We start from the raw sequence: 139,288 nt of genomic DNA, 5'->3' as shown, positions 1-139,288 counted from the left end.
ACCCCTAGACAGCAGTAGTCAGAGGTGTCGCAGGTGCCTTTGCCCACTGAGCCCTCTCCGCTAGAACTGCCAGAGACCACATATACCTGCAACACTGGCAGCATCATTTGATTTGGTATGTTCTGTGTACGCACAACCTCGTATATGCGTTTCTGCACACTCGCCTGTTTCCTTCCGTGGCACGGGTGGGTGGAAGGGACATTGATTGTTACGGCTCTGGAAACCTGCCCCCGTTCATCCATGCCCTTCAGCAGCACATAGGAAACGGTTCCTGCTTCTAATTCAGGCAGAACCCTCCAGAGTGATGACTTGCAGGCTTGGAGGAAGTCTTTCAAGTGTGACCCTCTGACTTCTGTCAGGAAGCCAGAAAAGAGGGTGAATTAGCTACAGGACTCATTCCGGGCAGCCTTGTAAAGTCCTTCAGTGGGGCTTGGGGGAGGAGACTTGGGCTGAAGGGAGGAGCAGGGTCAGACCTGGAGGTGAGTTCTGTGGCTCTGTGACCTCGGCTCAGCCATTTGACCTTCCTAACTGTGGGTTTTCCCAGACGTGGAGGAGAGCTGGTAGCACCAGCCCCAGAGTGTGGGAACGCCCATTCCAAACTCAAACACTTCGCAAACGTCGCAACTTCCATTTAGTCTCCAGAAACCCGGACTTTGCCCCAAGAACAGAGCGGAGAGCTGAGGAAAGACACAAGAGAGCGACCTCGGCCTCCACACACTCCAACAACACACGCATTAGTGAGCAGAAAAATAGCAGCACCTGCTTATTGATTGGTGGGGTCTCACGTACTCCAGGCTGGTCTCCAACTCGGTGTGTAGCCAAGGATGACCTTGAACTCCTGACCCTCTGCCTCTACCTCCTGAGTTCTGGGACTAGTGCTGGGCACCATCGTTCCTTTTTTGCACAGTGCTGAAATTCAAACCCTTTAAGGCTTCATGTGTTCTAAACAAGCACTCTACCAGCTGAACTATAACCCAAACCCACACCATTTGTCGAGCATAAGAATGTTACATGATATGGGCTGAGAGCGTAGCTCAGTGGTTAGAGTGTTTGTTTAGTGTGTGCAGGGGTCTTGACGTCACAAAAAGCCTGTGCGACACGTCTCATTTAATCTCTTTTGTGCTCTTGTTTTAAAGTTCACCATCTGGGCTGGAGAGATGGCTCAGTGGTTGGGAGCATTGCCTGCTCTTCCAGAGGTCATGAGTTCAGTTCCCAGCAACCACGTGGTGGCTCACAACCATCTGTAATGAGGTTTGGTACCCTCTTCTGGTCTGCAGACACACACACAGACAGAATATTATATACATAATAAATAAATATTTTAAAAAAATAAAAATAAAGTTCACCATCTCCATGACTGTGGGCTGAATCCTGCATAGTGCGGCCCTTCCGGCATCTCTCTGCTCTTTCACCCTCTACATCCAGCCTCAGAAATAAGTACGGCTCACCCTTCTCCTCAGAGGCTTTTGCGCAAGCCATTGTACCTACCAGGAATGCAGCAGCCACCCGGTTCTCCACTCGCATGCCCCCCCCATCTTCTGTCGGATCCAAGGTCACTTGGCTTCCCCAGCTTCTAGATAACGCAGCACAGTATTCCATTCTGTCATAGGTATCCCTGCCCTTACCTAATTGGATCTGCTTTTCCCAACACACCCTTAGGGCTGAGATGTTAGGGAGGTAAACATTTGCTGAAGGAATAAGTGTGTTTATTGAAGGAGTCACCCCCAGAATCTCTGAGCTGGGTAGTGTTCTCCTTCACCGTTTCCCTGTGTCTCTCTTTTGGGGTCATGTAGCTTAGGCTGGCCCTAAATTTTCTATATAGCCAAGGATGACCTTGAACATCTGATCCATTACCTCTACCTCCTGAGTGGTCAGATTACAAGTGTGCACACCATGTTCTGTGGTACTGGGGTGAACCTCAGGGCTTCATGCATGCAGTGTGAGTGCTCCTTTAACTATGCTACTCTTCTTCCCCATGCCTTCCTGCACAGTTTTCAGAAGCAGAAATGAGCTCAGATCTGATGAGACTTTTATCCAAAGATAAAAGGTGACTTGGAAGCCTCCATCTGCTGGGAGGCAAAGGCTCAGGATTGGAGCAGACGTTCACTGTGAGGAGAGGGTCAAGGCCAGAGGCACTTGGGGCTATCTAAGAGACAGGTCTCCTGGGGAAGTGCCTGCAAGAGACTGTGCCAAACACAGCAACCCAGAAGAGGCAGGACCCTATGACTGGGGTGGAGGGCATATGGACCCTGTGCCCTGTGGCCCTGCAGACGTTCCCAGGTCTGGCCTCCGCTTATCCTATCCCCAGCCATCTTGTGATTCGCGTGCTCACTGTGACCGATGCCGCTACATCAATGGCCTTCCAGTTGGGCAAGCTTGGGAGTAGACAAAACTCCCTGGTCCTGAGGACCAAACCTGCTTGCCCACTGTGGGCAGGAGTGGAAACCAACTAGCACTGTTTGGGAAGGTAACTTATAGATATGTGTCAGAACTTCCAAAGCATGGCACTATGACCCAGGGATGTGGGGATGTACTAGCGATTCCCCCTAAAGAAACTCTCACATTCGCAGAGAGAATGAATGCTCTCCAGGGCAGTACACCAGGACCCACCTACTGTCCATCAGCAGGAAACAGTAGAACAATGGTTCAGTGATGATGTCATCGGAGTCTGAGCTATTTGGGTAAAGCACTTCCTAGCGTGTGTGGCCTGGGTTGCATCCCCAGTGAACAGAACAGTAAAGAGATTAACAACAAGCTGAGTGAATCTGTAGGAACCGACAGAGGAGGGAGTTGGCGACAGTCCTATGTGTCTGTAAGTTGTATGTGTGTGTACATTACGCATACCATACGTGGACATGTGGAAGCCAGAGGCTAGCTAATGGCATCACTCTCTTCATAATTTTTGAGATAGGTTCTCTGACTGGACCGGACGCTCATGGAGTTTGCTTGGCTGCTAGTCAATAAGCTTTAAGATGCACCTATTGCCTCCTCTTCCTAAGGCTCCAGTCACCATGCCCAACTTTTTAATAGGCTCTAGGGATTCGAACTCATGTCCTCATACTTATGCAGCGGGTACTTTACTGACTGAGCCATCTCCCCAGCCCCTAGTATGTATTTTAAAAAAATATACAAATACAAAGCTGGGGGGGGGGTGGTACATGTTTTTAATCCCAGCACTCGGGAGGCAGAGGCAGGCAGATCTCTGTGAGTTCGAGGCTAGCCTGGTCTACAGAGAAAACTCCAAGACAGGCAGGCTCCAAAGCTTCAGAGAAACCCTGTCTCTAAAAAGGAGATATATTTATATGTATATAGGTAGATATTTTAAATATGTATTTTTGTGTATGTGCAGAGTGTATGTGTGCGTGTGTGTGAGGAGTGTATATAAATCAGGCTATGCAAAGACAATCTCTGGTTGTGGGCTCTCCCCTTCCACCATGGGGTATGCCTTTAATCCCAGCCCTAGGGAGACAGAGACAGGTGGCTCTCTGAGTTCTAGGCCAGCCTGGTCTACAAAACAAGTTCCAAGACAGCTAGGGCTGTTACTCAGAGAAACCCTGTCTTGAAAAACCAAACCAAAACAAACTAAAACAGAAATATTTTTAAAAGAAAGAAACTGTGTATAAGGCTGGCAGCTCTCAGAGAATCACTAGAAGCTTCCAGGACAGCTAAGCTATGTATACAGTGGAGAATGACGAGAGACCCTAACTCACACAGGGAGGAAGGCAAGGGCCGTCACCTGTCATTGTCCCCTGACCGCCTCATAAATCACGACATGTGTGTGCTGGCGCTTGCACACACACATTAAAAGAATTAAAAAACAAACAAAAAGGGAAGACCCTTGACCAAGGAATCAGAAGCCAACCCAAAGGAGTTCTCAACTCCAAAGGCAAAGCAATTTCAACGACAGTAAATATTATAGCTATGGATTATGGTTTGGCAGATAAAATGAGGAGCTGGGAAAATTCAGAGGCACAGAGTTTGCCCAACAAGAGCGGCCCTGGTTTCCAGACCCCAGCGCTGGGAAACAACAACGTCTAAAGAAACACGCACGTGTGCCGCGTCCACACTGCAGAAATCGATGACTGAGAAAACAAATGGATGGGAAGAAAGAACCTTCTGTCTCCATAAGAGAATTCAAATAACTCATGGTTCTCTCCCCAGGAAGCATTTCAAGCCTTGCCCCTCAAGTGAGCTTTCAACTTAGTGACTCACTGCTAAAGCATAAAGAAATTACTGGGCTGAAGTTCAGAGGTGGGGAGCGTGAGGGAAGTCTGAGTTTGTAGAAAAATCAATCTGAGCTGGGTTTGGTGGTTCAAAGAATCCAGCACTAGGGAGACTGAGGCAGGAGGAAGGGCTAGCCTGAGCTGCATAGTGACAACTTGCCCCCTCTCCCCAAACCCCACACCATAAAACAAAAAGAGACAGAGACACAAGGAGAGAGTGAAGGAGAGAAGGAGGGAGGGGAAGGGGAGATGAGCAGAAAGGGGGGGAGAGAAGAGGGCGAGGGAGAAAATACAGGCAGAATAGTCAAAAGCCGGTACCACGCCCTAATCAGGGGACGGCTAATTCCCTGTGCCACGTGGTGAGTGTGTGTGCTTGAGCAAATGGAATGAGCAAGCATCCACAGTAATCAGGAGGAATACATATAACATAAATAAACAGACAGACAGATATGGGGGAACAGTCTACACAACAGCAGACTGGAAGTCTCAAAGCTCAAGACTAAAAGTCTGTCACTGGAAAGGGTCAAGGAGACATGGCCACACAGTCGCACATTTGGATCCTGGGACAGGACCTACCTATGTGTACCAGTGAGCGAAATCTGAGTTCAGGCTGGGTTTGGCTAGCAGTCATGACCCAAACCAGTGTTTCTGGACAAACAGTCTACGGCTGATAAGGTGACGGCGTGCAGGAAAGGACGAGAGGCTTGTGAACTCTGTAACCATCGACCAAGGTTTCTGGAAGCCTAACATCATCCCAAACTAAGAAGTTGGTTAAGAGCTGTGGGCAAGGAGTGGTCCAGTGGAAGAGCCTATGCTTGACATGTGTGAGGCTTGGGGTTCCATGGCCAGTGCACCCCCCAAAGATACCTTAGTAAGAAAAAGAGCAGCCAGGTGCGGTGACACAGACATTAAATCCCAGCACTGAAAAAGCAGGCAAGTGGATTTCTGTGAGTTTAAGGCCAGCCAGGGCTATATAGTGAGATCCTGACCCAGAAAGAGAGGGATGAAGGAAGAGAGAGATGAGTTGGGACCATTTGGAGTCCTGGCCTCCAGCTGCTCTTCCCTGCTAGAGATCTTTACTTATGATTTGAGTTACTGAAAGCTGTGTCAAAGTTGTTTACCAGCTCTGCTTCACGAGTTAGTTGCCTTGACCTCGAGGATCAGAAGATAAGGTTTTCACTGTTGGCCCACTTGACTGTTGGGTATATAAGCCTCTTTGGGGGCTATTCAATAAAGGGCTTCTTACCAGTGACTAGAGATTCGTGTCTCTGTCTCTCTGTCTGTGTGTTTATGTGTTTCAATCTCCAGCCCCTTGCCCGAAGCTCGCCAACTGTATGGTAGCACATAGAGCCCAGACAGGTGCTTAGAGTGCAGACAGGCTTTGTGCGCTGCAGAGAGGAAGGCAAGAAGATTGCTTTGAGTTGGAAATTAGCCTGGCTACTGTAGCAAGTTTGAGGCCAACCTAGACTACAGAGGAAGACCTAAGCAAAGCAAAATATAACAAAATCAAAGGATGGGGTAGCGTCTGAGATCAGATTTCAGAGACGGACTGAGGGTGTAGGTCATAAACTGGGAGCAAATCGATGGACTGGCTAGTACCTTGTGTCCCAGCACTTGGGAAGTGGAAGCAGAAGATCAGGAACTTGGTCATCCTCCGATAGGAGGTGAGTTTGAGCCCAGCCTGGACCACATCACACAACAAAACGGACTGGCTGCCATCTTGCTTGCTGTTCCTGATGAGGCCGCCTGCCTCAAGTTGTCAGTAGATAAACAAAGGGATAGACAAGAGAAAAAATGATGGGGGGAGCGGGTGGGGGGGAGCGTTGGCTTTGATCCAGGTCATGTGACCACAGGTAAACCCCACAGTCTCCCTCTTCCTGAGCCTTGCAGGCCCTCAGCACAGCCCCTAGTGTGTCTGCAGGAGACGACATCCCTCACAGCTCTATGCCATGGTCACGTGGTTCCTGCTTGGTGTTAGAGGCAGGTGCCTGGGGTGGTTCCTAAAGCCAACGGGAGGTTTCACAACCCTCCTTAAGCAGCCACACCCTAGGCTGTGGGCCTGACCCTGGGTTGGGGAAGGGGGGGAGGGGATGCAGGAGGGGTCAAAGGCAGTGTTCCTAGCTGCACTGAACAGGCTAGACCTCCCTCTGAGGATAGTTAATTGGCTTCTAGAAAGTTCGGCTCAGCACTTCTGGGTGACTCTGGGCATCAGCAGGGCCTGTGCCCTAAGATGGCTGTGGCCAGTGTCTGAGAGCAGCAACGAAAGTGATACGTGTGGATGAGGGCAGCTGAGCTACCGGTAGGAGGGCCTGGGTCGTGGAACAGGAGCCACGCTGGAATGTGACTGGCTGGACAATGGGCTGAAGTGGCCCAGATATCACTTCCAGCTCCCTCACCCTCTCACTCGCCACATCAACTGGCTGGACATCTGTGGCCACGTCACATGCCACACGTACATCAGATGGGGTGGCTTTGTGGACTAAGCTCTTCCCTGGCCTCTTCCTGCCATCCCCAGATTCCACAGGAATGGGTTCTAAGCCCACAGATGCTGACAACCACAGGGTCTTGGATGTTGAAGTCAACTTGGTATGCTCCTTTATGAAATCTCTTGGACAAGTCTTTTTTTTTTTTCAAGACAGGGTTTCTCTGTGTAGCCCTGGCTGTTCTGGAACTTGCTTTTGTAGACCAGGCTGGCCTCAAAATCACAGAGATCCACCTGCCTCTGCCTCCCTAGTGCTGGGACTAAAGGTATGAGCCACCACCACCCAGCTAGACAAACCTTTTTAAATTACCATATTCTAGGACTGCTACGTCTAACAACATGAACTCAATCCCCAGGACCCACACTGTGGAGGAAGAGAAACCAACTCGCCAAATTGTCTCTGACCTCTTCTCATCGGCTACGGCATGTGGTGTGCATCCCCTAGAATAAATAAATCAACAATATTTAAGAGCAAATGATCATACACCCCAGTGTTTTATCACAAAGACTCATGTGTTATTAGAGATGTGAGTATCAGTCAGATCTGGGGTGCACACTTATAATCCTAACTTAGGAGACAGAACGAAAAGGGTCTGTGAGTTCCGGGCCAGCCTGATCTACATAGTGAGTTCTAGGACAGTCATAGCTACATAGTGAGAACTTATACCAAAAAAAGATAAAAGATTTGAATTGAAATCAACCTAGGTCACATAGGCATTGTCTCAAAAGACAAAGCAAAACAAAATGAAACAAAAAACCAGAAAAAAAATGCAAATATAACAAAAACGAATGAAGGTCCCTGCAATCCTTCCTGACTTCTGGGATGAGAGCTAACAGCTGGGAAACGCTCTTCCTGGCTTTTTACTGTATAAACTCGGCTCTTTCTACAAAGGGCGTCGTAGCTCAGCAGGTGGCTCAGACCTGTGATCCAGCACTTGTGAGGCAGAGGCAGGCAGATTGTCTGGTGAGCTACACTGTGAGTGCCCGGCTAGCCTGTGCTATACTATGGAACAGTGTTCCAAATAAAGTAAAACGAACGAAACAAAAAACCAAAGCCCTTAAGTCCACAGCCACTTGAGGAGCTCTTATTTCATAATCCACTGATGTTCCTATAAATTCTAAGTGCTGGAATGCAGGGGTCACCGCTGACAAATTAGAAAAGAATTAACTGCATGTTGCTAACTCAAGCTGCCCCACCACACCCTAATATGTGGGCACATTTAACATTTTATGCAAGGTCTCTTTACATCCTACAGTCAACATATTCACAGGCTGCATTCCTTTTTAATAACTTATTTACTTTTATTTCACGTGCATTTGTGTTTTGACTGTATGAATGTTCCTGTGAAGGTGTTGAATTCCCTGAAACTGGAGTTACAGACAGTTGTGAGCTACCATGTAGGTGCTGGGAACTGAACCTGGGTCCTCTGGAAGAGTAGCCAGTGCTCTTATCTGCTGAGCCGGCTCTCCAGTCGACAGACCACATTCTGTAGAATTAGGATTCCTCACTTTGGTACATTATACTTGAGGCAGAGTTTCTTTAAAAAGTTTCAAAAATTTATATTTTATTTGTATGAGTGTTTGCCTGTGTGTATGTATTTATATCAGTGCATGCCTGGTACCCAGGAATCAGACCCCTGGAACTTGAGTTACGGATGGTTGTGTGTCACCATGTGTGTGCTGGAAATCAAACCCAAGTCCTTTGTAAGAGTTGAACAGGTACTCTTAACTGTTGAGTCATCTCTCCAGCTCCAAAACACACTCAGCATTCTGTCTGGGGTGTGTATGTAGTGTGTACAGTGTGTGTGTGGTGTGTATGGTGTTGGTGGTTCATGTGGTGTGTGTGTATGCATGAGATTTATGTGCAGAAAGCATGTGTGTGTGTTGTTTTTATGAGACAGAATCTTACTCTGTAGCCCAGACTGGCCTCAAACTTGCGGCAAGCCTCTGGTCTGAGACTCCTCAGTGCTGAGATTATAGCTATGAGCCACCATGCCCACATCTTGGTATTATAATTGAAGTATGCATTGTATTGATAGTATATGGTTTGGTAGTAAACATAAACCTCCAGCCGTGTCTAGAACATTCCTTCCACCTAGAAGACCGCCCCCCTTCCCAGATCTAGCCTTTCCTTTGCCCTGATTTCCCATCCAGAGAGCCAGCAGCCTGCACTCTTCACTCTGCAGATGGTGGGAGCATCTCTGCATCTCCAGTGTTGCCTGCATCAGTGTGTGGCTCCTGTCTCTCTTTTTTTTAAATATTTATTTATTATGTATACAATATTCTGTCTGCGTGTATCCCTGCAGGCCAGAAGAGGGCACCAGAGCCCATTACAGATGGTTGTGAGCCACCATGTGGTTGCTGGGAATTGAACTCAGGACCCCTGGAAGAGCAGGCAATGCTCTTAACCTCTGAGCCATCTCTCCAGCCCTGGCTCCTGTCTCTTGCCGAGCGAGCGGTACTCCGTGACTGCAGTACAGTCTGCTTGTCCATTTCCTGTTGATGACTGTCTGGGTCATTTCCAGTTTGGGAGTATTATAAAGCAGCTATGGATATTCCTGTCTAAGTATTTCCGTGGATACTCACGTGGGGCTTAGGTAAGGTGACAAGAGAAGAATTGCTGACTTGTAGGTTCTGTCTCCTCCACATCCTCACCCTTTTCAGAGGCGTCAGCCTGTCTACTTTGTTTTTTTTTTTTAATATTTATTTATTTATTATGTATACAATGTTCTGTCTGTATGCCTGCAGGCCAGAAGAGGGCGCCAGACCTCATTACAGATGGTTGTGAACCACCATGTGGTTGCTGGGAATTGAACTCAGGACCTTTGGAAGAGCAGGCAATGCTCTTAACCACTGAGCCATCTCTCCAGCCCCCAGCCTGTCTACTTTGAACACATTGGGCGGTTGTGTTGAATTTCTCATCAGAGTTTCCAGCTGATGACTCAGTGGATACAAGCAAAGGACCCCGAGTTCAGATTCCAACATCCGCATAAAAAGTCGGATGTGGCTGGGTGATGGTGGCACAAGCCTTTAATCCCAGCACTCAGGAGGCAGAGGCAGGCGGATCTCAATGAGTTTGAAGCCAGCCTGGTCTACAGAGCTAGATCCAAGACAGGCACCAAAGCTACACAGAAAAACACTGTCTCGAAAAAGAAAAAAAAAAGCCGGATATGGCTGTACAAGTTCACAACCACGGGGGGGGGGGGGGGGGGAGCAGAGAAAGGAGGACGGGTGGGGCTTGCTGGCTGCCAGTGTGACTCCAGGTTCAGTGAGAGATCCTGACTCAGGGAATTAGGTGGAGAGTGGTGGAGAAGGACATTTGGTCTCTGAGAGTGTAGACATACACCAACACACACTTAAATATGTATACGCTGTTTTACACACACACACACACACTTCTTGCAAAAGATTTTAATGTGTTTTTCCTTTTTAAAATATTTTTAATGATTTATTTATTCTCATTATATGTGTATTGGTGTTTTGCCTGCATGCATGTCTGTGTGAAGGTGTGAGATTCCTTGGAACTGGAGTTACAGACAGTTGTGAGCTGTCATGTGGGGGCTGGGATTGAACCTGGGTCCTCTGGAAGAGCAGCCAGTGTTCTTAACCACTGAGCCATCTCTCCAGCCCTTGATGTGCATTTCTGTGATCATTAAAGAAGCATCTTTTCTGTGTACAGAGCAATAACTTCTTACAAGCGTCTAGCCTACCTGTTGCCCACTTTATTGGGTTTTCTTATTGAATTTTTTAAAGCTTTATTTATTTATTGTGTTCTGCCTGCATGTATGCCTGTGCACAAGAGGGTGCCAGATCTCGTTACAGATGGTTGTGATCCACCGTGGAGGTGCTGGGAATTGACTGCAGGACCTCTGGAAGGGCAGCCAGTGCTTTTAACCTGAGTCACCTCTCCTGCCCTTCTTATTGAATTTAAAGAGTTGTTTACATTGAATACACCTTGCTTAACAATACTTCATCTGGTTCATCTTTTTCAAATATTTTCTCCCAGTCTGTGTCTTTATTGTACATACATTATTTTGTTTTGTCTTGCCTCGACTCTGTAGCCATGGCTGAGCGTGAGCTTCAGCTCTCAATGTTCTTACCTCCCATGTACTGTGATTAGAGACCTCTGCCACCGTGCCAGGCTGGCCTCAAACTCATGTTTGCCTCCTCCTGTGTGCTAAGGTCACCAGTGTGTGCTGCCAAGTACAGCAAGACTCTTTTATTTATCTGCATATCTGGGGAATTTTGCCAGCTTTGGACAGCAGGATCTGTGCGTCCTTTTGAACTTTAATGTGTTATTTCACAGTACGTGTGCATGAAATTATACTTAAGCAGTCTTACATTAGATTTTACATCCACCTGCCTCTGCTTCCCGAGGGCTGGGACTAAAGGTGTGTGTGCTACACTTGCTTCTTCCTAAGACTGGCTGCACTGTACAATTTTTTTTAAAGATGAGTTCTTGCTACATGGCCTAAGTTGACCCTAACTCCAGGACTGCAGCCATCTTCCTGCCTTGCCCTCAGAGAGGGTGACACTGCTTTCCGGCTGCACAACACATCTCCTCAAAGCTTAGCAGCCGAGGGGCTGAGGAGACGGCTTATTGTCTGAAATGCTTCCATGTAAGCCTGAGGACCAGAGTTTGAATCCCCAGAACCCATGGAAATGCTGGGGGAGCCTAGCAGCACGTCAGAGTCCAGCCCCAGCAGGCAGAGACAGGGGATCTCCAGAGTAAACTTGTTAATGAGGCTGCCGATCAGCCAGCTCTGAGTGTCATGGGGAGACCCTATCTCAGTGAAGAATGTGGATGAGCTGGCATCAACCTCAAGCCTCCACCTGCACAGGCACATCTGTGCATACGTGACCCCCTATACACGTGTGCCTACATGAATGCAGTGTGCATATTAACACATGTACACCACCATACACCCAGAAAGGAAAAAAGAAAACAAGCCGGCGGTGGTGGCGCACGCCTTTAATCGCAGCACTCGGGAGGCAGAGGCAGGTGGATCTCTGTGAGTTTGAGGCCAGCATAGTCTACAAGAGCTAGTTCCAGGACAGGCTCCAAAGCCACAGAGAAACCCTGTCTCGAAAAAAAGAAAGAAAGAAAGAAAGGAAAGAAAGAAAGAAAGGAAAGAAAGAAAGAAAGAAAGAAAGAAAGAAAAGAAAAGAAAAAGAAAACAGCAGCTTAGAGCTTCAAATATTTGTTTTTTCCGTTTCTGGGAGACAGAAATGTGGGGAGAGCTTTGCGAGGGGTCTGGCTGGGGGTGTTTCATGAGGCGGTGGCTGTGCTGAGTCCTCCAAAGGGGCTGGGGTCCTATTAGCAGGCTCTGTTTCCTGTTGTTCTGAACCTCAGGTCCTCACTCTCTTGCTGTCTCTGTCCCCGACAAGACAGCTGCTCCCCAGAGTGGGTCCTGAGAGTTCTAGGAACTGACTCTGAGAAGTGATCAACCCCTTCGCCAGGGGCCCTGCCCAGCTTGGCTAGGGCACAGGTTTGCTAAGCCTGTGCTGGAAGTCTTGGGTCAGCTGAGACACCAGGAGGCCGGCTCCCTCAGGTGAATGCTGACACAGCTGGAAAGCATCCCTAGGCCGATCACGTGACCGTCCCTAATGCCCTCCTTACACACCTACAGAAAGCAGGTGTTCTGTGGGATCAGCACCCCAAAGCAGAGAAGTCTCATTCCCGGCTTTCTCAGCCCTTCTGTAAAGCCCACAGGGCCATCCCGCTCATCTGGTGGGTGATGGGTAGAGGGAAGACTTAGTGTGGCAGCCACAGGAGCCAGCCACTCCAGAATTCGGAGCATCTCTGTGGGTGGTTTGGTTGGTTATTTTGTTATTGTTTGAAACAAGGTCTCTCCTGTAGCTCTAGCTAGACTGGAAATCACATCTACCTACCTACCTCTACCTCCTGAATGCTAGGATTAAAGTTTGCACCACCATGCCTGTTAGGATATATAAAATGTATGAATTATGAGCCGGGCGATGGTGGCGCAGGCCTTTAATCCCAGCACTTGGGAGGCAGAGGCAGGCAGATGTCTGAGTTTGAGGCCAGCCTGGTCTACAGAGCTAGTTCCAGGACAGGCTCCAAAGCCACAGAGAAACCCTGTCTCGAAAAACAACAACAACAAAAAGTATGAATTATCGAGGCAGAGGCAGGCAGATCTCTGTGAGTTCAAGGCCAGCCTGATTTACAGAGAGAATTCCAGGACAGGCTCCTAAGCTACAGAGAAACCCTGTCTCGGAAAAAATAAATAAATAAATGAATGAATAAAGATGAATTCCCTAACCCGGCTTTCTCAGTGGGAGAAGAGCCCCATAATGCTGAGGATGGAGAGTTTCTTCACAAGTGATCTGCTTTAGATACACGAAGTGGGATTCCCGCCCCCACCCTGACCTCATAGATGAGGTAATGGAGGCTGGGAGCAGAACAGACACTTGCCTCCGGCTGACAGACCCAGCATGACAGACCCAGGAGTCACAGCCGTGCCCCCTGACTCTGCTACCACCAGGACTAAACGTCAGACAAGGAGGAACATGTGTCAGTTTCCCGGTCCCACGAGAATCCCGAGGAAAACTTCATTTCCCCACTGGCTTCACAGTGGAAGAAACCAAGGCAGCAAGGCAAGAGGTGTGCAGTGCACAGACATCACAGGCCATTGGGTGCTGGGGCCATCAGCAGTCTGGGACTGCTGGGGTTCTGTGACAAGGACAGAGGAGAGAGGAAGGAAAGAGGGGGTGGGGCTTCACATAGAAGATCAGTTCCTGGTGCCCCGTTATCACAAACTCAAATCTCTGAGGCAGCAGTGCAAACAGGATGTGGGTTTCCTTTGAGAAGTTGGTGCCCCGAATTGATAAATGCCTTTCCACACGTGAGCATCAAGGGAGAGGCAGTGACGATAGCTGGTTAGTATAGTTGGGCTCCAGGCTGTGTGAGGGAGATGTGTGGCTTGACCTCTCTGGACTCTGAATAGAACCTACCTTGAAGGCTGTTGGGGCTGGTGAGAAGGAGCTGCCCTGAGGGTGACGAGAACCTTTGCTGCACTGGAGGAGCACACGGTACCTCGGCCAGCTTCATCCTGTCCATTTCGTATCAGCTAACATCTCTCAACCCAGCACACACTATAGGAACAAAGAGAGTTCTGCTACGTAAAATAGCTTCTAGCCAGGCCCTCATCTTCCCAGCACTTCCCTCCACGCCGGTGACACAGGTTGGCTGGGCCCCTGCCAGGTGTCAGCTGCTTTGCACGGGTGGAGAGGCAACAGCCCTGCCCTGTCCCCACCCCAGAGTCACCTCCCAGGGATCTGTCTGGCCCTGTGGGTGTCACCTGCACATGGGAGCCACAACCCAAGCTCTCAGGATGACATACACAGAAGGTTATTGGGCAGCCTAAGAAAGGGTCTGAGTCTCATACCCAAAGGGTAGGACAAGGGCTACCCCTTGAAAAAACCAGTCAAAACAGAAGAAACTGCTCCGGAGTCAGACAGCCTGGCGTTTGACTACTGTCTAACACTCACTGGCTGGGTGACATTCAGGAAGTTACTTAACATCTCTGAGCCGTTTCCTCAAATAGAAAGCTCAACTAATAATAAGGATGGCTTAGAAAACTAAATGGGAGCCGGATGGTAATAGCGCACGCCTTTAATCCCAGCATTCGGGAGGCAGAGCATCTCTGAGTTCAAAGCCAGCCTGGTCTACAGAGCGAGTTCCAGGACTGCCAGGGCTGCACAGAAACACCTTGTCTCGAAAAACGAAAAGGAAAAAGAAGAAAGGAAAGGAAACTACTGTGAGTTCAAGGCCAGCCTGGTCTACAGAGCTAGTTCCAGGACAAGCTCCAAAGCTACAGAGAAATCCTGTCTCGAAAAACAAAAGTAAAAACATAAATTATTAGGGCAGTGGTGGAAAGGAAACTGGAGAGCAATCGGGGAAGAGCTCCGTTCACAGCACCGGCTCCTCTGAGGTCTCTTTTTATTTTTTGACATGGTCTCACACAGCCCAGGTTGACATGGAACTAGGTATGTAGTGAGCAGGTCTTGGATTGCAGATATGGTTCACCATGTTTGGCTTTCAGATTTCTGTCTTATCAGAAGAATGCCACATTTCACTGAACCTCAGACTTCACCAGCTATGGGAACACTTTTCTGTATACACCAAGAGAGAACGCCAGCAGGCCAGGCAGACTGGGGAGCTGGCTCAGTCTGTAAAGTGCTTGTCACACAAACAGAAGCACTTGGGTTTGATCTCAGAATCCACATAAAAAGCCAGGCGTGGTGGGGTTTGAGCCCCCAGCACTGGGGAAGCTGAGAGAAGGGTCCTTGAGGCCCTCTGACCTATTAATTAATTAGTCCAAAGAGCCTAATTAATATGCCAAGCCAGGTCTGAGTGAGAGACCCTGAGGAGCTGCCCCCGAGGCTGTCTCTTATGTCAGGTACAGCACCAGCTGTTGAAGGGGACACCAGCCGCTAACTCAGAAGATGCTAATGTTGAGGAAGTGAGCCCCTCAGATTCCGGAATTCGTGAGCTGTGGTCTGTGCAGGAAGAGAACAATCGACCTGTTACCCACCGGGGAGTTTCCTGTCCACCTCCAGCTCCCATCTGCCCACAGAAGCCTCATCTCAGCACAGAGCAGATTTTATCTAATTTCTAAGACACAAGCCCACACCACCATCTCCTGCTACATTTGTCTCCAGGACAATCTGCCTCCAGCCCTACCCTGTACCCACCTTGCTGTCCACCATGGCTGCCACTGCCTAACACACTAAAGGAGGACTCCCTGCTCCCCATTCCCAGCCCGTCTCTCCTTCCTTCCCTCACCCACCAAGAAATGTTGCAGCTTGGGGTTAACTCGCTGGCCATTTCTCAGATATGTATGTTGGGGTTAACTCGCTGGCCATTTCTCAGATATGTATGTTCATTTGCTCGTTCGCTTAGGATGGGGTCTCACCATGTAGCCCTGGCTAGTTGTCCTGGAACTCACTCTGATGTCTTTCCTAAACTCTCTCTGTACCCAAAACAGCCTCTGGGCTACAGGGTTTGTAGACCCGGCCAGATCCTCTCCCCAGGGGGAGGGAAGAGTGGGTTCCTGGCCTGGGCAGTACACTCTGTGGCTCTCCCTCCAGGCTCTTCAGCGTCCTCACACTCCTCAGAACCTCCAGTGCCTGCGGTTCAGTGCAGTTATCCACTGCTTCCTACAGGATGAAGATCGATCGACACATGGACAGCTTCTGCCAGCTCTAACTAATCAACACATGGATAGCTTCTGCCAGCTCTCACTAACCCATTAATAGTGCTTCCTGAACGCCCAGGATAGAGCCCTGTGCTCTACATGGGTCCCTTGAAAAATGTGTCATTCATTTTATTGCCTAAAAAAAAAAATACTGCCTGTTAAAATATAACAGCAGTACCCAGTCAGGTGGTGGTGGTGTGTCCCTTTAATCCCAGCACTCAGAAGGCAGAGGCAGGTGGATCTCTGTGAATTCAAGGCCAGCCTGGTCTACAAGAGCCAGTTTCTAGGACAGGCTCCAAAGCTACATAGAAACCCTGTCTCAAAAAACCAAAAATAGATAGATAGATAGATAGATAGATAGATAGATAGATAGATAGATAGATAATATATCAGCACCCTTATCAGTTGGACATTTTATTTTGAGTTTGGCGCAGAGGTACAAACCTGTAATCCAGCACTTGGGAGACAGGAGTTAAAGGCCAGCTACCCCTATGTAGCAACTTTGAAGATAGATTGGACTACATGAGACTCTGTCTGGGGGGGAGGGACTAGGAGATGACCCTTGCTGCTTACAGAGGACCTGGGTTCAGTTCCCAGCTGGCTCAGTGGTAAAGCCACTTACCACACAAGCCTGGAAAACTGAGTTTGATCCCAGGAGATCACATGAAGGTGGAAAGAGAGAAGTTCACAAAGTTTGACACCCCCCCCACATGCCCTGTCCCATCATGCACACAATACACAATAGCACATCTAAAAGATTTTTGTTGTTGTTGTTGTTGTTTTGGATTTTCGAGACAGGGTTTCTCTGTAGCTTTGGTCCTGTCCTGGAACTAGCTCCGTAGACCAGGCTGGCCTCGAACTCACAGAGATCCGCCTGCCTCTGCCCCCCAAGTGCTGGAATTAAAGGTGTGCTCCGCCACCACCTAGCTGATTTTTACTTTTTTAGTTTTTGTTTGTTTTTACAAGACCGGGTCCCACTATGTAGCTATCGCTGTCCTGAAAATCACTCTGTAGACCAGGCTAGCCTCCAACTAACAGAGGTCGGCCTGCTTCTGCCTCCCAAGGGCAGGGATTAAAGGTGTGGGCCACTACATCAAGCATTGTTTATGTGTTTTTGAGTTTTGCCTGGAAGTATGAAAGTGCCCCAGGTTCATGCAGTACTTACAAAGGCCAGAAGAGGGCTCTAGATCCTTTGGGAACTGGCCTTACCAACAGTCATAAACAGTCTTGTGAGTGTGGGGTTCACAATTGTACATATATGATATGGAAATTATGATAAAAATGATATATTCCTATTAAGTACATCTATATGCGCAGTGTTGGACCTCCTGAGATGACTTTCAGGGAAGAGTACTGGGTCTTCAACTCAGGGCCTCTTATGTGCTGTGTACCCTACCATTGGGCTGTGCTCCTAGACCCTGACCGCCAAGCAATGCAGAGTACAGATGATGGGCTGTTCATTAAAGACTGTCTTCAATGTTCTCCCTGTATGTGTGTGAGGAGGCCTTGCCCAAGGGTGGCACAGTCCTTACCTGAGCGCTATGACCTTAAGAAGTATTAGCTTGTGTGCATGGGGGTCACCACTTAGAACAGAGACCCAAGCCAGGCAGTGGTGGCACACGCCTTTAATTCCAGCTCTTGGGAGGCAGAGGAAGGCGGATCTCTGTGAGTTCTAGGCCAGCCTGGTCTATAAGAGCTGGTTCCAGGACAACTAGGGCTGTTACACAGAGAAACCCTGGTGTGGGACAATTGTATTCTGTCAATTGTATTTTAAATAAACATTGATTGGTCAGTAGCCAGGCAGGAAGTATAGGTAGGACAACCAGACAGGAAGTCAAGGTGGGTCAATGAGAACAGGAGTATTCTGGGAAGAAGGAAGCTCTTTCTGCAGTTGTTAGCCAGCCATAGAAGAAGCAAGATGTGACTGCCTTGCTGAAAAAGGTACCGAGCCATGTGGCTAGCATAGACAAGAATAATGGGCTAATATAAGTTATAAGAGTTAATAAGAAGCCTGAGCTAATGGGCCAATCAGTTTATAACTTATGTGGACCTCTGTGTGATTTTCTTTGGGATTTACTGGCTGTGGGAACTGGGCAGGACAGAAACCCCGACAACAAAACCCTGTCTTGGGAAAGAGAAAAAAAAAAAAAGAACAGATTCCAAAGCGTGGTATCAGTCATATCATGTGTTATCAACAGTACCGGGAGCTTGGTTCATGCTTGTCCCATGCACAGACTAGGAGGCACCCCAAATAAACTGACTCCCCCAGACATCACACCAACTCAACTGCTTAATGACCTCAGTTGTACCATTGTAACAGTGGGAAGTCCTGGCTCTGCTGTCACCTGGTGGACAGTGTGACAGGAGAGAGAGAGTACTGACACCCTGAGGGAGGTGAAGACAGACAGCCCTCATTCAAATTTCACCTCTGTTGGAGGAAGGCCCCTTGCTAGTTCCTGGATGCTTAGAACTGAAATAATCAGACAAAAACTGTATTAATTAAATCACTGCTTGGCCCATTAGCTCTAGCTTCTTAATGGCTAGCTCTTACATTTTAATTTAACCCATTTCTGGTAACCTGTGTATCACCATGTGGCTATGGCTTACTGGGTAAAGTTTGTCTGGCTCTGGTGGGGCTACACGGCTTCTCTCTGACTCCGCCTCCTTTCTCCCAGCATTCAGCTTAGTTTTCCCCCGCCTATCTAAGTTCTGCCCTACTATAGGTCCAAAGCAGTCCTTTATTAACCAATGGTATTCACAGCACACAGAGGGAATTCCACATCACACCTCATTAAGGGTTGTAGATACGAAGCTTATCTAGACCAAATAGAGCCTCCGATTTGGCTGTAGTTCTGTGGGCACAGGACTGTTCATTCATTCTCACCAGAATCAACTCTCCTCATGTTGTTTTAATGCTGTCCTTAGAGCACCAAAGCTCCAGGAGTTCCCAGTTCCTCAACACAAAATCACCTATGATGGTACAAAACTACAATCCCAGCAGCTGAGAGGTGGAAGTGAAAGTATCAGATCCAGTCCATCCTCAGCTACAAGTGAACTCAAGGCCAGCCTGGGCGACGGGAGACTGTGGTGGTTTCTTATTTGTTTGTTCCCTGTTTAACTTTTTGTTTGTTTGTTTTTCGAAACAGGGTTTCTCTGTGCAGCTTTGGAGCCAGTCCTGGAACTCACACTGTAGACCATGCTGGCCTCAAACTCATAGAGATCCACCTGCCTCTGCCTCCTGAGTGCTGGGGTTAAAAACGTGCTCCACCAGCACCCAGCTTGTTCCTGTTTTTTCAAAAAGTAACTAAAACCTCCCGAATAGGAGGTCTGTCAGGTGGTAGTCTCTGATTCTTCTCTTACCCTGCTGGGCTGTCTATAGATTAACTAGCGTGGGAGGCACAACACAAACATTAAAAAAACAGATTTGCAGGGACGATGACAGGCATCAGTGGTAGGAGGGACCGGTCACCGAGGGCTACATCTTAAGATGTTTTCTGTTAAACAGGGTGGTGAGTCCCTGGGAGTGGAGTTATGGATGGTTGCAAGTTGCCACATGGTGCTGGAAACTGAACCAGCGTCCTCTGCAAGAGCAGCCAGCCAGCTCTCCAGACTTGCATACTTTTTCTAAAAAGATTTATTATTGTTTAATCTCCAGTGTATGAGTGTTTTGCCTGCATGTATGTCTGTGTATCACCTACATGCAGTGCCCTCACTTGAGGACACAGGATGATCAGAAACTGAAGTCACAGGTGGTTGTGAGCCACTGCACAGGTGCTGGGAACTGAACTCCAGTCCTCTGCAAGAACAGTAAGTGCACTTCAGCACTGAGCGGTCTCTCCAGGCTGAATGCGCATTCCTCTGTACGACAGATGAGCCCATATATGTGTACGTGAACATGTATCTGTGTACAGAAACATGCATATGTGTACAGGTGCATGTATATGTGTAGTTGGTTTTTTGGGGGGACTGCCAGCTGATAAAAATGATATGGAGACTTATTATTAATTATGAAAACTTGGACGATAATTTAGGCTTGCTTCTAACTAGCTCTTATAACTTAAATTATCCCATTTCTATCAATTTACTTCCTTCCTCATGGCTTTATACCTCATGTCTATACTGCCATCCTGCTCACTCTGCGTTCCTTGGTGTCTTGCTCTTCTTCCCAGTGTCCTTTGGGCCTGAGATCCTGCCTAGTTATTGGCCGTTCAGCTTTTTGATAAACCAATCAGAGTGGCACATCTTCACAGTGTACAAAAAGTTTATTCCACAACATACATGTACACGACCACGTTTATGTGTACAGGTGCACGTGGAGGCCAGAGGTTAACGTCAGGTGTCTTCCTCAACCATTGCCCACCTTAGTTTTTGAGAGAGGGTTTTCCTTTGAACCTGGAGCTTGTCAGTTCAGCTAGACTGGCAGACCAGGAAGCATGGGAACCCTATCGGATGATAGAATTACAGGCACATGAACCACCACGCCCAGCTCTTACACCAGTGCCGGGGCTAGAACTCAGGTCCTCATGCTTGCAGAGTAAGCTGCAGCTCCAGCCCACCCTCCTGTCCTCATAAAGCCAGCAATGCTGCAGTGGGCACTGAGCACTTACCTCATGTAACCCTCGTCAACCCACTTCAACCCTACCAACACGTGGTTCAGGGGGTAAGTGCTGTCATTACCGGGGTGTCCCCAGACAAGACTGCAATGCCCGTGCGTGGGCTGGTAAAGGGCCCTGAGATGAACCACTCCTGAGATGGTTTCAGGGAACAGTGTCTGATTTACTGCGTATGAGCAACCACTTGTATAATGGGCACCTGCAACCGTGATTGGTTAGCACATTACCTCAGACTGGACAGTGAGCGCTCACACGCCAGATCTCTATGGTGGAGAAGCTCGGAGAAGGAGACACGGAGAGTGCAGACTCATGAGCAGGCTTGACTTCCAGGAATATTCAGGAGCATGGTGTGCCATGTTCTAGGAGTGCAGTCTGCCCGGTCACGCTGGCATTTTCTCCTGCAGGTAAGTCTCCAGTGTAGGGACTCGGGAAACATTCTGACCGCAGCAAGTTCTCTGATAGTAACACGTGAGCTGTGAGGAGCCAGCTTGGGAGAAAACACGGGAGGCAGAAAGCAAGAAAATAAGGGGCCTGTGGCTGGAGGAGGAAATTTAGGGGCTTACTCGCACTGACAAGTAGCCAGAGTGGTTGGGATGTGATGCCATGTGAAGGCGTGGACCGGATGAGGGGACAGGAGCTAGAGAGGTGGGAAGGGCTTGATTTGACAGCATTGTTTCCAAAATACAGGGAGGGAAGGGCATTGCCGAGCTTCAAATTGAGAAAAATATTAAGATATAAAAATTAACTCACTAGCCGGGTGATGGTGGCACACGCCTTTAATCCGAGCACTCGGGAGGCAGAGGCAAGCGGATCTCTGTGAGTTCGAGACCAGCCTGGTCTACAAGAGCTAGTTCCAGGACAGGCTCCAAAGCTACAGAGAAACCCTGTCTTGAAAAACAAAACAACAAAATAATAATAATAAAAATAAATAAATAAAAATAAAAAATACATCAAGTCACAGACAGTGTTGGAACTGGAAATGAGACTCAGGCCTGACCAACATCTGAGCTCTCAATACCATTGTGGGTTTTGGCTTGGATTTTGGTGTCAAGACAGGGTTTCTCTGTGTAGCCCTGGCTGTCCTGGACCTAACTGTGTAGACTAGCCTGGCCTCTGAGCTAACAGAGATCCGCCTGCCTCTGCCTCCTGAGTATTGGGATTAAAGGCGTGCGCCACCACCACCACTGCCCAGCTCTCAGTCCACTCTGAGTGAAAGGCAGAGCAGGCTGATCTCTTTTCAGTTCTGACCACCTCAAGAAACGGGGCCCAAGGATGGGGGTGGCTTGCCCTAAGTGGCACAGCAGGTTGGGCTCTAATCTAGATGTGAGATTCCCAGGCTCCCTACCTATGTTCAGCTCCAGCAGGCCAGACCAGCCACAGCCCCAGCGTTCTGAGCCCCAGAGAAACCACCAGAGCTTGGAGTGCAAAGGGCTGCGTGTGTTCCAGGAAGCTGTGTCAGCTGGGGCCAGGTTGCAGTCTGTGCTGGTGGTGGCTGGTTTCAGCCACCTGGAGCTCTCCTGGGCCACACAGGCTCTAAGTGGACCTGGACTCGTGAGACAGCAGGTAATACCCACCCTAGTCTGTTCTCTGCCCACCCTGCTTGGCACAGGTTAAAATCCAGCCCCTGTGACCCTTCGGTCCTGTTGAGCCCTCCACCAGTGCTGGTGCTTGGAGACCAAAGGGCTCTGGGCCACAGGGTCCAGGGATGATTCTGGGATCCATGGCCGGCCAGCCCAGCAGGCCTACGGCCCCCTCCCCTTGGCACAACCTCAGGACCAAAGATCTAGGGACAGATAGTTCACTACTCTGATTTGGGTTTTTTGCCAGGAAAAAGCTCTCTAGAATGAAGCTGCGGAGTCACAAGAACCTGCAACCATTCATGCAATTTATTCATTGGTTAATTTCTAGATGAGTTTTCACTGTGTAGCCTAGGCTGGCTTTGAGCTCACAGAACTCTCCCTGTGTCTGCCTCTGGGCTTCTGAGAGTGAAGGTGTGTACCACCACGGAGGGAGAGCTTCCTTATTTATTTTTAGAGGTCTCCCTGTGTACATCTGGCTGCAGTAGATCTCAGAGCTCACTAAGTAGACCAGGCAAGCCTTGAGCTTTCTGTGATCTGCCTATCCCTGCCTTAGTGCTGGGACCACAAGCACACACTGCCACACTAGCTAATTCTGTAAACAAACAAACCCTTTGTGTTCATGTACATATTCGGAAGCGTGAACAACTCGTGCCATGGAGGTCAGCACATGGCCTCAGGTGTCACTCCTCACTTTCCACTGCTGTGTGTGACAGGCTAGGTGGCCCCAAGAGCTTCCGGTTTTCCCTTCTCACCTTTGGAATGCTGGGATTACGTGTGCCGTGAACAGCTCTGTGTGGTTTTACACATGTTCCATGGATCCGAGCTCAGGCTCTCACGATCTGCAGCTACTCGGGGATAAGGGTGGGGACAGTGGGGCTGGGGAGGGCTACACAGAGCGCTGAGAACCTGGGGGTTGGGGAGTTTGCCTGACAACGCATTCCCTCCATCATAGCCATGGTTTCCCAGACATAACTTCAGATTCATGAAAGTCTGCATGAATGGATTTTATCGTATGGCAGTTACACTTCAGTAAAACTGTAAAAAAAAAAATACAGACAACCGGGGCCCATCAGACCTGTCTAGTGACCCCAGCTTCTACATAAGGTCCTAGGCAATCCAGAAATTCCAAGGCATCACTCTGCACGCAGCCTGTTAGCTATGACTGGGTGTTTAAAAAATATAGTAACTAAGGGGTTGAGAGATGGCTCAGTGGTTAAAGCTATTTGCTGCTCTTCCAGGACCCAGGCTTGGTTCCCAGCACCCTTAACAGGCCATTCCCTGCATCCTCTAACTCCAAAGCCAGGGGATCTTACGACCTCTCCTGGCTTCCACAGCACACAAGTGGCAAACACACGTACACATAAGTAACTTTTCTTTTTTTAAAAAAAATATTTATTTATTATGTATACAATATTCTGTCTGTGTGTATGTCTGCAGGCCAGAAGAGGGCACCAGACCTCATTACAGATGGTTGTGAGCCACCATGTGGTTGCTGGGAATTGAACTCAGAACCTTTGGAAGAGCAGGCAGTGCTCTTAACCACTGAGCCATCTCTCCAGCCCCATAAGTAACTTTTCTAAAATTAAATGACAACAACAACAATAAATAAGGCTCTGAGGCATTTCGGCATACCCCCAAGTTAGAGAAGCAAAACCCAACAGCTGCTACATCTGTGTCATTAAGACCTCTTCATGGGGTGGCATGTGTTGGCGCACCCCGGGAGGCAGAGGCAGGCGGATCTCTGTGAGTCTGAGTTCAGCCTGGTCTACAGAGTGAGTTAGTTACAGGACAGTCAGGGCTACACAGAGAAACCCTGTCTTAAAACCCAAGAAAATCTCACTGGCTTCTGAGGGCTCTGCACCATGTGCACAGACACACACGCACACACACACACAATTTTAAGAAATGCTTTTGTTATACAAGGAGAGGCTTATGCAGGGACCGGCCTTGTTACCTATAGGGAGAGGGTGCTGCCGTTTCACAGGGAGGAAATAGGTCTTGAGGTAAACTACAGCTTAGGGGCGGAACTTGTGATCCTTAGTGTTTATTGTGAATACGACTGGCTCTGGAATTGCCCTGAAGTGCATCCGTCAGAATATTTCCAGAGAGCTTAAACTGAGAAGGCTGGAGGAAGTGGCGGCGACCTATGAGGCTGGGGGCCTGGACTAAATAAAAAGGGGGAAAACAGCCAAACCCCAGCATTCCTCACTGCTTCCTGCTCTGTAGAGCTGTGAAGTAGCGGGAAGCCAGCTGGGAGCGCCCTCTCACCTCAGGCCTTGCCCTCCAGCATGGACTGCACTCTCAAAGTGTGAGCCAGAACAAGCTCTGAGTGCCACAAGCGGCTCCTTGTCAGGTGTTGCTCACAGTGACAAGATAAGTCACTCTCTTCCAAGCGACAGGACTGACCCTCGTTACCACATCTCAAAAAGGGAGCAGTCAAGAAAACAAGAAAAATCCCCCAGAGGCGTATTGAGGGCCCAAGATCAGGCCTGAGATGTTCGGGCACCCTGGCTTCTCCCCAACTGTCCCTGTTCACTCTGCTGTTCACATCTTCTGCACTGTTGTTGGTGTGTGACGTTCCAGAAGGTTCAGAGGCTGCAAACACTGAGCGGTAGGCCTCTGGATCCAGTTCTTTATTTCCAGCCAGTTTAGACCTTGAATCCTCGTCCACTCAGCTGTGGCCACAAGGGGCAGCATCGGGAAGTTCACCCGTGTTGAGGAGAGGGGAAGGAGGGGAAGGAGCAACGGTGTGTAGCTTGGTTAATCATCTACACCCCGTGTCCCTCACGCATACCTGGTTCTGAGGTGGGAGCCAGACACGTGCGTAAGCAGCCAGGATGGTCCTAACACGAGAGCTCTGAACTGCAAATCAGGGCCAGGGAATACCCAGTGGGATTTTGTTTGGAATCCTGAATTCCTGGCCCTGGGAGTGGGGCAGGGGGAGGCATTAGGACTCGTCCAGCTGCTGCTGACTGAGGAACACACCAACTATTAAGGAAACTCTGACTTTCTGTTACCCAGGCTGGCCTCAAACTCCTTGGTTCTAGTAATTCTCCCCTCAGCCGCCCACAGTGTGACTCCACAGGCGCCTGTGAGCTTGCCTGCCCTCCCTCTGTCCCTCTTCCCCTGCCTTCTGCCCTCCTTTCCTCCTCCCTCCCTCCTTCCTCTCTCTTTGATTCACAGAGGTCCCCTTTATCAGCCAAGTCACCTCATTAGCCACAAACCTACTTAACTGTTTTTAATTTTTTCTTTCCCCGAAGACAGGGTTTCTCTGTGCAGCTTTGGCTGTCCTGGCACTCACTCTGTAGACCAGGCTGTCCTCGAACCCAGAGATCTACCTGCCTCTGCCTCCCAAGTGCTGGGATTAAAGCGTGTGCCACCATACCTGGCTTAAATTGGCATGTATGTCTGTTCACTACATGCATGCAATGCCCACAGAGGCCAGAAGAGGGCATAAAATCTCTGGACCTGGAGTCCGAGTTGGTTGTGAGGCATTATGTGGGTGCTGGGATTGGACCTGGATCATCTGGGAGAGCAGCCAATACCCTAGACCACTAAGCCATCTCTCCAGCTATTCCACCAACCCTTTATTCAAAACACACTTGGCCTTGTGTATCCAAGACTGGCCACAAATACCATGATCCTCTTGCCTTCACCTCCTGAACTCTGGGATAGAGGTATGCACACCACACATAGCTTATGTGGTACGGGGGATCGAATCAAGGGCTTAATGTGTGCTGAGCAAACATTCTACCCACCGAGCTACACCCTCAGCTGAAATCAGGCTCATTTTACCCTTTCTCCAATGTGTCGATCCCTGGGACAAGACTTTTGCTAGATGAACGGCGTTATCCACCAGTTGTCTGAATGAGAAGAAAGGGAGTCTCCTGTATGCAAATTTTCCTCCCTATGTATAGGTGCAGAGAGGGGTTTCGTATTTTGTTTTATTTTTTGAGGCAGGGTCTCTCTGTAGCTTTGGAGCCTGTCCTGGAACTAGCTCTTGTAGACCAGGCTGTCCTCGAACTCACAGAGATCCAACTGCCTCTGCCTCCTGAGTGCTGGGATTAAAGGTGTGCGCCACCATTGCCCGACTGGGTTTCGTTTTCTGTTTGTTTTTTTCTCATGGACAGGGTTGAGTAGTCTCTATGTAGTCTAAGGCATGGGGAAAGGTGTTTGGAGGTGATGAAAAAAGTGTCTGTGTTCTCCACGATATGGTCAAAGTTCACAGCTCCTAAAATACATATTCCTAAAATGGTAGCATTGTATGATCTGAGGGTCAAGTTCTGGTCCTCTGAAGTTCAAAGGTCACCTATCTCAGACAACTGTGCCGCCCTAAGAGCTAATTTGAGGTGGACAAACAAGCTTCTAAGTTCCTGGAGAACCATGTCCACAACTGTTACCATGGCGACCAGGCCTAGGATGCTACAGAGAGCAGAGCTCACGAGAGTGCTGGCTAGCTATGGTGCCTGGGAAATGGATGATGAAAGCAAGCAGTGGAATGAGAAGGTCTGTGCAGGTTTGCTCTCCACGGGACAGTCTGAGTCACATCCTTTCCACGGAAGGGCAGCTGGACAACCTCTCCCAGCTGCACGGACTAAGAATGTGGAGGAATTGGTTCTCTGCGGCGAAACCCCAGAGAGTCCTCTTGCGGCTGCGCGGGCCCCAGCAATAGCCAGGAGGAGGGGGGAAAGGGGGACGACTTTGAGTTTGAAGACAGGAAGATGAGAACTCACTCCCCAAGGTGTCTTCTGATCTCTGCAAGTGCCCCCCAAAGGATAAATAAAACACAACTGCCTGCCTGCTGCCTCTGCCTCCCGATTGCTGGGATTAAAGCCGGGCGCCAGCTGAATGTAATGAAAACTTTCAAAAATAGAAACAAAAAGAAACCCTTAAAAAGAAAGAAACAGGGGCCTGGGGAGATGGCTCAGTGGTTAAGAGCACCACCTGCTCTTCCAAAGGTCCTGAGTTCAATTCCCAGCAACCATATGGTGGCTCACAACTGTCTGTAATGAGATCTGGTGCCCTCTTCTGGCCTGCAGGCAAAGCACTGAGGATACTGTATACGTAACTAATAAATAAATCTTTAAAAAGAAAGAAAGAAAAAACACACACACAAATAAATAAATGAAAATTTAGGAAAGAGGTGAGAGTGAGCCCGTTCCACGGCAGAAGGCACCAAGCTGGATAACCTGAGTTTAATCCGTGTATCCACATGGTAAAAGGAGAAAACAGCCAGGCTGGGGTGGCGCAAGCCTTTAATCCCAGCACGGGGGGGGCAGGGAGGCGGGGGCAGAGGCAGGCGGATCTCTGTGAGTTGGAGGCCAGCTTGGTCAACAGAGCCAGGGCGAGGACAGGCTACTGTCTCAAAAAACAAAAACAAAAAACAAATACACACAACAATAACAAGTAAAATTAAATTGAAAGTAAAAATCTGGGCATGGCTGCACACACCTGTAAACCCAGTGCTAGATAAGGGGTCAGGACAGAGGGAGGAGATAGGTGGGAAGTCACAGAAGAGGGTACAAAGCCCTCCTCTGGCCTTCACACACCTACACAGGCATGCATACACACATACATGTAACACACACACACACACACACACACAGATCCAGATGATGTTAATGATACATTTCAAGCCAGAACCTTGTTACCTTGCTGGAGATCCTCGGTGACCTCTGCCTAGGTGGGGTCTCCTGTGACGTCCAGTCTCACTTTGTACTTGATTGCTGACAAGTGGGTGGGGTGTGAGCATCACAGCTGCTTGTCACCCTGACTCAAGGAGGACAAAGCAGAATCAGGTGAGTCAGGCTGGCCTAGGCAAAGGAGGGGGTGTCCTTACCAGAGGCCACCTAGCCCTGCATTGAAGAGGGGAGGTAAGATCTCTAGAGGAAAAGGGGCCTGGCACTCCGGCCTCCGGCAGGTCAGCTTCCACCTCCAAATGCAAGAGTGTTAGTCACTAGCTCCAGAAGTCTCGAGTTTGGAGCTTGGAGACTGGCCCCAGTGGCTTGGCTCCAGACCGGCGGTGCTTGTTTGGCTTGTAGGAGTTTGGAAATGTTTAGCAATCAATAAGTTTAAAATGGAAGAGCTCATATTCGAGCCTTGGATTCTGGTTCCCGTTGAAAAGGACGACCAGGCAAGGACTTGTTTCTGATCTTGTGAAGCATTGTCCACAGCGTCCACCTGCTAGTGTGGCAAGGAAGTCCTTATCAGTGCCTCTGCTGCTGTTAAGCTGTTAACTGAGTAGCCTTGAACTGCAGGCTACAGAAGCTAAGCTATGGCTTCCCAGGTGGGCCTCTTTGATCTTTTCTCATCTCTTCACATCTATTGCCCTCGTGGCCAGGCTCTGGGTCACTGATCTCAGTGAAACCATCTTGGTCAGGAGTTAGCCTGAGAGCACCTGTGACCCAACAGGTAGATTGCCCAAGGTCCCCACACTCAGGTGTGCCTGGGACTCACAGGGTGAGGCTTCTGTCACAGGTCCAGGGTTCAGGCTGCTGGAACGGAAGGGTGATTCATGGCCAGGCTGTGTACTCTCACGGGAGGTTGACTCACCGCGGGAGGCCGCGACAGGCACACCTGGGGAGGAATCCTGCCTCTCTATTTACAATGATGTGCCCTTGATGAGTGAGTCTTGGCTTTGGTGCCTGCCTCTCGAGTAGTGAGCTGTCCACATCATCTTGTGACGATATTGTTGGCCTTCGATGTAGGTAACACTACAGTAAAAGGTATACCAAAATGGTCCAGGTCTGGGACATACACTTCAACAGCAACTATGACTAAGACTTGTGTTGTCACAGAAGGTTTTGGTGCCCTCCTCCCAACACTTAATAAGGTCTGGAAACACTTCTGACAGTCCCAAAGTAGGAGGGTGCTCCAGTCATGTGCTGGGTAGATAGATACCAGGGATGCAACGCAATAGTCAGCAATATCCTAAACATACAGGCCATGGACCAGCACCAACTGAATGCCTTGACTCCCAAGCTGGATGACCTAAGTTTGGTCCCCAGAACTCACATACTGGAAAGAGAGAACCAACTCCCATAAGTTATCTGTCCTCTGTCTCCACAGCACGCCAGGGCACATGTGCAGCCATATACATATGCACACAAAAGGGCACACGTGCAGCCATATACACACAACAGGGCACACGTGCAGCCATATACATATATACACAAAAGGGCACACGTGCAACCATATACATATGACAGGGCACACGTGCAGCCATATACATATGCACACAAAAGGGCACACGTGCAGCCATATACATATGCACACAAAAGGGCACACGTGCAGCCATATACACACAACAGGGCACACGTGCAGCCATATACACACGACAGGGCACACGTGCAGCCATATACACACGACAGGGCACACGTGCAGCCATATACATATATACACAAAAGGGCACACGTGCAACCATATACATATGACAGGGCACACGTGCAGCCATATACATATGCACACAAAAGGGCACACGTGCAGCCATATACACACAACAGGGCACACGTGCAGCCATATACATATGACAGGGCACACGTGCAACCATATACATATGACAGGGCACACGTGCAGCCATATACATATGCACACAAAAGGGCACACGTGCAGCCATATACACACGACAGGGCACACGTGCAGCCATATACACACGACAGGGCACACGTGCAGCCATATACACACGACAGGGCACACGTGCAGCCATATACACACAACAGGGCACACGTGCAGCCATATACATATACACACGACAGGGCACACGTGCAGCCATATACACACAACAGGGCACACGTGCAGCCATATACATATGACAGGGCACACGTGCAGCCATATACATATGACAGGGCACACGTGCAGCCATATACATACACACGAAAGGGCACACGTGCAGCCATATACATACACACGAAAGGGCACACGTGCAGCAATATACATATACACACGAAAGGGCACACGTGCAGCCATATACATACACACGAAAGGGCACACGTGCAGCAATATACATATACACACGAAAGGGCACACATGCAGCCATATACACACGACAGGGCACACGTGCAACCATATACATACACACGAAAGGGCACACGTGCAGCCATATACACATGACAGGGCACAAGTGCAACCATATACATACACACGAAAGGGCACACGTGCAGCTATATACATACACACACAAAATAAATAAGTGCGCTGGGCTCTGGTGGCACACGCCTTTAATCCCAGCACTTGGGAGGCAGAGGTAAGTGAATCTCTGAGTTTGAGGCCAGCCTGGTCTACAGAACGAGTTCCAGGACAGGCTAGGCTCCAAAGCTACACAGAGAAACCCTGTCTCAAAATAAATAAATAAATAAATCCAAAAATACAAAACCAAAACCATACAGGCCATCCCTCAACCCAGAATTATCTAGCCCCCAAAGGTAACCATGCTGAGTTCCTACAGTGGAAAACAGACATTTAAAGTGAATACATGTGACAAACATATGACAGAGGAAACACAGATGTGACCCAGAAAGGCTCCTTGGAGAAAGTACGCCCACGCTGCAAGAAGGATGGCTAGGAGTTAGGAAAGCAAGGGAAAGAAAAGGTCTGTGCAAGAAAAACTGCAACAGCTGAGAGCTGCAGGCTAGACTTAACCTGTGGTCTCCGTGCTGCCTGCATCTAGGAGCACAAAGGTAGATCTTCCAAAGTCACACGGAGAGCCTGGATTTCATCCAGAGTCCAGGACAAGAGTGACTGAAGGGAAGGGCCCCTCCCAGAGTTAGGCTATGAAGAAGGTGGCCCGGAGCCATAGACCTCTGGAAAAGGGAACCAAATAGAAACAGGAAACCCCTCAAAAAGTTGACAGAAATACTTGGGGCCATGGAAAGGGCAGCAGGGGACAGTGGCCTCTGCTGCTTGGGGCTTAGAAAGTTATCTTAATAAACCAAAGGTCAGCTGGGCATAGTGTCTCACGCCTTTAATCCCAGCACTTGGGAAACAGAGGCAGGAGGGTCTCTGAGTCTCCGTCCCAGGACAGGCCAATTTCAGAGCTACATCCCCCTTGGCAAACACTCATGCCAGGTTGATTTCAACATCTTCAACGAAATAGTTGGCTTTGACCCAGTCTGCTTTTCAGAGGGTGGACCCTGATCACCTTCTGAAAGCCCGCAGAGATGTCTAAAAGTCCCCAGGATCAAGAAATCTTTCCAGGGAGATTTCCAAGCAAGACAAGTTAGTCATCTTAAAAGTGTGTTTTCAGCACTAGTAGGACCATTCAAATTGCAAAATCCCTAGCAAGGGCCAGGTATGCTGGTATGCGCCTTCAATCTCAGCATTCAGGAGGCAGAGACAGGTATCTCTGTGAGTTCAAGGGCAGTGTGAACTGCAGAGTGAGTTCCAGTAGACCAGAGCCGAGACTCTGACTTCAAAAAAGAAAGAAATCTAGGTGTGGTGATCTGTGTCTTCAATTCCAGCACTCAGGAAAAGGCAGGTACATTTCTGCAAGTGTGAGACCAGCCAGGGCTGTATAGTGAGGCCCTGGCTAAAAAAATAAATAAATAAATATGTAATAAAATATCTTTATGGGGCTGGAGAGATGGCTCAGTGGGTAAGAGCACCTATTGTTCTTGCAGAGGACTAAGGTTGGTTCCCTGCACCCACATGTGGCTTACAACTCCAGTCCAGGGGACCCAATGCTCTCTTTTCCAAGGATACTAGGTACACGCATTGCACAACACACACATGCAGCCGAAACACTCGTACATATAAAACAAGTAAATCTACAAAAAATTAAATTTGGAGTGAATAAATGGTGCTAGTTTTAAAGCCGTGTCAAAGTCCACTGAAACAAGAACCGCCTTTAAGTGTGCACCAGCTGCCAGGAACCCTGTAAAGTGGTCTACCACAACTAGCTAACTTCCCCATCAGCCTTGTTCAGAGAAGGTGTTTCCATGAGGAAGTGGAGGCGCCAACTCTCCCAGGGCACAGCCCTATAAAGGACAGGCTAGATCATGTGATCATGCAGGAGGACTGCAGGCAACTACAGAGGTTCAGATAGGCAAGCCTTCTGGGGTGGGGAAAGCTGCCCTTGCCCTTCCCAGACTTGGTATAGCCAACCAGGCAACCAGCCTTCCTTACCCTCCATACGCTTATGCAAAATATGCAAACCTGTGTTCTTGGTTGGGATGCCTTCACCACAGACTTCTTTAATAGGCATGCTCAATCGTCAATCTTTTTTTTTTTTTGAAAGGGTTTCTCTGTGTAGCTCTGGCTGTCCTGGAACTCACTTGCACTGTAGACCAGGCTGGCCTTGAACTCAGAGATCCACCTGCCTCTGCCTCCCAAGCGCTGGGACTAAAGGCCTGTGCCACCACCCCTCAGCCAAAGTTTGTCCATTCTTTCTTTCTTCTTCTTTTTCTATTTTTTTAAAGAATAAGGTTTCATGTATCTCAAGATGATCTTGAACTCAATATGTATTCAATGATAATGCTGAGCTTTCGGTCCGCTAGGCTTCACCCTGCCAAGTGCCTCAGTTACAAGGATGTGTCAATCACCATGTCCGGTGAACTTGCGGCTGGGAATCAAGCTCAGGGCTTTGGGCATTCTAAGCAAGCACTCTACCACTGAATTACATTCTTACTCCAGCCAAAGCCAGAGCCTTCCCACATGTCTCTTCCAGGTTCTCACCGGCAGAACTGAGGGTGGGGTGGGGCAGTCTTGAAGACTCTGGATCCAGGAGGGGCCAAAAATTTGTTTTGTCTGTTAGAGTCAGGGCCTTGCTATCTAACTCAGGTTGGCCTAGAACTTGTAAACTTCCTGTCTCCTCCTGCCGAGTACCAAGAGAACAGGCTCCAGAGATGATTGAAGAAGCTTTTGGCAGGGGATTGGCATTTTCTACCTCCCTTTATACTTTCTGTTTGACTTGTGGGCCCAAGGGACTACTTGGATGCTTGGTTGCTCAGCAGGCTCCAGGGCAGAGAGTACCAGGCACCTGGCACACTCCCTTTTCAAGGCCCCAGGGACCAGAGCTGCTTCCTATGATGGGATCCGTCCCTCTGCCCTGGCCTGCTTTAAGTCCTTCTGTTGTAATCTGCTGGCCTGGTCTGTCACCTGGGTACCCTGTTCCTTTACGAGACAAGCTCTACCCACTCCCAACTTCCCCCTTCTGCCAAGGCAAGCAGATCTCCCCCCCCTCTGTCTCCCCCTCTCCCTCTCTCTGTCTGCCCTTCTTCTGGAGAGGGCTTTCTCTCTCCCCCCTCCTTCTCCTCTTCCCCTTTTTCCCCTCCATCACCCACTAAATAAATTCTATACCCAAACTCCCTCTGCATTGCATATCTATCTGTCTGTCTCTCGCCACCGAGGCCTCACGCCACTGGCCAGGGGACCCACTGAGGCCTCAGGTGACCTGCCACCGTCCCTCATAGGACCAGTCTCCCCCCTTTATAAATGATAGCACCTTCCTTCACTCTTTGAGGGAGCCTGGCTATGTGGACCCTTCCTTCACACTTCACCCCACTGTTCTTTAGTCCCAGGCCATATCTCCTGTCACCTGCTCAAATCACATAAACTGTCATTGTGATATCAAGACATACCCGCCACTTCCCACTTTGGTTGTGCCACCAAAGGGTGGTATAGAGGGTTGTCACGGTGAAGTTAGAAGGCTGTATTTATTGAGCATGTGCTGTGTCTGAGGCTCATGCTAAATGTTTTACCTACATGATCTTGAGAAATGAGTTCAGAGGGCAGTCTTCACATAGTAGTGGTCCTTTCCAGTCCATCCTCTCACTGTCTCTAGAAGTAGATACTATTATCTGTCATGTCCCAGTTTTAGCACCAGCTAAACTAACAGGTGTGAGACACAGAAAGCCATACCTAAAGCCCACACCTAAAGCCATACCTAAAGCCACACACACTTCCTACATCACCTAGGCCAGTGCCATGTGAGAAAATTTACAACGCATTTTTTAATTTTTTGTTTGTTTGTTTGTTTTTAGATTATATCTATGGGGTGGGTAGTGCACATGAGTGCAATTGCCTACAGAGGCCAGAAGAGGGTTTTCCATCTCCTGGTGCTGGAGTTATAGGCAGTTGTGAGCTGCCCAGTATGGGTGCTTGAAACCCATAGGATCCTCTGCTAGAGCAGTAGGCATTTATTGGTTTGTTTCTGTTTTTGTTTTGAGACAGGGTTTCTCTGTGTAGCTTTGGAGCCTGTCCTGGAACTCACTCTGTAGACCAGGCTGTCCTAGAACTCAGAGATCCGCCTGCCTCTGCCTCCTGAGTGCTGGGATTAAGGCATGCACCACCACCGCCCAGCCCAGCATGCATTAACCACTGAGCTATTTCTCTCACCACTGCACTTGAGTGTTTTTTTATTTTATTTTATTTTATTTTATTTTATTTTAGGCAGAGTCTTGCTATGTAACCTGTTATGGCCTTAAACTCAAGAGCATCCCACCTTGGTCTCTCATGTTCTGTGAGGACCCCCACACCAGACTCAGAGGGCATGTGTAGGGATCTTTGTTTTTTTTGTTTGTTTTTTTGTTTTGTTTTGTTTTGTTTTTCGAGACAGGGTTTCTCTGTAGCTTTGGTGCCCGTCCCGGAACTAGCTCTTGTAGACCAGGCTGGCCTCGAACTCCCAGAGATCCACCTGCCTCTGCCTCCCGAGTGCTGGGATTAAAGGCGTGTGCCACCACCGCCCGGCTGTGTAGGGATCTTTAAGGGAGCCTGGCTATGTGGACCCAATGCCTTGAACCGGCCCTCCTCCTATCTCAGCTTCCCAAGGCCTAAGATCCCAAGGGTTACTACCATGCCCGTCAGTGACTGGGAAAGTTCTGTGATGTAAAATTCCAGCCAGGTGAGGTGATACATGCTTGTAATCCAGAGGCAGGAAGACCACCATAAATTTGAGAGCAGCCTGATCTATATGACAGGTTCTAGGCCAGTCAGGGCTGCAGACTGAGACCTTGTCTCAAAAACAGACAAGGCATGCCTTTGATCCCAACACCCTGGAAAGAGAGGCAGGCGGGTCTCTGGGAGTCATACGACAGGCTGGTCTGCACAGCAAGTTCCAAGCCAGCCAGAACCACATAATGAGATTCTGTCTCAAGAAAAGCATACAAGCAAACAAACATTTCATGTTTTCAGGAGATGTCTCCCCAAATAATGTCTCTAAATCACCCCAGTGTTTGTATGCGTTTGGTGCTGGGGATAGAACCCGGGCTTTGCCTGTGCTAACGAATGCTCTATCATTGCACGGTCCCCATTATAAATCACCCCAGAGCAGTTCTGCCTCCATCGCAGCCATCATGGTACTTCGGGTCTAATCCAGATTCCAGATAAACCATTATCTCTCTTCTTTCTTCCTTCCTTCCTTCCTTCCTTCCTTCCTTCCTTCCTTCCTTCCTTTCTCCCTCCCTCCCTCCTTCCTTTTCTCTCTTTCTTTTTTTACTATTTCTTTTTTTTTTCTGTGTAGCCCTGGCTGTCCTGGAACTCATTCTGTAGACCAGGCTAGCCTCGGATTCAGAGATCTGCCTGCCTTTGCAAGTACTGGAATTAAAGGTGTGTGCTACCACCCCCAACTTTCCTCTTTTTTTCTTAGTAGAAGCACAGTGCAGTCCTGAGCAGGGGAGCCTCTTTGCCCTAGATGTTCCCCAAGGGCAGGTTTAACTCATTTCCAATGGCTTTAAGTCTCACAGGCCAGAAGGTCAAAGTAAATTAGGACTAAAAATAGTAACTAGATCTGGCTTGGCAGTGCAGGCCAGTTAAACCCAGCTACTTGGAAGGTTAAAACAGTAAGATGTTGCTGGGTGGTGGTGGCACACGACTATAGCCAGCCCCAGAACTTGGCAGGCAGAGGTAGGTGGATCTCTGTGAGTTCAAGGCCAGCCTGGTCTACAGAGCTAGTTCCAGGACAGGCTCCAAAAGCTACAGACAGACCCTGTCTTGAAAAACAAAAACAACCCCCCCCCCAAAAAAAAACAAAGCAAACAACAACAACAAAAAAAAAAACCAACAGTAAAAGCACTTGCTTAGAAAAAAAAAAACTATAGCTAAAGGTACAGGCTGCCCTGTGGAGCAAGGTTGCTCGGTGGCCTTACACAGGCTGTTAGACTTCTGACCTTTAGTGTCCTTACCTGCACAGTGAGAAGCTTCTCAGCACCCACTTCCTGCCAGTACTGTGAGGACTTGGGTGACGACAGCTTCTAAGGTGGGGCCTGACAACTGTCAGCTGTATTTACCTTTAAACAGTGGCAAGGGAGAACTGGAGCCTGCCCTGGGGGCCCTGGATCCTTCTGAGGGACCAGTCTTCTCTGCGGGCCAATCACCTCACTGGTGTGAGAGGCAGCCCACTCTGAAGCAGGATCTGGAATCCAGCCAATTTCCAGAATGCAGGGCTGGGAGCCAAAGTTCTCAGGCTTTGAGAAATCACAATGTTCACTCTAATGGCAGGATGTGTTTAAATCATACCATAAAGACCAGGTGTTTAGGTGTTTATATCACACCTTACAGACCATGTGTCTATGCCATACACACCGTGTGTCTATACCACACAGACTGTGTGTCTATACCATACTATACAGACCATGTGTCTATGCCGTATCATACAGACAGAGTCCTTTTTCTCCTTGAATCTATCCTAGGTTCCGGGAAAGACCTGGAGAATTCTCCCCACATCAGAAGACACACTAATCCAGGTATGTACTTCAGACTTTGTGGTTCAGCTGTTTCTGGTTACAGCTACTCTGCTATGGACTATAAAGCAGCTAGTTTTTTAAATGAATGCATGCCTGTGTTCCAGTAAAACTTACTTTATAAATAGGTGGCGGGTCAGGCATGGTGGTGCACACTTTTAATCCCAGCACTCAAGAGTCAGTGGTAGGTAGATCTCTGTGTGTTCAAAGGCAGCCTAGTCTACACAGTGAATTCCAGACTGTTAGTCCCACTGGGCGAGAATAAGACCACTATTACAACTTTTTGTTTGTTTGTTTGTTTTTCGTTTTTGGAGACAGGGTTTCTCTGTGTAGCTTTGGAGCCTGTCCTGGCACTCACTCTGTAAACCAGGCTGGCCTCGAACTCACAGAGATCTCTGCCTGCCTCTGACTCCCAAGAGTACTGGGTTTAAAGGCGTGCACCACCACATCAGATTCCACTATCACAATTTTTAAGCCAAATTTGAAGTGAGCTTTATTGAATACTGGCAGGACAATGGACATTGACCAGGTCTATACCTGGGGTTTCCAGAGTATGGCATCAAATTGCATTAGATAGGAGCTTATAAAGGCACAACTCACAAGACTATGTATTTCCTACCTTAGTCCAATCATGGGCTAGCATACATCCTGATGTATTTCCTTCCTTTGTACCTCCCACAAATATGTGATCAAACACATTCTGGGCAGTTAGGGGAACCAAGCTTGTTTACTTTACAGAAGCAAAATGTGTGGCTTGTTATCTTATGGGAACAACAGCCCCAGTATTTCAGAAAGTTATGTGCTTTGGGCAAATGGTATGCTGTTTTATTGATGTCCCTCCCTCCCTCCCCACTCCTTTGAGACAGGATTTCTTTGTGTATCTTGGCTGTCCTAGAGCTAGCTCTACAGACCAGGCTGGCCTTTAACTCACAGAGATCTGCCTGCTTCTGCCTCCCAAGTTCTGGGATTAAAGGGGTGCACTCAGGAGGCAGAGGCAAGCGAATCTCTGTGAGTTCAAGGCCATCCTGGAGTATGAGCGAGTTCCAGTACAGCTAGGGCTGTTATTCAGAGAAACCCTGTCCTGAAAAAAGAAGAAGGAGGAGGAGGAGGAGGAGGAGGAGGAGGAGGAGGAGGAGGAGGAGGAGGAGGAGGAGGAAGAGGAGGAGGAGGAGGAAGAAGAAGAAGAAGAAGAAGAAGAAGAAGAAGAAGAAGAAGAAGAAGAAGAAGAAGAAGAAGAAGAAGAAGAAGAAATAATGAACCTTGGGGAAGGAGCTGGTTGCTAGCCATCAGCACGCATCAGAGATCTGAGAAGGATAAATTATAGCAGGAAGTATAAACCCAATGGTCTCAGTATTGACTAAAATGACAGATACTTACCAACTCCCTGAACAATAACCCTAGCAGGCTCGGTGGTCTTGATGGCTTTGTTGGGGGCAGAGGCGATCTTCACTATCACATAGGACAGCGTTACATCTTCAGGTGCTGCACAGGACAGTACAGGCCTTCAGCGGCCAGACACAGAAGATCTGGTTTTCCTGTGGATGAGGAACTTGGGAAAGCTGGCCTACCTTGACTGAGGCGGAGTAGGACAGTCAGCCCAACAGTGTTCACAATTTATAGAGAGTCCTGGCAGCAGGCAAGGCATAGGGTACGATTTCCCAATGCTTACCATTCCAGGTCTCTGCCACCTGCCTTCTCTGGAGACTTTAGGGCTGCCTCCAGGAGCTGGCATATTTGTCTATCACAGGACGCTTCTTCCATTAAGCATTTAAAATGCCATATTAGGCAGCTCTTGGAAAAGTTTTGAGAGCCATCTATGACGTATTCCCAATCTTTAAGTTGCTGTTAGTTATTTGCTTCAGGCTGGCTTAACCTTGAAAATATGTACTGGAAGCTAAATGAAACTTATTTTTATAATTATCTACATTGGTCCTTAGCGTGACTGCAAGTACAGTTCTGAACACATTAAAGAATTTAATCGCTTATAAGGTGACTGGCAATTTGCATATCTTCCCCCTCCCCCCCTTTTTTGGGGGGGGGACAGGGTTTCTCTGTAGCTTTGAAGCCTGTCCTGGAACTAACATTTTGTAGACCAGGCTGGCCTCAAACTCACAGAGATCCGCCTGCCTCTGCTTCCCGAGTGCTGGGATTAAAAGCCTGCGCCACCAGTATTTTATGATGTTTCCAGTGTTTAGTGTTTGGTACTCATAGCTATGGCAACAAAGCTTTATCTTTTTATTTATTTGTTTGTTTACTTTGTTATTTTTTGTTTGTTTGTTTTTAGTGACAAGGTTTCTCTGTGTAGCCCCAGCTGTCCTGGAACTCGCTCTGCAGACCAGGCTGGCCTCAAACTCAGACATCTGCCTGCCTCTGCCTCCCAAGTGCTGGGATTAAAGGCTTGAGTCACCACCTTCCAGTCAATTTAATTAAAAAAAAAACCTCCAAGATTTCCTTCTAAAGAAATTAAAAAGTCTCTAAACTGTGGGTTCCTGTAGTATCAAAAATAAATGCTATTTTTAAAGTACCCTTTCTTACTTCTGGAGGGAGAATCAGGGCACAGCCTCAGTCTGGACAAGGCGAAACCAAAGTCCAACCAGGCAAACAGCTCAGTGCTCAACATCTGGCCTTCCTCAGGGTCCTCTGGTCCCCAGGAGGCTCAGCTCACCTCTCTGGCCCCACCCTCAGGCAGCACACACAGCCTGACTTCTAGGCTCCAGCTGGCTCCATTTCCTGTGGCTGCTTTTCCTGGTAGCCATCACTTGGCACCAGTATCTCCAAAACTGCTGCGGTCCCTCTCCTGGGGTCTCTTTAGGAACTCCAGCCCTGCCACACAGTGCCAAGCCTCAGCTTCTCTCCATGACCCCTTCATGCTCTTAAAACCAATACCACCTCTGTTACTCTGTAGACCAGCCTGGACTTGAACTCAGATCCATCTGCCTCTGCCTCCTAATTGCTGGAATTAATAGTATACACCATCACTGTCTGACATCTTTCTTTCTTTCTTTCTTTCTTTCTTTCTTTCTTTCTTTCTTTTTTTTTTTTCTTTCTTTCAAAGACAGGGTTTCTCTGTGAAGCCAATAGTCTAATTTTGTTATTAATTAATTTATGTATTTATTTTAGCTGTTCTGTTTTTCGTCTTTTATCCCTGTCAGAGTAAGGTGGATCACCTGACATAGGACAGAGAAGAAACTTTCAAATAAGCATGCTTGGGCCTAGAGAAGGGGGAGCCATAACCCAGCCCCAGATCCAGCTTTTCAATAAAGTAGAACAGCATAAAGCAACTTTAATATTACCTACACCCTGAGGGCATTTGAATTCTTCCTAAATTGAATCCAGTGACCAGGAAGCTCAGAAATAAAATCCGAGCCCTGGCCATCAAAATAGTCATGGCAAGTGATATTAACTGTGGTGGCTAGCAGCTGTCAGCAGCAGAGACAGTAAAAACAAAACCAATAAATGCAGAACACAGAAAGCTCACACTGAAAGGAGACCAGCCAGAAACAAACATGTGGTGTCCACCATCGTTCGTACATTCATCTAAGCCTGATCCATTTCCATCTTGGCTCCCATGTTTGCAACAAAACTTTTACAAATGCAAGACAAACGAGACACAACAGCAGACCAGCAACCTCAGCAGGGACTTGCAACGTCTCCCTTTTTTGCTTTGGATGGGATAGAGTTGGGTTCCATCAATCCCAAGATCAGGATCCCAACAGAACCAAATGTCACGGGAAATGACTCTGACTTACCAGGGTAGGCCTCTGTAGGTACTGGCTGCTTCTCTCAGCATGGCTGTTCATTCTGACAGTCCACAAAATCGAAAGCTCATGGCAGAGCCACAGAATGTCTCAAGGTGTGCACCTCCTGAGGTCTAGAGTCCCAGAGTGAAGGTCCCGCTTTAGATTTTGGTGGGTAGTCTGATCTCACTGGGGTCTCCAGAAAATATTAATCCCATCAGGTGAGAAGAAGACCACTACAAGTTTTGAGTGAAATCTGAAGTAAGCTTTATTGAATACTGGCCAGGACGATGGACAGTGGCCAGGTCCATACCTGGGATTCCCAGAGTATGACACTGAATGACATTAGACAGGGGCTTAGAAAGGCACAACCTGCAAGGCTGTGTACTTCCCACCTTTGTCCAATCAGGGGCAAGCATACATCCTGACTACATACATACTTTCTGCTTACATACCTCCCATCTATGTGTGATCAAACACATCCTGGGCAGTAGGGCCAACCAAGCTTGTTTACAGAAGCAAAGACACAGGGCTTGTTGTCTTCCATGAACAACAGCCCCCGGTGTTCCAGGAAGTTACGTCCTTTGGCAAGTGGGGCTTACAGGTTAGAGGCATTTTTGTTTTATAGGCCTCTTAAGCACAGTAATTTAAACTTAAAACGTAATTTTAGCTATCAGAGGCCAGCCAGGGAGACACAGTGAGACCCTGTCTCAAAAACACAAAAACAAAACAAAATGAACAAAAAGTAGGTGTGGGCCAGATTTAGGCTGGAGGTCATAGTTTATTTCCATGTGTGATTAATAAAGACACAGAGAAGTGTATAAAAAGGTGATATTTCTTTAATTTAATGTTGTGACCTGGAAAGACCAAGTTAGCTTATGTAATCTAGGCTTCCTCTTTACACACAAATGGAACAGATAACAAGATTGGCTCAGATTTCCAACCCCAAGGAAGAGCCAAACTGGGTCTCAAATCTTTAGGAAGTCCCTGCAGCAACCCAGCTGGGCCCAACAGGCTCCACAGGGTGAGGGGTCCCCCCTCGTTCCCCTCTCTGTGGATGCATTACACACGCCTCCTTGGAGAAGGGGCCAGCGTGTAGCCCCACCTCCTGTCTCCAGGGGATCTCTTCCTGGGACCACAAGCATGGCGCCAAGTATCTCTGTGTGCACGCCTGGAAGGGTGGCTTGGCTAAAACCTGGAACTCTGCTGTAGCCACTGGTCATGAGTGACTCAGTTATGGCAGCAAAATGGCCACTGGGAAGGAGATGTGGGGAGAATGAGTGCTCAGCACTCAACAGCAAATCTCAAAGCTATACAGACAATGCCTGCCTGGCTGAGGTTTTTGTAAATGCCTCAGAGAGAAGGTGGAAAGACAGACAAGTCCTTCAGCCCTCTGAGACTATGTCCTGCTTGAGCACAGAATTAAGAGCGCCCACTTTCTGTCTCACCCCTCCCCTCCCACCTCTTACATTCAAGGACAGTCCCTGCTTTGGATTCAGTCAGCCAGTGGGGGGGGGCATCGACAATGCACCAGGCACCGAGTAACAGAGCAGGGGCGGGAACACTGCTGAGCAGGGCTCTAATGCACACTGTCTTTCAGATGTGTGGTTCAGCACAGAGGAAACAGGGTGGCCACAGAGCCTGGAGCCCTCCCAGAAGGGGTTCGGCTATAGAATAAATACGACTGGCTAGACGTGAGCTCTCTAAAAAACTAATACTAAAATAAAGTCAAAATTAGCGGTTCGCCTCAAGTGCACTGCAGCAGGAAACAGGAGTCCACAGGGTTCGCCTTCTAACTGACAGCACCTGAAGCCCACCTGGGTCAAAGTCCAGGGTGGGGCAAACTATATAACAGCTACCCAGAGGCGTCATGGAAGACAAGAGAGTGGCCAACCCATCCCCACCACACACAGCATTCCTGAGCCAGGCTGGCTGCATGTGTCTTGGAGCATTTCCAAGAGCTGGGCTGTGCCAGGATGGTGGTGGCACACAGCAGTAAGGAGCGTCCCCTGAGAATGGAGGCACGGTGGGAGGAAGAAAGGGCTGGGGTTTCCCAGTGGCGCTGGGAGACATTCTTCTGTGGGTGTTATTGCATTTCTGCCAGCGCCACTGGCAGGATGGCACTAGAAAAGGTGGCGTACCTGAGGTGGGGCAGCCCATTGAAGATCTTGTGCCGTGCGTGACACGGCCCCAGTGAGAACCAGTCTGTCTTTATAGTTGTCCCGGACGGAGTCTGGGCAATGTCTCAAGCCTTAGACCTTGACAACATACAGCCCATCGCCAGCACACACAATCCCAGCTAAATCTCCCAGATTTAAACAAGGCAGCTCCACTGGGTCCCGGAGCCCAGCAATTTCCTTTTCCCAGTCCCCTTCATTTCTCAGACTAATAAGCCCCAAATATCTATCCAAGAGGGAGCTAGCCACATGGTCCACTTGAAGCCACTCACAGAAACCACTTACAATCATGGCAGAGCGCTGGCTTGACCTCTGCCCTCACTGGAGGATGCTGTCTGGCTGCCCATTCTGGGCCACCTGTCCAGGGTCAGGGGCCGGGGCCGGGGTGGGTGTGTTACTCTGCAGGTAGCGTCGGAAATCTTTAATCATGGGCCGGAGAACCTGGATGAGGACACTCAGGGCCGCCTGGGTGCCCTCCATGGCCTGGGCCTGCCGCTCCTGGGCGCAGGCCTGCACCTCCTGGGAACGCCGGATCATCTGCAGCAGGTCATTCTGCTGCTCCAGGTGCTGGGCGATCTCCTTTATGTGGAGGTTGGTGACCCGCTGTTCCTGGATGAGCTTGGCCGAATTGAGGGCGATGCGGCTCTTAAGTGCCTGTGGTTTGACAGATGCGTCTGCATGCTGAGTTATCATCTCCACCGGGGCCTCGGTTGGCAGGGGCTGAGGAGGCTCGGCTGTGCAGTACTCCACCACTCCCTCCTCCAGGGTGTGAAAGGTGGCCTCAGTGGGGACTGCCGAGAGGAAAGAACAACAGCAGAAGCAGGTCATTGTTTGGAAGAAATAGTGCTGGCTCTGCAACACGGGTAGGACACTGAACCCTGTGTGGCAGGGAGGCAAAGGGGAATTCAGGCCTCCCCTGGGTCTATTGACATAAAAACACAGTATCTGAGAGGTGCAGCCCTCTTTGTTCCTCCAGGACCTTGTATATGGAAGCATGTGCTTTACCCTCGAAATACTCCTCCAATCAGATTTCAGGATTGTACTCTATTGGTAGCCAAGGGAAGCCCCCAGATCTGACAATAATGCCAGCAAAATCTTAGGATACTCATCTACTGCTCTGCACTCATTAGCTCAAGGAACCCTCCAAGTGACAAGAGGTGGACACTGTCGTCTTCAGTTTCAGAGATGATGAAACAGAACCAGTTTTCTGGGCCACTTTGAATTAAGTTCATCCCTTCTGTGTGACCAGTCAAAGAAGGAAGGGCCATAGCAGCTCACGTGTTCAGAAAATGCCTCCCTGTCTCTTTAATCATCTTGGTTCCGAAGATACCTAAACATCCAGCCTGGTGGGGGTGGCGCACACCTTTAATCTCAGTACTCAGAAGGCAGAGGCAGGTGAATCTCTTAGTCTGAGATCAGCCTGGTCTACAGAGCAAGTTACAGGATAGCCAAGGCTACAAAGAGAAGCCCTGACTCAAAAAATAAAACAACACCAACCATAAAAACCAAAACACCAAAAAATCCTAAACATCCTTGAAGATGCTGTTCCAGAATGGTACCTGAGTTGGACCAGCGCTTTTCCTCCTCTTCCCACTTCTTATGGACTGGAGAACTATGCAGAGGAGAGCACACACCCACACACCATTGAGAGTCTGGTGGCTACAGTTCAAAGCCTATCATGGCCGAGCAGAGTTCACAGCTGTGGGCACACATCCTTATCTCAAACACAAAACCTAACCAAAGTTAGCTCTGTTATCAATGACGAGAACCTCCAAAGGGACATTAGGTGCTTGGGTCTTCGTGCATGTGGGAAATGTCAATCTTGCTTATATATTCTATATGTTCATATATATGTAGGTACACATGTGTGTGCGCACGTGTGTGTTTGTGTTCATATGGATCAGAAGACAACCTCAAGTGACATCCCTGCAGTGCTGCCCACATCTTTTCTTTATTGATAAAGGGTCCTTCACTGGCCTGGGCCTCTCCAAATAGGCTGACTGGCTGCTAGGGTTACAAGTGTGTACCTCCTTCTATTTTCCCTACCTTTGAATGCCATCAACCATATGTTCCCTTCACATCAGGAACTCTTGGGTTTCTCCTCTCATAGTTAAGCTATTCATACATACCTCATCTGCCGTAATAGAATACAATTGGCCTATATATTTAATTTTTGCAGTGCTAAGCAAGTATTCTACCACTGAGCTATCTCCCTAGTCTCCAGGGAATGGTAAATACTTGGTTTTTTTTTTTTGTGCCTAACATACATGTCTTGATGAATGGATGAACAGATAGAAATCATGACGGTCCTGAGACGTGCCTGGTGAATGTGTGTGTATTGAAAACATAGACTCATAGACTACCTTTGTGCAGAATGGACATCTCACTTGGGCGTAGAATTCCTAGCTAATCATTCAACAATATATATCCTGGCTGCCTAGGAATACAGCAGATCCTAAATCCCATGGGGCTACAGATACAGTCTCTTGTCTTCAAGGCTATATAGGTCAGCAAGTGGGAGTCATGGACATCCAGCTATCCACATGCTGAGGAAGTCCCCAAAAGAACAAGATCATTTCTGTCTGGGGAGTTCTTGGAAGGCCTTATGGTCTTTCAAGATCACCATCTGCCTTTAGACCCTAGGCAGCCAATTTGCCCCAGGCTGCCCCAGCACTTGCTGACCCTTCCCATTTATGCGGCAGAACTGAGCAGGAGAGGTCACTCACTCTGTGTCAGCGTGACCGTGGCTGCAGCTGCCGTGGCCGTAGGTCCAAGGGCCACGGGATGGATCTCTGTGGTACTGGGCAGGCTGATGATGGTGGCCTCACCCAGCAAGTTGCAGATGCGCTGTTGCATAGGGGTCAGCAGTACTGGAGCTATGGCTGCGCCACTGCCACCACTGCCACCGCCTGTCCCAGGTCCACCAGCTCCATCCTCTTCTGTGGGCCCTGGGGCCTCGCCACCTTCTACAGCAGCTCGGACTTGGGCCACTTTGCGGCGGACTTCGGTCTTGAGGTCGGACCACTTCTTCTTGACTTCGGGCAGCTCCCTACGGCAGGTGGCCACAGCGTTGACTCTTCTCAGGATGCCATGCCAGGCTGCACTCTTGGCAGCCAGAGGGACCCCAGCATTGAAGTGGTTCACCAGCAGGTGCTTCTTCAGCTCTAGTTCTTCCACGATGATCTCCACCTCCCGCTCTGAAAAGTTCATCTTCCTCTTTTTGGCTGGAACAGCCATGGCCCCTCCTAGCCTCACTTCTTAAAGAAATTATAATGCCCTCAACAACCCCAATTTCCCTTCTCTTCTTTTCCAGCCTCGCCTCTCGCCCACTCCCCACCCCCAAAAAGGGGGACAAGTAGGGCTTCCTTGAAGCCAAGCACCAGGCCTTAAGTAATCCCCCTCGCTACGCAAAGTGCGTAGGGCCCAGCCCTGACCGGCCCGACCGCTGCCAGCCAGCTGCGTAATGGCTTCCTGAATCTGCCTCTTCCGCTGGGGTGTGCGGAGATCCGCCCACTTCCCTTCTTCCCGCCCCTCAACACATCCCTGGGAAGCCCCGCCCTCCAGGCTGGCGTGCCTCAAATCACTGGCTCTCCAGGCCTCTCATTCCTCTCAAGGACACACCTATTTGCCAGAACTGGCTTGCTCATTGGTCTACAGGCTTGTCTGTCTCATCAATGCGTCCGCCCACATGGCCTTTATTCACACCCATTGGGAAATCAGTCTGTCGTTCAGTTTTTGGTATTGCGACTATTACATTGTTAAATTCAAGCTATTTTATTGGTAGTTTACGAGACTACTAGAAACGAATCTTCCGATTTTGGTTCGTGTTTTCGGTCTTGAGCAGTCGGTGCATTACATTTTCACTTTATTCATTGTTCCTAAGGGTGTCTGCTAACTTCAGTCCACAATTGCCCTCCTACAAATCTCATTTCCACGCATAGCTACGATCTCTCCGCACACAGCCGCTCCCCCAGCCTCCGCAGTCTAAGTAGCTCTTCTGAATGGGAACTGGACACAGGGCCTCCTGCTAGCCTAGCGTCAGCCAATCCCCGCCTCTCCCAGTTTGAATCGACTCCGAGCCAGCGTGGTGGCCCCGCCTCCTCATTGATCCGGGAGCCGCCATCACGGCCTGTGATTGGGCGGCAGTGTACCAGGGTCCGCGCCTCCGCGGGCCGCGGGGCGGGGCTCCCGGAAGCGGCCCCTCCCTCCAGCCTGCCGGCTTCTCGGAGCCCGCGCTCTCCGTCTGGGTAAAGTCGGCGTGCTTCTCCGCTCTCCGGTAGCCTGCCTGTCGCCCTCAGCCCCGCGTCCGGCGCCCCCGCCTCGCGCCCGATGGTGAGCAGTGTGTTGTGCCGCTGCGTGGCCTCCCCGCCGCCGGACGCCGCCGCCGCCGCCTCGTCGTCCGCCTCGTCGCCGGCTTCCGTAGGGGACCCGTGCGGCGGCGCCGTCTGTGGCGGCCCGGACCACCGGCTGCGTCTGTGGAGTCTCTTCCAAACACTCGACGTCAACCGCGACGGCGGCCTCTGTGTCAACGACCTGGCTGTGGGGCTGCGGCGCCTGGGACTGCACCGCACGGAGGGCGAGCTCCGGGTAAGCTTGCGTGAGCCGTCCACGCGGGCAGGGAGGATTCCGGGAGGTCCTGGGAGCAATCCTCGCCGCGGGGACGGGCTACGGGGCCTTTGGCAACCCTCTGGAGCTTGGCAGGCTTGAGTGGACGCTGCAGGAACCAAGCAGGACCCCTGGAGTTGGGGGTTAGTGTCCCTTGACTGACAGATGGAAAGGACACTCACACTGTGTTGAGCGTGGGACTCCTCAAGTGGGTGCCCGGGACGTAAGAAAAGCTCGTCGTAGGTACAGGTGGCACCCTTGGGTCTCTTTGATGGGCAGAAAGCCCCTTGCTCCTACTTTCCTTAGGGCAGAAGGACAAATCTCAAGAATGCCTTCCGGACCTCAGGGTCAAGTTGGTGCCAACCCTGCCCCACACCCAGGTTCCTCTGCATCCATTCTCATCTTCACCCCACCCTCTTTTAATCCCTCTCGTTTCCATGCCACCGGGGCTCCTGGTTTGGTTGCTCGCAGAAACATGTGGGTGTTGTGGGGAAGAAAAAAAAAATGGGAACTGGGTTCTAGGCAGATGTATGTGGATGTGGGTGGTGCCGACTGAACAGTTCTGGCTTAGGCCCAGCCCCCATGGCTGTTCCAGAACACTGGGGTCACGAACCCTTTATGGAGTTGGAGTGTGGATACATTAAAGAATCGGAAGAAGGAAGATTCTTTTTTTGTTTTTGTTTTTTGTTTGAGACAGGGTTTCTTTGTGCAGCCCTGGCTGTCCTGGAACTTGATCTGTAAACCCGGCTGGCCTCCAACTGACAGAGATCTGCCTGTCTCTGCCTCCGGAACGCTGGGATAAAAGGCCTGCGCCATCATTGCTGGGCTGGAACATTTTTTTCAAAAAGTGAAAGTGGGGTTACATCTAAGGATATAGTTGGCTGGAGTGGGGTGGGCCAAATCCAGGAGACAGAGGCCTCCGGAGAAATGGCCACCTCTGGGGCTATAAGAAATAGAAGTGAGAAGCCCTGAGCAGTGGCTTTTTCTTCCCTTTCGGTTTCATGGTTGGGTTCCCAGTTTGACTTTAGCTGTGGCTGTCCTTTACGTTGTTTTGGCCTAGTGTGGCATACAGTATGCTTGGTTCTGCTGAGCAGTTTGCCTAGTAACTTGTTTCTTTCCAGAGTTTGTGTTTGGTTTGTTTGTATGTACAGTAATTAAGAATCTCATAGCCAAGTGTGAAGAAAACCTGGTAAGATGGTAGTGAATTATGACAGTTTGTTGCTTGGGTGGGCACACATCAGGTGTCATGTCCAAGATAATCTTAGATCAATATCCAAGATATTTGGCCTACTTAGGATCAGCGTAGGAAGCCCAAGCACAGCACTGTGTAATGTAGAATCCTTGGGTTAAGCCCAAGAGATTTACAGATAAGGTTTCTCTGTGTAACCATAAGAGCTTAGTTTTAGGGGCTGGAGAAATGGCTTGGTAGTTAAAAGCATTTGCTGCTCTTCCAGAGGTCCTGAATTCAATTCTCAGTACCCACACGGTGGCTCACAACCATCTGTAACTGGATCTGATGCCCTCTTCTGCCATGCAGGCATACATGCAAACAGAGCATGCATGTGCATAAATAAATCTTGTAAAAAAGAAAACCAACTATTAAAAAAGTTAGCTTTATACAGAATAGTGTTATGAGCTGGATATTTCCATCTAATTCATCTAATGAGTAAATCATTTTCCTTTGTTTTGTTTGTTTGTTTTGACGCTGGGTGTTACTATGTAGTAGTTCCTACTGTCTTGGAACTCACTACATCAACCAGGCTGGCCTTGAACTCGCAGGGATCTGACTGCCTCTGCCTCCCAAGTGCTGGGATTAAAGGTTATTTTTGAAGATAGAATAGCTAAACTCAGAGGATCTGTGCCCCGGGTGTGGGGGAGCAGTGCAGCTTGGGGGTCCAACTGAACCTTGCTCTTAGGAGCCTATACAGTTGTGTATGGTACCAGGCACACAGGAAACAGCTGGCTGTGGGAGCGTGTTCCATGTTTATACCAAGCTTTGTGACCCTGCAGGAGTCACCATGTGCTGGCATTCATAGCAAATCTGATATTGATCCTAATCCATTTTTTTGGCAGTGATTTTTGACTAAAGACAAATAAGGAGAAAGTAGCCATTCTCCAGTACTAAGAGGAAGCCTGTTTGTTTGAGACATTTTCTGGCTCTGGTAGCTCAGGCTCAGAACTCATTCTATGTAGCCCGGACTAGTCTCAAATGCACAGCCATCTTCCTACCTCAGTGTCGCTGTGTGTCTGCCCTGCCCCACCCTTCCATGCTGGATTATAGTTATGAGCCACCACCCAGGTAAAAGAAAACCTTTGGTTAACCGAAAAGAGCTTAGCTCCTTGTGGTTACTCTGACTCCACAACATTTGACTCTTTGACCTTGGTTCTGTGACATGAATCTTTTTTTTTTTAGAGGATTGAACATCGATTTATTAAAAAGTCAAAACTCCCAAGAGTGGGAAATACCCTAAAAGTTTTATTGTTACTGTTAACCCGGAGCTCTTCTAGCTTTAAAAAAAAAATTTAAGTTAACATACCAAATAATGTGTGTCATTGGGTATCTTCATATGTGCTTCATTAATACTTTGTCTTTACTCGTCTCCCTCCCTCTCTTCCAGCTTTGAACAACTTAAATTGTTATGCTGCTTTGAGAAATATTAGAAATGATTCACTTTATTAGTTTATTGCTTTAGGGGAAACATTTAAGCATTAGAAAGAAAAATGTTCCTTTCTGTAAATAACTAGGCCATAGCGAGACCCCGCACCTCTTGCACACCCCCACCACTTCCTGTTGAATTCATTACTATTTGCTGCCTAAAGGAAAAGGCAGCGCGGTTGTTTTTACAGAACTGGTACGAGCCAAAGAACTTGGGGACCCCTTGCGTAGAAATTTGCCTGCTGTGGGATAAGCTTTGACAAACATGGTGCAGCAGGAAGCTGCTTCCTGTGGCCCATGGGAAACTGGTCTGAGGTGGAGGTTTTCATAGGAATCAGCTGTGAGCTCTTATCAGCAGATGCCGCGAACAGGGGTCATGTGACTCCACAAAGCCTCTTGCTAGCTTAAAACAGCTTGACGTGAAGTTTTCTTTTAAAAATAAACCAGTAAGTTTTGCCTTCTGCCTTTGTTCCAGAAGCGACTGAGACAGAAAAATTACTTAAAATGGAAATGGGCAGAGAAATTCATGGCAGCCAGGCAGGGAAATTTTCTTCATAAGGGGCATGTGAGGAAGAAGCCTGTCTTGGGACAAAAGGAAGGGAAGGGTTTATTAAAGAAAGAACTAAAAGATGACATCACCGGCAGTGACTTTAGGGAGATGACACTCAGACTGGGCTACTTATAGCACTGACTATTTTGGGCATTTTCATGTGACCAAACAAAATTTATGTCTTAAAACAAATTTAAAACATAGGTTAGTACTTGGCAGCCAAGTAAAGGAAGAAAGCAGTTTGTTTTACCTGTAAACAGCTGTGCTTTTCTCTAGATAAGACTTGTGGGCACTCACAGGGGCAAGAGTTTCATCCAGAGCATTCAAGATGCCGTGTTGTTTGCTATTCTAGAGCCCTACAAAAACAAACATGACAGTAACATGATTTTACATCATTTTACAAGGGAAGAAAGAACCAATCCAGAATGATGATGCTTTTAGTGGTAGCATGGCTTCAGGTTAGGAGAGTGGCTGGGCAGGAAGATTGCTTGAGTCCAAAAGTTTAACGCCAGCTTGCCAAATATTACAAGATGCACTCCTCTCATCTTTAGTGAAGTGAGATCCAGACCTGGCCTTTGGGGAGAACTTGAGAAAGATGAAGCCTCCCCAGTGTTGGGAGGGCCAACACAGGGTCCTACGCAACTGAAACAAGTCATGTGCCCCCGAGCCACATCCCTAGCCCAGACACCCACTCAGAAACAACCACGGTGCTTCCACAATACAGCCTTCAAGGTTATCCCAGACATCCCATCAAAGAGCAAGAGTTCATCTTGCCCTGTCTCTTTCCCTGACCTGAGTCATGTACACAGGGCGTAATCTCTGTTGACTTGAAATTATCAAATCAAACATTGTTACTGGTGAGCTAGTATCGTTTAACTAGACAGCATCTCTAAACTTCCGACCTTCTTCATATTGGCCAAAACTAGATAGATTTAGAGAAGATAGTCTTGCCTAAAGAAGAAAGGACTTATTTTTTGATACAGGATCTCACTTAGCCCAGGCTAGGCTTGAACTTGCTGTGTTACTGAGACTAACTTTAGAACTTCTGATCCCTGAGTGCTGGGATCACAGGTATGTGACACCGTGCCTGGTCCAGGACTCTGTGCATGTTAGGCTGTAGGAGGAGCCGCTTAGCCCCAAAATAATCACACAAAAACTGTATTAATTAAATCACTCTTTGGCCCAATAGCTCTAGCTTCTTATTGGCTAACTCTCACATACTAATTTAACCCATTTCTATTAATCTGTGTATGGCCACGTGGCTGTGACTTTCCGGCTAAAGTTCTGGGCATCTGTCTCCAGCAGGGCTATATGGTGTCTCCATCCTTCTTTCTCCCAGCATTCAGTTTAGGTTTCCCCACCTACCTCTACCCTATCAGGCCAAGCCAGTTTTCTTTATTAATTAATGGTAATCACAGCACACAGAGGGGAATCCCACATCACTAGGCAAGCACTCTACTAATCCAGATACATTCTCAGTCTCCTCCTACCCCCTTTGGGTGAAGACAGGGTCTCTTGTAGCCCTCACTAGCTTGGAACTTGCATCTATTCATTCCTGACTCAGCCTTAGAGGGTTAGGGTTACAGGTGTGAACTTTATGCCCAGCTATGGAAGAGCCTTTCCCTTGGGAAGGGGACAGACATCATTGGCAATAATGTAGTGGCCCATTAGGAAAACCTTAGACTGAGTGTGTTTATTAAATTCATTGTGCTATATTGTTGCCAACTTAGTTATTGACTCAAACTCATGATCATGGGACCAATTTGAAAAGTGTGTACATATTTGAAACTGGGCATAGTGGCCCTGAGGAGGCTAATGGGAGGGGGTTGGGAGTTCAAGGCTAGCCTGAGGTGCATAGTGAGTTCTTGCCTCCAAAATAATACCCCAAAGCTGATACTGGGAAAGATGGACCAAAATGATGAGTAGGAATACTTACTTCCTAGTCTGTCTGGAGTGAAGCTTCACAGATGCATCCCTTTGTTCAGAGAGACACTAATTACTAAGCTCTCAGAAACCACATGGGAGTGGAGCAAACATCCTCTGCTGGAATTCGTTTGTAATCCAGCTAAATACAACTGTGGGTAAAATCAGTGGACAAAATTATTGGTCTACCAAATGCATAGAATTTTCCCATTTCCTATTAGAATTGGGTTTTCTTGAGAACTGGGTTTTCTTGTCTTTTCCTTTTTTTTTTCTTCACACATATAACTTTATGTGCACTGGTGTGAAGGTATCAGATCCCCTGGAACTGGAGTTACAGATAGTTATGAGCTGCCATGTGGGTGCTGGGAATTGAACCCTGGTCCTCTGGAGGAACAGCCAGCGCTCTTAACCATTGAGCCATCTCCCTAGCCCTTCTTTTTCTTTTTCGGTTTTTTTGAGACAGGGTTTCTCTGTAGCTTTGGAGCCTATCCTGGAACTAGCTCTTGTAGACCAGGCTGGCCTCGAACTCACAGAGATCCACCTGCCTCTGCCTCCTGAGTGCTGGGATTTAAGGCACGTGCCACCACCTCCCTGCTAATCTTTTTCTTTCTTTCTTTTCTTTTCTTTTCTTTTTGTTTAAAGATGTGGTTACTCTCTGTAGCCCTGGCTATGCTGGAAATCACTGTGTAAACCAGATTGACCTTGAACTCTCAGGGGTTTACCTATTCTGCTTCCCAGAATGCTGGAATTAAAGGTGTCCCTACACCTGGCCTAGAATTTTGGGATTTGAAAGTCACTGACCACCAAAGTCATGCAGTTCCTGCTCAACTTTCCACTTGATGTAGGATCCTCTTGTGGCATCATTCAAGGAAGGTCATCTACCCTGTAACCTGGATCATGTTAGTTCTTTGTTATCTGAGACCTATAGTCTTATGTCAGCTATTCATGTGCTGAAAAAGTGCCTTCAAGAACAGAAGAGCAGTCACGCAGGAGCCCTTTAGGAAGCCAAAAACTAATATACCTATATGAAAATGTCAAAATGAAACCCATTATTTTATTTTTTTGTTTTTGTTTTTTTTTAAATTTATTTATTAAGGATTTCTGCCTCCTCCCCGCCACCGCCTCCCATTTCCCTCCCCCTCCCCCGATCAAGTCCCCCTCCCTCATCTGCTCGAAGAGCAATCAGGAAACCCATTATTTTATACACTAAAAAAATTTAGTAAAGGGCTGGAGAGATGGCTCAGTGGTTAAGAGCATTGCCTGCTCTTCCAAAGGTCCTGAGTTCAATTCCCAGCAACCACATGGTGGCTCACAGCCATCTGTAAAGAGGTCTGGCGCCCTCTTCTGGCCTTCAGTCATACAGACAGAATATTGTATACGTAATAAATAAATATAAAAAAAATTTAAAAAAAAATTAGTAAAAATTTGAAAACCACGAGTCATGGTGGTGTACACCTGTAACCCCAGAGTGTAGGAGGCTGAGACAGGAAGTTTTCAAGCTTGAAACCAGCCTGGGGTGCATAGTGTGAGACCTTGTTGACCTCTGCCCCCAGTACACATAACGAAAATTGGGAAACTTGCTGTGTTATCTTCCCGTGATGTCTGCTGATCCTGCTAAAAGCTGTAGGTGTTCACATGCACATCTCATGTAATGCACCTTGCATGGATTTTATGGCTTCCTGGGTTTGCTAAGACTCAGCCAATGCAAAGAAGCCAGTGGGGAGAAGAGCATGCATTTTATGTTCTGTCTATATAATCCCAAATAGGGTTACCCATAGATACAGAAAGTAGATTACTGGTGTTCTAATCCGGGAGGAGAAATAGAAATGTGGTAGGGAGGAGTGGTAGGGTTTCTTCTTGAATGCTAAAATGTTTTCAGGTGAAAAATGACTCTGAACACACCTACAGAGATACTGAAAGCTACTTTTTTCAAAAGGTTCTCCTGTATCCCAGGCTGGCCTTGAATTTAGTCTGTTGGCAGTGATGACCTTAACCTCCTGAACTTTCTGCCTGCCCTGCGCTAGGGGCAGAAGTAGGCCACCACACCCAGCTTATTCAGTGATGGTATTAAAGTCAGGGCTGTGCTTCATTGATAAATACAGCCAAGCCAAATCTCTGGCTCCCAATTGTGCCCTTTAAATAGTGGATCTGTGCGGTCTATGATCTGGACTCAGATGTTCCTATAGCTTGTTTGCTAACTGTAGGACCATGACCAGGAGGTCCACCTTTCCCAAGAATCTTTATCAGTATGGCAGTTTGAATCTCTCATTTCAGATGCTGGTTATGTGTATATATATATATATATATGTATGTATATATACATATATATATATATATATAGTGTGTGTGTGTGTTTGTGATTGTGTGTGTGTATTTTTCCAGATTTTGTCCACTTTTAATAATCTAAAAAGTTTTTTCTTTTAGATTTCTCTTTTCTAGTTGCTTTCTGTTGCTGTGAAAACACCGACTAAAGCAAACTTGGGGGAAGAAAGGATTTATTTGGTTTATGCTTCTATGGTACAATTCATCATTAAGGGAAGTCAAGTCAGGAATCTAGAGACAAGAACTAAAGCAGAGACCACAGAGGCTTACTGACCTTCTTCCTCTGGCTTGCTCAGCTGCCTTTTTATATAGGCCAGGCCCACCTGCCTAGGCATGGCACTGCCCATGGTAGGCTGTCCTTGCCCATATAAATTAGCAATTAAGAAAAACCCCATGGGCCAATCAGTTGGAGACAATTCCTCGACTGAGGGTACCTCTTTCCAGGTGACTCTATTTTGTGTCATTAGTTCCAGTTTTCCAAACAACAATCAGGTTTTTCCCTTCACCCAGACTTGCGTGCTCCCGGTTCACTCTGGCCACCAGGAAGCTTGCATAGAGTCCTGCTCTGACACCTGCTGCCTTCCTTGGTCAGAAGGTCAGGAGATCAAAGGAACTGCCCGCCTTAGCCTAGCAAGACTCCCAGTTCTTAAACAGCATCTTTGTTCTTGCCCTACCCCAAGTGCTCTGCTTCTTGGAACATTTTTGTGCTGCCTGACATGGTGGCAGGGCTGTCATCTGCAGCATGGCAACAGGCCTCCGATATTTTTTGAGACAGGGTTTCTCTGTGTAGTTCTGGCCACTGGAACTCGCTCTGTAGACCAGGCTGGCCTCAAACTCAGAGATCCGCCTGCCTCTGAAGTATTAGTATTAAAGGTGTGTGCCACCACTCCCTGACTAGCCTCCAGTTTTTTTATGCTAAGAATTAGAATGTTTTGCCGGGTGGTGGTGACACATGCCTTTAATCCCAGCACTTGGGAGGCAGAGGCAGGCGGATCTAATCTTTTTCATATTTATTTTTATTTTATGTATATATGTTTGCTAGCTTGCATGTATGTATGTGTGTATGTATGTATGTATTACATATGTGCGTGCACCATGTGCCTGTCTGGTGCCAATGGAGGCCAGAAGAGGGTATCAGATTAGGTTCTCCTAATTTGCCCAGACTGACCTTGAGAGTTTACCTAGGCAATTATCCTCTGCCTTCCAAGTAGCAGCGATTGTAGGTGTGATCCACCGTACTGGGTCTGATACATACCAGGTGACTTTCCTTCTGTTGATTGTTTAAAAACATAATGCCTCAAATTGGTTAAATATGCTTCTGCCCCCAGTCTGTGCATGCGAAGAGTGAAAGGGTATGGGGAGTAAAGGGGGTGTGACCGTGGAGAGCAGACTCATCCGCAAGCTAAAGCAGTTTGGAAGCAGGTGTGGGTTCTGAGAAGCCTGGCCTTGTGAACCTTGGGAAGATTAAAATGAAGACATTCTAAAGGACGAGATTACTGTTTATAGATGTGGGTGTTCAGTCCAGATGTTTCCTGGGACACAGATGCTCACAGCACTGACCTTCAAGCATTTTGTGCTCATTAGTCTTGGGTAATGTTGCCTCGATTTCAGAGATGACTTTGAGGTTGAGAAGGCAAACTTCAATAGAGTTTAGTTAAAACCTTTGAAGGTTTTATGCTCTTGAGTCTGAGGCCTAGAGGTTGGGCCAAGTCAGTACCAGAACCCACTGTTTGGAGTCTACCCAGTTTAGTTCAGCACACAGTCTCCTTCCTCCTAAGGGATTGGAATTTACCCTTAGCTTTTACAATATTGCACTGGGTGTACATTCCAGCGACCCCAGCACTCAAGAAGAGGCAGAACTGCAAGTTCAAGGCCACTATGTATGAAACCAGATGAAACACTTTACAGTGTGCTCTTTGAGCTTATGACATTGGCACATCAGTGCATAATCCAAAGCCCCTCAAAAGGTAAGTGTTGCTCCAATGTGTGGAGCAGAAAAGACCTGAACGGTAAAGACAAGACACAAACAACAAACCCCAAAGGCATTGTTCTAAAGATGCATTTCCCTTTAAAGCAAATCAATTGGAATGAGTCAGCAGGAGCTGGATTTCCAGGAAGCAGGGGGTGAGTGGCCCCTTCTCCACTGGAGCCGAGGAGGGAGGCAGCTGCTGTCCCTGCTGTTCCTGCTGCTCCCTGAGCTCTCCTCATTATTCCAGCCACCCTGGGCCCACCTTCCTCCACCCTCCCCCCTTAAGAAAATTCTCAAGCCACTGAAATGTCAGTGGTGAAAACAGTAGAGGAGGTTAGTTTGGGGTTTTGTGTCTTGCTGGGGATCAAACCCTGGGTCCTGTATATCCAGGCAAATGCTTTTACACTGAGCCACACTCCTAGCCAGAGAGAGTAGTTTAGGTCACCAAGAACTGAGGAAACTGTGCTAAACCTTCCCCTTCAGTTGCTTGGCACAGTGAATCATCCTGTTAGATTAAAGCAGTGACAGTGGCCACCTTAGCCAGTTCCATTGGCTTTTGTACATCTCCACATGCTGAATCTCTGTTTTTGCTTTTAGTTAGTGTCGTGTATATTTATTTGTAGATAGTTATTTAGATTTTTATTTTATTTTATTTTGAGATGGTCTTACTGTGTGGCCCAGGCTGGCCGCAACTCAGGAGCCTCTGTCTCCACCCCCACCGAGCATTGGGTTATAGTTGTTCACGGCCATCTGTACTGGCTGGAAATGTTATCTTCAGGTGGACTTTGACCCCATAGGATGTTAGATCTGGAGCACATTCAGGTTTGCAGTTCAGCCTCCACACTCTGCTTACCAAGGAAGTGGCTCGTCCAGGGCTCTGCAGAGGCACTGGAGGGAGCTATTCCAGTAGCACCCTATAGAACACACTGGAACGCAGCTCACTTTTTTCCATTTTTCTTTCATGTTGTAGGTGTATTTTGTTTACTAGAGTTTCTTCATCTCCAACCTATAGGAAAAGGAAACTAGGACCAGAGAAGTAGATAGTTTCATAATAAATATATTTCGGAATGGTTTTCAAGAGCTAGTCTGGTTCAAGCAAGTCATTCTTTGTTAGAATTCTCCCAACTACCCTTGACAGTTCTGCTGCCTGTAGAAGGCAGTCTGAGTGGTTTCCTCTTCCTGCTCTTTGGTTATTTATTCCTGAGACAGACTCTCACACTTTACCCTGTCTGGCCATGAGTACATCCCTGTCTGCCTTTGTCTCCCAACATCCTTGTGGTCTTGGGAAGTTAAGGTGGTACCGCATCACTGATCTGTTTTGTTGGACTCTGCTGGGTTGTCCCGGCTGGCTGGGAATTCCTGGGCTCATATAATCTTCCTCCTTCTGGTTTCTATGTGCTGGAGCTACCTGATCTAACCTGATCCCAAGCTTTGATCCTTAAGTCAGTTTTTGAGAAACCAAAAACACTGTTTTTGGCAGCTCTGGGGATCAAATTCCAGGGCCTTGTGCAAACTGGTCATACACTGTCCCACTGAGGCTGCAGGTTTGTCTCTGGACTCCCAGAAAGTGGAAGGGTGTGAATGGGAAGGTTTTGTTTTAGGCACGTGGGATTTTACATGTTGGCCTCAGTTCGTATCTCTCAGGAACTTGATAGATAATCTAATCAGAATGAGAACCGTGGTCTTGGGAGAACGTAGATCACGGCGTGTTTCAGTGAAGACTGGTTTCATTCTTGTCCTAATTTTGTACACTTATTCTTTTAGAGACTAGAAAAAGGCATCTTTGTTGAAAAGGCATTTACCTTGAACGATGGGGACGGGCTTTCACCAGCAGGAACAAGCCACTCAGGAGACTGATGTGTAGACCTCTTGTTCTCTGCTCCAGTCAGGGGTTTTCTGTGTTTCCCTCCTCGATGCAGATTAGGGGATTCCATGCTTTTCATCACTACCAGCTTTACCGCCTGAGCAGTGCCAGGGGACAAGGGCTGGCTGTTCCTTGTTCCTTAATTGAGGGCTGAGTCACTGGCAGGAGGGTCTGGTCTGTTCACCCTGCCTTACATCCCAAAACTCTGGCTCCCATAGGGTAGCTTAGTGAGGAACTCAATTGAATTAGCTGGTTGATTCGTTCCAGCCTAGACACCCTTACCTGCTACAGTTGTGTCTCTGAAATAGTAAATCGTGACCATGTGGCTTTGAACTCCTGTGTCTCTTTGTACATTTGTATCTTTTGTTTGTTGGTTTCAGTTCTGGTTTTGGTGAAAAGCCTCAGAACAGTGATTCTCTATCTGTGGGTCTTGACCCCTTGGTGGGGTGTTGGGTGACCCCTTCACATGAGTCACGTATCCAATATCCTGCATATGAGATATTTACATTACAATTCATAACAGTAGTAGAATTACAGTTATGAAGTAGCAATGAAAATAATTTTGTGCTTGGGGGTCATCATAAGGAACTGTATTAAAGGGTCACAGCATTAGAAGGTTGAGAACCACTGCCTTAGAGCCTCAGGATTGACCCATTTTAGCTGGTGGACAGGGGCCTCCCTGTGACCTCATTGACATAATCAGTCCTCATTATGAAATCAGTCAGCCAAATCAACCTGGCTTTCTGTCAAATGAAGTTTGGCTTCATTTTTTTTTTCATTAAAAGGCAGGTGTTCCCTCTGACAGCACCTGTTCTGAATGTTATGCAAAGTAACGCAGAGATGAGTAGCAGGTAGTTAAATAGGTAGGCAGGCGTGGAGGTTGAGGTGGGCATCGTGGGCACGGGAGCAGGCACTCCCGTGGCTCTGTTATGAGGCTCCCGCGGCCCTCTGTGGTGGTCCTGTGTGCTCTGTGAGGACGTTCTACCCTGAACGCTTATTTCCTGGGTCATTTGGAACAAGCCATTTATTCAGCTGCTTGCCACCAGGTCCATTCCTTAGAATCTTTTTCTCAGCAGGTTCGGGTTCTTGAAGTGTAGTATACTACTGCAGATGGCACCCTCATCTTACTGAGCCGCTGACATATACAGGCTGCAGGTTTTGCAAGCTGTCTGTGCCAGCCCTGCGTTAGAGTTGGGTGGGCCTCAAACCCAGGAAGCCGAGTGAAGTAGAGTTAGAGATGTGGTAATTGACAGGTGACCCAAAAGAAACCAGTGAGCTCCCCAATTCTCTGAGTTAGGTGCCGCAGCATGAGAGATGGGCTATATTAACCACTGGGAAAGGAGGCGGCAAAGATGGAAGAGTTTAACCGAATATTGGTGAAGGACACATAAAGCACAGCTGGCCCTGGTCTGTGCAGGTGATGGGAACAGGTGGAAAATACCCTTCAGCCTGAATCTGGGTGTGGTTGTTAGAAACAGACTGGACCGCAGAGGGCCTTCTTTGATAGGTGCCCTCTTGTTTGGAGCCAGACCCTCTTGAGTGTTCTTCCTTAAACCTGGATTGTGAGGGTTCTCTCTGCAGCTGTCTCCTCTTTTGTACCCTGCCTCTGAATACTCAAACTGCTCTGATAGCAGCCTCATCCATTCAATGTTGGGAGATTAGATTACCCAGCTCCATTCGAGCTCCGCCTCTGCGTGAGAGCCTGGAAACTCCAGGCAGGAAGCTGTGGCAGTGCAGCAATTGCCTCCTCTACACGTTTCTCAGGAAGCACTGGCCTTTGTGTGTGTTCAATGGCTTGAAAGCATTGCTTCATATAGCCATAGTTTTTTCTTGTTATAGGCAGGAAGGTGTGAATCAGTTCCTGATAATCCTGACTGGAAGCCCTGGTGTTTGTAATTCAGCTCTGTGATATGGAGAAGTTTGATTAAAAGCCAGTACCTACTACATGAGGGAATTTTGTAGGCAGGAACCCCAAGCATCACTATCTCCTTCATTTTTCTGCCTTTCTGTGCCTAAACAGGGTTTAAGTGTATGAGTGTATTAACTTGTTAGATATGGCTGTGCCTTGGTAGGTAGAGCACTTGTCTTGCTTGGATAAGGCCCTAAATTCAATCCCCGGTATTACACACACACACACACATAGAATTGATGTGTTTATTTAGGGTCTTGGCTCTAGACTGGCCCAAAGTAGCAAAAACAGTTCTATTAACTGTCCCCATTTTGCACATAAGAATATTGAATTAGAAATGGGTCTGGTGGGGGGCTGGAGAAATGGCTCAGCGATTAAGAGCACTGACTATTCTTCCAAAGGTCCTGAGTTCAATTCCCAGCAACCACATGGTGGCTCACAACCATCTGTAATGAGGTCTGGTGCCCTCTTCTGGCCTGCAGGCATACATGCAAAACAGAATATTGTATACAAAATAAATAAATAAATATTAAAAAAAAAAGAAGAAATGGGTCTGGTGGCAAAGGCCTATAAATCCAGCTTCTTGCGGGGTATAGCAGGAGGATCAAGTTCAAGGCTGTCTGGATATAGAATGGGTCCAAAAGCAGTCTGAACAACTTAGAGACCCCATCTGGAAATGAAGTGTTTTGTTTGTTTTGTTTGTTTTATTTTGTCAAGACAATTTCTCTGCGTATCTCTGGCTGTCCTGGAACTCACTCTATAGACCAGGCTGGCCTCAAACTCAGAGATCCGCCTGCCTCTGCCTCCCTGAGTGCTGGGACTAAAGGCATGTGCCACCACTGCCTGGCTTATGAAAAGTTTTATTTATTAAGTGCTTGTGTAGAGACTCTAGATTCTGTCCTTAGTAGGGAACAATATGTGTGTGGTGGGGACAGAAGAACAAAAGAAAGAATATTGAATCGGTAATAAAGATTATTGACTTTTATTTCTTTGGGGTTTTTTTGAAATGGGGTTTTTCTGTGTAGCCCTGGCTGTCCTAGAACTGGCCTTGAATTCACAGAGATCCTCTTCCAAGTGCTGGGATTAAAGGCAAAGGCGTGCGCTACCGCTACCGCAGCCTGACCACTGCTGGGCCGGTGGTCCTGGGTGCTTTGAGAAAGCTGAGCAAACAGTGAGGAGCCAGCCAGCCAGCAGCACTCCTTCCTCCAAGGCCTTTGCACCAGTTCCGCCTCCTGTTCCTGTCCTGACTTCCTTAGATGGACTGTGATTAGGACGTGTAAGGTGAAATAAACTTTTCCTCCCCAGGTTGCTTAGGTCATGGTGTTTTATCACACCAATAGAAACCCTAACTTAGACAATCTTAGAGTTAGAAGGAATTGGGGATGTTTGGTAGGGATTTGCCTAGTGTTTATAAAGCCTTGGATTCAGTCTCCAGTATGCTTTAAAAACAAAAACAGTCCTTGACCCAGGGAGGAGTAGTGGTGCATCTCTGAGTTCAAGGCCAGCCTGGACGACGGAGTGAGTTCCAGGACAGCCAGGGCTAAACAAAAACCCTTCACTGAAAAAAAGAAAAGTCCTTCACCCAGTTTGGAACACCAGCAGACCCGGGCTGCTCTGGTCTTTGGCGTTTTATAGTGGGCAGCAGTCAGCAGAGAGATTTGGACCCTCCGTGCTGAGAAAGGGACTGCGTCCTCAGCCCTAAACAGGACAGCTGTAGTAACCTCCACCACCAAAGCCAATGGTCAGGGGACATTTTTTTTTAATTGCTAATTTATTTATTGATTTATGGTGTTCTGTCTGCATGTGTGCCAGCACGCCAGAAGAGGGCACTACATCTCATTATAGATGGCTGTGAGCTGGGAATTGAACTCAGGACCTCTAGAAAAGCAGCCAGGGCTCTTAACCTCTGAGCCTTCTCCCCAGCCTCAGCTCAGGGAGCATCTTAGAAGATGAGGTAGAAGGAATGCAAGGGCTGGAGGATGGGGTGGAGTGTTGTGAGCGGAGCTTCTGCACACACCTGACTGTGAGGGTCACGAGGTTACCTGCTCCAGATCAAACAAGATCCTGGTATAGAAAGTCTCAAGGCCCCACCCCGGCTGAGACACTACTGGCTGATCACTTTATAGGTTTCTCACGCTCCAGTTGGATGACCCCAGACTTGTGCACCTGTGGGCAGCACTAACTGGAGTTAGTGGGTTATTTACCAAAAAAAGAAAAAGTATAGGGTGTATAGGGGCATGAGGGAAACTAGGGAAATGAGTAGATTATTTCTTTGGATACATTTAAAGAATTCTCAAAAATAAAGGAAAATTTATAAGCAAAGTTATATAACAAAGATAACACGTGTACGTTTGTGGGTTTGCGTGTATGAGTACTTCTCACATCTACAGAATAAGCTGAAACTGAAACTGATGCGGAGGGCTGGAGCTTTTGAAAGTTGGTATCCAACTAAGTTCTTCCTTTTTTTTTTTTTTTTTTTGAGGCACGGTTTCTCTGTAGCTTTGGAGCCTCTCCCTGGAACTAGCTCTTGTAGACCAGGTTGGCCTCAAACTCACAAAGATCCACCTGCCTCTGCCTCCCGAGTGCTGAGATTAAAGGTGTGGATCACCACCACCGCCCGGCCCACCTAGGTTTCTTTTCTGGGGGTTGTAGCAGTGGGAGAAGCTGGAGGTTCCCCATCCTTTCCCAAGAATCTAATGGACTTTTGGGGGGCTTACATCTGTTAATGTGATTTTTATGTGTGTAAATATGTTTAGGTATATATTTGTGGGCACACGCGTGGATATCAGAGGACAGTTTGAGAGAGTAGGTCCTGGGCTCCCCCTGTGGATTCGAGATCACACTCAGATCAGCCGGGTTTGGCAAGTGCCGTTACCAACAGAGCCGTTTCCCCAGCCTTGAGCTTGTATCTTTAAAATAGAATGATTATGAACATTTTGAATCACCTTTGTGGGGATGATAGTTGGTAAATTGTATTTGTCTGCTGTGAAACTAAAAACAACTAAAGATTAATTATGGTCATTTGCCCAGCTAAGTGCACAGACCTGAGTCCAGGGCCTAGTTCGAGGGCGGGGTGGGGGTGGGGCAGAGGAGTTCGCATTCTGCTGTGAGCTCAGGAAACAACTACCCAGTAGTCTTGCCTTCTGCTAGGCTTGGGTTGGAGAAAATTGAATAATGGGGGGGGGGAGTGATGCTAAGTGACTTAAGAGCTGTTGCCAAGGACCCTCGATCACGTTGAATGTGGTGAGTGGCATTCGGGAAGGTACCCTGGGGAGAGCGGGAAGTTGTCCCCAAAGACGAGCCTGCTCAGATTCTGCAAAATGAACCTAGTCTGTACCTCCCAGCGGACTAGCTGGGCTGCAGGCAGGAAATACTCCGCCTGTGATTGGAGGGTTGGTGGTCGGGATAATGAACCCGGTAGTGTCGGCAGAGGTGATTGGCCAGGCCCTGCTGCAGTGAGAATGCAGACTAGATGCTCTGTCCTGAGCTTGCGGAATGAGCGAGGGCGGCTGAATGACTGGGAGCCCCAAGTTGTTTCCGTCTCAAGAGAGGTCTGTCTGGATATCATTTTTTGCATTATCAAAAGAAAAAAAGAGCCAAGCCTTTGATCGTCCGTCACCTGACGAAGTGAGTTTTGATTGAAGTAGCCCAGCTGCTCTCCTTATTGCTAGCAGCCGGGGAGGAGGCTCCCTAAGTGAGCTACTTCTCAAGCTAGGCACGAGCGAATTTGAAAAAGCAGGAAACAGCCCCTGCTTATAGAGCTTCAGCCTGGCAACTCCCAGCTAGTATTCCATACAGCTGAGTAGCTAGAGACCCTTGGTATTGTGGTCACATCCCTAAGAAGTGAACAGTCATCAGCAGTGGCATTTGGAGGAAGCCGGCATGCTACAGATGCTGTGGCATTTTCTGTCTAGCTTTTTCCCTAGAGCTGGGTGCCAAGATTCCAGAGAGGGCAACGATCATGGAGTCAAAGGCACTCAGACCCCTGCTCGGGGAGACCAGATGCCCACCTTTTTGGGGAAACAAAACGGAAGGTCTGAGACCACGGAAAAGAGACCTACCATCTTGCTGGTGGTCGGACCTGCAGAACAGTTTCCTAAGGTAACAGCACCTTCAAGAGGACCTTCTAGTTTAGGGGCTGGGCTGGTATCATTTTCCTGGAAGGGGGAAAAATGAGTGTGTGTGGGAGAACTAAAAAAAAGAAAAAGAAAAAAAAAGTTCGGCGTTGGAGAATGTTGGGTGATGAAGAAGGCCACAAGATTTGGTCTAAAATGTCTGTCATCACTGCAAACTGGTTGTTGAGAGGAAAGGTTTACTTCAGTAGGTTAGCCTCTGGGTTTGTCTGTTTGACTGAAGAAGCCATTTGAAAGTAAGGGATGAACTAAAGTATAGTGTCTTCATTTATCTAGAGTATGAGAGGACAGTTGAAAGAGACGGTCCCTTGAAAGGGGACAGTTTTTTTTATTTGTTGTTTTTTGTTTTGTTTTGTTTTACAAGACAGGGTTTCACTATGTAGCCATGGCTGCCCTGGAACTCATTATGTAGACCAGGCTGGCTCCAGCTCAGAGGTCTGCCTGTCTCTGCCTCCTAAATGCTGGTGCCAGGTTAAACGGGGCAGGTCTTGTCAGCTTTATGAAGGTCACATTCCCCTTGCCAGGTGGGTCATGATTTATTTACCTGAGGTCCCAGAGGAAGGTCAAGGTTGGGGATGGATCCTAGGAGAGCCTGGAAGAGTAGAGGCTGGTGACTCTTGAGTTGACCACAGCCACCAGGGTCAGCCAGGTGTCAGGGCCTTTCACACTTGTGTGCTGTCCTCACAGGAGCCAAGGTAAGTGACAGCACTCCAGCTGGAGGCTGGGGAAGTGAAGTACAGAAAAGTTCAGTAAATCGCCTAGAACTTAAGGGGAAGAGGACTGAGACTTGACCCCAGTCTTTTTGAAACCTTGTTGACTTACCTTCAGAGAACTGTTCAACGGGACTGACCGAGCGCTCACTTAGAACAGACGGGGCTGTCTGCAGCAGGTGCAGCCTTACTCAAGCTCTGAGTTGTTCCAGAATCTTTCTTTTCAGTCAGGGCAAGGAGAAGTCTCCCCCGTGTTTGACATACGATAGATGCACCCAAAATGTCACATTGAATCTCCCTGTAAATGCTTGCCTAGCTTGCACCAGTAGATGGGGACTTTGCTGTGACAAGTTTTGCAGTAGTTGAGCGTTGACATCAAGGGGAGTCCCTGCATAAGGGATTGTGATGAGCTCCCGCTTGTCCTGCCTGAGGCATTTGAGCTTACTGTACCACAAGAGGATGCCACTTTCTCCCGCAGACCAGGAGCAGTGGTCTGCTCATTTGTGAGATACTCGTGCTGAGCCCTGCTCATCGTCTGCCCTGAATTAGCTGGCTACCTTTTAAAAAGATCACTTTTAGGGGAGGGTCTTGGAGACAGGGCTTCTCTGTTGTGAAACCTGTCCTGGAACTCGCTCTGTAGACCATGCTGGGGAAAGATCCCTTTTTAAACTATAACAATAACTGCTCTACTTCCTAGCTTCCTATGGGTACTCTTTGTCAGGGTTGCCTTGGGTGGGACTTTCTAGCCTGGCCTGCAGAGACCCACACCATTTACTGTCTCTGTTCCTGGGAGGGGAAATAGGTTGGTGGGCTTCATGGGGAGGCAGGAGGGAGGCAGAGCACCTCTGATCAGCGCAGACTCTGAAAGCCGGTACTGAGGACTGGCAGCACTCAGCGTTCACACTGCACAGAGTGCCCGTGAGATGGATCAGCCCCTGCCTTTCTCAGCAGGAAGCCCCCAGCAAGCTTGGGAAACGGGCTGGAGAGGCTTCAGTTCTCAGGCTTCTCGTTGTCCACTGCAGTGTTTCATTCTCACCCCACCCCCACCCCCGCGTAAATGTGCCTGTGAGTCGGGTTCCTGCAGGCTCTTATAGGAACTACTCCAGTTTCCCCTTTATCTTTGTCTCACAGTTAATCCGAAAGTTGGGAAAGAAAGCCATTTGTCTGGAGTGGGAGGTGCGCTTGCACAGGGGAGCTTAGATCCTGAGGGGCCACCAGGATTGTGCTCATTGTGTGTGTAATTACCAAGTGTAGGCAGGTTTCATTGGAAACCTGCTACACTGGGCTGTCATGGCAACCCAATCATAAAATGACAGAGCAGCCAATGAGATCTGAGAGCCTCGAGGGTGGGGCTTGCCAGGCTCCTTCACATAATGCTCTGGCTTGGTCTGAGTCATTGCAGAGATGCAGGAGTTACTTTCCGACTCAGTGCTACCAGAAGCATCGTTCCTGCCCTTAGTGTGTTCCAGCCCTAACCAGAAGTGGGCACGGGATAGAGCGGCAGGGTGGCAAGGCTGGCCGTGGTCCTGGTAGATGTACATGAAAGGAATTGCTCCTTTACCTATCGAGTGAAACCCAGTGCCACAGATTCCAGGGGTTCTAGTGCTGCTGCCATTGATCTTGCACATCAGTCACAGGAATGGGCGTCCGAGGATGGGAAACCGATTTGGGTCACTGAACTAGATAGAGTAAGGAAGGAGAGCAGAGCGTCGCGCGGTGTGCTGTGATCAGGTCCCTAGGGCCATGAGCTGCCTTGGAATGACAGGAGCGGGACCCAAGTCTGCTGTCGCTGAGCCTCGTGTGTGGCTCACGTTTGATTTGTTGCTCACGGGGGTCTAAGTGTGGGGTTCCAGGTCTTTCCTGGAAACTGGACTTTAAAATCTCCCCCCTTTGGAATTGACTGTGAGCCTGCGTCCTGTCACCAGTAGACTTGGGACTTGGGCAAGCCAGGTCGTTCGTTCTGTAGGGTGTGTGCTCCAGGAGAGAGGACTGAGATGGCTGCAGAGACTCCTGTGGCCTGCGGTCTGAAGTCACAGCACATAGCAGTTGCCTCAGGCATCAGACACCTGGAGATTGACTCTTTCTGGGAGAGGCCGTTTCTGTGTTGAAGATGGAGTCTGGATTAAAAGATGGGTGTTTAGTTAAGCAAACACCATGCGAAGACTCCTGCTTTGCTCTACTTTCTTTCAGGGAATGAGGTATGGACACAAGGACAAAGTCTGCTTGTGTAGCCCAGGCTGGTCTCCAAGTCAGTCTCCTGGGCCTAGAGATTCAGATAAGCGCCACCATGCAAGGCCTCTACTGAGCACATCGGTGCTCAAAAGAAAAATGTTCCAAAGTTTCTTAAACTAATAGTGGTGGTTCATGTCTGTAATTCTAGTACTTGGAAGACCAAGGCAGAAGATTCTAAGCTCAAAGCCAGGCCTGGGTTACATAGAGAAACTGTCTCAAAACCCCAAAACAACTTATGTTAGGCCTGTGGCTGTGTTTCAGTTGTAGAGCACTTGCCTGGTATTCAAGGCCCTGGGTTCAATTCCCATCACCACAGAAAATGAAACAACTAATGTTGGAATAGAATTGATGTTCACTGTAAAATAGCATGCTGACAAGCACTTGAAGAGCATTTCAGAGAACATTCCTTGCCTCTCTAAAACTATTGGTCTATGTAGGATAATGACCTTTGTTATAGTCAAGGAAATTCTTTTTATTAATTTTTACTATATATATATGTAGGTAGGTAGGTATGGACGTTTCTACTGCTTATGTCCATGCACCATGTGCACGCCTGGTGCCCTTGGAGGCCACAAAAGGGTGTTAGATCCCCTGGAACTACAGTTGCAGATGGCTGTGAGCCACCATGTGGGTGCTGGGAATTGAACCCAGGTCCTCTGGAAGAGCAGCCAGTGCTCTAACTAGTGAGCCATCTCTCTAGTCCCTTCCCCCCACACACCCCGTCTTTTTTGTTTTTTGTTTTGTTTGAGACAGTTTCTCTGTGTGTAGCCCTGGCTGTCATGGAGCTTGCAGAGCTCCACCTGCCTCTGCCTCTCCCAAGTGCTGGGATTAACAGTATGCACCATCACTGCCTTTTTTTTTTTTTAAATTACATTTGTGCATGTGTGTGAGTGAAGGTTGGAGGACAACTGGCAGGCATCTGCTCTGTCCACCGTGCGTCCCAGGAATCAAACTGAGTGGTAGGTTTGGTGGCAAGTAGCTTTCCTGCTGAGCCGTCTCATCAGCCTTCACCTAAAAACTTCTTCTGCCAAAGCCCTTTTTGTGGGTCAAGGAAGAGGTGAAGACCAGGCATGCAGGGTCTGAAGCTGTAGCCTCTCTTGTTAGGACCCCAGCAGTAGACTTAAGGTGTGTGTTAAAATAGCTCCAAGGCAGAACATTCTGGATTGGACAGTTTCAGAGGTGGCTGAATCTGAGCAGGAACCTGCCTGGATTTGCCTTCTCCTCAGATCCAGCACACACCAAGGCCTGTATTTGCAGCCTTAAGTCTCAGGAAACCTGGAATGCCCTCTCTATTGTTAGAGTCTGTTTTCACTGTTACACTTTTATACACAATGATACAACAGTGTCTTAATCTAGAATCTTCTTAGCAGTTTTATTCTGTGTAGACCAGGCTGGCTTTGAACTCACAGAGACCCTCCTGAGTGCTGGGATTAAAGGCATGTATGTATCTTCACAGATTCTTAACAAAACACTTTGGAGTTAATCCTTCACTTTTGCTGATTCTCAAATGGTAATTTCCCCATTATAATCCATCCCAGGAGTGACAAGGCTCTGTCTATATTAGGAAGGGATGAAGGAATAAGGGATGTGCCATAGAAGGAATGGGGTGGGGCCGATCCTGTCCTGTCATAGTGACGTGATCCCGCCCTCGGCAGCTCTCAGGTGTAGGGAAGGAAGGAATGGAAAGAGAACACAGGTTGGCATGTAAAGAATGATGTATGTGCGGGCTGGAGAGCCGGCTCAGCAGTTAAGGGCATGTGCTTCTTTTGCAGAGGACCTGAGCTCCCAGCACCCACGCCAGGCTTCTCGATACCACATGTAAACCTAGCTCCAGGGAATCTGGTTCCTCTGGCCTCTGAGGGCGCCTGCATGCACATGACTTGTGCACAGCACACACACACACACACACACACACACACGTTAAAAATAATACAATTTAAAAATAAAAAAATCAGATCCTTCAAGGACCAGAGATCTTCTGTCTTAAAGTGTGAATCTAGTGCTGGGCTGCCAGTGGACATGGTGATAATGGGCGTGCCCACAGCCACATGACAAATATTTTCAGTGAGAACACATAGGTGAGAGGGTCTAGTTTAATTCCAGTCTTCCCTCTATTCTTGCTGGTGAGTAAGCCTTGTGCTAGCCATTTTATTAGCTTTTGAGATTAGGTTGGCTTTAAACTCTGAACGGTGCTCCTGCTTCAGCCTCCTGAATTACCATGCCCAGCAACTCGTCAGATTTGTGCTACTGTGAAAACAGTTTAGGGAGGAGGGACTTGTTTTGGCTTCTGTTTTAAGTCCATCATGATGGCCAGGAGGCAGAGAGAAGAGAGAGCGAGCCTACAGCAGCCTGCTTTCTGCTTTCCCCCTTTACTCCTTCTGGAGCCCCATCCTGCTCCTGGGGAGGACCTCTCTGCTCAGCTGGTCTTCTCTGAAATTACCTGGACATACCCAGAGGTGTCATTACTAACCTCAAACCCAGAGCCTTCAGTGTGGCCCACAAGCATTCTACCCCTGAGCCTCTATCCCACCCCGTTTTTGAGAAAAGGTCTTAATATGAAGCTTAGGGCCTCAAACTGGAGGTTCTCCTTTAGCTCCCCAAGTGCTGGAACTGTAGCTTGAGCCTCTGTGCCTAACTCATTTAATCGTAGTTAATTTAAAAAGGCTTCAGGACGGCACAGCAGAGTTCTTAAAGCTCTGATCAGCAAGGTTCTGAGTGCTCTGAGTGGACTTGGGCTTGAGGACCATGAGTCTCACCCTTGGCTAACCAGTGATTGATGGACGCGGAGCGGTTCCCAGGTTCTGCATGCTTGTGGATTGTGGGGTCTGTGTTCCAGGACCGCTGGGGATGTGGCTCTCAGGTTCCTCTCTCACAGTGAGTAGCCTGGGTCAGTTTTAAATGGGCACTGGTTCAGCCTCTATTTCCACTGAATTTTCAGTTGGGAATTATTTACTCAGGAGAAAGCTGCATAGTATGACGCATTTGGGGACCTTGTATGGAAACAGATTGTTGGCTGTTTGTTTACTTTCAGGAATTGACAGGCAGGGGTGAAGGTTTGTTTGGGCATGGGACTGCACCCTACCTAGGAGCTTAGGCAGTGCCAGCTGCCTGGGTTCCAAGAGTTAACCGCTGCAAGCAGTGACGTTAGTCCTGATCTTTGCTCCTCTGCTCTTGAGCAACCTGATACTGTCTGCTGCCGGGGCTGTGCTCATTGGCTGCTGGCCGCACTACAGTGGGCGGATTTTTTTTTCAATTAAGTAAAAGGGCAGGACTTAAGCAGCCAGTGACAGCTGAGGCAAGACATCTCTTGTGCCACTTCCCTGGGAACTCCAGCGTTTCCCACTTGACTCCCAGTGGAGGCTGAGCACCCCGTCTCGCCAGCATGCTCTGCCTGTGCCTGTATGTGCCGGTCATTGGGGAGGCCCAGACTGAATTCCAGTACTTTGAGTCCAAGGGGCTTCCCGCAGAGCTGAAGTCCATCTTCAAACTCAGCGTCTTTATCCCCTCGCAAGAGTTCTCCACCTACCGCCAGTGGAAGCAGGTCTGTAAGCTGAGCCAGGGTGGTCAGGGCCGCAGCAGGGACTGGCATGACTTTCCTGCCTAGAGGAAAGAATGTCTGGAATTTAGGTGTTTCCCCAGCCCTCTGGCTGCAGCCGGTAGTTAAGTCACTGTCATGGGAATGCCTGGTTTTCATGTTATTTCCAAGAAAGGCTGGGCTGGAAGAGAAGGCACTTGTAGGAGATGGAATCTCTGGGTAGGAGTCATTTTCATTGGCTGCAGTGGAGCCTCCTAAAATGTACTGGGTGTCAGTGAGGATGGGGCTGTCTCACTGCTTGGGCAGCTTCTACAACTCTGGGGCCAAGGCTAGAAACACACTGGAGGAGGAGAGAGGCTAGGATTAGAGGGCAACATTCCTTCCTGGGCTTGTAAATGCTTAGGTGCACCAAGAAACAGGATGGCCACAGTGATCCTGGCCCTTGTATGATGGGAAACTGAAGCATGGGTTGGGGGTTTACTGTGACTCACTAAATTCCATGCTGTCCCCCATGTCGATGTGTTGATTTGTGGACTGGAGACGCAAAGCAGGCGTGAGTGGGTTTAAAGGGGGAGGGAGGAAGTCTGTCTGTATATCCCCCGCCCCTCTTTTTTTTTTTTTTTTTGTTGTTGTTGTTGTTGTAAGACAAGGTCTCTATGTAGCCCTAGCTGACCTGGTACTCATAGAGATCTGTCTTTTGCCCTCACAGCTGACATTTCTTTCTTCAGCGGGGTCTTAGTGTGCAGCTCAGAATTGCCTCAGCCTCTCTAGTGCTAGGGTTATAGGTGTGCACCACCTTGCCCACAGGTATAGAGCAAGCTCTTTGAGGATGTTTTTAAGGGTACAGCTAGCACCGTCATGGGTGGTGGCAGGGAACCAGAGAGTTCTGTATGCCTCCTCCCTATATGGCTTATTCTTTTCCTTCTTACTTGAAATCTGGGGTGGTGGCCCTGACCTAGAAGTTAACATAATCCCAGCTAGCAGATAAGACCCATGCTCTATCTGTTCCACATACCAACCTACCCGTCACACTGTTGGGTCCTAGGGATCTATGCCTGCCCCCCAGAATCAGTGGCTAGCGTGCTGAGTAAGAGGGAAGCTGTGATGGCCACTGTTGGGAGTGTGAGCCAGCCAGTGAGTGATCCATCAGTTTTAAACTCTAGCTGGCTCAGAACACTTGGACTTAGCGTGTTGATTTTTGACAAGTGAATGGATTTGTCCACAAGAGAACCAAGGAATATTTTCCTTAGGAGGGTCTCTTGTTTTGGATTCAAAGTACCTCCTTCAAATAAGAAAATAATGTAGTTTAAAAGGCCCCTCCCCGCGACGGGGTCTCACTCTGTAGTTCGGGGTGGGCTGGAACGCCCTGTGTAGACCATCCTGGTTTTGAATTCACGGAGGTCCACCTGCCTCTGCCTCTGGAGTGCTGGGATTAGAGGTGCACACCACCACTCCTGGCTAACTGTAACTAAAAAACAAAAAACAAAGTGCTGCTGAGTTGGACTGACCCATATTTTTCCCACAAATTCTCAAGCTGTTGAGATTAACTTTTAAGGTGGCAATAAGATCTGAAGGTGGTTCAGAATGCATGGGACAGCCATGGCCACCTCTGAACACCATCTAAGTGCTGATTCCTGCTTTGTAACGTGGAGGAAAGGATAGGCTGTGCCTCCTCGAGCAAGCTGCTGGAAAGGCCTCAGTAAAGCCTTTCCGTACCCCATGTCCCGTCCTAGGGGAAGAAGCGCCCAGCTGCTTTGCATCCAGGTGCTGCCCAGGGTCAGGGTCACTGAACTAGTAAAGCTGCCCTGGCCCTCAGCACCTGGTGGGAATCTGGGGTTAGTTATATCTGATGTCCCTGAGACAGGGACTGGACTTGAAGTGCCTTCAGGTGCCCAAGAATAGTTGCCCTTGGCTCTTCCTGTCTCTGCAGCCTCCAGAGTGTTCCCTGGCAACGTTTCTGCCAAGTAGGCATTGTCTGCTCCTTCACTCTCGTCACCAGATTGTTACAGGGCTAGTGCCACCACAGGGGATGGAGCAAGTAGCAGAGTTCCTAAGGGAATCTGGATTCCAATGCTATCCCCACATCTCAACAAGGATGGGGCTGAAGTCTAGTCCCAGGGACAGCCCTGCAGGGGAGCCAAGCCGCTGGCCCTGGCTGTGGAACAAACTGGCCTTGGGAATGCTAGGGAAGAGCAACCACGCCGCCCTGCCTGCCTCTCTGGGGGGCCCTGGCTTCTAAGCAGCCTCTGGGAACCTAAGCCGTGGCTCTGCTATGTGAGTAAAATCGACATGGTAGGGTTCCCGCAGGCTAGCATATCCTTAGAGATAGGACATTGTGGGGCCCTGTGGAGAGCAGTTATTTCCCCATTGTGACAAGAGACTAGTGAGCCACATCTCAAGCTCTTTCTTTGGTTTTCTAGAAAATTGTGCAAGCAGGTGACAAGGACCTTGATGGGCAGTTGGACTTTGAAGAGTTCGTACATTACCTCCAAGATCATGAGAAAAAACTGAGGCTGGTGTTCAAGAGTCTGGACAAAAAGAACGATGGTGAGTTCAGCTTGTAGCTCCTCTGCTGGGAATGCCTCCGGCTTACCAAGTGCCTGACCCTGCTCATGGCCCTTTTGTCACAGGACGAATCGATGCTCAAGAGATCATGCAGTCCCTACGGGACCTGGGTGTCAAGATCTCTGAACAGCAGGCGGAGAAGATTCTTAAGAGGTGAGTGGGGGTGAGCTCTGTTCTCTGTGGGTGAACTCTGTTCTCTGTGGGTAAGCTGTGTTCCCTGGAATATGTTAGTGGCTTTTGGACTAATCCACGTGCTGTTCATGTTGACCTGCTGCCCTGAAACTAGTGCTGTGGTTTGGAAGGCTGAGTAAGAAGCCCTTTCCCAAAGCAGTCTCCGTAATCTGGAATTAGCCCATTTGCCAGTGACCCTTAAAATGACAAGATGAGTTGTGGGCATTTTGGGTTGGCGAGAAGTATCCCTGGGACACTTTCTCTGCCTGATGAAGAGGGGCTGGCACCATGTGTGGGCCTTGACTTGGGTTTTGCTAGGGCCTTGTTCTTTACTCTGTAGCCACATATGGCCAGAAAGATGGCTCCCTCGTGGGCAGAGGGCTTCCGGAAAGCTCAGCAAACAGAACAGTTGTACCTGGCTGTGCTGCGAGGCAGCTGGCCACAGGGACAGCAGCCCTGGAGCCCACTTCTGCTCCTCACTGAAAGTTGTGTTCGCATGCTGTGTGGCCCCCAGTGTCCTTGGGTGTACGCTTGCTTTACTAACCTGCTCAAAGCATTTATTTGTGTTGTTTCTCCTCTCTCCTCTGCATCCTCCTTTGTCTGTCTGTCAGAATACGAACGGGCCACTTCTGGGGCCCTGTCACCTAGTAAGTATCTGTCACCCCGTGACTGCCTCCCTCCCTAATCAGAATGGGGTTTCGTGGAAAGTGGGGTGTTGAGCCACCTTAGCCTTTCTCAGGGCACACAGGCGCCTTCGGTTTCCTTGGTGGCCACGGCACCTGCCTTCATCCCTTCTAGTGGGCACACAGGTGCAGATGGCGTGTGGGACATGGAGTGACCATGATTCTGCCTTGCAGCATGGACAAGAACGGCACGATGACCATCGACTGGAATGAGTGGAGGGACTACCACCTGCTACACCCCGTGGAGAACATCCCTGAGATCATCCTGTACTGGAAGCATTCGACGGTGAGGCCACACCCCCTGTCCACTCGGGCAGTCACCTTCATGTGCGTCAGTCATCCCTTCCCCACGCAGGCCTGAGCCAGTGAGATGTAGTTCCCCCTTAGTCAGCCATATGTTCCTCCTCTTTCTGACCAGCCTGAACAGTGTGACTGTCCCCTTGCCCTTCACTGGGCATACCTTCCTATCCCCGCATGCCTCTGTCCTTCAGGTTCCTTCCAAATATCTCTCTTCCCAGTGCCGCCACTTTTCCCAGAAGCATACAGTCTGTCCTCCTTGGGATGGTGGCAGAAACCTTGCTACAGATGCCTCCGCCTTCCCTTGGTTTCTTTTTTAGTATCATTTTCTCTCTATGACAAAAATAGCATGTCCTAGCTGAGACAGAGAAGCATCATGAGTTTAAAAGGCCAGCCTGGGCTACAGAGTTAGACTCTGGCTTCTTGGTTTTTGTTTTTAATAAGCATGCTCTATAGGGGCCTACATAGCTGTTTCTCACTCTCTCGACGTGGTTCCACAATTAGAAACGTCATTCTGAGCTAACCCCCTGCCCAAGACTTCTGCTGTCCTTGGCTGGGCTGCCCCTGCTTATCCACCCTGCTCCTACGGTGCCAGATCAGGGCTTCTTGGGTAAAGGAAGTGGCGATTCTAGGGCTCAGAACAGCTGGCCTGTCTCTGACCTGAGCCCAGAGGTCAGCAGAGCTGACTGGGATCAGTTCCAGAGAGAGGGTATTAACACAGCCAGACAGAATTCTGCTTGCTGAGGCCTTGCATAACATTCTGTCCTGCCAGCAATCCAGTTCCACATCAGGTTGCAAGGTTTCTGTTCATCTTCCCCGATCTTTGTGGTCCACCCCTGCAGTCCTTGCCGGAAGATGTAAGAGCCACCTGTAAAAGGGCAACCCAGCAGCTTTGTGATGCTCTCTCCTCGTCTAGATGATTTACAAGGTCAAGAGCTGCAGCCACAGTCAGAGCCAAGGGAAAGAGTTCCAGTGAGTTTTCAGTGCCTTCCATCCTCACCATTAGTGTGGCCACTTGAAAGGGTGGAAGGCAGTGACTGTCTCCAGATGACTGGCAGCTTGGCCACGGTGTCCTGGGTAAAACTGACGTCTCTGCTTGTCTTCCCCACAGATCTTCGATGTTGGCGAGAATCTGACAGTCCCGGATGAGTTCACGGTGGAAGAGAGGCAGACGGGGATGTGGTGGAGGCACCTGGTGGCCGGAGGTGGGGCAGGGGCCGTTTCCAGAACCTGCACTGCTCCCCTGGACAGACTGAAGGTGCTCATGCAGGTAAGCAGATTTCTCCCTGTGTTTCACTGGTGGCTCAACTTCCTCTCCCTCCCTCATCTGGGGCGCTGCTTTAAAAACCCAGACTTCCCACCCCGGCAATGGAGTTAAAATGCTTTGCAGGCTCCAGGAGATCCAGGCCTAGGTAACCTCTGCATTTAGCTGCTCTAACTTTATCTGAGAGACATAGCTGTGCATCACCCTACATGGGCTTGTTAGTTGAAGTGTGGCGGGACCTGGGTTCTTTCAGCGCGTCTCAGAATGCATAGGGCACCTCATGGGAGGCAGGATGAGCTGATCCTTTCATGACCCAGAGGCCATCAGGAAGCAGTGCTTCTACCTGGCCTAGGCCTGCAATTCCATGTCCACAGGGCAGAGATAAGCCTGTCTGATGTCAGGGAAGCATTGTGAAATGACCCACGTGTGGACACTCATGGACTTTGGTGTCTGTCTGAACAGTGACCAGTTACCCCATTTTGTGCCAGGAGCCCTGGCCTGCCCAGAAGCCCCCTGAGCAGACTGAACGTGCTCATGTAGATGAATAGGAAATTGGTTTTTACCCGTGGTTATTGGTGGCTCGGCTTCCCTCGCTTCCTCAGCTTAGGCCCTGCTTTTAAAGCCCAAACACCCAAGCTAATGGAGTTGGAGTTAGTGCTTCGTGGGCATCGCCCTACCCCCTTGGCATAAGTAGGTGGGATCTCACCCTGTCTTCCAGAAATAGACAGACTTAGGGCTTTAGGCTTAATCTAGCCTGGACTGGCCCCTGCTCCAGCTCTATGGCCCGAAGAAGCCATTTCTCCTTCCAGAGCCTCTGAGAAAACAGAAATTTGAACAGTTCCTTCTCACTTTTGTTTTGACAGAATTCCAGGGATGTAAATGTAGAGATTAAGAGCTGTTCTGTCTGGGTTGATGGGCATACTTCCAATGCCAGTACTTGGGAAGATTGAAAATTTAAGGCAGGCTGTCAGTATAAGAGCCTGTCAATAATAATAATAATAATAAAGCAAAAGCATCCAGCCATGGCTGCTGATCATCAGGTTGCTAAGTTATTCCTCAGATTACTCAGAGGGAAGCGCCTTCCTGGTGTTCTGAAAGCACCAAGCTCCTCCCAGAGCGAACAGTGGCAGTCCTCAATCCTGCTGCGCTCCTCTGACCTCGACTCTCCCCTCAGGTCCACGCCTCCCGCAGCAACAATATGTGCATCATAGGCGGATTCACACAGATGATTCGAGAAGGGGGGGCCAAGTCTCTCTGGCGGGGCAATGGCATCAACGTCCTCAAAATTGCCCCTGAGTCAGCCATCAAATTCATGGCGTATGAGCAGGTGAGGACCTGGGAGAGGGTTGCCAGATAGTAGCTAGAGGCCTGGGGTAGGAGTGAGTGGACACCATCTCTGGAGGCCTGGGGTAGCGGTGTGGGGACACCATCTCTGGAGGCCTGGGGTAGCAGTGGGGGGACACCATCTCTGGAGGCCTGCGGTAGCAGTGGGGGGACACCATCTCTGGAGGCCCGGGGTAGCGGTGTGGGGACACCATCTCTGGAGGCCTGGGGGGGCACCATCTCTGGAGGCCTGGGGTAGGAGTGTAGGGACACCATCTCTGGAGGCCCGGGGTAGCGGTGTGGGGGCACCATCTCTGGAGGCCTGGGGTAGGAGTATGGGGACACCATCTCTGGAGGCCCGGGGTAGCGGTGGGGGGGCACCATCTCTGGAGGCCTGGGGTAGCAGTGGGGGGACACCATCTCTGGAGGCCCGGGGTAGCGGTGTGGGGACACCATCTCTGGAGGCCTGGGGGGGGACACCATCTCTGGAGGCCCAGGGTAGCGGTGTGGGGACACCATCTCTGGAGGCCTGAGGGGGGGGGCACCATCTCTGGAGGCCTGGGGTAGGAGTGTGGGGACACCATCTCTGGAGGCCCGGGGTAGCGGTGGGGGGACACCATCTCTGGAGGCCCGGGGTAGTGGTGGGGGGGCACCATCTCTGGAGGCCTGGGGTAGGGGTGGGGGAGCACCATCTCTGGAGGCCTGGGGTAGGGGTGTGGGGACACCATCTCTGGAGGCCTGGGGTAGGAGTGTAGGGACACCATCTCTGGAGGCCCGGGGTAGCGGTGTGGGGGCACCATCTCTGGAGGCCTGGGGTAGGAGTATGGGGGCACCATCTCTGGAGACCCGGGGTAGCGGTGGGGGGGCACCATCTCTGGAGGCCCGGGGTAGCGGTGGGGGGGCACCATCTCTGGAGGCTTGGGGGGGGCACCATCTCTGGAGGCCTGGGGTAGGAGTGTGGGGACACCATCTCTGGAGGCCCGGGGTAGCGGTGGGGGGACACCATCTCTGGAGGCCCGGGGTAGTGGTGGGGGGGCACCATCTCTGGAGGCCTGGGGTAGGGGTGGGGGAGCACCATCTCTGGAGGCCTGGGGTAGGGGTGTGGGGACACCATCTCTGGAGGCCTGGGGGGGCACCATCTCTGGAGGCCTGGGGTAGGAGTGTAGGGACACCATCTCTGGAGGCCCGGGGTAGCGGTGTGGGGGCACCATCTCTGGAGGCCTGGGGTAGGAGTATGGGGACACCATCTCTGGAGGCCCGGGGTAGCGGTGGGGGGGCACCATCTCTGGAGGCCTGGGGTAGGGGTGGGGGGACACCATCTCTGGAGGCCTGCGGTAGCAGTGGGGGGACACCATCTCTGGAGGCCCGGGGTAGCAGTGGGGGGACACCATCTCTGGAGGCCTGGGGTAGGAGTGTGGGGACACCATCTCTGGAGGCCTGGGGTAGGAGTGTGGGGACACCATCTCTGGAGGCCTGGGGGGGCACCATCTCTGGAGGCCTGGGGTAGGGGTGGGGGGACACCATCTCTGGAGGCCTGGGGTAGGAGTGTGGGGACACCAGCTCTGGAGGCCTGGGGTAGGGGTGAGGGGACACCATCTCTGGAGGCCTGGGGTAGGGGTGAGGGGACACCAGCTCTCCTACCACTTCCTTCCATCTGGGGACAGCATAAAGTAGCCTCAGAGTCGCGGGTTTCATCCAAAGCTGACTGGCTGTGAGGGGAAGGGTGGGGCCAGGAGAGGCGCCAAGGCCCCAGGTGCATCCCTTTGTTTTTCCTGTTTTAGATGAAGCGCCTCGTTGGCAGTGATCAGGAGACGCTGAGGATCCATGAAAGGCTTGTGGCAGGCTCCTTGGCTGGGGCCATTGCCCAGAGTAGTATCTACCCAATGGAGGTAAGGGCCACCTGGGTCCTGGAGTGGGCAGTACCCAAGGGGCACAGAGAGGAACGGGCTGTGCTCATGGTTGCTGTCACTCTCCTTGCAGGTGCTGAAGACCCGAATGGCCCTGCGGAAGACAGGCCAGTACTCGGGCATGCTGGACTGCGCCAGGAGGATCTTGGCTAAAGAGGGTATTGCTGCCTTCTACAAAGGCTATATTCCCAACATGCTGGGGATCATCCCCTATGCTGGCATCGACCTCGCTGTCTACGAGGTGAGGCCCTATGGGGCATAGACCCTGGGACCAGAGAGTGGAGCTCAGCACCTGCCTGGTACCCCACCCTCCCTGGTAGAGATGCTTAGATCAGAGACAGCAGTCCACTGCAGTGGTCTCGCATTGCCCTGCACCTCTTGCACAGCGGGTTCAGACTCTGTCCCAGGTCTATCCTTTTAGGGTCCAGAGGTTCAGCAGGCAGATCCCAGAACACAGTGACCATTGGGCGCTCACAGATCTCAGACTCCAGACCGCAAAGGCCAGGTGCTCTGCATGGGAACATAGTGCTCCCTCTACCCTCATCCTTCTCCCTGCCCTAGCCAAGAAGCCCAAGTAACAGCGGATGCAAAAGGCCAGCTAGTCAGGAGTTCAGTAAGGCCCAGGCCAAGCGAATCGGTTTACACTGGCCTCTCAGATCTCATGTGATAGGAAACAGCTTTCCTGTGGGCTCAATGGCTGCCCCACCCCAGCATGTCTCTCCCACGCTGGCTCTTTAAGGCTCACCTCTGGTCCTGCTTGCCCCTAGACACTGAAAAATACCTGGCTACAGCGCTACGCAGTGAACAGCGCAGATCCTGGTGTGTTTGTTCTCCTGGCCTGTGGCACTATCTCTAGTACCTGTGGCCAGCTGGCCAGCTACCCACTGGCCTTGGTCAGGACTCGGATGCAGGCACAAGGTAAGGTCCTGTGCTGACTTCCATGTCCCTAGTAGTTGGGGTAGCTGGCAGGCGGCATCTAACCCGTGACTTCTCTCCCACAGCCTCCATTGAGGGTGCGCCTGAGGTAACCATGAGCAGCCTCTTCAGACAGATTCTCCGTACTGAAGGGGCCTTTGGGCTATACCGGGGGCTGGCCCCCAACTTCATGAAGGTGATTCCAGCTGTGAGCATCAGCTACGTGGTGTACGAGAACCTGAAGATCACCCTGGGTGTGCAGTCTCGGTGACGGGAGGGTGGCGGACTTGGTGATCCTGGGCTGCAGCCCAGGGTGTGCAGCCATCTCATTCTGTGAATGTGCCAACACTAAGCTGACCTACCCAAGCTGTGAAACCCAGGATGCCACAGGAGAAGGGCAGGGGCTGGCAAGCTCTGGGCTGGTCCTGCTGACCTGGCAGGCCCTTGTGTCCCTTCCAAGGAAGACCTGTGGACATTCCTTGGGGTCCAGAGGTCAGTAGGATGTAGGCTCCTGCACCTAGAGACAGGACGTTTCCTGCAATGCCTGCCAAATAGTGAGCTTGGAGACCAGCTTAGTCCTTCCATCTCGTTCTCGCAGCCAGACCTCGGCCACACCCTCCCTCTGGTCCAAAGAGCATTCCTGTGTCCCCTCAAGTCTTTCCCGTGGATGTGCTGTGGTAGGAAGTGGACCTCTCCCCACTTCTTCTTGTCCCTCTCCCCTCACTGCTGCTCCTCCAAACCTGTTTCCCAAGCTGTAGCATTTCCGTGGACCTGTGGTACAGGAAGCTGAAGGAGTACCCCTTAATGTCCTTGCCTCCTCTGAGCTCAGCAGCAAAGCTGTGTGGATGGGCCTGGGGACTCGGGCACTGGCTGCCTGACATGGTGGTGCATGGCTTTGCTGAAATCTAGGACCTGGATCCCAGAGGATCTGTGCTACCTGCATGGGCCTAATGTCCTCTGAGCTGTCCCTAAACCCCGTCAGGACTGGCACCAGATCGTGACCACACTTACTGTTCCAGTCTGTGGTGTGAGGGTGGGGCAGGGTGTCTGTCCCAGTGTGCTGTCCTGATGAGAAGGAAAGGATGCTGAAGGCCTTAATTATGTCTGAACTGGATAAAGGCTGTGGTTCGGAAGGACAAGCTGGACAAAGCGCGTGTACAGCACTTACAGAGAGAGCCGGAGGGAAGTGGTTTGGCTGCTTTAAAGTCTGTTCTGAGGTCCTGTGGGCCAAGTGGGACCAGCCTCACATTCCACACGGCATATCACACTGCTTGGAGCCTATTTATTTTGTATTTATTTGAACAGAGTTATGTCCTAACTATTTTTATAGACTTGTTTAATTAATAGCCTGTCATTGTCAAGTACATTTTTTATTCATATTTATGTTCGTGGTTGATTGTACCTTCCCATCACCGCCTGGTGGGGGGTGGGGAGATGAGGTGGAAAAGTGGCCACAGAGTGACTTTACCTGCTGCCTACACTGATGGTGTGTCTGTCCAAAGAAATTCCTCTCCCAGCTGGAAACAGAAGGAAAGACACAAGGGAGGACCCTTACTGTGGGGAGCATCCCCTGGCAGGCGTAGGGTAGTGGGAAAGGTTGGGAAGATTTCTTTATTTTACCCTTCTGGAATGGCAAGGCAGTGGGGCGCTTCACTGGTGTGGGTGTGAGGGTGAGGACCAAAGGACTGGACGGCCTGCCCTCCCCAGCCTGTGACCTGGGCTCCCTTCTGGCCCACGGCTGCCCTTGCTCAATGAGTGGCCAGCTCCACTTGGCAATTGAACCTCCATTGTCCCAGAACAGTCCAATGAGGAGAATCCAAACACGGTGCAGAGATCAATGCAAAAGGACCGCCTGCATAGTCTACCGCTGTAACTGGAGTTGTCAAAAGCGAGCAGCCTTCTAATAAAGTTGCTTCAAATGTGATAATGGAGCCAGGGTTTTCTGTTCTGGGCTTGGGTGTTGAGGACATTGACATTTTCCTTATTCAGTGCCTACACGGCTTACACCTTGGCTGCGGGAAGCACCTCGTCTTTAGTGGGTTTGGGGTTCTTCCATGTGTGGTGTGGCCTCCCCTTCCTGCTGGGAGCTTATTTTTCACGTGGTCTCCAGGCCTCCCGGGTGCAGAGCCTTCAGCTCCTGTCTCATGTGTCAGAGCCTTGTTCGAGGATGACTGTGAGTCCCTGCAGCCACAAGCTCATCCTCCGCTGGAACAGCTGTCGGGCATTGAAGTGTCGCATGTCAAAGGCCAGGTCCTGGCTTTCCTCATCTTTGACCCCATCCATCTGACTTAAGTCAAACCCCTCCGGGTTGTCAGCAGCACCCTACTTCCTTCCTCTTCTTGCTCTACTCCAGTCCATCGGAGAATCCCATCTTCCGTCAGGTGCGCCTAGGACTCCAGTGCTCACCTCAGCCACCTGCTGCCGATCGCTTCTCACCTGGGCTCTCGCCAAAGCTCTCAAGTCTGTCTCCCTCTTCCTCTGTTTTTGCCTGAGTGATTCACAGACCTAAAACCTTAAACTCTGGTCCCTGTCACCCAAAACTTTCCATCAAAGTGACAAGCCACAGGCTTGGAGGAACCAGTGTATTAAATCCTGTAACTCAAGATGTGGATCGAACTTAAAAAACGACACTTAGGGGCTGAAGAGATGGCTCAGGCGATAGGCTCAGCAGGCAGACTTGCCAGTCTGATGACCTGATTTCAGTTCCTAGCACCCACTTGGTGGAGGGAACCAACTCCCACAAGTTGTCCTCTGGCCTCCACATTCACACCCAGACACAAACCCAAGGAACAAATTAATACAAATGATTACAGCCTAGAGCACAAACCAGCAACTGTGTCAGGCAGCATTGCTCCCAAAGGGCCAGACTCATAAGTGGTATATACCCACAAACTCATGTTACCTGAATTAAGAAAAAATTTTAATTAAAAGAAAATCACTTAGCTGGGTATGGTGGGTTCATGCCTTTAGTTCCCGCACTTAGGAGGCAGAGGCAGGCAGATCTCTGAGCTCAAGGCCAGTGAGAAAAACCCGTCTCAGAAGGGGATAAAAGACACCCCACAGGCTGATGGCTCATTAGGAAAGACACTTGCTGCCAAGCCCAAGGACATGAGCTCCATGTGGTAGGAGAGAACCGATTTCCTTAGGTTGTCCTGTGACCCTCACAGTAGACTGGTGCACACATGCACCCACACAAATACAACTTTGTTACAAATGATGTGTCACAAAGAAGGGGGCACAATAAAGGGCCCTGTTCTGTGAGTCGTCAGGAAAGACAGAGGTGCCAGCGTGCACACAAACAAGCGTTAGAATGACTTTGAAGGAACCACAGGCAGGCTTACTGAGAATGTGGAGCAGCCTACCGGGATGCCTCCAGCAGCAGAAAGGTCAAGTGTAAGCGTTCCAATGGAGCCACCCTTTGTTGACAACGGGAGTGAAGTTAATCAGTGTCCCTTGTGGACCAGCAGATCTGTCCCCAGGTATATACCTGTCTCCCGCTGAGGGAAAACAAACCTGGGTAGCACACCTTTAACCCCAGCACTCAGGAAGCAGAGGCAGGTGGATCTTTGAGTTAGAGGCCAGCCTGGTCTACAGAGTAAGTTTCAGGACAGCCAGGGCTGTGTATTAAGACCTTGTCTCAAAAACAAAATTAGGGTATGGTGGTTTAGTCCTGCTGTCCCAGCACCGGGAAGCGTGTGTGTGTGTGTGTGTGTGTGTGTGTATGTGTGTTGAAGACCAGTTTGTAGTAAGACCATCAAAATTCAAAAATATAGGTCTGGAGAGATGGTTCAGCGATTACAACACTGGCTGCTCTTCCACAAAACCAGTTCAATTTCCAGCACCCTCATGGCAGCTCACTATCATGTGGGTTCAGGACATCCAACATCCTGTTTTGGCCTCCAGAGGTACCAGACATGCAAGATGAACAGGCGGGCCAAACACTCATACACATATAAAATTTAATAGATAGTAAAACAAGACAATTTGGGGTGGGCACAGTAGCAAATGCCTTTAATCCCAGCACTGAGGTAGGCAGATCTCTGTGAGTTCAAGGCCAGCCTGGTCTACAAAGTGAGTTCCAGGATAGCTAGGGCTATGCAGAGAAAGCCTGTCTGGAAAAATCAAAAACAAGGGATTTGAGAGACAGCTCCTTGGTTAAAAGCACTGACTGCACAGGAAAGTTGCCAGGAAGCCAGGAAGCTTGTCTTCAGCATTCCCTTGCTCCGCCAGTACTGAGCCTGTGTGCTGAGGAGGCCCGGAAAGTGTCTTGACTCCAAGGCTCCACACGTCAGAGTAGGGCCTAGTTGTTGGTTTGTTTGTTTTTTCTTTTGTGTGCTTGCTGTGTAACACAGAGCTGGCCTTGAACTCTTCCCAACTGCTGGGATTATAGGCTTATAGCACCAGTTTTCTTTTTCCATAACAAAAGCCTCTGAAATACTTTTTTTTTAAAGACAGGGTTTCTCTGTAGCTTTGGAATCTGTCCTGGAACTCACTCTAGTTCAGGCTGGCCTTGAACTCACAATGATCTGCTTGTCTCTGCCTCCTGAGTGCTGGGGTTAAAGGCTTGTGCCACCACTACCTGGATTCCTCTGAAACACTTTCAAGTTTCAGCCATAAAAACCTAACTGGGCCTCTTTCTAGTCCCCCTGCAGCCAGCCCCACTGGCTGTGCAGGGCCCCGGTGTGCGCGCACGCGCGCACACACGCACACACACACACACACACACACACACCCTGGAGCACCTGAATTTCCCGATGGGTGTGGTTCAGCCTCCTGGGCGGAGGGAACCTTGCAGTTGTCTCTCTGACGGCCCCAGTCTTCCTCCAATGCCCTTGATGGCCCTGAGCACCAAGTGGCCAGGCCACGTTGCTATGGGGATGGCAGGAAACAGCTCAGGGAGTCCAGCACACTCATGTGGGGTGTGCCCAGATGTGGAACTGGGATGCGCCACCAGTACATAGTGTCCTTTAACTTTGGGTCCTCCTAGAACCTCAGGACGTCACCTTGTTTAGGAGTAGGATCGACGAAACTGTCATTGCAGTTTGGGGACCTTTCTCCACAGAAACCATAGCAACCAGTCGGTCAAGTGGGGGGAGTTCAGGCAAGCGTTTCATGGGACCTGGCTCCTGAGGAGGAAGGGAGGAGCAGACCTTATGGCTGCCGTAGGTGGGTTAACAGCCCGGTGCTTAGCTCCTCACCTGGTCAGAAGGACTCCAGGTGCTCAGGCTACCTCCGCTTCAGCAAGGGCTCTGGAGTTCACTTGCCCTCTGTCCTCTGTGGTGGTTCCCAGTGTGTCAAGTCTATTCGAGATCAGGAGGGGGCCCCAAACCCAGCGATTAGCGATTATCCTTACAAGAATAAAAAGTGGCCCCGTGTAATCCTAGCATTTGAGAGGCCGAGTTAAGCTAAGCCAAGATATATATAGACCCTGCTTTAAATTTCATTGCAACATCTCTTTTGTGTGGTGTGTGGGTGTGTGGCTGTGTTTGTGTGCATGCGGGAGGTCAAAGGACAATGAGCCTGTTCTGTCTTTTCATACCAGGGTTCTGGGGATTACACGCAGGTCCTCAGGATTAAGAGCTCTTTTCCTACTAAGTCACCTCGATGACCTTGATACTCTAAAGAGGGAGGAGTTGGGACAGAGGTGCTCAACTCTCCGTGAAGAAGGTAAGTTAGGGGCAATGGGTACTAGCTAAGAAACACCGAGGATCCTGCTGGCAGCCACCATTGGAGACCAGTGTGAGAATTAGTGTCTGTGGCTTTTGCCATCCAAGGTTCTGGGAATTGGCTAGGACACCAATACACCACTTACTTCAGGAATTTGTTACCAGGGTAACAGGTGAATCATCCCCTTACCTTTGGGTCCTGACTGATTGGCTCTCCCACCTGCTCAAGCCTCGTCCTCCAAGCCTTCCAGCTACAGAATCGCTTTCAGGCACAGCCTTCTCAGTTTGACCTTGAGACCTCTGCTACCTGCCTAAGCTGGCCTTGTCTCCCTGCCCTGTTGCCTGCTGGCACAGGTCACTTCACTATTATTCCACCCACTCCGCACTGGGGGCTTTGTTTCCTGCCCCTGTCCATGCCTAGAGCCCAGAACTATTGACACTCATGTGTGGTTTGGATTATACTGCCCCTGGATGGCCTTTAAATTGGCTTAGACAGTAAAGTAGGGCACTGTGGTATGGTCTTGAGCAAGGTCTGCATTGCCAAGTGTCTTTCTCCACTAGATGGACATGGGACCTTTCTTACATGCCTCAGTTCATACAAAGGAGAAACTGACCTCATTCGCCATCGTGGCCTGTGCTCTGCTGTCCCCAATCCAGATTTCACCAGTCTGAGCGGACTGGAATGTAGGGGAAAGGTGGAAGGGAGGCGCCTTCATGCTGGCACAGCTGCCCAGGTGGACCTTGGTCCTCGCACCTAAGGACCAGCCAGCCCAGTGTGGCCCCAGTTGGTCCGGGCTAGCTGAGAAGAACTGCAGGAGGTGGAACAGGACTGAACCTGAAGCCAGAGACAGCTGGTGATCGTCCAACTGGGCCTGCTGGACAGAGTCCACGAGCACAGGGTCAGACAGGAGAGCAGCCCAGCGAATGAACTCTTCCGTCCTTTTCTGTCGCTGTGAGCCCACCCTAGGGTCCTGGAGGGGTCTCTCTCTTACACAACTCTTGCTGAGGCTGATGGGAGAGGAAGCGGATCTCATCAGCCTGCGGGGTGCCTGGCTCTCCCTAACTTCACAAATGGGGGACACAGGAGACCAAGCCCCTCCTGACTACCCTATGCGTGGCCTCTGTGTTAGCATCAGGACCATTGTACCAGCAACCACACTCTACTCTCAGTGATTCAGAGCATGCCAATCTCTGGAGGCCTGAAGTCCAAAGTCAGTTCCGCTGACTGGAGTTAGGGTGTCAGCAGGTCTGGCTCCGCCTGCAGGCTTTGGAACAATCTTCTAGCTTCTGGAGGCTTCTGTAAGCCCTTGACTAGTGACCCTTTCTGACTCCTCCAGCTGCCTGCTTCCACACAGAGGCGCATTCTGACTCTGACAGCGTCTCCCTCTGTTTGCTGTAGCCAGGGTTGGCTTCACACTCACCTTGTAGAGGAGGAAGAAGCTGACCTTGAACTCCTAATCTTCGTGCCTCTACTTCGTGGTGTGCTGCGATTGCAGGCTTGTGACACCCACCTGGCTTTCTGTTTGCCTCTCTTGATTGCTTTTAGTGCCTGCCTAGACAATCTCTCCATCTCAAAATGGGCAGTTTGATCACACCTGTAAATTCCCTTTACCACAGCAAGCGCAACAGGTTCTGGAAAAGGAGAGTCAGCTGGTCACACTGCTCCCCACCCGGCCACAGTTCCCTGCTGGTTGTGACCTTACATCAATAGCCCTAGCCCTCAGGAGGCTGTAACAGCAGGGGTTACAGGGGTCCCAGGCCAGTTGAACTATATACATTGAGTTCTAGAGCTGCCTGGAGTCCAGACAGACCCCATCTCTAAAAGCAAAAAGGTACTCATTTTCTGGTGCCATCAAACACCCCACCTGTCAAGATCCTCTCTATTGTTTAAATACCGCAGAGGTAATGCCCAAGGAATGTGGCACACCGGAGTATCAGGCACTTGTTGGAACTGGCGAGAAAGAACAGCTTTATCCCAGAACAGTTTCTGTGGAGAATAAGCATCCATTGTTCACCTAATCCCAAAGAAAATGTAATGGGTGGGGGAGACGGCTCAGTGATTAGGAACACAGAACTGCTCTTGCAGAAGGACCAGATTTAGTTCTTAGCTCCCAGGTCGGGCAGCTCAGAAAGCCTCTAATTCCAGTCCAGGAGCAACGGATGCTTCTAGCCTCCTTGTGTGCACGCATACACGTGCGCCTGGACACATGCGCAGTACTTTAAAATAATTTTTCAAAATATTTTTAAATGGAAATTTAACAAACAAAAGCAGGAAGCTAGAATGCTCCCTGTTGGTTCCCTCCCTAGCTAGCATGGAGGAGATATCTTGGTCTCAGGGTTCTCCAGTCCTACTTCCTATGTCCTTGACTCAATACTGGGAGCCATAGGGACGTCGCTCTGGGTTAGACAGCTGACCTCACAGATTACACCCGTCACTCCTTCAATACCAAGCCTGTACCACCTTCCAAACACCTCTGGACCCCAGCCTCACCAACCTTACAGATGGTCACTGATGCCAGTTCACAGGAGGGATGAGGTTTGTTCAAGGTCACAGCCAAGAGGGGGGGGGGCAAATTCCAGCCTCTGCCAAGACCATAGGTGAAGCTGGGCAACATGGTGCACCTCTGTAATGCCAACACTTAGGAAGTTGGAGGAGGTTACAAGTTCAAGGTCAGGTTCCAGTCCAGCCTGAGCTACAGACCTTGGGAGATTTAGTGTGACCTGACATGACAAAGATCAGGCAGTGGTTCCTGGGTTAGCTCAGAGACCCCATGAACTATGATTTTCTTACTCATCTCCAGACTCTTAAATGCTAAATCTCAGATGGGCTATTTGGATAATGAAGGTCACCTAACTAAAGCCGGAATTGGCCACAATGTGGCTGCCACATGCTGTTTCCATCTCCTGCAGACTTCGGAGGTTCTCTAGGTGTTATTGGGAAGCATTGCCGCTGGCTTTAGATGCTCTCTAGTGCCTCCTGGTGGCATTGAGAGCATTGCAGGCTTTGGAGGCTTTCTAGTGCCTCCTGGTGGCATTGAGGGCATTGCAGGCTTTGGAGGCTCTCTAGTGCCTCCTGGTGATACTGGGAGCTTTACAGGCTATGGAGGCTCTCCAGTTTGTCCTGGTGGCATTGAGAGCATTGCAGGCTTTGGAGGCTCTCTAGTGCCTCCTGGTGGTACTGGGAGCTTTACAGGCTATGGAGGCCCTGTAGTGCTTCCTGGTGGCTGTGGGGAAGCACATTGAAAGTATTGTAGGAAGAAAGCTGGGCCTAGGTGTTGTTTGTGGCAGCTTCAGTCATTCTCCAGGGTAGTCACAGGAAGCCGGTTTGGCTAGCACCATCCTTGGAGTTCCCATCCACCTGCTCAGTCAGTGTAGACTTCTCCCTACCTACAACATCCCCTGGGAAAAAATCCTCAGGATCACTCCAGAGTCCCCAGTGCCTCTGCCAGCCCTGCCGTGCTTTCTGTGGAATGCAGAGATAGAAGAAAGCAAAAACAACATGTCTATGTCTGACAGCTGAGACACAACTTGCCTGTCCCACCTCCTAAGTCAGATGACCTTCAGGGGGCGCTAAGGCTAGACACAACCAATGGGCAGTGCAGGACCAGTGAGAGCACAGGCAGCGGATTCTCCTGGCTATGGTATCCTAGTGAGAAGGTGGACATCTCACAGTATGGGTAGATCAGTGGCTTCCTTTGGGGAGACAGACAAGTGAGTCCGTTTCCTTGGGAGATACCAAGGAACAACAGTGAACAGAGTCCTGAGAAGGGAACATGGGAGGTTGGAAGCAGGGACACAAGGATGGAGAGATGAAGGCACAGAGAAATAGATGCAGGGATGGAGAGATAAAGGCATGAAGAGGTAAGAGGGATGCAGGGATAAGGGGATGGAGGGATGAAGGCATAGATTGCTGGGGACCCCCTTGCCTGCCTGAGTAAACAACTTGTTTTCCTGTGTTTGCAGCTGCTCTGAGCATGAGACAGAGGAATGGCGTCTGGTGGCTTGCAGTGGCCATTGGTCAAGGAGAGCCTATATAAGCTGCCCTGTAACACAATAAAGTGGGCATTCTTGGCGTTCTCATTTCAAGGATGACCCATGTCTTTCCTCTGTGTATGTGTGTGTTTCAATCTCTAGGACCCTTGCACGAATCTCCCTGGCCCCTTGTCCCACTCGAAAACCATCCAGGTAAGCTACAGGCATAGTACCATAGCACATGTAGTACAGGCGCTACAGGACCATAGTACACGTAGTAGCACGTTACAATAGATGACGGGTTAGAGGATGGAGAGCTGCAGCAATGGGAAGACAGAGGACAGAGGGATGAAAGACCTTCACATTCCTGTCACTCGCTGCAGTATTTGCTGTTTCTGTTTGTTGTAGGTACTCAGGGGTTCACAAGGTATAATCTGGACCAAGGTTCCTCAGACTTCAGGTGTGTCCAGTAACTAGAAACAGCTGTGGCTCTGGGGTCTACATCACGTTTAGAGATGACCTCCATGTCACCTTGTACCAGGAACACTGCCTCAAGCCCAAGTCCTCACTTCCTCCTGCAGCCCCAAATGCTGAGACCTAATACCCCAAAGGGCAAATGCTAGTAAGTGGGCCGTGGCATATCTGAACGGTGCCCTGCACAGAGGAACCAGTGTGGTATATACTAGCTGCCAAGGTTGGAGGGCACAGAGGCAGAATAGCCTGGAAGCTCTTCCACACAGCTGTACAGGCCATCTCAGGTACTTACCTACATGGTGCTGTTATGAGCATGGACTGGAGGAGACTACAGATGAGAGGCCCCAGGTTCCCAGCACCCACACTGGGTGCTCACAACCATCTGCAGCTTCACTCCCAGCGGGTCCATTGCCCTCTTCTGGCCTCTGCAAGCACTAGGCATGCACACGGTGCAGACAGCGCGCAAGCAGCACATTCACACACATTAAAGAATACATTAAGCTGGGTGGTAGTGGCACAAGCCTTTAATCCCTGCACTTAGGAGGCAGAGGCAGGCAGATTTCTGTTGAGTTTGAGGCCAGCCTGGTCTACAGAGTGAATTTCAGGACAGCCAGAGCTACATGGAGAAGCCTTGCCTCAAGAAAAAAAAAAAAAGCAAACAAATGATGTGGGATTCCCCTCTGTATGCTGTGATTACCATCCATGAATAAAGAAAACTGGCTTGGCCTGATAGGGTAGAACAGAGCTGGGAGTGGGGGGAACTAAACTGAATGCTGGGAGGAAGAAGATGGAGTACGTAGAAGCCAAGGAGCCAACATGGAGCCACTGTCAGAGAGAGACATGCAGAAACTTTGCCGGTAAGCCACTGCCACATGGCGATACAGATTAATGGAGATGGGTTAAATTAATATATAGGAGTTAGCTAATAAGAAACTAGAGCTAATGGGCCAAGCAGTGATTTAATTAATACAGTTTCTGTGTGATTTTTTCGGGGCTGAGCAGCTGGGAACCAACAAGTGGCTTTCACACAACAAACAAATAAAATAAAATGAATTAAAACAAGCAAAAGCCAGGCTGGGGAGATGGCTCAGCAGTTAAGAGCATTGGCTGTTCTTCCAGAGGTCCTGAGTTCAATTCCCAGCAACCACATGGTGGCTCACAACCATCTGTAATGAGATCTGGTGCCCTCTTCTGGCCTGCAAACATATGTGCAGACAGAACATTGTATACATAATGAATAAATCTTTAAAAAAAAAAAAAACAAGCAAAAGCCTACAGACTCTGTCCCAGCCTCATCAAGCTTGGCATCCTGATGTGCACCTGACCTGCTCCAGTCCCCTACCTCCTCATCCCATGGCAACTTTGTTGGGTTTGGTTTTATTTTGAGGCTGTCTCATATAACCTGGGCTTGTCTCAAGCTTGCTGTACATAAGGAGACTTTGAATTGACCTTCCTGTCGCCCGCTAGGTGTATTGCCTCACCCTGCCTTATGTGATAACACAGATGGAACCCAGGAATCTGTAACTCCACCAACAGAGCAGTCCAGGCTAAACTCTCGGTGTTCCAGCCTCAGCCTTTTGTTTGCTGGGGTTACAGGAGTGCGTGACCAAACCCAATTTGCCCACAACTTTCTCAGAAGTAGGACTACCAGTCTGCCCATCTGATAGCTGGAGGCTTGGAGAGGAGTGTCCCTGCCCTAAGCTCTGTCTAGTGACATTCAAGGGGAACCACTAGCACAGTAGAGGCACCAGGGTTAATGCAACCTGCCCTGGCTTTCCTTGACTGACAGCCCCTGCAGCCCCTCCCACACAGACCAGACCTCAGAACAGTGGCTGCCTGAGCAAGGAGCAGCAGACATCTCCTTTATTGGAAATACAATAGTCCCAGGGGCACCTGGGAAGAACTGGAACAAGGAAACGGGGCTTTCCCTAATGCAAACTGCCCTCCCCTGGTCCAGGGTGGGAGCCAGTCTGATCCTTGCTAACAGGGAGTCAAGGAGCCCTGGGGGAGCTAGAAAGGAATCCCTGCTGAGAGCAGGCCCCTGGAACTGGGGCTGGAAGGCAGTCAGTCCTCTGCAACCCCTGACCTGCAACCCTCAGAACAGCTGTGAGCCTGGGCCTTGTCTCCAGTGGCAAGGACCCTAGTAATGTCCAGTAGAGGGCCAGGGGGCTGGGTGGACCAGAGACAAAATGACTCTGCCCCCTATGGCATGGCCAGGGGCTAGTCAGGAGGTCTTGACCCCCGGCGCTAGTCTCTGCAGCTGGGGGGACTCAGTGCATTGATGGGGCTTCCTCAATGGCCCGCTCCATCCGTAGGTACCAAGGTTGGATGCGTGAGTGTCGCATCAGGTCATCGAAGGCCTCCAGACCCTCCATCACTCGCAGCACACCATACACTGCCTAGGGAAGGAGCAAGAACAGCCATCGCACTGGGCCCACAGAGGCATCCAAATGGCCCGTCTGCTACCTGGTGCGCTATCTCAGCACCTGGTCAGGCCCAGGCTATCTGGTTACAGGACTGCGCAAGGACAGGGCTGAAAGCCAGGGAGGGCAGCGAGACTGCCGGGTGGAAGCCTGTAGCCGTGCGGGCCACAACCAAGCCAGGAAACTAGACGGAGAGCTGAGGCCCTGCTCCTGCCACTCAGACCCCTAGATCCTGCCTAGCCTGCAACGAGCCCCTTCCTGAGCCTTTCAGGTAAGAGAACCACAGAGGGGAAAAACAGACATAATTACTCCGGGGAGAAGGAAGCTGCAAAACGTAGGCCTTGCCTGGACTTTCCCTCCCCAATCCCACTCCAAGGGGAGGCCACTCTATCTACTACCATCATACCCACCAGGTCAGCAAGATTAGGCTTCTGGCCCCCCATGAACGGCCGGTCTTTGCCCACTGCGGTCACCCACTTGTTGGCTGCCTCATAGAGGTCTGCGCGTACATCATCCTGCAGGTGGTGCCTGGGGAGAGACAGGGAGGCTGGTCAGGGAACTGGGGTGGTCCTAGGTGAGGGATGGTACCCACATCGCGGAGCACCTGCCCCCAGTGAGTGATGCTGTGTGGTTCAAGACGAGGACGGGACCCTGACAAGGAGGCAGAAGTAAAGGGCCCAGGACAGGACCGTGACTTCTGACCCCAAAGCCTGAGACAGGGACTCATCACACAGCTGGGTCCCAGGCCAGGCTTGCCGTCTATAGGCCTCAGTTTCCCTCTCCCCTCCCGAAGGGTTTGATGGATGCTACACAGACCGCCATGCCTGGACTGGGGGACAGCAGAACCCTGTTCCCTCGTGTGCATATACTTGCACAAGCCATCACCTGCTTTTGAGGCGCTTGCTGATGAGGTACATGGCCGCTGCACCCACATACTTGGCCATGGTGGCCTCCACAGCCCCAAACTTTCCCTCACGGACAATGTAGTCAAAGGAAGCCAGGGCTTCGGTGGGTGTCCGGTAGACGTTGGGAGAGATGAGGTGCACCAGCCAGTCGTCTGCCCACTGCCGCCACTTCATCTCCTCCCTGCAGACACGGGACACAGAGCATGTTGCAACGGCGTGGCCCCTGGCACTCATCTCCCACAAGACTCCCCAGAGCGGTGGTTCTCAACACCCCGGATGCTGTGGCGACCCCAACCCTAAAATTACTTCATTGCTACTTTCTAGCTGTAGTTTTGCTACTGTTACGAATCTTAATACAAATATCTGTATTTGTATTATGTAGGATGTTTGAGCCCCAAAGGGGTCACGACCCACAGGTTGAGAACCCACTGGTCCTTACCACCCCACCCCTCCTGCACCACAGTGCCACTCACGTCCTGGCTTCCTTCCCGCCATACATCCGCTGGGCCTCCTTCTCATCCAGCATGAGCCAGTACTTGTTGCAGAACTCAGTCACCTCCTTGCCCTGGTCGTTCATGGCCTTCATGGGTGGGTAATAGGTGATGACCTCTTCCAGGGACTGCCTACAGGGAAAGGCCAGAGCTTCAGCCTGACTCAGTCCTCATGGCCCCTTGGCCTACCAACCCAGACCATCCCAGCCTGACTCAGCCACTCAGTGACCCAGCCCTGGGCTAGAGCCGTGACCCAACCTAGGAAGGGTCACTTACTTGCAGCAAAAGGGATTAGGTTAGACATGAGGAACACTGGTGTAGGAGTTCCTTCTGTCTATGCGTTGCTTTCATTGGATGAATAAAGAAACTGCATTGGCCTAGTTGATAGGACAGAACTGAATGCTGGGAAGAAGGGCAGAGTGGCAGATGCCCTGGGTCTCCTGTCTGAGATGGACACTGGTTAGAATCTTGCCAGTAAGCCACAATCATGTGGCGATACACAGATTAACAGAAATGGGTTAAATTAAGATGTAAGAATTAGCCAATAAGAAGTTAGAGCTAATGGGCCAGGCAGTGTTTAAATGAATGCAGTTTCTGCGTGATTATTTCGGGTGTAAGCTAACAGGGCAGCCGGGACAGAACAAAGGGCCCGGTCTCCTTGTAACAGAACACTTTCCTGATAGAAGGATGAAGGCAGGCCTTGGTCTACTCTAGAAGTACCTACAGCAGCCCCACTCTTAGATGCTGGGTGTCCCAGGAGCGCCTTACCCTGACACCAGGTGTGTCTTGAGAGCACTGATGATGACGGAGGAGTCGTTCAGCTGTTGCTGGAAGAGAAGAAACAATTGTCTTGTGTTGTTGTGAACCCAGGGCCTGAGGCGTGAGGGGCAAGAGCTGTGTTACTGAGCCACGCCCCTTGCCCCAGAGACAGGTTTTGATCAAAGGCTCTGGCTGGCAGTTGGCAGGATCAGGCCCCTTAAACAGCAGCATTGTCAAAAACAAACAAACAACAAAATAACAGGAGCGCCCAAGGTATCTGGTCCTTGAAACTAGGCCCTGCTGAGAGCCATCACAGCTCACCCCAAAACCCTGGCCACTCACCCTCGGACCCTCTTTCTGGGTAAGGGTGACCAGATATCACTATTGGGAACCTGACTGGGAGAGCCACAGCTTCTTGGCACCAGAGGCAGGACAGGGCTCAGAGGCTGCAGACAGGGTACCAAGCCTAGCGGCAGGATTTTATCCTTACCGGCCCTATAGCCCAGGGTCTGGGCTCCTGGAGGCTAATCAAGAAGTCAGCCCAACGCCTCGCATGGTCTCTAGCTCACATCTGTAATTCCGGCACATGGAAAGACGGCTAGTTCTAGGCCAGTCAGCACTACAGAATAAGACCTTGTCTCAAAACCAAAAAACCACCACCAAAACCAAAAACCCTCTACAACACCTGCACACACACTAAATAAGTAAATAAAATATGTAATTTAAAGAAAAAAATCTGGGGGTTAAGGTCTCACTACATAGCCCAGGGTGGCCGGGACTCACAGAAATCTGCCACTTCTGCCTCCTGAGAAGCAGAGAGTCAGGTGTGCACCACCAAGCCTGGCGGGGGGTTTGCTTGCTTGCTTCCTGCTGTGTGTGTGTGTGTGTGTGTGTGTGTGTGTGTGTGTGTGTGTGTGTGTGTGTGACTGTAGTTTGCAGGAATTGTTCTCCCCCTTGAGTTCTGGGGACCGACTCAGGTTGTCAGGTTGGGCAGCCAGCACCTTTACCCAGCCATCTAAACCACCCTTAAGTAAAAAATTTTAACAGGAGCTAGAGAGATGGCTCAGTGGTTCAGAGCACTGACTGCTCTTCCAGAGGTCCTGAGTTCAACTCCCACGACCACATGGTGGCTCACAACCATCTGTAATGAGATCTGGTGTCCTCTTCTGGCCTGCAGGCATACATGCCGAGAGAACACTATACATTACAAATTTAACAAAATAAACTTATTTATTTTGTTAAATAAAAAAATTTAACGCCGGGCAGTGGTGGTGCATGCCTTTAATCCCAGCACTCAGGAGGCAGAGACAGGTGGATCTTTTTGAGTTTGAGACCAGCCTCGTCTATAAGAGCTAGTTCCAGGACAGGCTCCAAAGCTACAGAGAAACCCTGTCTCAAAAAACCAAATAAATAAATAAATTAAATTAAATTAAAAAAATAAACAAGCCGGACACAATGACACAGCACTAGGGAGGCACAGGCAGGTGGAGCTCTGTGAGTTCAAGACCACTCTGGTCTACACAGATAGTTCCAGGACAGCTAGGGCTATACAGTGAGACCCTGCCCCCCCCAACCAAAACAAATGTACAAATAAACCAACCCTACATCTGGGGATGGTGGCATGTCTATAATCCTAGCACTCAAAAGAAAGATGGATACTGAGTTTTGGGTCAACTCAGACTATATAACAAGATTCTATCCAAAACAAAAAAGGCCACCCCATAGGTTAAAGTCACGAAGTCGCAGGCAACTGAGCTGGCTATCTTCTGTCAACTTGACACAAGCTGGAGTTATATGAAAGGAGGGAACCTCAGTTGAGAAAAGGCCTCCATAAGACCCAGCTGTAATGCCGGGCAGGCGGTGGGGGCATGTGCCTTTAATCCCAGCACATGGGAGGCAGAGGCAGGTGGATCTCTGTGAGTTCATAGGCCAACCAGTTCTACAGCATGAGATACAGGACAGGCTCCAAAAAGCTACAGAGACACCCTATCTCAAAAAACAAAACAAAACAAAACAAAAAAGATCCAGCTATAAGGCCTTTTCTTAATTAGTGACTGAAGGTGGAGGGCCCAGTCCATTGTGGGCGGGGCCATCCCTAGGCTGGTGGTCCTGGGTTCTACAAGAAAACAGGGTGAGCAAGCCATGAGGAACAAGCTAGAAAGCAGCACCCGTCCATGGCCTCTGCACCCGCTCCTGCCTCCAGGTTCCTGTCCTGTTTGAGTTCCTGCCCTCATTGCTTCTGATGATATGGAACAGTGAGTGGCATAACCCTTTCCTCTCCAACTTGCTTTTTGGTCATGGTGTTTCATCACAGCAATGGAAATTGGGTGGAAGAGCCGCACCTCAGACCCAGACCACCCCAACTGCAAACCAGTTTATGCAACTGTAAATGCAGCCCCACCCGGTCCCCCAAGGCCTGGCTAACAGGGAAAGAAAAGGCTTTACACTGCCTTGAGTTTTGTTGTTGAGACTACATCCTGCTACTTTACCTGCCTCAAGGGCTCAGGCCACTACAGGCACGCACCACCCAGGCCACACTTACGGACCCTTTCTCTACCCCAGCTCTTTTCCCTATGCTCAGCGGAGACCAGGGAGTTCTTTTAGATTTAGGGAGACTCCTAGACAGCCTGGGACAGAAAAGAGGCATGGGATCCCCAGGGCTCACCGAGCTGTCTCCTTCCTGGGCCACCAAGATGGGCACCTTCCTGTAGGAGGAGAACTTGATCTCAGTCCTTCTGACAGGGTTCACCTCCACTACCTGATAGGGCAGGGAGTGGAAGTCGAGGAAGGCACGGACTTTGCTGCAGAAGGGACATGTCTTGTACTGGTACAGGGTCAGCTGCAGGTGGCTGGACGGGGACAGCTGGAGGAGAGAAAAAAGACAGGTGTCACCTGGAGTCCCAGAGCACCGCGCCCCCCAAGCAAACCTTTCTCCATGGAGTCCCCTTCTAAGCTGACCCTGACAATACACGAATGGGGAAAAGCAGGGAGAATGGACGGCATGGGCAAGGAGCTCAGGGGGTGATGGTACAACTCAGTGCCCAGCTGGTATATCACAGGGCTAGGACTAAGGCTCACCCCCCACTCCTCCAGTCCTCTTTAGGGAAGGAGCAGAGCTGACCAGGCAGCTACATTGGCCTAAAGCGAGGTCTACCTCGGACGTACAGAAATGCAGGGAGACTATATGCAGCTTCTCCACAGTGAAGCCTTCAGGCGTACTTGCTACAGTTGCAGCCCACCCGCCTCAATTTCAAATGGAGATCGGATGGACAGAGAGGAGAGCTGCGAGCCAACAGCTCTCTTTCCAGTTCCAGCGTCTAGGAATAGGCCATGGGAGGTAGGGTGGAGGCTCTGCAACTCGAAAAGTCCACAGGGGCGGCTGAGCCACCGCAGCCGGGGACACACCTCCAGTTCTGGGTCTGGAGTCCGGCTCACTCGGTCCACAAAGACTACTCGCGGCACCGCGCACTCAAAACACAGTAGAGACCACATGAGAGACATACAGCTCTAGGTAAATGGGCATCAGTATGAACCTCCTCGAACTCCCACGGCCAAGACATTCGCCCAAGGTCACGAGCGGCGAAAGAGGCCACTCCTGATCCTGAGGCTTCTCAAGAGTCCCGAGTTCGGGGCTGACCCCGGCTCCCCGTCCGTAGACCGTGCCAGCCAAGCCTTACCTGTGCGGCCGAGTGCTCGGCGCGGAGGTCCTGGGAGCGCAGGTGCCACCGCACGGTGTGGTACAGCCCCAGCGCGCCTCCCAGGGCCAGCGCCGCCGCCCCCAGCAACCGCGGGCTCCCCTTGCGGACCGCGGGGCCCGGGCTCCCTGCCGCCGCCCTGGTGAAGCCGGCCCACCTCTGCGCCGAGATTGGCGGCCAGGGTCGTGTGCGCGACCCCTCCGTCAGGGCGCACCGGCTCAAGCCAAGAACCCACGCAAAGCGCGCCGCCCGGGCCATGGTCGCTCTGCCGGAGCTGCGGGCGGGCGCGCGAAACCAAGACGACTAAGGCTCTAGGGTGCCTTAAAGGGACAGGACTCCCGGCCGGGAGTGTTGCCGAGGGCGACGGTGACGCCGAGCAGGGATTAGAGGCTGTGCGGGGACTGGGAGCGCACACCCGTCTGAGAGGCAGAAGCACACCCCAGGAGCTTTAGAAGTGGCTCGACGTTTCTGTCTTTTGGGAGTGCAGCGGTGACATGTGATTTGCGGTCGGTTGTTTCCACACCGTGCATCTATTCGAAAGAGTCTCGCGGGAAACGCCTGTCTTCCGACGAATGCTCGCTCTAGAGGAGGCCAGATGTTGTGGGTGGCTGCAGCATCTCGGATTCTTTCTGCCCTCCCGCAATGCTATACCATTCTGCTATGATCAGAACCATAAACTTTTTTCAGTCCCGGCGGGGGCCTTGGAAACCACGTGCCTCGGAAATGGCCCACACTGCGGGGCCGGCGCTTCCACCCGAAGGTCTCCAAGCGTTGACTGGGACCGAGTGAAGGTTTCAGGACGCCCCAAGCCTTTGCTGAGCTCTCTGGTTCTAACCGAGCGCCAGATCCCCACCGCCAGGGCTTCTCCGCGGGCAGCCCCGAGGTGGCCCCGCCCCGAGGTTGAAAGAAGGCGGGGCTCCAAAGTGGGTGCGGCATCTGGAGGCGGGGTTCGTTGGTAGGCGGGGTAATGGAGATGCGAGGGCTCCTGGGGCGTCCTGGGTTCGATCCTTCTGGACCTGGAAGCGAAGGAGCCCACTATATCCAGCCGGGCCAGGCGAACGAAAAAAGCCCAGTGGCTCCAACATGCTTAGCTTTTCCGTGACTACCTAGCTGGGAAGAGAATAATGGCCTTAACAGACACCGAGGTCCCCGGCTCAAACCCTGCCTCTGACTGGGGCTGGAGTTGTCCTGGAGCAGTCCAGGGACCAGACAGAAGGGCATCAGGGAACAAATCCCTGGAAACTGCTCTAGATAACTGTGGCTACCCCTTTTGTTTTACAGTTGGGGAAAATGAGGCAGCTTCAAGGAGAGTTGCCCATGTTGCTTTAGACCCTGAAGGGCAATTTGGGGAAGCTGGAAGGGAGTTTAGTGGTTTAATTGAACAGTAGGGACCAACACCATCTGCCTCTGCTGCTGCTATTGTCTTGATGTGACCTGTTTACAAAGTAAATCGCTGGATCAGGGTCAGGGGCTGGAGAACCAACATCCATAGGCTCTCCCGTTGCTTTGATGAACACCAGTTTGCCCACCTGTGATACAAGAGTTAATGATTGGCATCTCCTGCAGACCCTACCACCCCCACACTCTGACTTTTGTTGAAATGAGAGCCTTTAATCCCAGTCCTCCGGAGGCTGAGCTAGGTATGAGTTCGAGGCCAGCCTAGTCGACATAGCAAGCTCCAGATCAGCCAAGGCTACATAGTGAGACCTTTTCTCCTTTTCATCATCATAATACATCATAATAAATAAATTGAGATATGAATGGGGAGAGGCTGAGAAGTCAATGCGGCTGATTCCTGGGGGGGGGGGGCTATTTTTACCTAACAGGCAACTGTGCCATCGTAGCGTAAGATGAGCCAGCCTTTGCCGAGGAAACCCGTACTTGGCGCTCTCAGTGGAGACACTTGGCAGAGTTCTTTTCTTCTTATGGCGTATTGTCCAGTTCTCATCTTGCCATCCTACCCTTGAAGGTACCTCTGTGCTGCCTCTTCATTCTAGCTACAGACTTCAAGCTGTAGCCAGCACAAGGCACAGTCCTGCTCGGTGCCAGGGGACCTGGGCTGAGGAATCAGCTTTGGACTCACTTGGTGTGGGAAGTCCTTCTGTATATGTGTTGCTTTTATTGGTTAAAGAATAAAGAAACTAGCCGGGCCGTGGTGGTGGCCTTTAATCCCAGCACTCGGGAGACAGAGGCAGGCAGATCTCTGTGAGTTCGAGGCCATCCTGGTACAAGAGCTAGTTCCAGGACAGGAACCAAAAGCTATGGAGAAACCCTGTCTCGAAAATCCAAAAAAAAAAAAAAAGAATAAAGAAACTGGGGGCTGGAGAGATGGCTCAGAGGTTAAGAGCATTGCTTGCTCTTCCAAAGGTCCAGAGTTCAATTCCCAGCAACCATGTGGTGGCTCACAACCATCTGTAATGGGGTCCGGTGCCCTCTTCTGGCCTGCAGGCATACACACAGACAGAATATTGTATACATAATAAATAAATAAGTGTAAAAAAAGGAATAAAGAGCCGGGTGGTGGTGGCGTACGCCTTTAATCCCAGCACTTGGGAGGCAGAGGCAGGTGGATCCCTGTGAGTTCGAGACCAGCCTGGTCTACAAGAGCTAGTTCCAGGACAGGCTCCAAAACCACAGAGAAACCCTGTCTCAAAAAAACAAAAAAAAAAAAAAAAAAAGAAAGAAAGAAAAAGGAATAAAGAAACTGCTTGGGCCTGTGGAAGGGCAGAATAGAGCTAGGCAGGAAAACTAAACTGAATGCTGGGAGAAAGTAGGCAGATACAGAGAGGGGCCATGTAGCCACGGAAGGAGACAGATGCCCAGAAACCTTACTGGTAAACCACGAGCCTCATGGTAAAATATAAAATAATGGAAATGGGCCGGGCGGTGGTGGCGCACGCCTTTAATCCCAGCACTCGGGAGGCAGAGGCAGGCGGATCTCTGTGAGTTCGAGACCAGCCTGGTCTACAAGAGCTAGTTCCAGGACAGGCTCCAAAGCCACAGAGAAACACTGTCTCGAAAAACCAAAAAAAAAAAAAAAAAAAAAAATAATGGAAATGGGTTGATTTAAGATATAAGAGCAGGCTGGAGAGATGGCTCAGTGGTTAAGAGCATTGGCTGCTCTTCCAGAGGTCCTGAGTTCAATTCCTATTATGGCTCCCAACCATCTATAATGAGATCTGGCGCCCTCTTCTGGCATACAGGCATACATGGAGGCAGAATGTTGCATACATAATAAATAAATAAAATCTTTAAAAAATATATATAAGAGATAGCTAGTAATACACCTAAGCAATTGGCCAAGCAGTGTTGTGATCAGTATAGTTTCTATGTCATTATTTTGGGTCCAGGCAGCTGAGAACATACAAGCTTTCTCCGCCTACAATCACTCATTCAACCAGATGCAGCCTTAGAAGCCCCAACTGATGAAATTTTCAGGGCATATTATAGAAAGGGGGTCCTCAGCATAGGCTGAGAGATACTCTTTCTGACCATCTCTAGGCCCCAAATGATCTCTGATAAGAGCCCGGCCCTCTGCTCTCCTCTTTCTCTCTGGTTCTCGCCCTGACTCTGGCCCTAGCATGATCTCATCTCAGGACTCAGCAAGTAAGCATGGCTTCTTCCCTTATGTTCACATGAAATCCATCCCAGATATGGTTTGGATGTCTGTGTCCCTCCCAAGTCTGTAAACTGCTGCTGAAGACAGGTGCGGTCGGAATCACATCAACCATTTAGAGAGTGATTAATCAGTTTTCAGGAGTGGATCAGTGCTTTAACTACAGGGCCCCAGAGAGCAAGCTAAACCACTTGCTCTTCTCTTCTTCCCACACAAGGACACCGGGAGGAGGCCAACCCAACATGCAAGGACACAGGGAGGATGCCAACTGGAAGGGACTGGCTGGACACCAAATCTGTTGGCTAGCTTGCCCTTGAACTTTCCAGCCTTCAGAGCTGTAAGAAACAAATCTCTGTCCTATCTAGCTCCCTATCCCTGCCGTTTTGTTAGGGTAGCAGGCATGGATGAAGCTGTGACTTCAGGCCAGCTCCACCCTGATTCCAGGCCTGGGTTTAAATCTGCCATTTCCACAATTGAAACATTGCCCAGAGCCTACCACCCACTTCAGTGTAGATGCCCCACGGTGCCACCCTCCTTCCCGGTCACTTTCTCATCTTCTCCCTCTGCCTCGGTAGCCAAGGAGGAGCCCGGGAGCCTTGCTGTTCACTCCAGGCTCTCCACCCCCACTCTGTATCTCCCGAAACTGTCACCCTCAGACTCCATAGGGCCGAGCTGACTCTCCCACACAGCACCTACCCGACAGCTGGTCTGCTACAGAGTGAGGCTGAGAGGAGCCAAGCTATCTCGTCACTCAGGAGGCAGAGGCCAGTGGATCTGTGAATTTGGGTCTAGCCTGGTCTACATAGTGAGTTCTAGGGTAGCCGGGGCTACAAGGACCAGCCTCAACAAAAATACCTCCTGCCAGGGTACAGGCGTGGGTGTAATGGATTAAGTAAGATGCTGCAGGATCCCGAGTGGCTGCAACGGGACGGGCAGCGGCCATGAGAGCCCCAGAGCAGCCAGTCCCAGATGCACGAGACCACACCACAGGTCTCCGCAGATCTTCAAAGGAAGCTGGTCCTGGGCAGAGAGCCACACAATGGACGAGAGACAGACAGACAGATAGACATGCCATGCAGAGTGAGGTTGGATATTTATTTTGTGGATTATGGAGGGGAAAAGGAGAAGGGGAGAAGAGCAGAGAGGCAGAGGTGTGTGGGGAGAGAAGGAGAGATGAAAGCTGCCTCTTTGAGAGGGAGGCTGAAAAGGAAGAGACTCAAGCTGGAAGCTGAAGACCTGCTGGCCTCGGCAAACTGGTGGGGGGAGGGGGGGCGTGGCTCGTCTCTTAAAGGGACAGGACATATAATTACAGTGGGGATTTAGGAATATAGTAAAGAATATGAAGATGCAAATGAAAATAATGAACCGGAGAAACATATAGGATAGTATCAGGAGGGAATTCCAGTGATACTGCCCATGTTTAATTTCCAATTGCTTTAAATACCACTGACCCCAAAAGGTAGGAGTAAGACAAAAGACTGCATTAACACAATACAAGGAAATGAACAGACCAGTTGAAGGTGCGGGCTACATCCATTGTTAAACATTCTGTTGCTAGAATAAGACAAGTCAGCAAGTCACGCTCATGCCCTAGACCACAACACTCTGTAGGCAAACCACTCCCTGGGTGGAATCCTATGTTCTCTCCATAAAGGAATTGGACCCTTAGTAGGATTCTTAGACTTTTGTTTGAAGTAGGAATACATCTACTTCTTTATTCCTGAAATACCCAGGTCTGGATTTAGCCGCACCTGTTGACAATAACCTTGAGAGAGCAGAACTCTCTGAGCTGAATCTAGGTTGTATCTTTGAGATAGAAACATAATAACATTGAAGGAACTAGAGTTCCAACTCTCTGACCTTTGGTCAAAGTGGAAGTAGGCTCACATCTTCCAGCCTCCTCATCCCTGCCTAAAAAAAAAAATAAAGAAAGAAAAGAAAGAATCCAAGCTATAAAGACTATTTACTGCATACTTCTTCCGTTTCACTAAAGGTCTGTATATTTTTATTTTGTGTATATGTGTAGTTTTGCCAGCACGAAGGCTGTGTACCGTGTTCATGCAGTACCCGCAGAGGCCAGAAGAAGCAATCTGATCCCCTGAAACCCAGTCACTGACAGTGGCTAGCCATCGTGCTGGTGCTAGGAATCCAGTCGGGCAACAAGTGTTCTCAACTGTCGAGCCATCTCTCCAGCTCCTATTGTTATTTTTAATCCTATGTATGTGTGTGCCTGAGTGTGTTTACGTGTACCACACGTCTGCAGGTGCCCGAGGAGGCCAGAAGAGCCCATCAGATTGGAACGAACTTACAGTTGTGAGCTGCTGTGTGGGTGCTGGAAACAAAATCCAGCCCTTTGCAAGGGTAGCCAGTGATCTTACCCACTGAGCCATCTCTCCGGCCTTTGCTTATTTTGTTTTTGGACAGGGTTTCACTTTGTAGCCCAGGGCGTCCTGGATCTGTCCACTTGGTTCAGCTTCCTAAGGCCTGACTTGCAGGCCTTCTGAAGCTTTTCTTATATACACAGTTAAGATCAAAACTGTCACTATAGGGCTGGAGAGATGGCTCAGAGGTTAAGAGCATTGCATGTTCTTCCAAAGGTCCTGAGTTCAATTCCCAGCAACCACATGGTGGCTCACAACCATCTGTAATGGGGTCTGGTGACCTCTTCTGGCCAGCAGGCATACACACAGACAGAATATTGTATAATAAATAAATATTTAAATAAATAAATAAACTGTCACTCTGGATTGTGAGTCCCACGGATTCTTCGGAGTCTGCTGCTCCTTGGGTTGGTGTGCCCAGGGGACGAAGGGACCATTAAAGTGCAGTCTGCTGTTCAGTATGAACTGTTTTTCAAATGGATCCTCCTCAAGGTCCACCAGCTGCAGGAGATGGACACTCAGTCTAACCAAGGGCCACTGTCTGATTCTGGCCTACACTGCTTAGGCATAAGAGAACTGTAGAGGCAGGTAGGGAGACCCTCCTCTAGACCCTCCCTGGCAGCGAGTAATTTACAGCTAGCAACTCGTGTGGGGAAAGGAAGGGCCCTTGGAGCTCCAAATAGCAGGCCAAGCCCTCTGGGTGGCTCCAGTGCTTGAGAAGAGGCTAGCCTGTGACCTTGGAGTTGTGGGCTAGAGTCAGGCAGATGCTCAGAAAAAGTCCAAGGCAACCCTGTGGAGTTTGCACCTAGTCCCTGGTTCCCCTGGTGCTCTCCAGTCCTCATCCTGGTTGCTCTGAGCTCTGCAGTCACGCCTTCCCTGCCACGGGGAACACAATGAGCCTGCCCTTCCTCAGATGGTCAGATATTTTGGTAATAGAAACAGAATGTTAACTGGTCTAGGGAGATTGGAAAAGGCTACACCTAGAGAACATGATGATGGGGACCCAGGCAATGAAGCTGTAAGATGCTAGAGGCTTGGAGGAACAGAAGGGGAAAGCCCTGGCCACACCCTGAGTCTGCACAGAGTAAACTTAATCATTTTAAAAGTATTTACATATGGGACTGGAGAGATGGCTCAGTGTTTAAGAGCACTGGCTGCTCTTCCAGAGGTTTGTTTCTGAGTTCACTTCCAAGCAACCAGGTGGTGGTTCACAACCATCTATAATGAGATCTGGTGCCCTCTTCTGGCCTGCAGGCATACTTAAATTTACTCATTTATTTGGTGTGTGTGTGTGTGTAACTTTTGGGACTTAGTTCTCTGCTCTACCACGAAGGTAACTTGGGATATCAGGCTGGGTGGGAAGCAGTGAACCACCTTACCAGTCTTTTCTTCTTTTAAAGACAGGGTCTTACACTATAACCCACACAGTGTTGGAATTTACCCAGGTTGACCTCCAATTCATGGCCATCTTCTTGCCTCAGCCTGCCAAATGCTAAGATTAAAAGTGGTTACAGAGTGGTCTATTATTTTATTTTACTTTTGTTTGTGTACGAATGTGTATGTGTTTGGGGGGGTATGTGTGAAAATGTCAACAGGGACAACCTGGGGGCAGTCATCACTTACCATCTTGTTTGAGATGTTCTCTTCTTTGTTGTATATGCCAGGCTAGCTGGCCCATGAGCGGCTGAGGTTTCTCCTCCCATCTCACCACAGCAGCAGTGAGACACCTGACTCTTCTGTGGCTTCTAGGGATTCAGGTTTGGATCCTCATAATTACACAGACAGCGCTTTACGCCCTGAACCATCTCCTTTACGCCCTGAACCATCTCCCTAGCCCCTGTGCACAATGCTTCTCTGATTTCGGACTTCTGGATTTTGGAAGTCGTGATTCTAAGGCCCCAAACGTGGTAACTTGTCGCAATTTGATGATTTGGGAAACTCACCCTTTCCCAATCACAGAAGCCGTTGGTAGGAAATACACTGTTTTGAAAAGTTTGCTCTTGAGAGAAGGCTGAGTGTGGCTAGCGTTGGATCCATGGATGGAGAAAAAGGTGGGCCAACACGGGAGGCCATAAGAAGTGAGGAGGAAGTGGACTTAATCTACAGGACCCAGAGTAGCATGGAACGGGGAGACGCAGCGGTGTCTGGAGGGTGACCTAGGGGTGAAGTAGAAACCAGGGAGCAGCCGGGCAGTGGTGGAGCACGCCTTTAATCCCAGCACTCGGGAGGCAGAGGCAGGCAGATCTCTGTGAGTTCAAGACCAGCCTGGTCTACAAGAGCTAGTTCCAGGACAGGCACCAAAAACTACAGAGAAACCCTGTCTCGAAAATAAAAAAAAAAAAAACAGGGAGCCATGTGCTGCCTCTGTGTGACTAAGGCTGAGCCCCTCTAGAACAGCACCGGGGACTGTAGTCTCCCATCCCAAGGCCCTAGGGACACTGGGTCCTATGCCCTCTGCCTGTCCATCACACCAACACAGAAAGTTACACTGAAACCCGGAGGGGATGGTAGTCACTCTGGCCCGAGCCCTGTCCCCAGGAACTCACTTGGTACCACTCCCCTGGGACAGAAGGACTCCAAGAAGGGCAGTAGCAGGGCCAAGGCCGAGATCTCAGTGGCCATTGTCAGCATAGCTCTTACCTGTTCCTGGTGCCACCTTCCCTGGTCATTGCCCCTCTGTACTGACTCAGGTCAGCCCCATCTCCTTGTAAAGCAGTCAACACTGACCCTGTGGAGCCTGCCCCATCCTTGCTGCCTGTCACAGCCTCACCCATCCCTCTTACTTGGGGGCAAGGCTCAGCCCCCGAGACCACGGGACAAACAGGGTGGTACAGAATGGTGTTGCTTGTCTCAGAGAACCCAAGGGTCTCCCAGCAAGGGTGCCCTGGTTCTGGAGTTGGAGACACCCTTGTAGACACCTAGTCTAACCATCCCAGCACCCAGGTGGTGCACTTTCCTGACCTGACCTCGGGGCAAAAGAAAAAGGCAGCCTTTTAGGATGAGCAGCCTGTCCTTTTGCACAAGCATCCTCTGAGTGTGTCCATCAGAGGCCCAGGTCAGCTAAGGCCTGGGAAGCAGGGAACCGGAGCAAGGGGACAAGAAATGGCTGCCATGGGCATGTCCCTTCCTTGTGCAACTTGGAGTACCAGGGGCAGGTGTCTTGTCTAGTACCAGCATCATGCCAGTCAGAATCACCCTGCTCAGTGAGCCCAGTAGCCACCCACTGCCTCCTGGATAGCTGGTGCCTGCCGCAGACCCTACCCAGAGCTGTGGCCTCCAGTCCCCTGCACCTATGGTCATGTTGGCCCTCTCACCTACAGAGGCATCCATGCTCTGGAACAAAACACAGGGTTACAGAGGAATGAGCTCATGAGGTCCCACCTCTCCCTAAGGTTCTACGGGCAGTCGATGGTTGTCTTTTTTGACAGGGTCTTGCTATACAGGCTAGGCTAGACTCGAACTCACTGAGTTTAGCTTGCTTCTGTCTCCCAAGTACTGGGTTTAAAGGTGTGCATGATTACACCCAGTTTAAGAGTATTTATAGGCCGGATGGTGGTCGCATACGTCTTTAATCCCAGCCAGCACTCAGGCAGCAGAAGCAGGCAGATCTCTGTGAGTTCAAGGCACAGAGTGCATTCTAAGCTAAAGATGGAGCCCTGGGCACACTAGGCAAGTGTTCTGCCACTGAGCGGGATCCCTAAGCCCTCTCCAGGCTTTCTTGCCTCAGGTCTCTTCCCAGGCAGCCCTGGCTTCTGAGAAGCTGACTTGGTAGTCAGTCCTGCATCCTTCAAGATGGTCTGCAGTAAGGGCTGGAGGGCAGGGCTGTGTTAGCCCCAGCCCCTCATGGACACCATGGTATTCAGTTTCTGGACACCAGATCACAACGTCCCTGAGATACAACAATCTAGGAACACATCAAGTGGATTAGACCCACTAATGGTGGGGTTTCGGAGCAGCTAGAGTTCTTTGGGCCCATGACCACAGAAAACCCAAGTGCGAGCCACACATGTGGTAATCTCAGCACTTGGTGGGCTGGGCAGGGTCACAAGCTTGAAGCTAGTCTGGGCTACCTACTAAAGATACTGTCAGCCTAAATTGCACTTTGAGACCTGGTATCAAACTATATAATTAAAAGAGTCAGATGGTGTGGTTGGTGATGCGTGCCAACACTCCAGATAGAGGCAGAGGTGGGAGGAAACGAATGAGAAAGACAGACTGGGTGGGAGATGGAGGCTGGGGATGAGAAGCTCAGAGTCGCCTTTGGCTACATAGGGAATTCGAGGCCAGCCTGGGCTATATGAGATCCTGTTTCAGAGAAAGGAGGGTCTGGGAGACCTAGCAGAGTCCTGGGGGAATTGCACACAGCAGGAACCAACAGACAGGCAGGAGGTGGTTGTGTGTCTTGTACCTGGAGTGGCCAGCCTTTGAAACCGGCCCAGGCTCCTGAGCTAGGCCATCTCCCCTTCACTCTTAATTCTGACCCAGAACTCTGCCCCGGTTCATACTCTAGAGTTCCACTGGTCAGGCAGCCCCCTGGTTTTCAGAGTCTAGAATATTCTACCTAACTCCTCTGAGATTCTGGGATCAGTCTTTCCTGACTGAAAATTCTTAGGGGCTCTGTCCACACCCGTTTTCCTGACACCCAGTTGTCACCAAAGACTCTAGGGTACCTTTTTTATTAACATATATATATATATATATGTTTGTTTGTTTTAAGACAGAGGTCTTGAAATGTAGCCTTGGCTTGCCTCAAACTCCTTTGTAGACTAGGCTGGTTCAGCCTTGGACCCCCAATGTTGGGCTTAAAGGGATGAGTCACCACACCTGGCTTTCAAGGATACCTTGTAAGCTAAAATGTTTAGTAAATTGGAAAGTTTTTTTTTTGTGTGTGTGCTGTTGTGGATAGAACCTGGGGCCTCCCCCGTAATAATCCTCCACCTCTGAGCTGCCTCCCCAGCTCGTAGATACCTTTTAAGGTCACAGAAGCTAGAAGGGGTGGATACCCTTGGGCTGAGATTGAAGGGTGGGGAGGCCACGGCACCTCAAGAGCAACAGGATCTGATGGCCACATAGTCCCCGCAGCTTGGCTCAGCTTCGCTTCCTCCCTTTCACCATCCAGGGACTTGAGGGGACAGATCTAGTGGTGGAGTCTCTCTGACATGGGGTCAGGGGTCAGGCTGCACCCTACTTTAGGATCCCTTCCTAGGGCTCTCCCTTCCCCTGGGGCTAAAGGTTGGGGGTGGAGGCCAGCAGGTGATCAGTAAGCCCTTTCAGTCCTGTGCAGGGCCAGGGGACTTCAGCCTCAGGTCAGATGGCTCTTAAGTGAGCCATCTTGGGGTGGGGGTCGGGAACAGTACAGCCCCTGAAGTTCATCACTTCCATGGAAGCCGGTCAGGCCTCCAATGAGGACATGGTTTCCCTCAGGACTAGGCCTCAATCAGCTCCGGAGGGGCTAAGACCCCTGACGCCGGGCCACTGGGTTCCATTACTCAGAGGGATCTTCCCAATGGCCTCTCAAGGACAATCGTGCCTTCTCCTCCAAAGAAACCGGATACATAGGGCTGTGTGGAGCCGTTCCTCCCTCCCACACCCACTTTCCCAAATTCGCCTCCTGCAATCTCCTTATCCTCTGAGGTTAGCTGGCACTGTGGTTGCAGCCCTCGGCCTGGAATGCAGCCACATCTAAGGACTGTGTGACACAGGAGGGGGCATCCCCTGAGAGTTCAGCTGCTGCTCTGTCTGATCCCGTAAATGGTGGCGGGGTCATGGGAAAGTGAAGGGTTTCAAGGTATTGGACACTCCCAGACCAGTCTTTTGGACACCTTACACCGTGTGCCAAGACCAAGTGTGAGCTTGGCAAGCTCAGAACAGGTTGTCCCATTCTTCTCTGTCTAGAACGTTCACTCTCGGCTGCCCCCTTCTTCCCAAAACAAGGAAACTGCACAGGATCTGGCAGCGTGGGGCATTTCTGGTTTTAGCAGGTGTGGGCGCAGGGAGAGGCCTTCACCACCCACACCGTCTGGAGTTTCTGATGTGCTAGGACTCCTAGGGGCCGTGGGGCTGGGAGACTGCCCAGATCTGAGCTGTTGACCCAGTCAGGGCCAGCTAGACAAAGGGGTACAGACAGTGCCCTCATGCCTGCCAGACTCCAGAGCTCTGCCAGTGTCCCTCCTGTCCCCCTCCCCTGCTGTCTCCCTGTCACTCAGCCTTGCACAACCCTGACCTGGGTGAGAAAGGGACAGAAATCTTGCCAAGTATTTCAACAGGACATGCCGGCAATTGCCTCACGCTTCCTGGACTTGGTAAAGGATGGATTTCCCCAGTGACCCCCCCATAACAGGGGGCTGGCAGACTGGTGGCCCATAAAGAGTGTCCCTGGGGAGTCCTCCTCAATCTCTTCCTCCTCCTACCTACGGGACCCAGTAACTGCTGAAACCATGGCCCTGGGTGTCCTGTGTCTGGGCCTTACCCTGCTTGGGGTTCTGCAGAGCTGGGCCCAGGACTCAACTCAGAACTTGATCCCCGCCCCATCTCTGCTCAAGGTTCCCCTGCAGCCAGGCTTCCAGAAGGATAAGGTAGGGACCTGTAAGGGCAGCTGCAGGAGGGAGCAGGGGAAACAGGGAGCAGATGGGAAGAGAAGCCAAAGGCTTCACGGACAACACTGGGTAGAATGGATAAAACTCTGGGAGACCAGGGTCGGGGTTCGCTCGCTCACGATCACCCTGCGTCCCAGTGAAAGCCACACCTTGTTCTGCTCTGACAGTCAGTCTGGGGGAACTTCACCGGTCTATACCTCCTTTTCTGTAACCCCCATTGTCTGTGTAAGGTGGGCAATCTCTTTAGTCAGCTCTGCCTGAGGAGGAAGCAGAAGGCCAACAGCCCCTTGCCCAGGACCACCCCATCCTCCAACTCAGGGCAACTCCACCTAGGGTCTTGCCTGGCCTTGGAGAAGTCCAACTCATGCCTGTGTCTGTAGACAGACCCTGCCACTCTCCAGCCTGCCTGAAGGCACCAGCAGGACCAGTGCAGGAGGAGCAGCCATGTGCAGCCATCCCTGGCTCCATCTGTCATTAACCCCTTGCAGTTTCAGGGGAGGTGGTATGTTGTGGGCCTGGCAGGCAATGCGGTCCAGAAAGAAGACGAAGGCCGCTTTACCATGTACAGCACCATCTACGAGCTGCAAGAGGACAACAAGAGCTACAATGTCACCTCCATCCTGCTCAGGTGAGGCCCTGTCACCCCCATGTCACAGCCAAGGACTTGGTCCATTTCTTGCTCGTTCCTTCCCTTCATTCCTGTCTTCTATCAGATGAGGATGGACATATAATCCACAGAAAACGAGAGGGAGGGAGCTAGGGCGACAGCGTGCCACGTAAGCATGAGATTCTGAGTTCAATCCCCCTGAGTCAATGTAAAGAAACTGGGTGTAACATCTTAGCCCAGTGTGTGTGTGTGCGTGAGCGTGTGCGTACACAACCAGGATCCCTTAATCCAGTCAGTGAACTCCAGGTTTAATAAGAGACCTTGTCTCAAAAGTAAGGTGGAGGGACTGGGAAGATGGCTCAGTGGTTAAGAGCACTGGCTGTGTTTGCAGAGGACCTGGGTTTGATTCCCAGCATCCACATAGCAGCTCACAACTGTCTGTAACTCCAGTTCTAAGGAATCCAACATCCCCTTTTTTGTTTTTTCTTTTTTTCTTTTTTGTTGTTTTTTGAGACAGGGTTTCTCTGTGTAACTTTTGGAGCCTGTCCTGGAACTTGCTTTGTAGACCAGGCCGGCCTTGAACTCACAGAGATCCACCTGCATCTGCCTCCTGAGGGCTGGGATTAAAGGCGTGTGCTACCCCTGCCCAGACCAACAGCCTCTTCTGACCTCCATGACACCTGTGTACGAACACGTACATACATAGACATACACACTGAAAAAACACTCATAATAACCATACACATAACTGGACCAAACTCGGGACTTTGCACTTGCAAGGCAAACACTGCACCTCTGACCCAAATCCCTAATATTAATTTTTTTAAAGAGATCATTTTTTTTAATTATTTATTTATTATGTATACAATATTCTGTCTGTGTGTATGCCTGCAGGCCAGAAGAGGGCACCAGACCCCATTATAGATGGTTGTGAGCCACCATGTGGTTGCTGGGAATTGAACTCAGGACCTTTGGAAGAGCAGGCAATGCTCTTAACCTCTGAGCCATCTCTCCAGCCCCTAATATTAATTTTTAATAAAAAAAATAAGGTGGAGAGTGATGGAGGAAGCCACCAGACATTGCACTCAGGTTCCATATGCACACATAGACACGCATCAAAAAGAGAATGAGAGGGAGAAGGGGCATTGAATCCAGTCTTCAACCCTACCTTGGCCTCTATCCAGGGCCTCCAGGGAGGTGACCTTGAAGGAGGCAGAAGTAAGTGTAGCAGGAGCTGGTGGGCCCTGGGTCAGACGCTGTGCCTTCGAGATGCAGTCAGCCATTGGCATGGCCACCCGAGCAAGGGTTGATGGGCAACCAGGAGTGTGATAGTCTCTGGGGCGCTTCACCCCAGGGCTTGGTCTGGGGCTCCTGCAAGGGCAGTCCTGGCTCAGCTGGAGCACAGGAGAATGGGGGAGAGTGCCACCAGAGTGGGAAGAACAGGGAGAGTGAGGTCGGGGGTCCATTGAGGAGATGACAGTGGTGGGGCCAGGGTGTTGGTTGGGGAGAGGGCAGTCGGGGGCTCACCACCTGCAGAGCTGGGTAGCTGAGGAACAAAGGTAGATGAAAGGCAGGTTTGGGGAGCTCAGCTGTGGAGGACAGGATTGGGTGGGATTGGAGGAAAAGCCGAATATGGCCTAAGGGCTCGAAATATGATGCTTAGCTTGTAGCAGGTTAGCAGCTCAGAAATAACCTTCCGAGGGAGGCGGCAGAGAGGGAGCAGGGAAAGGAGTAGGGCTACTTACATGGGGCCTGGATTTTGTGTGGGGAGGGGAGGTCACCCCACTAAGGCACCAGGAAGAGGATCTGTACATTCTGGGGGAAGGGTCTCAGCGGGGTCAGGCAGGGAAGACCCAGAGGGGGAAGGCCCAGGTGCATCTAAGATGGGTGGGTGGGGCTTCCTGCCAGGTTTGGGGACAGGCTATTACTAGTTGGACGGACAAGGGTGGAGGACACCAGAATTCTAACCCCACTACCCTAATCCAAGGGGCATTCCGGCCTGTGCCACATCCCTGCTCACTCCCGGCTTTCCCACAGGGACCAGCGCTGTGACTACTGGATCAGAACTTTTGTTCAGAGCTCCAGGGCTGGCCGGTTCACCCTGGGAAACATTCGAAGTGAGTCCTGAGAGGAGTGGGGCCCTTGTCCTTCTACCCAGACTCTGTAATGGGGAGAGGCACTCTGAAAGTCGGGTAGAAAGTACACAACACCCGCTTTCCTCTTCTCGGGGCAGAACCCATCCCCTGTCCTTCTCGCCCGCAGGTTATCCTAAGATAAGGAGCTACAACGTACAAGTGGCCACTACTGACTATGACCAGTTTGCCATGGTGTTTTTCAAGAAGAGGACTTCTGGAAACAAACAGTACTTCAAGGTCACCCTGTATGGTGAGTTCTTGGCTGACACTTAGGGACTCAACTTCCGGTTACACTCAAGGTTGGGATCCCACAGTCTCAGCCCAGGGAGTGGTCTCTCTGCAGACCTCCACGGATAACAAGTCTGAGACCTCACTTGCTAGGTCAGTGATACGTATGGAGTGTCCCGTGACAGCTCTCTGCTGATCTTGGTTGCAGGAAGAACCAAGGAACTGCCCGATGAACTAAAGGAGCGTTTTGTCCGCTTTGCCAAGTCTCTGGGCCTAACCGATGAGCACATCATCTTCTCTGTCCCCACCGGTAAAGGCCAGCTGGGGAGAGGGGAAAGGGACGTGGGGATGTGGGGACTGTCCAGGCTGATACCTGCCCACCAGAGAAAGGGAAGACACGGTCCCTTGCTCTAGCCACTGGGATCCACCTTGAGGTCTGGAAGACTCTGTGACACCCTGGGGTCTGTGGAGTCCTTAGGGATCCCAGCCCTAAGTTTTCCTTCTGCCAGTTGACCCAGAACATTCCCAGATGAGGAAACCTGGTCCATGTCCAAATACCCCCAGCAGAGCTGCCCCAAGCCACTTCCGCCTACAGCTGGAACCTTGGACAAACAAACCTACAAACCCCGAGCCTTGTTGTCTGGGGCCTCTCCCCATCCCATGACTTGGGAGACATCTTGTTTTCAAGTAGCCTGGGCAGGAGGCTCCTCCAGTCAGGTCACATAGAGCCACCAGCTGAGATGCTACCAGGGCCCAACAGATAAGCAGACAGAAAGCCTGGATACATGATCCGCTAAATACCTCCCATCCCTGCCCTTTGGCAGTCCTTTGGGTCTTTCTCTCGTGTTGTCTGTTCCACATGGGTCCTTTCGCTGTACCAACCCTGAAAGAAGTCCCAGATCTTTTGTATTTGGGCTAGTCTGGACCTGAGGAAGCACAGGTTCCTAGGAGCCAGACATCACAAACGCATGCCCCCGTACTCTCTTCTGACGAACTTTCTCTCCTACAGACCAATGCATTGACAACTGAACAGGCGGTGAGTGTGGCTGGGATGGGGAGGGGCCGGGTGGGAGGCTAGGGTGTAGGGGATGGGGGTCTCCAGCCTGTGGCTGGCTGGGATGGGCAGCGACTTGGTGGGAGGCCAGGGCATAGGGGACGGGGGTCTCCAGCTTGTCTACACTCTTCCCCTGAACGGTGGTATTCTGATTCTGCTACAGTTTCTCAGGTGCTTCCTGTCTGTCCCCAGTCCCATCTCTCCTGTTGCTGAGAGCCACCTGGTTACCCCGCCAGTCACAATACCAATGAGTAGCAGATAACTCTTCTCATCTGGGCAGCACTGCCCAGCCATCTGCCCCAAATGACACCCACTTCTCTGCTAAATAAATGCATGTCCCAAGTTCTCTTGAGTGTGTGCTGCTTAACCTCATAACAATGAGGGGAGGGGCAGAGGGTGGGTTCACATCAATGTTAGTCCAGCAAGATGGTAGGGCTGCAGAAAGAAGGCTCAGGGAAAAGAAGGCTCCAGAACTCCAGCCTTGCCCCAACTTCCACCATCGTGACCACTAACTGCCCCAAGTCCCTCCTGTACAGAACAACATTACACTTGCTGCTGTTTTAGCTTGGTGGCTCCAGCGAGGGCAACACAGCTCCTCCGTGCCTGTCTCCAATGGGCATCCTGCACTTGGCCACCTGCACAGGTCCCAAAGGGCAGCCCCTCTCAAACTGGGAAGTTGGGAGAGCCTGGAGGGGCTTTGAGGTACAGACACCCCACATTCATCCCGACCCTGCGATTGCTAGGAGTCTGCAGCCATTTCTCTTTCCGCTTCCCAGAATGCATGAGGTTCCAAATGAACCCCTTTCCCATCTCACACACAAACGCTGCCCTTTTCACCTTGACTGAAAAGAGAGGTGTGTCAAGTGGCGACCAGCCACACCCACAGTCCTGCAGGGGGCAGCATAGACCTGAGACCCAGCTCAGCAGAAAGTGTTGAAATCTGGGCTAGACTAAAGGAAGAGATCTGGCTGACACAGGCTGAGCAGCCAGGGAGGGATAGAGGCAATGTTCAAGTCTGGGAAGGTTCCAGATGGAGAAGTACAGCTAAAACCTCCTAGTTAAAGCCTCAATGACTAGCCAGGAAAGGAAGCTACACCCACATACTTCATTCCTGGGCTCCAATTTGAACGCAGATCTAATTTCTTTCTTTTGGATCAGGGTCTTACTATGTATCCCTGGCTGGTCAGGAACTCTATACAGAGCAGACTAGCCTTGAACTCATAGAGTTCTGCCTGCTTCTGCTTCCAAAGGACTGGGATTAAAGGCATGCATCACCATGCCCACATTATTTATGTATGTTTATTTATTTATGTATATTTATTTATGTTTTCCTACCTATATGTACGTGAACCACATACATGCCATAGTTCTCATAGAGGCCAGAAGGAGGAGTCGGATCACCTGGAGCTGAAGTTACAGAGTCATGAGCCACCATGGTGGGTGCTGGGAGTTGAACCCAGGTCCTTCAGAACAGACAGTGGGTTTTGATTTTTCAAGACAGGGTTTCTCTGTGTAACAGTCCTGTCCTAGAACATGCTCTGTAGACCAGGTTGGCCTTGAACTTCCAAAGATTCGCCTGCCTCTGCCTCCCAAGTGCTGGGATTAAAGGTGTGCACCACCACTGCCCAGTTTATTTTTTACTTTTAATGATATGTCTGTCTGTCTGTGGTACACATTGAGTGCAGGTGTTTGAGGAAGCCAGAGGCATTGAATTTCCCTGGAGCTGGCATTACAGGTGGATACCAGCCGCCCGCTTCATGCCCTATTTATTGGCATTGGTCAAACGGACTGGCTCTACATCTACTGTCCAGGCTGGAGTCTGGTCTGATTTCTAGCCATAAGTGTAGTCTTTGAGAGCCCAAAGAGAAGAGATAAGGCCAAGATAGGACGCGGTTGTGGGTCATCTCGGCTGCACCTGGGGGAGATGGGAAAAATGCGGATTCCTTGTCACTGGGAATAAAGTTCTCGAAGCTATATAAATCATTGGGAGAGCCGGGCGGTGGTGGCGCACGCCTTTATTCCCAGCACTCAGGAAGCAGAAGCAGGAGGATATCTGTGAGTTCGAGGCCAGCCTGGTCTACAGAGCTAGTTCCTGGAGAGGCTCCAAAGCTACGGAGAAACCCTGTCTCGAAAAAAAAGAAAAAGAAAAAAAAAGGGACGAAGGCAGCAGGATGGAGCCTAGTAGAAGTCTCAAGCTCTAGCGGGCCAGGGTTTCTACTGCCTAGCTTTCAGCGAGTGCGCTGGCTCCGCGGGGTCCAGCGCCCAAGAGACGGGCGCGACACGGAAGTGAGAGGAGGAGCCTGAGAGCGGACAGGGGCGGAGCCCCGCTTGAGGGCGTGGTTTGCGAGGCCTGGGGCAGGGCTCTGGGCGGGGCTCAGGGCGGGCCGGGGTGCGCCGCTGCATTCCACCCTTCCGGCCCGGAGTTCCATCAGCTGCTTGCACCTTCCGCCCAGCGTCGGCTTTCCGCACGACGGTCGCCAAATTCCATTTTCGCGTTGCCTCTGCGGTGCCCGAGCCCGCAATGTCGGGCCCCAACGGGGACCTAAGCATGCCGGTGGATGTGGGCGCGGAAGGCGAGAATGACAGCTTCGGGGAAGCAGGTGACCGGGGCGGGGGCGTGCTGCCGAGGCTACCTTTGCTTTGCTAGGGGTGCCGTCCTGGGATCTGGAATGGGACCGGGATGGAGGTGTGTGTGAGGGACTGAAGAGCCGTCCCACCCCGCCCCTGGGTGGCTCTGGAGTTGTCCCCACAGTCGCCTCGGAGGCAATGGCGAGCGAGCGCTAGCGAACGGATCCCTGGACGCAGCAGTACCGGGGAACTGTCGCTAACCAGCCATGGTTACATAGGGGAAACTGAGGCAGCGTCAGGGAAGCTTGTCGATTTGAGATTTGCTTCAGCCACTTTCTTCGCTGAAGGGGGGGACGGGTCCTGCTTGGCTCTCTGCAGGAGGGGTTGGCCCGGTGGGCGCCCCACTGTGCTGAGTCAGCACCCCAGCCTCCTGGCTTTGCTGGTGTGACCTGCTTACCAAGCACTATGTTGGGTGCACAGCACTGCGGAAGCACCTCAGGGGAAGAATCAGCCCACAGACTCCTTTTGCACGTCTGGGAACCTCAGTTTTCCATCTGCAATACTGGGCACATTGGTGTTTCCTGTATTGGGATGTGTGGGGACTAAAGGGCAGAACGGAATGGAAAATGGTTAGACTCTAAGCTTCCAGCGTACAAGTTCCTTCTGAAAGTGGACAGTGCTTGTATTTTTTTTCTTATCATAGTCAAGCCTGGTGCCTTACCGAGAGAGCAGGTCTTGTGCAGTAAGGATGGAGTATGCTTTTGCTTTGTTATAAACTCTTTATTGAGCTGTAAGTCACACAATAGATTTTACCACATAAACTGTACAGTTCCGCAGGCTTTCACTGAATTCCCAGCATAGCCATTGGACAACAGTTTCAGAATATTTTCACTACCCGGGTTCTGCTCTTAATAAAGGTTGTCCTCCTGGAGGCAGGTGCTGGGCAGTGAGTGCTAGCAGCCATGGTGGGAACATCATGAGGGGACTTGGAGAGGATGTGGTGTGACCCCGAGTGGACACTGAGATGGTGAGGTGCAGGCTCTCTGACCCAGGACAGGAGCAACGGCTAGGAAGCACCCTTGACATCGATGAAGGCACCGCCTCTCCTCACCCCTCGGCTAGCCTGCCATGAAACTGGGAAGGATGGGTCTTAACAGCTGTCATTAAGTTCTTGCTGTCGCCAGACCCCAACTGAGCTCTTGGTGTCCTGGAACCTCAGTGTCCCCTACTCCAATGAGTTGCTGGGGTACAGACCTTCAGGGTCTCTGACCTTCAGGTCTGAGTCTTGGTCCTGCCACCAAGTAGCTATGGGAAGCTGTTCTGGTTCCTTCCTTCTTAGGCCTCAGTTTCCCCATGTGTACCAGGGGGTTTGGACTTTAAGATCCAGCAGCCTTCAGAGGCTCTATCTTCAGTAAGGGATGCCCTTTCTGGGAACCATCCCCCAAAGGCATATCCCAGACACCCTCCCTGGGCCTTTTTCTTAAATCCACCAGCTACTTCCCCTTTGGTCCCATGCTGGCAGCTGAGTGTTTCTGAGTCATGGCTGGCGCAGAACTGGGACCCACAGTGGGCACAGTCCCAGACCTTGGGTCCTGAGGGACATAGGATTGCCAAGAGGCAGGTCAGAAGTCACTGTAGAGGAAGATGGAGAAGACTCGGAGGAGGAGGTGTTTGAGCTGGTCCTTGAAGGGCTGTTGTGGTCGATGAGTTCTAGATGGTAGACAGCTGAGCAAGAGCAGGGACTGGGAAGTCAGAGCTGCATTCATTCACTCATTCATTAAGTGCTTATTTGTGTCGTCGAGGGCACTGGGGAAACAGCAGAGAACACAAGACCTGTCACCTCTCCCAGACTGTTATAACTGAGGGTGAGGTGGAGTCCAGACTATTGTCCAGCTCGTCTGAGGGGAAAGCTGTGCAAGGTGGAGGCTAGAGACTCAGACAAAGGCCTGGTCCAGTGTGGGATACCGGGAGGGCTCCCTTTGGCGATAGCCATACCGAGACTTAGATAAATGATATTCATCCCAGAGGGAAAGACAAGGCCACCCAAGACATTCCAGGCAGAGCCATCAGTACGTGCAGAGGGCTTGAGATGAGCTAAGCCAGTGTGAGGGGAGAAGAAAGAGGTGGGAGGGAGAAGGGGCTAAAGGGGAAATGGGCTGGGTCTGCTCCAGGGTCTGGAAGCTGCTGGACACTACTGTGAAGGCAGAGAGAGCTGCAGAAGGGCTGGAGGTCAGGCCATGGCTAGACTGCAGCTTTTGACTGCCCCGCTTTGGAACATGGACGTCTAGGGAGCTATGGAAGGAAATGCAGAGGAAGCTTGGCATATGATAGGGCCACCAGCCAGGACACTGGCAGATTGCGCCAGGACCACACTGACCCTACAAGAAAGCTGTGCTATGGATGATTTCTGTGACACTTGTGGTACCTACTCATTTTCTGCACGGGGACACAGAATCAGAAAGGTTGGGAAGAGCTGGGGGCACTGGGTGTACTGTGTCTGTCAGCCCTGAGGAGACATGGGACCTTCCCTCTGTCTTTTCCCTTCCTCCCAGAGTACGCTGCCATCAACTCCATGTTGGATCAGATCAACTCTTGTCTGGACCACCTGGAGGAGAAGAACGACCACCTCCATGCCCGCCTCCAGGAGCTGCTGGAGTCTAATCGGCAGACACGCCTGGAATTCCAGCAACAACTCGGGGAGGCCCCTAGTGATTCCAGCCCCTAGGTGCTGGGAGCCCCAAACCGGGTCCCGGCCTCGCCTCTCTAGGCCATGTTCTGGCCGGGGTAGATACCACTTGGCTTAGACACCATCTCAGGTACTGGCCTTCAGATCCCCCAGTGGGTCTACCTGCCTGGACCAAGCCCACTGCCCCATCATCCCTTCTGGAGCCAGGTGTGGTCCTACAACTCACTCACCCATCCGCCTGCCCAGCTCCGGTCTCTTTCCCCTGCACCCTGGATTGAGTGTCCATATTAAAGAGATCTCCCACACCACTGCCCCTCTTGCCTCTTTGTGTCAGGGTAGGGGCCCCAGTAGCCACTGGGGGCAGATGGAGCAGACTGAGGCTCCTGAGCCACGTCGTGGGGCTGGGGTTCTTAGCCACTTTTCATTTCTGATGCAGAGGATACAGGCAAGGTCAGGGCTTCCTCCCTGCCTGGTGTGTTGCCTGCTAGCAGCTGCTTCCCAGCCTGGCAGAGACAGACATGCTCTGTGACTGAGCTCATTCAGCCTCTGAGCACTAGGGCCTTTCACCATGAAAACCGTCCCAAGATCTGATAGTAAACCGTGGTGCCTTCCACTCTAGCCTTAGTCTTCCCAGCTGGCACTAACAGCCAGGCCATCTTACCTCTGAAGGTCATTTCTCTATAAATGAGGAAACAACAGAGCTAAGGCTGGGTCCCTTCACTGCTCTTTGGGTTAGGAGGGTTGTGCCTTCCTGGCCAATCAAGAGCTGAACCTCAGCAGCAGGGGACCCTCCCAGTCCCAAATCTTAACTCCATGTCTGCTCTGGCTTCTGTGAGATGCAGCTGGATAGAGGCCAACACACGGGCCAAGAATTTACATCTAGGGTTAAGTCCTGGCCAGTCTGACTTGGCAAGTCACATGACCCTGCTAAGGCCTGTTTGTTTATCTGCAACTTGGGGGTAGGAACAAGACCATCTGCGAGGGCCACCAGCCATAAGAATTTTCTCTCAAGTTGCCTTTCTATCCCTGATACACTATGAGGGAAACTGAGGCTCAGAGAAGTCCCTTGTAGTCCTATCCCAGAGACCCTGCATCTCAGGAAGCCTGACTTTGGTTTCCTGGTCCTCCACCACACTGTGTCCAGAGAGTAGGTGCCCCTCCCTGTCTTCACCCCGACACAGTGCTGGTGGGGGCTGCAAAGTGGAGCAACTCTTTATTGGATTTTGAGTAATAACATCAACCACGTGAACATCTCCACGCAGTACCTAGAAAACATTAGCAGGCCGGGCCCTAGTCAGGCTGGCTGGCCGGAGCTCCCTCTATCAGGTTTTGAGGCGAGCTGAGCGCCGAAGGGAAGGAGGGGGCTTGGGGCATCCAGGCTTCACCTTGCTGGGTATTTTTGCTGTGTCCTGGGAGCTGGGCTGGCTGGGCGGGCGGCCACTGCTACTGCTAGAGGTGAACAGTGCAGTCAGGGCATTGCGGGCGTTGATCGCACACCTGCGGCTCACGGGCCTGCTGGCAGGGCTGGGGTTCTTGGCTGCTTTGTATTTCTGGATACAAAAGTTTTCAAGTTAGGTGCAGTGTATGGCACGCCTGGCCAGCAGCTGCTTCCCCACTTGGGCCTAAACAGTAATGATCTCTTGTGTGATCCTCTCTTGGCTCTGGCGTCACCCCCACCCCACCCCCACTCGGACCTGCAACACGCACAAGCACGTAACACAAAGAGCCAAGCCAGAGTGGAACATGCTCGGGAACTGCCTTGGTACAGCAGCAAACAGCTGCTGGTCATACCCACCAATATGAACAGGTAGTGCCCCCGGGCAGGGCAGTCAGATGGCCACTCACCTGCAGGTTCTCAAAGTGGGCCAGAGACTTGCAGTGGGAGAGCCGCAATCCTGAGTTAGTGTCGTAGAACTTGTGACAGATGCGGCAGACATAGCCCATCGCAGGGACCAGGAAGTCCACACCTGGGGGACAGACAACAGGGGCTGCATACCCAGGTCCCTCTCACCAGCTGGGTGTCCCACCTGCTCTAGGTGGGAGAAGAGAAGAGCACCAGAGGGTGGGCTGCTAGACTGGAGTGCTGTGGCGGCTGGGGGCTTAGCTTGGGGTCTTACCGTATGCCGTGTTGGGGCTGTAAGTCTCTGAGCCTTTCCATTCCTCTAAGGATGTATCTCCTGACCTCACCTGGAGAGGGAGCGAGAGCTCAGATGTGGTGCCTCCGGCCCCACCCGGACACAGGTCAGGGGCCTGCAGTGCACACATGGTCTCCAGAGCACCAACCATGCCCTCGGCTTACAGCCCGTTCAGGGTGGCCTCTGAGCCACGGCACATGCCGATCCTGCCTCCCAGGTGTCCTGATGACTGCGTTGTGGGTTCCAGTTAGCCCCATCCTCCAAGCCAGAATAAACACTTCCTTTCCGAGGCTGCTTTTTCAGCACACTTGAGTGTGTGCACGCGTGGGTACCTGAGGCTAGCGTCTGTCAAATCTCCAGAGCTCTGGAGGCACAGGCAGTCAGGAGCGGTCTGACATGGTGTGGGAAATTGAACCCAGGTCCTCTGGGAGCAGCACAGCTTCTCACCACCTCCTACTCATCTCTCCATCCTCTTTCTTTCTTTCTTTTCTTTCTTTTTTCTTTTTGGAGACAGGGTCTTGGTATATAGCACATGATGGAGCTCTCAACCCTCTGCTTCAGCCTCCTTCGTGCTGGAGCCTGTATGACTTCCCTCCCCCGGTACTAGAGGGGTGAATCTAGGGCTTTGCCTGTGCTAGGCAAGCACTCTACCACTGGGCTATAGTTCCTAGTCCACTGCCTTCCCCTCCCCACCCCAATCCACCTGCGTTTCTTTTACTTTGTCCAAGAATAGCAGGGAAATCTTACCCAAAGCCTCTCAGGATTGCTGTAGCGTGCCTTCTGTGCCTTGCTAAGCACTGTTCCCTCTGCCTTCCCTTGTCCCATATAGTATCTCAGCCTTTAAGGCCTTTGCATATGTTACCTGTCACTCAATGTCACTCAATGTTCATGCCTAGTTCCATGGCCATGCGATACAGCCATAACTGCGTCATGTATTAGTGCCTACAAATGCCAGCACAGTGTCTGGGTCCCTCAAGGAGCAGGACAGCCCCTCGGTCCCCAATAGCCTCGAACGGCTCACCCCACATACCTGCTTGCAGAATTCCTCCTCAGCCTCAATCTCTTCCTCTTCCTCATCATCCTCGTCCTCTTCTTGATCACTCTCGAAGCAACCAACGGCATCCACCGTGATGAAGTGCTCCTCCTCTGGGTTCACTATCTCCTTTTCAAGTGTCTTCAGCTGCCCAAGGCACGGGCGAGGGACTTAAGTCAGCTATGGGCAGCTAAGGTACCACACACTTCTGATGGTTCTAGGCCTTGCTCTATGATCTTGGGGAATGGATTCATGCTGTGCTCAGGCAGTGGGGGTTACCTCCTTGGCCTTGTCTTTGTGTCCCTGTGATTTCACATGTTCCACAAACTTTCGAGGGGTCTTGAAATAACGGCTGCAGATGGTACAGAAGGGCCTCAGGGATTGTTTGGCGATCTGGGGAAAAGAAGGCAGGCCATGTGGTGCATTGTAGCATTCCTAGGTACAAGCCACCCTATCAGTGGCCCAATGAGACCTCACCTGTCAAGCTTGCGGGCTCAACCCAGCTCTGACCCTACAACAGGACATGCAAAATCAGTTCTCTTCACTATGTGGGAGGTAGGTGGCAACAGAGACAGGCTAGGAGGGAGGACAGCCACCAAAGACACCTCAGTAGGGTAGAGGCTGAATAGCAGGGTGAGCTGGTGCCTACACTGAACAGATGGGCAAAGTAAAAGCCCAAAGGGAACATGACTGACTCACCAGAAGTCACGTGAGTGATAGTCACATGAAGACAAAAATAGACTTTGCACCCCACTCCCACCCGGACTCCCTCTCCCACCTGGCTGTGGCACACACAGGTGCCTTCGAAGCATGAGCGGCCCTCGCACCTTGTGCTCCTGTGTCCTGCGGTGCTGGATCAGGTCTCCCATGTAGTACACCTGGCAGGTGTTGCACCAGCGTTTTGGTGGAGGATCTCTGAATGGCACAATGAAAACAAAGCAGGGCATGATGCTACATTCTCCCAGAGTGCTCTGGAAGTGTATGTGGTTCAGAAGCCAGGGTGGGGGTCAGCCTGCGGTGCCTCCTTGAGGGGCCAGGAGTCTAGTATCAAAAAGACAAGAAAAGAGCAACAGCTCCTGACCCCAAGAGCTAACAGATATGAGCTCTTTGTCCGCCAGGCAACAAGCAGAGCGGACATGAGTCTGCTGGCTTCCGTCCTCAGTAGAACCCCCAACCATTGACACAGACAACTGTCCAGCCTGAGAAAGGTCTCCAACAGGGTTTACTGTAATCCTGAATAAGTCAACTCTGAGATCTCGTTAAGCAGTTGGCTTTAAATTCTTGATCTCATGCCAGGCAGTGCTGGCGCAGGCCTTTAATCCCAACACTTGGGAGCCAGAGGCAGGCGGATCTCTGTGAGTTACAGGATAGCCAGGGCTACACAGAGAAACCTTGTCTCGAAGAAAACAAAAAAACCCCAAAACAAGAACCTCTTGATCTTTCTGCCTTGGCCTCCCGAGTGCTGGGATCACAGGGCGTGTACCATAGCTGGCTTTGTTGACACTCTGAAATTGGGAGGCTTCAAAAGTTATTCAGGCTCCTGGAGTCCCCTGAAATGCGGGGCACTCCGGACACAGCCCTTATCTCCCAGTTCCCAAGTCTATATGGTTCAGCTTGTGACAACGCACTGGGGCCTGGCAGCTCCTCGAGCTTCCCACCCAGCCTTGTCACCCCAAGTGCTAGTTCCAGACTCTAGGGTGGATATTTCAGACCAAGCACATGCCGACAGCAGAAGGAGGGCCCAGGGAAGGTCTAACCCCAGGCCACAAGATGACCTGATTCTTGCCATTCTACGGTGCTTCTACGGTTGGCGGCTTCTACGGTTGGCGCCGGCACACAAGCCAGAGGAGCAGGGCTCTGCACCACAGCCGTCCTCCCAACCACATAGGGTGTCACACTATTCTATTCTGGCCTGGAAGGACCCCTAGGACACTGTCACTACACCCCCATCAGGCTATTTTATAGACAGGGAAAACTGAGGCCCGAGGTTATAGTCAATCAATGCAGAGCAATAATAATAATTATTATTATTATTCCCCAGGCAGATGGCAGGAGAGTATACTCGAGCCTCTGCCAGCCTTTACTCACTCCGCCTCTCTCTCCAGGATGTCCCGAGGCATGGGCAGCAGGGACAGCAGGCAGGTCTGGCTCGAGCGCTGCATTTCCCCAAGCCGCTGCTGGTGCTGACCCTCTGACAGGTGGTCCTGGAACTCCTGCAGCGTGAAGGAAGCAGAAGCGGCCATGAGCCATGCCACCCGGCATCTCTGGACCCCCTGCCTCCGTTTCTTCCGCTGTCACACCAGCATGTGTCCCCACAGTGGCAATATTTCACACAGCTCACACAGGCCAGGACAAGGATGGTAAACACCCATTTCTGGGAGCGCTGTAGTGAAGGAACATGGCTCTAAACGGGCCTGCTCACACAAGGACCACAGTCACAGGGAACAACAGTCACCGGAGATAAGTAAGAGCATTAAAAAAAAACTGGGGGGAGCTGGAGAGATGGCTCGGGGGTTAAGAGCCCTGGCTGCTCTTCTTGAGGACCTGGGTTTGGTTCCCGGCACCCACACGGTGGCTCACCGTCTGTAACTCGAGTTGCAGAGGATCTGATGGCACTGGACCCATGTGGCACAGTGATAGGCATATGTCAAAATACTCAGACACATAAGATAAAAATAAACAAGTCTTTTTTAAAATTTTTAAAAACTATGAAACGCTTCACTAATTTGCGTGTGATCCTTACTCAGGGGCCATGCTAATCTTCTCTGTATTGTTCCAATTTTAGTATATGTGCTGCCAAAGCGAGCACCAAGTCTTTTTTTTTTTTTTTTTTTGGTTTTTCGAGACATGGTTTCTCTGTGGTTTTGGAGCCTGTCCTGGAACTAGCTCTTGTAGACCAGGCTGGTCTCGAACTCACACAGATCCACCTGCCTCTGGCTCCCGAGTGCTGGGATTAAAGGTGTGCGCCACCACTGCCCGGCTCTTTTTTTAAAAAAAAGTTTGTCTTTTTAATTTTACAGATAGATAATTGAGTTCTTTTTTTTTAAAGATTTATTTATTTATTATGTATACAACATTCCTTCCCTGTATGCTTGCATGGAAGAAGAGGGCACCAGATCTCATTATAGATGGCTGTGAGCCACCATGTGGTTGTTGGGAATTGAACTCAGGACCTCTGTAAGAGCAGTCAGTGCTCTTAACCTCTGAGCCATCTCTCCAGCCCTTGAGTTCTATCTATATTGCCCAGGTTGATCTGAAACTCACATGCTTATGGGTCCTGTTCCAATCTTCCAGGAAGCTAGGACAGCTGCAGGAAGCCCACACACACCCAGCCAGGAATACCACGTATTTACTTATACTGTTCATCACATGTTAAACAAGGGCTGAGCTATATCTTGATTGTACTTTTTAAATGTTTTATTTTGAGACAGGCTCTCTCTCACTAAGCTGACCAGGTTTCCATTAAACTCATGATCCCCCTGCCTCAGCTTCCCAAGAGACTAGAATCAACCCAATTGAGACTAAGCTTGGGCTAGACCTGGGTCCAGAACTTCAAATGTCAAGTGCTGAGGCCCTAAGACACACAGTTAGGCAGGTTCTGGCTTTCCTCACTAAACACAAGAGGAAAAGATGCAAGAGTGGAATTTACTTCTGGAGGCCTTGTTGACTGGTTCAGACCAGCTTTTCCAACCCTAAAAACCTGCTCTACCAGCTGGTCAGGAAATGTCCAGGCAGATGGGCAGCCCCTGGGCAGTGTAGAGAAAGTAAGCCCACAAGCCTAGCAGGCCTGAGCCCCCCGCTCCAGCCCTGAGTACCTGCTGGCTGTTGCAGCTGGTCTTGCAGATATAGCAGAAGAATTGGAGGGTCTGCTTGGAGGGTATGCTGGCAAGGGCAGGGGCGGCAGATGTGGAGTCCCCAGGGCGAAGTCCAGATGTGAGGGGCGTGGTGTTGAAAGCCCGGCTGTCACTGCTCTGCAGGATGGTGACCTTCAGGGAGCTCCCAGCCCCCCACATCTACAGTAGATTCAGAGACAAGAGTTTCCACCATCTGAGTGTTGATGGTGTTCCAGCCCCAACAAGAACACCTGCCAGCATCGTTTCCTCAAAGTTTCCTGACAGACAGGGAACCTGAGGTTAGGTTCTTATGTGACTGCCCAAAACTACACAGAAAATATGACAGCCAGGATTTGAACCTAGTTACGTGTGTATGTGGGTCACTATGTAGATCAGGCTGGCCTGAAAGTCATAGAGATCAGCCTGCCTCTGCCTCCCTAGGGTTGGGTTAAAGATGTGTGCCACCCACCACTCCCAGCCTAACTCTGTTTAATTCTAAAGTCCAACCCATGTCACCCCTCACATGATAGACGGGGAAACTGAGACCCAAGAAAGAAGAGAGGTTGGCTTAAAGATTGTTAGAAGGTAGAGTTGGAGGTTTTTTTGCCAAGGTACTCTGCACTAAAATGACTGATATCACCACACGAGGGACTCGGAGCTCTAGTGTGGAGTGGCCAGACCAAAAGCACATCCAGATCTTAAGAAAAGAGACACAGGAGCAGAGAAAGCACCGGGTGGCTCATTCATGCAGCCAGGCACAAGGCCACTGTCCTTTCCACACAGGGGGAAACACAAAGAATCCTTAGGTAGCCTGGGACAAACAGATACCAGGCCATCACCAGAGTCTCAGGCCTTCTAGTGGCTGTATGCAGGCTTACACACACACACACACACACACACACACCAGCATCTAGTGGCTGTATGCAGGCTTACACACACACACACACACACACACACACACACACACACACACACACCAGCATCTAGTGGCTGTATGCAGGCTTCTACGCACCCCAAGCATCTCTCTTGCTCTTTTTTCACACTCTCCCACATCCAGGTCACCAGGTGATGCCTCCTGGCTCGTGTCTTCACTGTCCTGGGTACTTACTGGTTCTGGCAAGACCTCCTCTGGGCCTGAAACGACAGATATGTTCCCTTCCCACAGCGTGTCTACCATTTGGGGTCCAAGATCTAGATTTAAGAGAGCTTGCTTCTCTGTCCACAGTCAAGACCCTGAAGTCCAAAATGAGGATGGTCCCAGATCTGGACTCCGGGCCCAACCTTCAGTCCCCAGTCAAGGCTAGACAGTGCCAGGTGGGAGAAAGAAGGGTTGGGCAGGGCTGAGTCTGGCCAGGGTTCCACACTCACTCACCTCCCCTAGCTTCTGTAGCACCAGATGGCTGCGGTTCTGTGGCACAGGCCACAACTGGCACTTGTGCTGGTGGGGGTGCTGACCCCTGTGGCCAGGTCTGAGGCCCGTCCTGAGTCTTCTCTGATGTCTGTTCCTGCATCTGTCCTGAAGGCTGCTCCTGTGGCTGTGCTTGGGCGGATACCTGTGGATATGTCTGTGTCTGGGCCTGCGTCTGCAACTGTACCCGCCACAGGGACTGCAGCTGGGTCCGTTTCCTGCAGCTGCCCCTGCCATGGGGGCTGGGAATGTACCCACGACTGTACCTGGTTCTGCTGTGGTGCTAAGTGCTCTGGAGAGGTCTGGGTCTGCGCCTGCTTCTGCAGCCTTGGCTGCAGCTGAGCCTGATGCTGCAGAACCTGGGGCTGCAACTGTGTCAGGACTTGGGCTCCTGGTGGCTCGGGCAGCTGATCTGGGGTCTGTGTCTGCTTTGGTGCTGTCATCTGGGTCTGAGGCTGGACCTTTGCTTGTGGCTGCCCTTTAGGCCCTTTCTCTGTGGCCTCCTCTGAGCTAGGAAAGATCCAAAGATAATCAGAAAGCCAGGTGGTGGTGTCCACACCTTTGCTCCTAGCCCTAGGGAGGCAAAGACAAGAGGATGTCTTTAGAGTGGGAGGGCAGCCTAGTCTACATAGTGAGTTCGGGGTAGCCAAGGATGTCTCAAAAAACAAAAAGCCAAACAAGAAAATCAAAGAAGATCAAAACTGTATCTTTCGAGAGGCCTATGACCCAGCTCCTAACTCGTTCTTACAGTGGGGGATGGGGGAAGCTCTAAAGCTGCCCAGGCCTGTTTCACCTAAACTCAGGGCATTGACTTCCACCACGCAACATGTCTTGAATTAACCCTCCAAACCTAGCAGCACCCATGTACTCTGCAAGGACCCCCTTGCTTCTAGCTGCCCGGCCTGGCCTCCAGGTGGCTCACACCCAGGTAAACACAGGGATGAATCTGACCCTCCCCCAAGCCAGAGGCCAAGGCCTAACTTCAGGCCTCTGAGCCCCAACATTGGCAGCAGCACTTACCTCTTGGGCCTCTTAGCTGGTGGCTCTGATGCCTCAAAGGGCTCAGGGTCAAGCACTGGGGTCTCCATGTCATCTGGGCAGACTAGGGAATCTTGGTCTGCAATCAAGGCAGGTGAGGGAACACAGCTCCAGGAGATGGCCCTGGCTCACTTGCCACCAGGATTCCCCCCGCCCTGATGCCCGTGTTTCTCACCTTCAGGTGAGTCCATCTGGAGCTCCGCGGCCTCTTCAGACCCCTCTGTGGGGTCCTCCCTGTCTCCCACAGGCACTGTCTGGGAAGAAGAATCCTGCTTCTTTTTAGAATCCATTTTTTAACCCCCACCTCACTTGCCAACACCCCCTGATCGAGGGACTGAAAGGTAGACGACCTGAAAATCTCAGGAGTCATTGTCTCAGGTGCCCATCTAGCAGCCTGCCATTTGAATCTGGGTTGGGTACCCACAAAATCTCTTCGTTCCCTTGGTCATCTAGACTTCCCACTCCCTCTTCCCTAAGGAGCCAGCAAGAGCCTTAGACCTAAACCCTCCGAAGGCTTTCTAGTCCCGGGAGTCTCCTAATCTCAGGCCAGGAACTGTCCACTCCTCCCCTCTTCCGCACCCCCCACCAGCCTTCCTCCTACCAGGAGCCTGACTCTGTGCATCCTCACTGGCCTTTCTCTGGCCAAGCCCCCAGCCTTCAGAGCTTCTTGCGGGGAGCTCCTAACCATAGGCTAGGTCCAGACCCTTTTAGTAGGTGTTCGGGTTTTTGTTACTGCCATCTATCTGAGACAGGGTCTCCCTAGTTCCAGTCTTAACTGCTTTGTCTTCACACACTCAAGACCCACAGAAAGGCCAGGCCGGATACCACCTCTGCACTGCTGACCAACCACATGGCTTTCCTCCCTGCTCCCGAGGCCTCCTGCCCTAGTGAACACACCAGAACTCTTAGCTCTTTACAAACTACTCAGCTCTTGCCCTGGGAGACGCAAGGAGTCAGTTGTAGTTTTCCTACATGTGAAACGGGTGCACAGGTAAGCCAAGACTCCGGTGTGCCAGGCCTAACTCCAAGGATACAGGCTGAGCCCCTCTGGAGGGAAATGCCTTCCTACAGATGGAGGAGGACGAAAGCAATTAAGTAGGGAGCATTGTTCATGCCCAGCATACACCTGGGAGTGGACCTTGTACAAAGAGCTGAAGGACATGCAGGGACAGCGTGTGAGTGTGTGTGTGTGAGTGTGTGTCTGTCCAGGACAGTATGTGAGTGTGTGTGTGTCTGTGTTTTCCTCTGTGACCTGAGTCTTCCGCATGTGGTAAGATGAACCACTGAAGCTGCTGGACCCACCAGACAGCTGCTGGAGACGTTAGACGGCTGTGTGAATACCCTGCCTTCCCAGGACTCTATCTTACTCTATGTATGAGGATTACACAGTTTTGGAACATTTAGGCAGTGATAAAATTCTTCCTATCCAACACCCCAAGCCTGTGCTCTACCACTGAGCCACACCCTCACACCTTAAAAGTGACATTTGGAGCTGCCTGTCCCACACAGTGGCCATCAGCCTCAGGGAAACACCTGAGATGTGGACTCTCAACTAAAGCGGGAAGCTTAATGACACAATAGATATTGAGCATTTAGTGGTTTGGGGCTTTTTTTTTTTTTGGACAAAATGGGACATGGTGAAATATACTGGTAGTTTTAGGAACTTGGGAGGCTGAGGCAGAAGGATCAATCACTTAAGCCAAGATGTTTGAGTTCAGGCTGGGCAACATAAGGGGCACAGAAGCATTTGAAGTTTAGGAGGTAAGACCTCGTTTCTTCAAACAAACAATCATCAATCAGCAAGAATTCTTATTTTTATTTATTTATTTATTTGTGGGTTTTTTTTGAGACTGGGTTTCTCTGTGTAGACCTGGGTGTCCTAGAACTTGCTCTGTAGACCAGGCCGGCCTTAAAATTGGAGATTCACCTGCCCCTGCCTCCCAAGTGCTGAGATTAAAGGCATGCACCACTACCACCCAACTAATTTATTTATTTTTAATATATGTCAAAATGGTATCTTTTTAAAATATTAGATTAACTAAAATGTTAGTAAATTTTACTGTACTTTATTCATTTTTGTTTGATTGTTTTGGGACAACTGGCCTAGAACTCACTATGTAGCTGAGGATGACTCCGGAACCTTTGGTGTCATCTCCAGAGTGCCGGGATTTTCAGTGTACATTACTACACTTGGCAGTATAATTAACTTTATCTGTTCCTTTGAATTTATTTTTAAAATTTTAAGGTCTTTCTCCATTGCTCAGGATGGCTGGAATGTGCGGCCGTCTTCTACCCCAGCCCCCCAAGTGTTGGGGTTAGGGTATCATCATCATACCTCGGCCTTTAATCTTATTAATGTGGTTATTAAGTCTTTAAAATCATATACACGACTCGTGTTTTATTTCTGCTAGACATTGCAGATGTAAAGAGCAGCATCAGCGAGAGCCAGTGAGATGCTTCAGCAGGTAGAGGCGTCTGATAGCCAGAGTTCTGTTCCTAGGACCACACAGTGGAAGAAGAAAACAGACCCACACAAGTTGTTCTCTGACCTCCGCATGCCCACCTTGGCACACGGAAAATGAATGATAATGACGAAGTAAAAAAGATTAACTGGGTGGTAGTGGCATACTCTTTTAATGCCAGCCCTTGGAAGGCAGAGGCAGGCAGGTCTCTGAATTCCAGGCCAGCCTGGCTTACAGAGCGAGTTCCAGGACAACCAAGGCAAAGAAACCCTCTTTCAAAAAGCCAAACAAATGAACAAATAAGCACCAACAAAAAAGTTTTAAAGAGAGAAATAGTACATAAATAATAACAAAGTGGTATTTGGGTATGGCTAAAGTCCCATTAGGGGCACAGAGGTATTTGAAGTTTGGGAGACACCGCCACCTTCATCTTACAGACAAGGACACTGAGGCACAATGAGGGAGCACGACCTGCCTAAAGGCCAGGTGAGCCCTAACACACAGAGTCCGGCTGACACTGGGGCACCCCTTCACCGACTCCTCCCTGGCTCCACCCAAAGCGCGACTCACCTTGTGATTGGGGGTAGTGGAAGGGGTTCTTGCCTGTTTCTGGGAGTTCCTCCCTGAGTGGCTGAGCTGAGAAGGGTTCATTGGGACCCCAACAGGAGGAGGGCCCAGCAGGGACTGGCGTGTGGCCTGCGGAAAGAACTGTTGCAGATTTGGGGTGACCATCTGGGGAGGTGTAAGGCTGGGTGCTGGTAGGCTGGGAGCCGTCATGTTGTAAGCACGGAGGTTGCCTGTGGGGAAGAAAAGGTGAGAAGACAGGTCACGCCATCACCCCTCAAAGTATCATCGGAATATCAGAGACAATGTCCGAGGGCAGCAGAGGGAAAGTGAAGCCAAGCTGAGGTCCGCTGTGGGCACTAGTGAGAAAGGACTTCCAGCTGTGTGTGTGAGGCCGGGCCCCAGCTAGCCCTCAGAAATGCTGTAAGGCCCCTTGAGGGACCCAGCACAGGTCCAGAGAAGAACCAGCAAGCTGTTGTTCCACACTTTGTCCCCTACCAGCTTCTCTTTAGCAATGAAAGGGAAGCCCCTGGCACCATGCAAGGTATTCTTGTCACTACAGCCCTCTAGCCGGCCAGGTAGCAGGGCAGATGTGGCTTTCTATAGATGACAAACGTAGACACAAAATGGAGTAGCAGCTTGCTCGAGATCTCCGAGGGATGCCCGCTAGCTGTCACTCCTCCTTACCCTATCCTCCACACCCAAGAGATCACACATGTGCCCTATGACCAGGCTTCCCATCTCCTGAAGACACTTCATCCCTCCGCGGAACTGCAGCAAACAAGATCTCTCTAGATCTACACTCTGAGCTCATCCCTTGCCCAAAGCCTTCTATAGCTCCCTGCTCAGTAACAAGTCTGCTCACAGCGGGATCTGGCCCTGCCGCCCCTCGCATGCTTCTCACTGAGCTCTAGGTATATGGCCTGTGCTGCCCCTCAACCACCCTGCTCAGGGCCTCTGGGCATGCTGCCCCGTCTGTGGAAGCTGCTGTGCTCCACCGATTCCCAGCATCCTTCAGACCTCCCTTTATGTCTTTCCTGTCTCCCCTTCAGGAGGCCTTCTGTGACGCCTGTTTCCCTAGAGATCTATCCTAGGTCCAACCATCTTATTTCCTGTGACATCTCCTCTGACTCAGCTTTTTACCCAGGGACGGCCCCGAGTGTGGAAGAGAGTTGCCATCCACACTGAGGTTCAGGGGCTGTGCTGGGGAGGGCAGCGCAGGTTAAAGGCACAGGTCAGCTGTGCTGAAAGCTGAGATCAGGTCCAGACTCTACGGCATTACCTCTGGAACCCGGAGCAAACCATTTCCCCCTCCTCTCATCTGTGGAACGAGGCTTCAAAGTTATGAACTAGTATATCTGATAGACAGGTATAACAAAGACATATACACAGTAGCAGAGAGCCACCAGCTCCCATACACAACAAGATGAAAGACAGCGTGCTCTCACACAGAAATGGACAAAGGACATGGACAAGTCACAAAATGAAATGCAAATGTTTAATGGATAAGTGTAAAAATATTTTGGCTGCACTCGCCCAATGAAGTGTAAATTAAGACATTCAAGACACAGCCTTGGTCTTTGCAAACCAACTTAGTAAATTATATGTACATATTATACAGTTATACAGGTTATATATAAAAAAACATAGAATACCCAATGCTGCCGTGGGCATGGTGAGGCCGGCACTGTCATACGCGGCTGGTGGCATTGCAAACTGGTCCAATCCTTAGGAAAGTAATTTGGCAATACTTATCAAAAGTCATCAAACATCCATCCCCCGACTCAGTCACTTTATGTGGGAATCTAATATGAGAAAAGAGTCTCAAATGTCATGTTCATCCCAATGGTATTTAGGATAGAAAAGAGACAATGAGGAAGGGGAGTGAGGGGGAGAAACAGATAATTGAGGTTTCCATAAGGGCACATCCCTCTAGTAAAAAATTAAACCTACCACAAATATCCTGATTGAGCCAGAATTCTGGCTCATACCTATAATCCCAGTCTTTGGAGGATGAGGTAGGAAGACTCTTGTGAGTTCAATACCACTCTGGCTTACATAGTAAGTTCCAGGATAGCAAGGCCAAATAAATAAAGCAACATGCACCTATAATCCCAGCAGTTGGAGAGACAGAGGCAGGCGATCTCTGTGAGTTTGAGACCAGCCTGGTCTACATAGTGAGTTACAGGCCAGCTAGGGCTACAGAGTAAGACCCTGTCTCAAACAATAAACAAAAAAAAAATTCTAAGTTAGGAAAATAAAAAAGAAACATGACATAGATCTTGTATTAATCATAGCAATCATACCCAAGCTCCTTCCCAGAGAAAACAACAGAAAGAACTATAACAAAATATTGGCTGGTGACTCTCCCGGAGATGAGTGACTGCTTTCCTACCGCTGGGGTTACTGTTGTTTTCAATGACTTTATTTTTCAGTATTTATTTCAAATTTTAATTTATGTGTATGTGTGTGTGTTTAGGTACCACTATGTCGTATGGGAGGATGGCCCCTGAGGCCAGATAAAGATGACAGATCCCCTGGAGCTGGAGTTATAGGCAATTTGAGTTGCCCCATGTATAGAGTATTGGACTCTAACTTGGGTCCTCTGGAAGAGCAGCAAGGTCTCCCAACCACTGAGCCACCTCTCCATCCCCTTTGTTTTTTTGTTGTTGATGTTTTCCTGTTTTAACACATTATTTTTCACTATGAGAAGCATGACTTTTAAAATGGAAAAAGAAAAGGTGGCATCTATATGTACACACTGTGACCCGCTATGGGATTTTTCTCTCCCCAGCTATCCATGTGCCGTCTGAAAGTCAGCTCAGCGGGCTGTCCACACTGAGGTCTTGGTAGGGCTGCCAAGTGACGGCCATCTAACCAGCTTCTACCTGTGTTGTACTGCGGGCAAGGGACTCGGGTTGCCATTGTTTTCATTTGTAGAGGGGGTTATGGGTGTACTTCCCCTAACAGTTATCAACAGAGTCAGAAGGAAGGGCTAAGATTCCTCCCCACACAGGGAAACTGAGGCAAGGGCACGGGCTTCACACACTGAGACAGGGATTCATGGAGGCAGGGCTCAGGTCTGGCCGGATGCTGAGTGACTCAGGACAAATACCATGTAATCTTCATGACAGTGGGTTACGCTGAGCACTGCCAAAAAAGTCAGCACTGTTTGGTAACTGCACTTAGCAGAGTAGCCTGTGGACTTTGTGTCTTCTCCGTAAGAATGCTCTCAGGGTCACTGTGTGAGCTGGGAAGATTGAGCAGGAAACCGAGGAAACCGGACGCTGAGAACTGTCATACCTTGCAGCTGCTGAAGCAGCAAAGCTCTCTGCAGCATGGAGCCATTAAGCAGGGAGGCCGAGTGGGTGCCCTGGAGATTCAGAAGCTGTTGCGGAGACGACTGCTGGGGAAGGCCCCTGTGTGGTGGAACAGGAGTGTCAGAGGGTTGGTGGGAAAGCCGTCCACCTGGAGACCCCTCCGAGGTGGAAACTGATGACACTTAACACTCAAACAAGGATGCCCCTGGGACAGCAAAACAGGGGTCTGGGTGCCACAGCCTCCGTTCTTCCAGTGGGCAACTCACCGGCTGACAGGCATGGGCAAGGGGGCCTGCGGTGGGGACTGCTGCAGCAGCTGCTGGAGCTGCAGTAACTGCTGCTGCTGTTGCAACTGCTGCTGCTGGAGCTGCTGCTGCTGCAGCTGCTGCAACTGTTGCTGTTGCTGCTGGAATTGTTGGTTGAACATGGTTGCTGAGGGAAGGTGGGTAAGGTCAGGTCACCACTCTGGGTCAATTGAGCCCCCCTCCCCTCCCAAAGCACCCACCCTAGCCCACAGACGCCTAGGCTAGGCTGCATGGCTACACACTCCCAACCCTGTCAAGACAATGACACTTTTGGACCCCAGCGCTTTCAGTTCTGGTCAGCAGCCAAGAACAACGCTCTTGCCTGTAGATCTCTCTCTTTACTCCCATCTCTTCAACTCTGACGGTTTCACCCTTCCAACCCAAGAACACCTTCCCACCGCCCCTTAGCCCCCACCTTCTGTCTCTCTCTCTCCCCCGTACTCATCACTTCCTGGAGCCAGCACCTCTCCAGACACACCCCCCGGTTTGGGATTCAGCTGCCCTAGCCCTCTGTGGTGTCAATTACACCAGCACTCACGCCCGGCCTTCACTTAAATTAGTGAACCCTGGACAGGAGGGAAAAGCTTCCCTCCACTACAATACACCCCTACGTCCCTCCACTGCCCCTCATTCCTCCACCTCCTTTCCCCGCAGATATATCCAACACCGGGCATCTGATCCCGTGGCCTCGCCTGTACACAAAGCCTGCAGCCTCCATACAGGCAGCCAATACCCCCTGCAGTCCACTCTACCCAGGTGCCCAGCCCTCCACAGAGGCTTCCAGGTCGAGCACCAAGCAGGCTCCCCTCACCTCTCAGCAATCCACGAAGGCGGAAGACGCGAAAGCCATCCGCAGAATTGACGGCGCGGGCTCGCCGGTTCGCGGGCTTCTCGGGACCCGGCAGTAACTTGTCCACTCGGAAGGCCCGGCGGCTGGGCAGTCCTGCGCGGAGCGCCCTCTAGAGGTCCGGAGGGCTCACCGCGGCATCCGCAGCCGTGGGAACCAGCTTCGCGCGGGTCAAGCCGCTGGGGCAGCGGCCGCTCCTCAGTCGCTGGAGCCACGGTGGCTCCCAGATGCCAGGAGGCGCAGGGCAGCACAGACTCTGGGTTCCCAGGCCCCCGAATCGGGAAGGGGCGATTGTGAGCTCCTAGGCTCGTCTGTTTATCTGGCAGGAGCATGGCGGAGGACTTCTAGGAGGGTCAATTCGCAGCCTGCCTTCTGTAGTCACTACTGTCCGACCGGTGATCCTGAGCCCTTGTGGGGCTGGGACAGGAGCGAGCTGGCGTGAAGAGTGTTATGCCCAGATCCCGGAGTCCCCCTAAAACCAACTAGGAGACCGTGTCCTGTATGTTAAAGCAAAGAGCCTTTATTCTTACACAAGTTTGCAAACTCCGTCTCTCTACGTGTCTAACATCTTGTAATGATCGGAAAGCCTCTAGCTCAGTTAGAGTTGGGTTTTTGTAGTAGCAAAGGTGGGGGTGAGGGATTTCTAAGGTTCAGGACCCTGATTGGCTGACAATTGTCTAGGGGTGTCCTGGTGAAAAGCGATGGGTGTGTACTGGCAGGTGACCCTATCTACAACGTTTGGAACGTTAGGAATTTCCTTTGGCTGATCTGTTCCTGGGTGGTGCCTGGATAATCTCAGTTTGTGGTCTTTCTTGCAACCAGGTATTGCCTTAGGGATAATTGAGACTCCGGTCTCTTTTAGCTTGTCATGGCTGGGTCCCACAAAGGGAGCGAGGTGTGTGTGTGTGTGTGTGTGTGTGTGTGTGTGTGTGTGTGTGTGAATTCAGTTTTTCTTTTATAGTCTTGTTTTTTAAAGAGTTATTTTATGTGTGTGTTTTGTCTGTATATCATGTACATCCTGAAACTAGAGGTACGAACACGTGTGAACCATCTTGTGGGTACTACGGATTGAACCTAGGTCCTCTGCAAGAACAAGTACTCTTAACCATCTCTCCGCCCCCTGCCCCCATTTTATTTGGGTTTATTTTTATTTCATGTGTCCTGCATATGAATGTTTTGCCTGTATTACGTGCGTGTACTGTGTTTGTGCGTGTACTGTGTGTGTGTGGGGGGGTGCCTAGTGCCCACGGACGTCTAAAGAGGACATCTGATCCTCTAGGAAGTGGTGTTTATTGGTAGTTGTGAGCTACCAAATGGGTGCTGGAAAACGAACCTGGGTCCTCTGGAAGAGCAACAAATGTTCTTTTTGTTTTGTTTTGGAGACAGGGTTTCTCTGTGGCTTCGGAGCCTGTTCTGGAACTAGCTCTGTAGACCAGGCTGGTCTCGAACTCACAGAGATCCGCCTGCCTCTGCCTCCCGAGTGCTGGGATTAAAGGCGTGCGCCACCATCGCCCGGCTGCAACAAATGTTCTTAACCACTGAACAAGCTATCCAGCTCCTGATTTTCCTTTCTGTTTCATTATGTAGTTGTGGCTGGCCTCGAACTCACTTTGTAGACCAGGCTGGTCTCGAACTCACAGAGACCCGCCTGCCTCTACAATCAGTACTGGCCCAGTTATAATTTTGCTTAATGACTCTCTCATCCTGCCCCTAGACCGATCCTGATACCGAGGACTCCCTCATCCCAAATAGTTTTGGCAATACCATTTTCCTGTCTGTTTCCTGGCTCAGGAGTCATTCCCACACTTTGCACCAGCGCACACCTTGAGGACCGGCCACACGGTGGCGC

At 50.4% G+C, this 139,288-nt stretch overlaps 6 protein-coding genes and 1 non-coding gene across 22 annotated transcripts; 3 read left to right on the top strand and 4 right to left on the bottom strand.

The window, feature by feature from the left end:
- Positions 1 to 41,351: 41,351 nt before the first annotated feature.
- Positions 41,352 to 46,177, bottom strand: Naif1 (nuclear apoptosis inducing factor 1). The gene is made up of 2 exons (XM_075985845.1): positions 45,432 to 46,177; positions 41,352 to 43,496 (listed from the first exon to the last, which is right to left on the bottom strand). The coding sequence occupies exons 1-2, from the start codon at positions 45,940 to 45,942 to the stop codon at positions 43,024 to 43,026; spliced, it is 984 nt and encodes a 327-aa protein (XP_075841960.1). The 5' UTR covers positions 45,943 to 46,177; the 3' UTR covers positions 41,352 to 43,023.
- A 744-nt stretch (positions 46,178 to 46,921) lies between these two features.
- Slc25a25 (solute carrier family 25 member 25) lies at positions 46,922 to 81,617 on the top strand. Of its 9 annotated transcripts, none has more exons than XM_075985835.1 (11): positions 46,922 to 47,292; positions 73,534 to 73,660; positions 73,744 to 73,831; positions 74,461 to 74,496; positions 74,707 to 74,818; positions 75,941 to 76,099; positions 77,268 to 77,420; positions 79,198 to 79,305; positions 79,397 to 79,564; positions 80,091 to 80,241; positions 80,325 to 81,617. In XM_075985835.1, the coding sequence occupies exons 1-11, from the start codon at positions 47,035 to 47,037 to the stop codon at positions 80,507 to 80,509; spliced, it is 1,545 nt and encodes a 514-aa protein (XP_075841950.1). In that variant the 5' UTR covers positions 46,922 to 47,034; the 3' UTR covers positions 80,510 to 81,617. The 9 variants fall into 9 exon arrangements, with proteins under 9 accessions (XP_075841950.1, XP_075841951.1, XP_075841952.1 ...); XM_075985837.1 differs by lacking the exon at positions 46,922 to 47,292 and adding an exon at positions 63,961 to 64,604; XM_075985842.1 differs by lacking the exon at positions 46,922 to 47,292 and adding an exon at positions 63,984 to 64,130.
- Positions 81,618 to 92,183: 10,566 nt separating this feature from the next.
- Positions 92,184 to 98,954, bottom strand: Ptges2 (prostaglandin E synthase 2). The gene is made up of 7 exons (XM_075985834.1): positions 98,606 to 98,954; positions 97,594 to 97,791; positions 94,938 to 94,996; positions 94,152 to 94,301; positions 93,659 to 93,859; positions 93,184 to 93,301; positions 92,184 to 92,749 (listed from the first exon to the last, which is right to left on the bottom strand). Exons 1-7 carry the CDS (start codon positions 98,879 to 98,881, stop codon positions 92,621 to 92,623), a joined length of 1,131 nt encoding a protein of 376 aa, XP_075841949.1. The 5' UTR covers positions 98,882 to 98,954; the 3' UTR covers positions 92,184 to 92,620.
- Positions 98,955 to 110,990: 12,036 nt separating this feature from the next.
- Lcn2 (lipocalin 2) lies at positions 110,991 to 115,586 on the top strand. Its single transcript, XM_075984463.1, has 7 exons — positions 110,991 to 111,195; positions 111,705 to 111,844; positions 113,861 to 113,940; positions 114,086 to 114,208; positions 114,395 to 114,496; positions 115,196 to 115,222; positions 115,404 to 115,586. The coding sequence occupies exons 1-6, from the start codon at positions 111,058 to 111,060 to the stop codon at positions 115,213 to 115,215; spliced, it is 603 nt and encodes a 200-aa protein (XP_075840578.1). The 5' UTR covers positions 110,991 to 111,057; the 3' UTR covers positions 115,216 to 115,222; positions 115,404 to 115,586.
- A 2,019-nt stretch (positions 115,587 to 117,605) lies between these two features.
- On the top strand, positions 117,606 to 120,802 carry Bbln (bublin coiled coil protein). Its single transcript, XM_075985833.1, has 2 exons — positions 117,606 to 117,840; positions 120,361 to 120,802. The coding sequence occupies exons 1-2, from the start codon at positions 117,762 to 117,764 to the stop codon at positions 120,531 to 120,533; spliced, it is 252 nt and encodes an 83-aa protein (XP_075841948.1). The 5' UTR covers positions 117,606 to 117,761; the 3' UTR covers positions 120,534 to 120,802.
- On the bottom strand, positions 118,572 to 137,532 carry Ciz1 (CDKN1A interacting zinc finger protein 1). 8 transcript variants are annotated; one of them, XM_075985826.1, is made up of 19 exons: positions 137,404 to 137,525; positions 136,554 to 136,719; positions 136,271 to 136,386; positions 134,623 to 134,694; positions 132,974 to 133,200; positions 130,117 to 130,210; positions 129,924 to 130,020; positions 129,170 to 129,413; positions 128,868 to 129,048; positions 128,508 to 128,629; positions 127,478 to 127,675; positions 125,751 to 125,875; positions 124,490 to 124,577; positions 123,942 to 124,055; positions 123,660 to 123,809; positions 122,612 to 122,681; positions 122,340 to 122,461; positions 121,880 to 122,044; positions 118,580 to 119,614 (listed from the first exon to the last, which is right to left on the bottom strand). In XM_075985826.1, exons 2-19 carry the CDS (start codon positions 136,712 to 136,714, stop codon positions 119,594 to 119,596), a joined length of 2,367 nt encoding a protein of 788 aa, XP_075841941.1. In that variant the 5' UTR covers positions 136,715 to 136,719; positions 137,404 to 137,525; the 3' UTR covers positions 118,580 to 119,593. The 8 variants fall into 8 exon arrangements, with proteins under 8 accessions (XP_075841946.1, XP_075841941.1, XP_075841942.1 ...); XM_075985827.1 differs by having other exon boundaries at positions 130,117 to 130,195; positions 137,404 to 137,520; XM_075985831.1 differs by lacking the exon at positions 136,554 to 136,719 and having other exon boundaries at positions 118,572 to 119,614; positions 137,404 to 137,497.
- On the bottom strand, positions 126,365 to 126,471 carry LOC142858079 (U6 spliceosomal RNA). Its single transcript, XR_012911960.1, has one exon. It is a non-coding gene; the product is annotated as a U6 spliceosomal RNA (small nuclear RNA).
- Positions 137,533 to 139,288: the final 1,756 nt, after the last annotated feature.

Source organism: Microtus pennsylvanicus, chromosome 9 (genome assembly GCF_037038515.1).
Source record: "Microtus pennsylvanicus isolate mMicPen1 chromosome 9, mMicPen1.hap1, whole genome shotgun sequence".
Classification (NCBI taxonomy): domain Eukaryota; kingdom Metazoa; phylum Chordata; class Mammalia; order Rodentia; family Cricetidae; genus Microtus; species Microtus pennsylvanicus.
This window is presented reverse-complemented; position numbering and strand designations above follow the sequence as displayed.

Coding starts and splice junctions, on each gene's coding strand:
- Naif1 (XM_075985845.1), bottom strand. CDS start 45,942: ATGGCTGTTCCAGCCAAAAAGAGGAAGATGAACTTTTCAGAGCGGGAG. Junction 43,497..45,431: donor CACGGTCACGCTGACACAGA/GTGAGTGACCTC, acceptor TCCTCTCGGCAG/TCCCCACTGAGGCCACCTTT.
- Slc25a25 (XM_075985835.1), top strand. CDS start 47,035: ATGGTGAGCAGTGTGTTGTGCCGCTGCGTGGCCTCCCCGCCGCCGGAC. Junction 79,565..80,090: donor TCGACCTCGCTGTCTACGAG/GTGAGGCCCTAT, acceptor GCTTGCCCCTAG/ACACTGAAAAATACCTGGCT. Junction 80,242..80,324: donor GACTCGGATGCAGGCACAAG/GTAAGGTCCTGT, acceptor TCTCTCCCACAG/CCTCCATTGAGGGTGCGCCT.
- Ptges2 (XM_075985834.1), bottom strand. CDS start 98,881: ATGGCCCGGGCGGCGCGCTTTGCGTGGGTTCTTGGCTTGAGCCGGTGC. Junction 97,792..98,605: donor CCGAGCACTCGGCCGCACAG/GTAAGGCTTGGC, acceptor TCTCTCCTCCAG/CTGTCCCCGTCCAGCCACCT. Junction 94,302..94,937: donor AAGACACACCTGGTGTCAGG/GTAAGGCGCTCC, acceptor CTTTCCCTGTAG/GCAGTCCCTGGAAGAGGTCA.
- Lcn2 (XM_075984463.1), top strand. CDS start 111,058: ATGGCCCTGGGTGTCCTGTGTCTGGGCCTTACCCTGCTTGGGGTTCTG. Junction 111,845..113,860: donor GTCACCTCCATCCTGCTCAG/GTGAGGCCCTGT, acceptor GCTTTCCCACAG/GGACCAGCGCTGTGACTACT. Junction 113,941..114,085: donor CACCCTGGGAAACATTCGAA/GTGAGTCCTGAG, acceptor TCTCGCCCGCAG/GTTATCCTAAGATAAGGAGC.
- Bbln (XM_075985833.1), top strand. CDS start 117,762: ATGTCGGGCCCCAACGGGGACCTAAGCATGCCGGTGGATGTGGGCGCG. Junction 117,841..120,360: donor TGACAGCTTCGGGGAAGCAG/GTGACCGGGGCG, acceptor CCTTCCTCCCAG/AGTACGCTGCCATCAACTCC.
- Ciz1 (XM_075985824.1), bottom strand. CDS start 136,714: ATGTTCAACCAACAATTCCAGCAGCAACAGCAACAGTTGCAGCAGCTG. Junction 129,049..129,169: donor TAGCACCACAGCAGAACCAG/GTACAGTCGTGG, acceptor ACATATCCACAG/GTATCCGCCCAAGCACAGCC. Junction 124,578..125,750: donor ATCCTGGAGAGAGAGGCGGA/GTGAGTAAAGGC, acceptor TGTGCCATTCAG/AGATCCTCCACCAAAACGCT.